At 36.8% G+C, this 127,669-nt stretch overlaps 10 protein-coding genes and 2 pseudogenes across 27 annotated transcripts in view; 5 read left to right on the top strand and 7 right to left on the bottom strand.

Annotated features, from left to right (window-relative positions):
• The first annotated feature begins 6,037 nt into the window (after nucleotides 1-6,037).
• LOC131806607 (endoplasmic reticulum metallopeptidase 1-like) lies at nucleotides 6,038-12,125 on the top strand (annotated as a pseudogene).
• A 3,119-nt stretch (nucleotides 12,126-15,244) lies between these two features.
• LOC101891178 (endoplasmic reticulum metallopeptidase 1) lies at nucleotides 15,245-21,734 on the bottom strand. Its single transcript, XM_005182704.4, has 10 exons — nucleotides 21,001-21,734; nucleotides 18,182-18,266; nucleotides 17,842-18,117; nucleotides 17,390-17,779; nucleotides 16,757-16,937; nucleotides 16,508-16,692; nucleotides 16,285-16,428; nucleotides 15,953-16,158; nucleotides 15,615-15,897; nucleotides 15,245-15,548 (listed from the first exon to the last, which is right to left on the bottom strand). Exons 1-10 carry the CDS (start codon nucleotides 21,678-21,680, stop codon nucleotides 15,384-15,386), a joined length of 2,595 nt encoding a protein of 864 aa, XP_005182761.1. The 5' UTR covers nucleotides 21,681-21,734; the 3' UTR covers nucleotides 15,245-15,383.
• A 218-nt stretch (nucleotides 21,735-21,952) lies between these two features.
• On the bottom strand, nucleotides 21,953-27,363 carry LOC131806589 (endoplasmic reticulum metallopeptidase 1-like; annotated as a pseudogene).
• A 2,683-nt stretch (nucleotides 27,364-30,046) lies between these two features.
• Nucleotides 30,047-73,940, top strand: LOC101890830 (mucin-2). 5 transcript variants are annotated; one of them, XM_059130896.1, is made up of 17 exons: nucleotides 30,049-30,191; nucleotides 31,672-31,990; nucleotides 49,628-49,703; nucleotides 49,896-50,506; nucleotides 50,600-50,732; nucleotides 50,903-51,063; nucleotides 51,193-52,722; nucleotides 56,435-56,688; nucleotides 56,753-56,854; nucleotides 56,961-57,110; nucleotides 57,172-57,285; nucleotides 57,348-57,442; nucleotides 71,601-71,692; nucleotides 71,788-71,980; nucleotides 72,045-72,180; nucleotides 72,238-72,399; nucleotides 73,445-73,940. In XM_059130896.1, exons 3-17 carry the CDS (start codon nucleotides 49,670-49,672, stop codon nucleotides 73,560-73,562), a joined length of 3,885 nt encoding a protein of 1,294 aa, XP_058986879.1. In that variant the 5' UTR covers nucleotides 30,049-30,191; nucleotides 31,672-31,990; nucleotides 49,628-49,669; the 3' UTR covers nucleotides 73,563-73,940. The 5 variants fall into 5 exon arrangements, with proteins under 5 accessions (XP_058986882.1, XP_058986879.1, XP_058986881.1 ...); XM_059130898.1 differs by lacking the exons at nucleotides 49,896-50,506; nucleotides 50,600-50,732; XM_059130897.1 differs by lacking the exons at nucleotides 30,049-30,191; nucleotides 31,672-31,990; nucleotides 49,628-49,703 and having other exon boundaries at nucleotides 50,372-50,506; nucleotides 50,557-50,732.
• Nucleotides 37,927-85,951, bottom strand: LOC101889694 (uncharacterized). Of its 4 annotated transcripts, XM_020036478.2 has the most exons (5): nucleotides 84,828-84,916; nucleotides 84,617-84,766; nucleotides 39,280-39,401; nucleotides 39,168-39,221; nucleotides 37,927-38,160 (listed from the first exon to the last, which is right to left on the bottom strand). In XM_020036478.2, exons 1-5 carry the CDS (start codon nucleotides 84,832-84,834, stop codon nucleotides 37,999-38,001), a joined length of 495 nt encoding a protein of 164 aa, XP_019892037.1. In that variant the 5' UTR covers nucleotides 84,835-84,916; the 3' UTR covers nucleotides 37,927-37,998. The 4 variants fall into 4 exon arrangements, with proteins under 4 accessions (XP_019892037.1, XP_019892038.1, XP_005182755.1 ...); XM_020036479.2 differs by lacking the exons at nucleotides 84,617-84,766; nucleotides 84,828-84,916 and adding an exon at nucleotides 85,750-85,951; XM_005182698.4 differs by lacking the exons at nucleotides 84,617-84,766; nucleotides 84,828-84,916 and adding an exon at nucleotides 47,905-48,065.
• Nucleotides 85,952-87,077: 1,126 nt separating this feature from the next.
• LOC101889239 (vacuolar protein sorting-associated protein 35) lies at nucleotides 87,078-92,336 on the top strand. 2 transcript variants are annotated; one of them, XM_005182695.4, is made up of 10 exons: nucleotides 87,084-87,230; nucleotides 87,534-87,644; nucleotides 89,276-89,465; nucleotides 89,523-90,256; nucleotides 90,320-90,406; nucleotides 90,477-90,625; nucleotides 90,858-91,190; nucleotides 91,244-91,810; nucleotides 91,869-92,052; nucleotides 92,119-92,336. In XM_005182695.4, the coding sequence occupies exons 2-10, from the start codon at nucleotides 87,591-87,593 to the stop codon at nucleotides 92,278-92,280; spliced, it is 2,460 nt and encodes an 819-aa protein (XP_005182752.1). In that variant the 5' UTR covers nucleotides 87,084-87,230; nucleotides 87,534-87,590; the 3' UTR covers nucleotides 92,281-92,336. The 2 variants fall into 2 exon arrangements, with proteins under 2 accessions (XP_005182753.1, XP_005182752.1); XM_005182696.4 differs by lacking the exon at nucleotides 87,534-87,644 and having other exon boundaries at nucleotides 87,078-87,230.
• Nucleotides 92,337-98,561: 6,225 nt separating this feature from the next.
• Nucleotides 98,562-105,211, bottom strand: LOC101889064 (alsin homolog). Its single transcript, XM_005182694.4, has 8 exons — nucleotides 104,490-105,211; nucleotides 102,256-104,420; nucleotides 102,063-102,199; nucleotides 99,712-100,251; nucleotides 99,168-99,659; nucleotides 98,966-99,117; nucleotides 98,723-98,898; nucleotides 98,562-98,671 (listed from the first exon to the last, which is right to left on the bottom strand). Exons 1-8 carry the CDS (start codon nucleotides 105,136-105,138, stop codon nucleotides 98,621-98,623), a joined length of 4,362 nt encoding a protein of 1,453 aa, XP_005182751.1. The 5' UTR covers nucleotides 105,139-105,211; the 3' UTR covers nucleotides 98,562-98,620.
• A 73-nt stretch (nucleotides 105,212-105,284) lies between these two features.
• Nucleotides 105,285-106,022, top strand: LOC131806592 (protein JTB-like). The gene has a single exon (XM_059130916.1). It carries the CDS (start codon nucleotides 105,361-105,363, stop codon nucleotides 105,814-105,816), a length of 456 nt encoding a protein of 151 aa, XP_058986899.1. The 5' UTR covers nucleotides 105,285-105,360; the 3' UTR covers nucleotides 105,817-106,022.
• Nucleotides 106,008-108,865, bottom strand: LOC101888588 (patj homolog). Its single transcript, XM_005182691.4, has 2 exons — nucleotides 107,201-108,865; nucleotides 106,008-107,141 (listed from the first exon to the last, which is right to left on the bottom strand). Exons 1-2 carry the CDS (start codon nucleotides 108,734-108,736, stop codon nucleotides 106,101-106,103), a joined length of 2,577 nt encoding a protein of 858 aa, XP_005182748.1. The 5' UTR covers nucleotides 108,737-108,865; the 3' UTR covers nucleotides 106,008-106,100.
• A 2,493-nt stretch (nucleotides 108,866-111,358) lies between these two features.
• On the bottom strand, nucleotides 111,359-115,802 carry LOC101888422 (vacuolar protein sorting-associated protein 51 homolog). 4 transcript variants are annotated; one of them, XM_011293879.3, is made up of 7 exons: nucleotides 115,636-115,802; nucleotides 115,386-115,573; nucleotides 113,896-113,992; nucleotides 112,445-113,836; nucleotides 111,861-112,382; nucleotides 111,693-111,805; nucleotides 111,359-111,613 (listed from the first exon to the last, which is right to left on the bottom strand). In XM_011293879.3, coding segments are annotated over exons 2-7 (2,235 nt in total). In that variant the 5' UTR covers nucleotides 115,388-115,573; nucleotides 115,636-115,802; the 3' UTR covers nucleotides 111,359-111,504. The 4 variants fall into 4 exon arrangements, with proteins under 4 accessions (XP_011292181.1, XP_005182747.1, XP_019892040.1 ...); XM_005182690.4 differs by lacking the exon at nucleotides 115,386-115,573; XM_020036481.2 differs by lacking the exons at nucleotides 115,386-115,573; nucleotides 115,636-115,802 and adding an exon at nucleotides 115,251-115,364.
• Nucleotides 115,803-117,967: 2,165 nt separating this feature from the next.
• On the top strand, nucleotides 117,968-122,895 carry LOC101888070 (RNA-binding protein spenito). 3 transcript variants are annotated; one of them, XM_011293878.3, is made up of 4 exons: nucleotides 117,968-118,135; nucleotides 118,343-118,412; nucleotides 118,489-118,933; nucleotides 119,123-122,895. In XM_011293878.3, exons 3-4 carry the CDS (start codon nucleotides 118,491-118,493, stop codon nucleotides 120,966-120,968), a joined length of 2,289 nt encoding a protein of 762 aa, XP_011292180.1. In that variant the 5' UTR covers nucleotides 117,968-118,135; nucleotides 118,343-118,412; nucleotides 118,489-118,490; the 3' UTR covers nucleotides 120,969-122,895. The 3 variants fall into 3 exon arrangements, with proteins under 3 accessions (XP_011292180.1, XP_005182745.1, XP_011292179.1); XM_005182688.4 differs by lacking the exon at nucleotides 118,343-118,412; XM_011293877.3 differs by having other exon boundaries at nucleotides 118,343-118,933.
• A 33-nt stretch (nucleotides 122,896-122,928) lies between these two features.
• Nucleotides 122,929-127,669, bottom strand: part of LOC101888251 (dynein light chain Tctex-type protein 2B) — a 5,235-nt gene continuing 494 nt past the window's right edge. The window contains exons 1-4 of one of the 5 annotated variants that reach the window (XM_059131039.1): nucleotides 127,420-127,669; nucleotides 127,297-127,353; nucleotides 127,015-127,211; nucleotides 122,929-123,161 (exon numbers count right to left, since the gene is read on the bottom strand). The exon at nucleotides 127,420-127,669 is cut by the window's right edge and continues 19 nt beyond it. In XM_059131039.1, the coding sequence (XP_058987022.1) occupies nucleotides 122,996-123,161; nucleotides 127,015-127,211; nucleotides 127,297-127,332 (399 nt within the window). In that variant the 5' untranslated portion in view covers nucleotides 127,333-127,353; nucleotides 127,420-127,669 and the 3' untranslated portion in view covers nucleotides 122,929-122,995. Of the gene's footprint in view, nucleotides 123,162-125,604; nucleotides 125,744-126,040; nucleotides 126,174-127,014; nucleotides 127,212-127,296 lie in introns of those variants that run through there. The other 4 variants (XM_059131040.1, XM_005182689.4, XM_059131042.1 and 1 more) reach the window with 4 other exon arrangements.

The raw sequence follows: 127,669 nt of genomic DNA, 5'->3' as shown, positions 1-127,669 counted from the left end.
CTCTCTGTCCACATCGTGTCTCTGCTCGGAAATATGTATGAGAACGCAGAGTTCTTTATAGCAGCCGTTTCATCTCTCAGTTCTTGCGTTGCATTGAAAGCATAAGCATTTATCCGAACAATTAACCGGCCAGATTATTGCGTCAAATGCCCGCATACTCATCCATCCATTCATTCATACATACATATAAATATACATATTCAGAAGTGTCAACGGTTTCAGTGTAATTTCCAACTGCATGGTTTTACTAGTGAGTGTGTGTGTGTTTGCATCAGAAGTGTACAACAATTGTTCACACGTCCTATTCGCCCGACACATGCTGTGACCAGAGTCGTCCGGGCAACCGTAACCGAGTAGATTTTTGTGACGACTAAGACCGTGGCCATAAATTTACATATTTTGGTGTCTCGTGTCCCAAATAACATCCGTAATATGCCTGTGATGTGATGACTATTTGCCTATAACATTTGAAGATTTAGTCATGTGTTTGAGTGGAAATAGAACGAAAATGAAATGAAAACATAAAGCTACAAATACCGGAAAAATATTATAAACAGAACGGAATTTGCATACACTCGTTCGTACGAAGTGCTAATGCAGGCATAGATATTCTTGGACGCTTTCAAGGGCTTAAGATTTTGTAACGAATCAGTGACTCAAAGGCCCTTTCGAGCTTTCTTCGTGCGAAAACGTGTGTAAGTAATTTTTATTAACTTTTCCCACTCCATGTAATGGGCTGGGAACTGGTCCAAGTAAATATACATATGTGCCTACCTAGATATGAAAGAAAATTCGTCATTAATTTGGCGTTGGGTAAGTGCTCCTAATCCGCATGACCCAGTAGCGGGTCATCGGGGTGATGATTTGGTGGAATGCATGCCTCGGTTTATATTATATTACCTTTATTACAAGAATAATATTTTCAAATCGAAACCGATAGTTATGCTATAATTGCTACCAATATCATTATTCATCCCGGCGAAGTCATTTAAAATATAGCAATTGCCCTGTTCCGGAACTATGTAAAAGTTTTTACTACGATAACCGATGTTTCCCTTCTGATGTCCAAAAAAAAGGCAAAACTAATACATTCTTGCAGGCTCTGGACAGAACAAATATATATTGAATGTCATAGCACATTGTTTCGAAGCAGTGAATTTTGAAGAGAGTAAATCCAAGTCCAATCCATTCAAGTGCACTACTACTGCCGACTACTGGTACCCTTACCCTAATATCAAAGGGATTACCAATCTAAATAACGCCTCTCATGAAAACATGATCGGTATAAATAAGGCTTTAGGCTACCCTTTCATATGCACTTTATTTTCTAACAATTGCAACAAACCTACAGATGCATTGTGGAATATGGTGCACATGAACTTTGTAGGATAAATGTGCCTAAGTGTCCCAGATAAATAAGGATTTTTTTGACTAGGGGTAAAAAGAAATGTATAATAGCTTCGAATATAAAGATACCTATCTCTGTGTAAAAAAGGTCCTTCAGCTCGAAAAAATCCCTCTTAAGAAAAAGTTAGTGGAGACGTCAAATTTGAAATACTCGTAGCTATGCTAAAACTAACAAATGTAAAACAGTGCCATCTTTAACATTTAAGGATTTGCTAAAGTCGACATGTGGCAGGAAAACATGCATTTCGGACCTACAACTAACCAAACATTTAAATTTGTTAAATAAATACTTTAAAATAATGTCAATTGATAAAAATTTCTTCAACTGTAAAAATTAGTATAGAAGATCTGCAGAATATAACAGCTTTCCTAAGTTCGGCAGAGGTTTGAGATATTAAGAAATGCGATGAAATGATTTGTTAATTAATTCAATTGTCTGTGTTATATGGATTAAAATGTACAATAACAATGTCGAATCAGTTTTATTAAGTAAAAATTCCCCTTGTGTTGTATTTTTATTTACAAACCAGAAAGAAAGTCTTAAAGTCGGGCGGGCCGACTTATGATACCCTACACCACTTTGCATATTAGTAGAGCTTTACATAACAAATAAAAGTTTTAATGGGGAATTAAATCATACCAACTATGATTATAGCAATAATTTAAATCCAAAGAACTAATATATGAGAGGAATATTTGAATAACATTTGCGCCTTTTCAATTCGGGCTTGTATTATCCATTTGGTGCACAATTGACTTGAAATCGGATAGATATATATGAGAGCTATATCTTAATTTGAACCGATCTCGATAAAAATTGGCAAAGGTATTTCTGAGCTGTATTGATATATTTCCTCGAATATCGATACTACTGAGTCCATATAACGGCTATGCAGGGCAAATTCAATAAATCGGATGAACAATATGTATGGGAGCTGTAGCTATATCTGAACCAATTTCCACCAAATTTGACATACTGGTTTCTAGACTCAATTTAGTCGTAAGTACCAAATTCCATTCCATTTGGGCTAATATTACACGTTTGGTGCACAAATAAAGGCAAATCGGACGAAGATGTGTATGGGAGCTATATCCACATATTAACCGATCTCGATAAAATTCAGCAAGGGTGTTTCTGAGTTATATTTGATATATTTCCCCAAATATCGTTGTTACAGAGTGCATATTACGGCTGCGGAGGACAAAAATAACAAATCGGATGAGCAATATATGGGAGCTATATCTATATCTAACCCGATTTCGATCAAATTTGGCATAATTTTCAGGTCCATGCCGATGCCGATTATGGATCATGCTATGCATACTGGCAAAAAACACTATTTTAATAAAATTGCAACATTTATAAAATTAATAAAAAGTGATTCAAACTTTGTTTATTATTTCAAAAACTAAACAAAGTTTCGAATCTGAAAAATTAAATTTATCGTAACTGAAATTTTGAAAATGTAAAACTTTTTTGAATAACTTGTACATTCTTGCAAGCTCTGGAACAAATTTTAAAAATTGCAAATTTTCAGTTTAGCGAAAGTAGAATTCTCTAAAATTTATTCAAAGATCTTCTTAAGTAGATAAAGAAAAACAGCAATAAAAATATAGTTTTTTCCATTATATTTTCTAAGATTTGAATGTTTTCAAAAGTATCTATATGGACGCGTTTTATTGTTTCAACGTGATTGAGTGTCGTCGAATGTACGGCTCTGTTTTTAAAGCTAGAACAATGGTCTAAGTCATTTGTTGGCCTTTAGTGACCAAAAAAATAACTACTACTTATTTCAGGTGTAATGGTTTGGCAGACTTACTTGAGACGGGAATTAGAATAAAAATAATGTATAATAATGGAAAACCTCCGAATCTATTGTTATTCTTTCAAGTTTTTACAGCAAAAAGTTTTCAAAGAGAATGACATCTTTGCTTTAAAACGTGGAAAAAGTTTAAGAAACACAGCTAAATAAATTGACTCTTCATAAAAAGATACATTCTTAATAACTAGCGTATTCTGTCCTTAAAGAAGTTCTATTTTCACACTTCGTAATATTGTTTTTAGACCTCGGTCAGTCCCAATATGTGATTCCTTTTCTACACAGGTTTATAAAATGTAAAAAAGATTTTCCATTTCATTTTTTAATTCCATATTAGGTTTGATGTAAATGTGTCTCACATAGATCAATGAGAGTATCCGATGGAGTTTATAGTTGAAACATTCAAATATTTCCGGTGCGATAATGGACGGTGGTGGTAAACTTTATTAGCACTGGTCCCACAAATGGTCATTATTTTAAATAAAAACACTCTTAGTCTCTCAACTTTATCACATCCTATTATCCTGTGGTAATAATGTGGAATATAGCTTCACTACTGTCCTTCCCACTCAAACGCCCAAGATGGGTAAATTGCCGAAAGACTTAATTTTGTTTTTGAGAACCTGTCCCTCCCCCAGTCCAATTTGTTCTACGATTACGCTTATTTGGGTTGTTTCAAGCCTTAAATCTACACAAAAAGTCATCGTATGGTTTTTATGTTTTTTTTTTTCGACGACGATACTCTTTACTTAGTATTGAGAGTTCTGTTGATTATAAAACCGGAAGGTAGTTTTGTTTCATTACTTTGGGCTTTTCGAAAGCTTCTGCAATTTGGCGAATCTGCAATAATCTTAACTGTTCAATGGGAACGCAATCAAAGACAATAGCGTTTAAATGCAAGAGAAACTGTTTAAAACAACTTCTGTTCGACTGAGAACAGGACATTCTTATTTATAAAAAAAACCATTTTAGGACCAAGACAATGTTCTTCGGTTCTTAATTTACTGGACATTGTCGACTAATATTTTTATTCGCTGTGTGCTGTATTTGTAACTTGTTCTCCATTTCGCTACTCTCTCAACAGATCTTATGGAAAACAAATGTGCGCATTCTGTGCGACCCTCCCATTCAAATAATTTGTAGAACAAAAACATTGTAACTTTGTCTTCAATCGCATGGACGGATTCGATTCGGTTTTGCTTTGTTTCGAATTGTGAGCGACGACCGATAAATATTTTCGCTCCCAATAATTGAGTAAATGGCTGTAAGACCACATCATGGAAGAGTTGACGGAGGCATTAATGTTTTCATTGTTTTACTGATATGTTTATACGTGTGCATGCAGGCGTGCTCATATGAAGATTCAACATAGCAATTTGTTCTGCTGCTTTCCAGAGTACAAGCAGACGAACACATAGGTGTGTGTATGTGTTGCTGACAACCCACCGAACCATGCGGTTCCAAGTTCGGTCCCGTTTTCGACAATAGTCGGATAAAATTTCCGAGTTAGATCAGCAAAAACAATTGCTCAATAATGAACACACCGCGATTTTAAAAGAATCCTAACAAATATTTGAAATAATTGCTTACTCTTTAAAAGATTGTTAGCAAAATAACCATATTTCCTAATTTCCGAGAATGTGTAACGTCGCCACATCAGGGGTTGCCAAGGACATTTTAAATTACTAAAACTAAGTTAAACTTGAAAAAATCCTAAAAACCACAGGGTTGCCGTAGAAAACATTAAAATTTACTACGAAGGTGATAGCGGGGACTCCGCGAGCATTTAAGGACGCATATAGTACTGCCAGACGCTGCGATCATCGTTTTTTTAAAACAATCTTTACAGCAGGATTAAGCTGCGTTCTTCACTCATATCACTCTTAGAACTATATAATTTAGGGAGCGAAGAGTGAGGATTCAAATTGCAATGAGAGAACATTGTTCGATAATGATTGAATGTCGTTCGATAACTTCTGCAATTTTTGTGTGTGAGAGAGAAATATCTCCCAGTGCCGCTTACTGATTATATTTTTTTTTTTTTTGTTGGAAAAGTTATCCTACAGACCTATTTTATTCCATTTAGCCAGACCATAAAATTGACGGTAGCTGGAAACGGTGGTAGATTTGTTTTTTTCACACTCCAAATTACAACTAATTGATTGGGGGTAAACTCTTCAAAATACCAAAGCCGAAATTGAACATTTTTGTCCAAAATCCGATGTAAAATGTGGCTGAAACCAACCATATGCCACATATGTGGATATACCGCTATAGGGGCTTCGAACTTGATCTGCCAGAAATCTATTGCAATTCGTTCGGGTGTTGTTCAACAAACAAAAATGAGATTTTTTTCAAGCAAAATGTCTAACAAAGAAGATGTGCATTTGTAGTTGACCCTTAGACCAACCATCCACCTATCATTTCACAGAAACAATACACGTATGCCTGTATATCCGTGTACACATCATGTCTAACATTTTAGATTTGATTCGATTAATACGAATTCTGTGGCTCGGACACACACTTGATGCAGATACTGTGACAGCAGTTGCAGTTTGAAGTGGCTTTTAATTGGTGTTATCGGAATTGCTTTATGATTGGAGGAGCAATTAATTGATAGCCGATACAAGTCGTGTTGATATAGGTGCCGGCACTTTGAAGAATTTCATGTGAGGAATCTTAGCCAAGTGGTGTACATATATGTGTATGTGTGCACATTGATAATCCCTACTAGCGCAGCAAACTTTATTTACTTTAACTGCGATGAAAAAAGATTAACAATTTGTGTTTCTTATTTTCGATTTCAGGGAAAGTTACACGCCCTAATCGGCGGCTAACACGATGAATTCCAAATACGAAAACATGAAGATAATTTACAACCGGAGCAAATTCGGTTGGTATTGGGCGCCAGTGTTTGTGGCGTTCTGGTTTCTACTGTTCTATTTGGTGGTCATACCCAGTTTCATTATTTCCCCGACACACTTACCATCGACGAAGAAGCCAATAATCCAGGACGTTTTATTGGCGAGAGAGCTGAGAATACGTTGTTGAGACTTTCGAAGATTGGACCCAAAGTCGTGGGCAGTCCGGCCAACGAACAGGTGGCGGTTCACTTTTTGCTCAGCGAAATAGCGAACATAAAAGAAGACGCTCGCCTCGACCTGTTCGAAATTGAGGAGGATGTCCAGGTCGCGTCGGGAAATTACGTGCTATGGAAGATGGTTAACTACTATCAGGCGATTCAGAATGTGGTAGTTCGTGTGTCGCGTAAAAATTCGAACAGTACTGCCGCATTGCTCATAAACAGTCACTACGACTCGGTTCCTGGCAGTTCAGGTGCCGGCGATGCAGGCATGATGATTGTGATTATGCTGGAAAACTATGAGGATCATTACGAAATATGATACTCCGCTGGAACACCCCATTGTATTCCTCTTCAACGGTGCAGAGGAGAATCCCTTGCAGGGCTCTCATGCCTTCATAACGCAGCATCCATGGGCGGAAAATGTTAGGTACGACTTAATCGCGTTAGCCCGATGTGGCCACAATTTAACCAGCATCTGAGTTTCGTTACAGGGCTGTGATAAATTTGGACTCAGCGGGATCTGGAGGCAGGGAAATTCTATTTCAATCCGGCCCTGATCATCCGTGGCTCATGAAGGTGCGTATTGGAACAATACCGCATGGATGCAACCAATCCTGAGGTTTATCAAATACAAGCATCGGAATATTGAATTAATTCATGTTTCTATTACAGTATTACGGAGCACATATTGTCCACCCCTACGCATCTACTATTGGCGAGGAACTGTTTCAAAACGGTTTTGTTCCTTCCGAAACCGATTATCGAATTTTCCGAGACTTTGGAAATATACCCGGCCTGGATATGGCGCACTCATACAATGGATATGTCTACCACACGAAATATGATCGCTTCAATGCAATTCCGCGAAGGACGTACCAGTTGACGGGAAACAATATACTGAGTCTGGCAAAGGCGTTGGCAAATGCTCCGGAATTGGAAGACCCTGAGGTATGAGTTAATCGATAGCAACTAAACAGGCGTGAGGTAGAACCTTCTTCTCTTCCAGAAATATGCCGAGGGCCACACGGTTTTCTACGACATCCTTGGCTGGTTTATCGTCTACTACTCAGAGGAGACGGGCCTGGCTGTAAACATTACCATCTGTGTGCTATTCATTTAACCCTGCTGGGCTATGTTTGGAATATGGCTCATCAAACAGGAATGTTCCGTCGTCGAATTTTTACCAAATTCGGAATATTATTCGGCATTCAATGGCCACCGTTATGCTGGCAATGGGCGTGACCCTCTTGATCGCTGTCTTCATGGATGCCATTGGACTGTCCATGGCCTGGTTCTCTCAGCCGTGGATGATTTTCGGCCTGTACTTCTGTCCCATGTTCTTTGTTATGGGCATCTTGCCGGCCATTTACTTCAGTCGGACCAAAGAACACGGCCTGCCACTGGCCTATGCGATACAGCTACTAATGCATGCCCACTGCTTGATACTGACCATAATAACCATACTGATGATTGCCTTCGGCATACGCTCTGCATTTGTCATCATGCTGTGCATTGGCTTCTACACATTGTCGGTGATCCTTAATATGGTCACGTGTTTCCATAAGAAGAGTAAGTGCAAATAAGGGATGCGTGGTTCTCGTCGAGCTTTGTCTGACTCAGCGTTTATTACAGATTTCCACTGGCTGATTCCCCATGCCGCTTGTCAAGTCCTACCATACTTGTTCTATACCTACATCTGCTATGCTTTCTACGTTACGTTCGTTCCAATGCAGGGTCGCGATGGAGCGAATTCCAATCCGGAAATTCTAATTGGTGGCTTCACCGCATTGATGTGTCTCCTGTTTGCAGCCTTCTTGGTGAGTGATGCTGAATGGGGGCTCTCAATTACATAAATACAACTGCACGTACATATATCAACATATCATTGCAGGTTCCATTGCTCTGTTTGTTCCGTAAAGCCAAAACAATCATATCTTTATTCGGAGTGCTTTGCGTCGTGTTCGTAGTATTGGCGGCTACCCCTGCTGCATTCCCCTATGTTGAAAAGGATGCGCCTCAAGATTCTATGCTGTGGTAGGTTAAAAATAAAACACAAGTCAGCCAATCCGTGTTTGGCCAGCGGCCACATGCTGCGCAGGAATCACTGTGCGCCAAAAGGCCTCAGATCGGAGTAACTATCGTAACATGGTGATAACTTATAAGTAAATCAACCGTTCCAAAGTGACTGTCTTCTCTTCCAAAGTGATTACCTTCTCTTCGATAATGTTGACTGTTATAGCAACTCCTCAGAAGACTAGCAAATAAAATAGGTTCGAAGGAGCTGCCGCTAAACAAATTCTAAATCATGTTAGAAAGTCGACCGATTCTTCCACACTTCACCTTGGAAATCCGAAATTTCCAATTGACAAACTATAACTTTGTGTTCACCTGAAGTGAAAAAAAAAAAACAAAGCATTGGGACACACATTGCTCTCTCCCACGGCCTTTTAACTTGTATGGGAAGGTGCAAAACTATTTCGTTACACTCGATTGATCTTACAATTTATGTATATGTATTAAGCATGGTACAAATAAGGCAAACGAGAGGTCCAGTGGGCAAATTTCTTCAATGCATAAGTTGTACTAGCCATTTTTTATACCCTCAGGCATATGGCTACAGAGGGTATATATCATTTAATACGGCCAAAACGTGCCTCACCGAAATAAACGGATTTAGACCCTAGGTTTCTTTGGGCCAAATCAATTTCAAGACATTTGCAGTCGATCTAGCGATGTCCGTCCGTCTGTCTGTCTGCCGGCTGGTGCGTACGAAAAATGTCAAAGGTAGTATCCGATTTGATCCAAACTTAACAAACTTACATCGAGTTCGGAGATGGGCAATATCGGTCTATCGGTCAAATTAAAAAAATATATATCCCCTAATATTTGCATCGGTCCTGCCTCAGGTGCAAAAGTGGACAATATCGGTCCATTCCATCAAGTATACAAAGGGTCAACATTTCGATTTTCTTGTAATTTTGCTCATTCCAATATTTTTATCTGTATCAGATGAAGTATGAAAGTGGAATACTTCCGTCCACTATAACTGGAACCTCACACACATTTTATTTTTTTTTTAAATTATTACATATCTCATATAAAGTCATATCCACATCTGCCACTCGCAATATTTCTATCATATTTATTTAGGTCCGATACGAAATGGACAATATTGTCCCATTCCTTCGGAGCCAACTCCATAGAGGGTCAGCAATTTGAATAATCATAACACAAGTCAAAATATATTTAAATAATCGAAAATTGGCATTCCCCACCATGGTAAAATGTTTCGTACGACCGTATTACTCAAACACGAAAAGTGCGTATCTTCAAGCCAACCAAATAAAAGGATGGGAGATTTAAAAAGGTTTAAATTCATTCAAATGGTGTCCAGTAATGGATTTTTAATTTTCAACCTACCCCGAAATAAAAAGCAAAATAAGTTCAGGGAAAGTTGAATTAGTAAACTTTGAAAACTTTACAGTGCGACGTGTTTCCGGAACTTTCCTTAATATATAAATGCATGTACTCATTTAAGTTTTGTGGTGAAAAAAGTCGAAGGTGTACGCCAGCTATTAGGAAGAACTGTTATGTAAAACAATTCACATGCATATTCGGATGGACATGCCATTTCCAAAAAAAAAATGTAATGAGTCCATAACTGTTGCCCACCTTGAATTTATTTTATTTTTATATAAGCGCATTTCAAGTATGTAAAACAAAACGGATGTAAGAGACTTCTTTCAAAACCCAGACACTAGTTTTAATACCCTCAGCCATATGGCTACCGAGAGTATGTATCATTTGATACGGTCAAAACGTGCCTCATCGAAATAATGGTCTAAGACCTTAGGTGTCTTTGAATCGAATCCGTTTGAGGACATTTGGAGTCGATCTAGGGGTGTCCGTCTGGTTGGTGCGAAGGGAGTATCCGATTTGGTCCAAACTAGATCGAGTTCGGAAATGAGCAATATCGGTCCACTCCTTCTGGTACCTCCCCCACAAAAGGCCAATATTTTGAATAAACACATCTCTCATAACATACGAAACAAGCCAGCGATTTTCATCAAACTTCGTGGATCTCAACATTCCTGTTAACTTAGATCTATGGTAAATGTTTCGATCTCTCCTTTTTGTTTAGCTTTGGTTAACAATTATTTTCTATTAAATTGTAAATACGTTTCCGATTTTCTTTTATTATTTTGCTAATACTCAATCTTTAATGTCTCTTGAGAACGAATTATGAATACCTCACTTTGTATAGCACTATTTAATACATCATTTTGAATCCTAAGTGGATTGAACAGCCTCCCGCTTGTTTATGGAGAAAGTCAAGATAAGTATGAAGACACATTACATCTAACTTGGCACTAATGCTACATTCGAGCCAAGTTAGTTGGCCTCAAATCCAGACGCACCAAATAAAGTCACACTGGAGATGAGTTTAGACCTTAGACTTCTCCTGCTGCCAATGTCTTTTTTCTTTAAGGAATCCACCAACGAAGTAAATATGTCTATTTAAACGTCGTCCAGGTAGTTTGTTTTTTTTTTTTTTTTTCAAAACAGTAAATGTTGAAGGAGCTGTGCTTTGCAGAGACTAAAGTATGGATACATATATTTGATGATTCAACTTTAGCAGAATAATTTGTTTGTTGATCGGACAGTGAGGCAAGTGTACTACATGTACACCACGATGTTCGTCATTCCCATAGCAACGAATGCAGAACCATGATCATGCCTAACTAGACACCTTCCCTTATTTCAGCACACTACCCGTACCTTCCACAATGGCGATGCTGCGATGAGTATCAGGCGCGAAGACTCTGGTTTTTATGTCGTACCGGTGGACCGTCACCCCCATTCAATCGACTTTATGTTCGAAAATTCCAATCTGACCAAAGCAAATCATGCGGAGGACTGCGAAAAAGAGGTGCAATGCGGTTTTCCAATCTATAGCACACGGTGGTTGGGATGGCGGTGAGTTAGCGTCAATTTGGAAATATTTATTTGTTCTTTAAGTTTTTTCATTGCTGTCGATTATCTTCGCCTTTAGAAATCAAAGTTTCTGGGTCCCAGCTTCTCAGCCTAGTCGCAGTGGATGGCCTTCCATGCGCATAACTTCGAAACAGAGTGCAGCTCCAGACACGGTTGTCTTCAATTTGGAGGTTGCAGGTCCTAATCACATCAGTATGTTCATTCAGCCCAAAGAGAATGTGACATTGGTAGACTGGTCATTCACAAAAATTCCGTTGGAAAATAAATTCGTCCCACCCTTCTTTGTATATTTTTCCTATGCTCGGGATCCATCACCACTCAAGTTCAGTTTAAAATTTAAGGTGAGAAAGCAAGCTTCGCTACTTCTCTAAGTAGATCATTGGGAGCCTAACCATTTACCCTTTCAGCACCAAGATCCACACTGGTCTGGTCCAACATTTGACCTTGCTGTAATTGGCCACAAAGTTACGGACAATATCAACATTGCAGAGGAGTTTAGAGAATTCCTAGCCAGTTTCCCTCATTGGGCCCATGTAAGTTCATGGACCAGTTCGTACGAGTCCTGGAGTCTGTGATTGGCAACAAAGGCAAACGGTAGCTTAGATCAATTAGCGTAGAGTAGTAAAAATGTGTCCCCTCAACCCACGAGGTCAAAGTGTTCGGGATACAACCTAGTTTTAAACATTATTGATTGCATATGTGTATGTCCTTTTAATTGAGATTTATTTAGGCACACGTGCTTTTTTGTAGTCTTAAGTGATATTATTCGAAGTCATACGAACAAAATAAATTAACAAAGAATTGTACTTAACGAAGACTCCGCGATTATTTTGTATTTGCGATTAAAGCTGTTCCGTAAATTTGGCACTGCAGAATTTTCGAAGATAAACGGAGAGAGCATTTCGTTGTCTATATTTTCATTTGTTTACGACCATAGCCATAAATTGCTAAGTAAAGTCTATGGAGAAAATATTTTCTCTGGCGTGCAAATTTTGCAGAAAGATATCGAACAACGTTCAGCAAGATTTTGTAAGAAAACTTCTGTTTTGAACAACGAATGCATTACCCATTTAAATTTGTCGAGAAAATTGAATCTAAATTGCAGTTTCATAATGAAAAATTAGTTATTTAATGGTAAAATACGATATTGAATGCTTATTATGTGAAAATTAAAATAAGTAAATATTGCCTGTAATTTGCAAACATTTTTGCATCGATCACAGTACAGCTTACGAGGTTACTCAATAATTCGTGCTGAGTATATTTTTCAAGTAAGTGTACAACTTTCTTTTGTTCAGAGTCTCACAATGACATTTGATCTACAATAATTCTTACTTGGATACTATACTACATAATTCCCAACATACAAAGAATACAATACAACTTGAGAACAATATTATTAAAACATACAATGCATGAGAAACACTTATGTTCCACAAACTTTTCTCAAATCTGTCCTTTGTTGACAAATTAGTTTTGATTTTTTGTGAAAATTGTCAGCAAGAAATTATTTTCTTTGGTAAAAAACAAAATCACGCGAATTTAGGACCCATTTCGGGACCGAACTCTTAAGGTATGGATGAATAAAAAATCCGGGAATCTTTTACATAAATTATTTCAATCCCATTTCAGATTGGAAGCATCAAAAAAGTTGCAGGAATTCAATAGATGTGTAGTCTTAGTGGAAAAGATGCAGAAGCTCAAATAAGGGAGAAGAAAGCGTAAGAATATCAAGGCTACATGAGGCAGTGGACTACTGGGATGTCCATCAAGAAAAAAAATGTGAAAAATGGTTAAAAATTAAAAAAAAAATAATATTTTATACTATTACAAAAATAAGCTTAATATAATATTATTTTCGTAAGCTTATTCTACAATTTCAAGTATAAGCTTATAAATAAACGTTCCGTTTCGATTATTCTATACTTGTTACACAAACATTTTTCAACGTTTTCTCAAGATTTTCTCAAGCTTAAGGCTTATGTTCATAAGCTTATTGTTATATTATTCTCAAGCCATTTTGGTATGTTGGGTTCTCACTTTTAGTACATACATTTTGAATGTGTTTTTCATAAAAACTATTGTACATGTATACATTGTTTATTATGAAATTTTGTTTCTTCTTTGTACACCTTCACCGAAAGCGTCAAATCAGGGAAAATTTGATCAAAAAAAATTAAGAAATACTTTCGATTTCTTCGGAATATTATTGCAAAAATATTTTGACATACAATTTTTCTTTTCTTTGGTGAATTTTATGAAGAATTTTTTTCTTTGATGTCATCCTTCTAAAATGATGATTTGTTTCAGATTTTTGCACAAACTCACACAAAGTTCGGCGTTAACCCTAAAATGGGTTTTTAATATATATGAATTCCTGGTGATTAGATAAGATTTAGACCCTTGACGTCTTCTAGGACCTATAGGAGAATTTTATGACAAATAATTCTGTGGAATATTTTGACGTGCTCGTTTAAAGGGAGTTTAAACAATATTTTAAAAGGACCAAAAAGATCTCTTTATTGACTAGCTCAACGGTTAAATTTGTTTACCAAAATATTTTTCATATTTTATCTGCACTATTGCCTATGATTTCCCCTGTAATTATAGAAAATGGAATTTTGTTGCACAGTGTTATATTCGCCAAATTCCTGGTTATACGTGTTCCATGTTCCTTCAATTCGATTTTCGGGTACCACAGACCAACTTTCTCACGATATTCGGAATTAGCCGCATTGAGATGCAGATTTGAATATAGCCCCATGTGTAATTCATTTCTTTTCATTTATTTACCTTACATCCCTCTGATTTTACGTTGGTAAATGATGCACAATCAGAGCTACCTTAATGTGAATCATGCAGCCACATTCGGATTGGAGGAGAGACATACCCATGGCTCCCATACATATCTTTCATACATTTTCATGTTCAGGCAACTCAAAACTCATGATATTCACCCAAAAATGTATTTTTTGTATCTAAGACTCAAAAATACATTTGTCAAATTTGAAATCCATTTATGCCATGGAGAAAAACGCTCGTCAAGTTAAGCCTTGTTTGATCAGACTCATATAAATATAGGGATTTGCAAAGTTTAAACAAAATTAGATTATTTTTTAGTTCTGGGAGCTAAATTAGTATCTATGAAATTAAATTATGTTAACCTTTTGCGAGGGAGGTACCAAAGGAATATATCGATATTGCCCATCTTCGAACTCGATCTAAGTTTGATAATAATATTACGATGTTCCAAGTATGGACCAAATGGGATGCTCGCTTCAAGAGTTATCCTCCATTCAGAGGGAGGGACACCGGTAGATCGACTGAAAGTTTTCCTGAGACGGATTTGGTCCAAAGAGAACCCATGTCACTAAAACTGTTAGATTGAGTGAGTGAGTGTCAGATCTCTGCCATCAATATCGTACTAATGTTTTAAAAGAATATCATATTACTTCATTTTATGTTTCAAAATGTGTTCACTGCTTAACAATTACAGCACACACACACATACAAACTCTACATAACTGTCGTAATAACACACATACACACACTCATTTAAAGCACACGACGACATGGTTCGCTGGCATTGTCGATATACTGCTGGTAGAAGACCATGCAAATGCTCAAGTCGACAATCAAATTAAACTGGGGATTGTTGTCAGATGCCAATGTCGATCAAAAATTCAGCATATGATTGAAAAGCACAATTCATATAATTTGCCTTGTGCTATAGTTTAGTTTAGACCAACGTCCATATGCCTATGTCTCAATTCTTTTGAATCTAGATTAAACTCCCATGTTTCGTTCGATTTAACAATGCTCCATTTTAAACATACACTTCTGTCAAACATCCACACCAGTCTGGAGCATCACATTGTCGGCTCCATTCGACTTTTGCCCTTTCCTCACAGTTTCGATTTAGATAACACTAACAACTACATGCGTATATGACGCTTTATTGTTCAATATGCAAAATGCTAAGCTATAGTATATTAAAACAATTGATGCATGTACATTTCGAAGTCGCGCCATTTTTGGGAGTATGTTGATTCCATCGGTTTCTAATTTAGTGTCTAGAAGTGCCAGCTTTCGTATGAAGCAACCCAGTGCGTTGGATAGACCCAATCTGGGAATGAAGCCAAGAAACCGTTGAACTCTTCCGTGTACGTGTGGCTGTGATAGAGGAAGTGAGCTCCTATACCCAGACGAAATGAAGGACCTGTTTGTACGGCTACTCTCTAGAAAAACAAAGTTGTGTTTGTAATATTGTGTTCTTTCGAATAGTCTCGTTTCTTCACACATACCTCCACTTCTATCCAAAATTCAAAGGGTGCTTCGGCCATGGAATGGACGTGATATGCAAAATAGGGTGTGTCGTAATCCTCATCCAAAAGAACTCGGTTAAACGACCAATTCGATATTGTATTTCCTGCGTGCGGATCAATGTAAATGACTACCCTGTCTGCTGCTTTCAGTGAGAATTCGTAGCGTATTTTTGTGGGCTCCTGGTACACTTTAGAAAGCAGTTTAAGTTCGGTGGGTATAACTAGGTTGGGAGGTTTGGCCGGGACCCATTTTGAGGAGTTCCTTCAAAGAGAACGCGTCAAGTTAAAGCTTGGCTTAGCAAGATCATTCTACTTACTTCCAGCTCATCCACCTTGAACTATACAATGGCAATCCACAAAACATTTCCGTGGCACATTCTTCCTTTATCCAAAACTGAGGCAAAGCATTTTTCAGTGTAGTGTCATCCAAGCTGCCTGGCCTTGTGTCCACCGGTTGAACATAGAAGCCGGTGTCGTTCTTGACAACAACGCCCGTGTTGTCGTGGATGATTCGTTCTGTATGCTAAAAATTAAAGCAAATAAAAACTTAGGAGATGCACCTCATTTGTATTTCCGTAACGGTCGGCAGTAATCGAATTGTTTCATAATTTAAAGGATGTTTAATAATTAAAGCAGCAAGTATCCTTACCAGAACGTAAAAGCGTTGTGGATGCACATCCTTGGTGTATGGAAAGCCGGCAGGGGTCGCAGCAAGCACCACAAACAGCACACACAACGCAGCAAAAACCGAGGAAATGGTTTTTGATTTCTTGAACTTATTCAAAATAGGCATCTAAAGCAGACCGTGTGTGGATGAGGAGGAAGTTGTACATAGTTTGCATTCAGCCTTAGTAATGAATTGTCTTACTTACAATAAAACCGCCAAAATGTAATGTACAGAGGACACAAAATGCTGACAGCAACAGCTCCGGTTTGCTAGTGGGCCCATCGCGCCCTTGCATTGGAATAAAAAACGTCAAAAACAAGAACGCCATGTAGGTGTAAAACCAAAATGGCATTATTTGGCACGCGCAATGGACGACGAAGTAGTAATCCTCTGCAAGCAAAATATTGTTCACTTGGTAAAGCAGACTGTTGAGGCGCTAACAATTGTAACTTACTTGTGGTGACTTTGGACAGAACCATGTTCAGGATCACCGATATGGTGTAAAAGAACACTGCTATCATTGCAAAGAAGGACGACCGTATGTCGAGTCCGGTCATAACGATGCAGACAACCGCCAATATTAGGCAATGGGCATGCATAAAGGAAACTATTATGTTGTCCAGGTTCAGTAAATTCTAAGAATAAAAATTATCATATATCTGTATCGTTCGTAATACACGTAGAATTCGAAAGAGTAATATTCGTGAGAACTGGCTTAGTTGATAATTAGAAACGACGTCTATACATTCAAAAGTGTTTTGCATTCTTAAGTACCACTTTCCGGTGTAATTCACAACATTACAATTGTAATTCGAGAACTCAATTGGTTATTCGATACTTTCATTTCAAATTTGAGTTATTCCATTCGACACTCGACCTTTAAATAAAACTTAACTAACAACAAATGGAATTCGGGAAATACAATTGAAATGCTGCGAATTGCGATTGAAATTCACGAATTACAGATAAAATTTTCTGATGTCGCATGTGTGATGAAATTGATTCTAACGTATATACTTCTATATATATTGACAACGTTTAATTGCTTCGTTGTGAGTGAACTCAGAGCAGTATCGGAATTCCTTACCTTATTTTTAGTCCAGTGGATGTACAAGCCCGGACCAATAGCCAATATAAAGAACATGGGACAAAAATATAAACCAAAAATTAACCATGTCTCGCTATACCATGACTGTGTTATACTCAGTGCGTCTACAATAACAGCAATCAAAATGGTAAGGCCGGCTGCCACAAGGACCGTACCGAGCTGGCAAATTATGATGACAAAAAACTGCATATAAAACGGTTTGGTCTCCTCTTTTCCTCGTCGTTGGGGCATTTGAAAAACACTCAGAAAAATGAAAATAATAGCGCAGCAGCTGGTTATAACGTTAATAATCGTGCCCGTTGTCTTTGTATAGGCCACCATAAACCAGCCCAGGAAGTCATAGAAAACAACATGTCCCTCCGCGTGTTCCTTAAAAATTACGAGTGATTATTCAGTACAAAACATTCAATGGAGTTCATGTGCATTCTTACTTCTGGATTGGTCAGCTCCTCTGCATTTGCGAGAGCCCATGCTAAGGCCAGCACATTGTCTCCGGTTGTCTGATACGTTCCGCGTTCCAGATTATGAAAATTGTCGTATTTCGTATGATAAATATAACCATTGAGGGCATGTGCCATGTCGAGACCAGGCACGCCGCGATGATCACGAAATATGCGAAAGTCAGTATCGGATGGTACAAAGTTATTCTGGAACAGTTCCTCGGCCAATGTGGTCGCAAATGGATGGCGTGCAGATTTCTTATAGTACTGTAAAGACGAAGTGAAATGGAGTTAATGACAAACTATGACTTGAAAATGAATATTCACTCACCTTGATTAGCCATGGATGGTTGGGGCCGGTTTGGAAGAGAACTTCTTTGCCTCCAGATCCAGTGGAATCCAAATTAATCAGAGCTCTGAAAAAATATTTTGGGACATAAAATGCTTTTCGCCATTGTTTGTTCAGTGCTTTCGAATTTAACAATGATCCGCTTATGAAACCGCTGCTTGGCTGCGGAGATTTCAAAATGGCATGTCTTTGACTCTCAAAAACAACATAGCACAGATATAGCGACCATTATCAAAAACAAAACTGTTGCTATGAAGAACCGCGTTCTAGGTCTTAAAACATTGTCCCAGCATTACTAATTCTGCTAAAACGTGCGACATAACAGCATGCATTTTTGCTATTTCAATTAAGTTTAGTGGAATTCGCTTCGGATTAGCTGTAGCTTCCACATAAAGTGTCCATTCCATTTTTATATATTATATTATCTTTCTGGTTGTGCTATTGGTGCTATGATAACATTTTCTGGAAAAAGTTACTCAGTCACCTCAGCAGAGAGAATATGTTTTTTTTTCGAGCAGACACATATATGAGGCATGCCTGTTTGCTTTATCAGAAAGATTTACTCAGATCAGAGACAAATGAAGATATAGACAACGAAAAGTTAGTTTTGTCTTTTTAACCAGGTGGCTCTCATCAGGTGGCATAGTCAACATGTGTTAACCCAATCGACTTCGAAACACATTTTATCGTTTTTCAAGAATTTCACGGGAATATTCCCATATTTTTCGATGTCACTACAAAGTTTTCACTTATCTTGTATTATGAAACTACAGGTTTAGTTATTTTTAACGTTTTAGAATCGAGTGACTTCAATATTCCAACTCAAACCCCTGAAACGATATGGACGATATCTGCTGATCCGATTTTTCGAAGATAAACGGTGAGGGCATTTCGTTGTTTATATCTTCATTTGTCTATGCTCAGATACATCATGCAACAGAGTTTGTGTTCACTCAAGTGAGAATATGACAAAAGTTTTGAGGCAACTCTCAATTTTCAAGTGAAATTACTTATTTGCCGAATGCAAATTATCTGAAAAAAATTAAATATTGAAACTGATTTTTATTCGGCTGATGATGCTGCAAAATGATTACTGGGAACAGTAAGAATTTACAAACTCTCAGTAATGTATTTGTTAAAATTGCTCTCCTCTTGACTTGCTCTCACTTACTGGACCTGGCGGAGAGTCTTTAATATCATTAAGGAGTTATTGTTCATGATCTATATCCTAAGTCTCCCTATGATTGGATTCCTTAGAACTCCAATAAATTACAAATGTTCAAAATATTAAGATTTTGTTCTTTTTCATAGCTATTGTATAGTCAATTCATTCTGAAGTAGAATTGTAAAACGGTTTGTAAAGACTTCTAACCAGTAAAGAAAGTCTTAAAGTCGGGCGGGCCGACTTTATGATACCCTACACCACTTTGCTAATTTAGTAGAGCTCCGCATAACAATTGAAAGTTTTTATGGGAGAATTCAATCATATACGCTATGATTATAGTTATAATTTAAAGTTTAAAGAACTAAATATGCTGGGCATTTGTATCTTTTAAATTCGGATTTGTATTGCTCATTTGGTGCACAATTAATTTGAAATCAGATAAAGATATATATGGGAGCTATATCTAAATCTAAACCGATCTCGATAAAATTTGGCAAAGATATTTCTGAGCTGTATTATATTTCCCCGAATATCTTTGTTACGGAGTGCATATTACGGTTGTGGGTAACAAATGCAACAAATCGGATGAACAATATATATGGGAGCTATAGCTATATCTGAACCGATCACCAAATTTGGCATACTAGCTTCTAGACTCAATTCTGTTGTATGTGCCAAATTCCATCCCATTTGGACAAATATTAGACGTTTGGTACACAATAAAAGGTAATTCGGACGAAGTTATATATGAGAGCTGTATCCAAATCTGAACCGATCTCGATAAAATTTAGCAAATGTAATTCTGAGCTGTATTTGATATATTTCCCCAAATATTGTTGTTACAGAGTGCATATTACGACTGCGGAGGGCAAAAATAACAAATCGGATGAACAATATACATGGGAGCTGTAGCTATATCTGAACCGATTTCGATCAAATTTGGCATACTTATTTTCAGGCCCAATTTAGTTTTATATGCAAAATTCCATAATATTCGGGCTGATATTACACGTTTGGTGCACAATAAAAGGCAAATCAGACCAAGATATATATGGGAGCTATATCTAAATTTTGACCGATTATCCAATTTTAATAGGGTTCATCCTTGGGCCAAACAAATGATTTGTGCAAAATTTCATATGGATAGGGCAAAAAATGCGAACTGTACTTTGTTTACAAAATACATGGACAGACGGACGGACATACATAAATCGACTCAGAATGTGATTCTATGCAGATCATCAAAAGGAACTATGGGTCTATCTCGATTCCGTTTGCCTGTTACAAACAAATTCACAAAGACACCCTGACCACCTTGTGGTGTAGGGTATAAAAATGTGAACCCAAAATATTGAGTAAGTTGACCAACATAAGAATAGTATTGTGCGCAAAATGGGAGGCATGTTTTGATTGCCGGCGGAAAAGCAGCTTTATTCGCAGTTATATCCAATGAATTTTTTTGTAGAACATTTCGTCTTTGGGCTTTCGTCGCCTTTTTCTTAAATCGTTTTTCCTTCCTATAGAATAAAGAACTTCAGAAATTCTGCTAGTTTAATACACCTTGTGACTGCCTTTGTTTCAGAAAGATATATGGATATAGAAATCATTCTCACCAAGAATGAAATAGACGACTTACTTGCAGTACGGTGCCCATTTATGTTCCGTTATGAAACCATGTGCAGCCAAGAGATTACTTTCTTCTGCACCGTTAAATAAGAAAACGATCGGATTCTTTAACTCCTTTTCTGACGAGGAAATAACACGTAGAACTTCTAGCATAACCACAATCATTACGCCAGCATCGGCAGCAGCGGGTGAGGCTACTTCTGAATCGAAGTGAGAATTTATCAACAAATACGATTCACTTGTTGTGTTCTTGGGCGAAAGCTTGACAATAACATTGGAGACATTATGATAGGAAGTGGCCATTTCCCAAAGCTCGAAGTCTCCCGATGAATACTGAACATCTACTTCCATGTCGTATAACTCCTTTCGCGAGGCAGACGCTATTTTCTCGATTTCCTCCAATAAAAACTGTATTGCGTAGACTTCATTTTCCACTGTGCCCGTGAGTTTTACACCAATCGATGACAATCCGAGTAGTTGAATTTGAGCTCTTTCACCAATGAATTCATTTGGATGATGACGTTCATCGCGTATTAAATTAGTTTCGGGATAAGAAAAAAAGCTCGGGATAACAACGACGTAAAAAAGAACAAACCAAAAAACGCAGAACAATGGGGCCCAGTACCAATTTATTTTCTTTGACTGAACAAATCCCTTTGTATCCAGATTGACATCGAAACTCTCCTTCATGTCTGCCACCAATCGAAAGAACGCCTAAATTTGTACTAAATTTAAATTTGTAAACTGAAGGTAACAAGAGGCAAGTGATCTTATCAAATGCTACAATAAATAGTATTTATATGCTATAAATTAATAAAAACAACTTCGATTAAGAAACAGTATATATTGGTCATTAGCGAATATATATTCTTGTTTTTTCATATCTGCTCAGATTAATATCAGCTAATAATCCGATAATATTAGACCACTGGTTACTAGCATTGCGAGGAAAGGGAAAAACATTTCATAGGGTCTTAATAGAACATTTTTTATTAGACACCATAAACTTAAAGGTCTATGATAATTAATTCATCTAATGGAGTCTAGAATATCCAAGTGTCGTATGAAGCCGGCCAGGCAATTGGATCGACATAATTGGGGAAGCTAGCAAGGAACTTTTTGAATTCGGGCGTTTGTTTATCTTCATGGTGATTCCAATGTCCGCCAATGCCTATTTCTAGATTTGGTTTACTCCAATCACCACCTTTTTTCTGTAATCATACAAGGAAATGTAATTTATCAAATTCTAGAATAGTAGCATTGATGTTTGTTAATATATTTTATATCAACTCACCTCGATTTCCAACCAAAACTTTAGAGGATCCCCGTTTATTCCATATGAGAAATAAATAAAATAAGGCGGTTCCCACTCCATACGCAATGGTGTCCAATGGAAAGACCATTCAATTACCCTACCTTCATTAAGAGGTCTTATAAAAATGCCCATATGGTCGGGACCAGTCAATTCAAAATCATACCGTAATTTTGTCTTACTTATTTGATTTTTGGAAGTAACATTTATGACAGGCATATTGTCGAACGTGGGCTCCGGTCCAGGTATCCAAATACTAGACGCTCTGCGTAATTTATTGAAAACAAATCGTTAAGATGAAGCGTGTCAACCTTAATTAAAAATCCAGCCTTACCTTGATTTATGCCACCTGTGATTATACAGGGGCAGCCCACATAACATTTCTGTTTCACAATCGTCCATTATTGGTCTTGCCAACGTCATATTTATCACATTATCTGTGGGAGAACGGAATTATGTTATCTGTGTTAGATGTCCTAAACATATAGCGATCTCTTATCGTATTTACTTTTAACTGAATATGTCCTCCTGTCCTGAGGTAAAATATAATAACCCGTTTCGACTCGGCGCACTTCATTGTGCATATCACGGAAAGTACGTCGTGTGTGCAAAATGGAGAACCGTTGAACATTTGTTTCTGGTCTGTATGGGAAACCGAGTGGAGTAGCGGCTATAATCAAACAAACCAAAGTTAATCCGAGCAGCGAGCAAATGATAGTCCTCGATTTCCTGAATAAATTTAGACAAGGAATCTGAAAGCCAGTCAGCGTGTTAGTAACAATACTCCCAAATATGTTTAACAAACTCAACATACCATGAAGCCACCAGTAAGTATGCCCACGCCAACCGTAAAGGCGCAAATAATTAAATCGGGATTTACGGAAGCGCCAAACCGTCCAGTCATCGGTATAAATGTAACAAAGAATCCGTGCGACAAATATGCATAAAATATAAACGGCGGGATGCCACAGATAATATGAGGTATCATCCAAGCCATAGCTATAAATAAATTGTGTATGGATTATGGTACTTTCCTCCAGAGGTTGTTTGAAGCTTACGTTTATTATGAAGTTTTGTCGCCAGATTAATTATCAATGAATTTGTGTAGAACAAAATAGCTATGGTAAACATAAAGGCTGAACGAATTTTACAAATAGTCATAAGCAACGTTAGTGCTGATAGAAACAGACAATGACAATGTAACAGCAGCTGCACGCGATATCCCATTGGAAAACGATCCTAAAGAAAAGAAATGTTAAAAGAGCATTGATTGGGCCACATATTTCGGTACTCACATCCTTCGTATAGTGAAAGTACAGAGCTGGAATAATCGCAAAACCGAAGAAGAGCGGGCAAAAATATAAACCCAATATCAACCACGAGTGTGTAAACCATGACATTGGTAGGTGAATCAGGTCCATAAATATGCCCATTAGGAAGACTAATAAGCAGCGATTAAAACAGCAACCACTTGCACTAAGAACGTATTCAAAGATCGCCTCAGGACATGGCGCAGTTTCAGGCCGGTACAATTTGACATTTGGAAGAATGAATAACCACATGCAGCAATGGCGGCCAAACAAACAACAACGTTCAAAATAATGCCTTCGGTTTCAGTGTAAAATACTAAAAATGAGCCCATTACATCAAAGAAAACTGTATGCCCCTCGGAGTATTTCTAAATTTGAATTTTAAGCATTAGTTTAGTGACTTCGTTACTTTTTTGCCAAGAGCAGTACTTACCGATGTATCTTCTAATTCGTGAGCATTAGCTATTTCTCTTACCAAGGCCAAAACATTATCACCAGTGTTCTGCAAGCTACCTCTTGGTAAGATTTCTGGCCGATCATAACGTGTATGATACACATAGCCGTTATATTGATGTGCCATATCGAGACCTGTAACGATGGTAAGCTAAGTTTTTAGTTCTATTATATATTCCACAAGAGTTTAAGTTAAGATATGGATATTTTTCCATTAATTAATTTTAACGAAGAGTTCGGATGTTTATGTTTATGCATTAGGTGTGTACGATAACTTTTGCACTAAAAATTACATAGTAAATTGAACCAACATTTCAAACGAGTGCCTTATCAAAAACATAATTGTTTTGAATGGATTTAAAATTAATAAATGTTAAAAAACCAGCTTGTCGCTTGATTTATACGTACACAAGTATACAACCCCACTACGGAGTCGTTTTTTTATTAACATCAAATTTAATGCACCTAATATTCTTGTACCAAGAGTTTAAGTATACCAAAACGATAGGTATCTCATATTTATGTGTCATAATTGTTTAACTAAAGTGCTGAATCGATTGTTAGGGTTAGGGAAGAGAAAATTTTGTTGACCATAGCTTTGCTCTTTTACAACGGTTTGCTTGAAGCGTTTAATATGACATAAGGCTGTCGAGATAAGTACACTAACAATTTTTATCAGGCCACATATTCGGCAAATGTATAATAATAATTTTGTCTTTTCTGAGATCTACATTGCTCCCGTGATTCATTAGATTATGTTACAATTTATTTTACAGCTTATAGAGAGCGAGAAGTTCGACTTATTAACTTTATTGTATTTTTTGTCACAGAACATTTTTTGTGCATTCGTTGTTGACGAATAATTTTTACTTACCAGGCACCTTTCCATGGTCTCTGAAAATACGGAAATCTGTATCGGATGGAATGAAGTGCCTTTGGAACATCTCTTCAGCTACCGTGGAAGCATAAGGATGGACAATTGCATTTCTGTAATGCTGTAATAAATGGAGAGAAGTTGTGAGAGGGAAAAGGCATGCCGGGATATCTGTCTTTTTTAACGAACCTTCATTAACCAAGGATGATTTGGCCCAGATTGGAAGAGAATTTCGCGACCACCATTGCCAGCGGAGTCCAAGTTTATTAAAGCCCTTGAAAAAAATGGCATGTAATCTGATATCATCGCAGCAACGACCCAACTTACTTGCAATATTTTGCCCATTTGTGCTGCGTAATAAAAGCGTGTGAGGCTTGCAAAGGATTTTCTTCGGCACCGTTAAACAGGAATACAACTGGATTTCTTAAAGGCTTCTCCGCTTTTGACAATACACGTATAGTTTCTAACATAATAGCCACCATTGCGCCATCATCCCCTGCTCCTGGTCCACTGGGTACGGAGTCGTAATGGCAATTTACCAACAAGTACGATGTTCCATTGTAGTTTTTGGGTCCCACTTTGATCACAAAGTTCTGTATATTTTGATACATGTTAACCATTTCCCAGTGTACGTAACTTCCGGAAGCGATTTGCACATCTGCTTCGATTTCGTAGATATATTTAGCTTCGCTCTTAAGCTTTTGTACATACGCATGGAAATAGGTTATGGCTCCTTTTTCATTGGCTTCGCTACCAACTACTCGCGGTCCTAGCTCAACTAATTTCTGCAGATTTATTTCCGCTCTTTCAGCAATGAAACGGTCGGGATATTTGGCCTCATCTTTAATGTTCAATGGATGGGGTAAACGATGGAATGCAGGTATAGCAACCGTGAAATACAGTATCAGCCACAAGCCAATGAATACTGGAGCCCAGTACCACCTGATTCTGTTGCGGGTAACAAAGAGACTTTTCAATCCCACATTCTGTAATTAATAAAATAATTGTTGATTAAAAAATCTAGGTTTTACTTTTCACTAATATAACGAATAGTAGTCCCATATCTTATCATTCACGTTGTCATTTTCAGATACTATAACCATTCGAACGAAGAACTGCATACAGTTGTGTTGAGAACAAAAAAAAATAACTGTCCATTCAAACTATCCAAATAGTCTCCACATTGGAATATGTTTTATTTAAACATGTTATCGTCCCAAAAATTGAATTCCTTAACGGGAGCTACAAATCGTTTTGCTTGGCGGCTTATATTGGTCGTCATTTTAGTCCTTTAACTCTACTCAAAAATATCATATATGTATACCGTGACATTCGTGTATATAACAGATATTATACCAGTTTTAAAATCAATTGTCTGAACATATTCATGCTTCAACTTTTCAGTGTCCGTGGATGTGCCTAATGAGTCTACGTATTTAATTCTTTGTAACAATTTAGAAAAGGTTGGCTGGACGTATTCTTTTTACCCAAAAGTTCCGTTAATAAGTATCACTAAAATGGTGATTTTAAAACTTTAGTTTTCTGCGATGTACAGTTAAAGGAGGTTACAAGCAAACCCCATCTGATTTGTCTGCTAACACCATAAATGTGGGGGTATATATAAATTCAAGGTACAAATTGTTTAACTATTGTTAACTTATGGAAGAATTCAGAACGAAGATACCAATCGATTTTGGGCTCTTACCAAAAGTCAACTGCAAAACAATATTTTTATTCATTGAAACTACACATACTTTGGCACTCCTTTCTTGCTGACGGTATATCAGACAAAGTATTTAAAAAAAAAAATGAGATATATGCCACCCATATGGGCTATTTGATTATATCAATGGTGTATGGGTACAAATATTTTTTTGAGCACGGATGTACGCAAACAATACAAACATGATTTACACGACAACTCACCTCATCTTGTGTTTGTGTTTGCCGTAGTAATGGATCGGTTGTACTTTGGTCGGCATTAGGCATGTTAACCCGTCGTCTTATGTTTTTGCCGCGATCATCCATTTTTATGGAGATGGTTTGCTTACTATTTACTGATTTCCTACCAAGCGAGGAGCCAATCCGCTAGATCACTGTTGAACACCTCAGCACTGACTGACCGACCGGTCACCACCTGTTTCTAAGTAAGAAGCAAAGATGTACATTTTGGGCGAGTTCTTCATTCGAAAACCAAACATTATTTTTTGTTGGAAGGGCGATAAACAAGAAATCAATCGGGGAATTGCGTATCTTATCTATTGGATTTACACTCACACACCGTCGCCGGTTCCACCGTTTGCATACTGTTTTGATTGCTGGATTTGTGTTGTTCAAGTGCTGATTACTCGGTTAACAAATAGACGAGTACCGACGCAAAAGCAATTCAAAGAAATATTAGGCTTGCCTTTTACACCGTCCACATCTACGGTAGTAAAGAGATTAGATTAATGTCCAGTTTTTCTCAGGCAATGGCTAGATTCATATTCTTTGAAATGAGAAATGAAAACTTTTGTAAAGAAGATACATGTCAAATGAAAGCAATTATTAAGAAAATATTTTGCATTTCATGCAACAAGAATTCAGTCCCTGTTCTCTGAAATACTCGAGCGAGCTTTAAGGTGAGAATACATAAAACGCTTTTTTGACTGGCTCAAGTCATCGGCTGGCTTAAATCACTGGCACGAAGAAGTCAGCCGATGACTTAAGCCGGTCAAAAAAGGGTTTTATGTTTTCTAACCTTTAGTCCTTAATCGAGTTCGAGCGGAAGCTCAAAGATGAGAGCGTTTCTTCGTCTATATTTTCAATAGTGTATGTCCAACAGCCCTGCGCGAGAACACGAGACCGCTCATTAGACAATTTCTCCTTGATTTTAGAAAGTATCAATAAATCAGTGTTAAAACGTTATTTATTCCTTTATTGCTTCATTAATACGATTGGATCAAGTTCATATTTAAAACGAATATAAAGAAAAACAGTCCAAGTCCAAACGCGTTGAAGAGCATTGTCGCCAATCTGCACCTCCACTGCTGTCGTTTCAGGAGTGTTAGTGAAAATATTAAATCAATAAATGTAACAAGTAAAAAAGCAGTAAGTTCGACCGGGCCGAACTTTGAATACCCTCCATCATTAGCTAAAGAAAACATTTTTTTATAAAAGTTATATGAGAACCATACCAAAACGGGAACCTCTATAGACAATATTAAACTTCAAGGATTGTCACCTACTAAATCTTCCTAAATACCAAATTTGAAAAAATTTCGTGGGTAAATGTGGCTTGGTTTATCAAAATACCGAATATCGGTGGGTATCGTTATATGTGCGCTATAGGAAAACGTGGACCTAAATATTCAATGTTTTGTCGTCGATTAATACGAGCGGAGAGCGACCATCGGCTGTTATGGCGGTCCACACCATCACCATGACCGGCGCTTGAGTTCTGGTGGCCACCGAAGTTGCACATTTTCAGCTGACCTCTTTGGCAAGTAAACACGATCATTTTGTTTGTTTACAAACTGCTGGACAACGAATGTTTTCTCATCGGAGAAAATCAAATTCGGCAATTTACTACTTTCGGCCAAGCGAAGCAACTCTTTAGCTCTTTTGAGTCTATTTTCTTTCTGTTGCGGTGTTAGTTCTTGCACTTTTTGGAACTTCAATGGCTTTACCCCGAGCTCATTTTTAAATATTTGCCAAATGGAATATTGCGATATGTTCAGTTCACGAGCCATTTTTCAGCCACTGCGACGCGGGTTTCGATCAAGTCGTTTCTTTAATTTTTGGAACCATTTCTGCTCATATTGCTGTTTTCTACCATCCACTTCCTTGTCGTCGGCTACGATACTGGTATCACGGTAACGAGCGATGTTACGAGACACAAAAGATTTAATCACATTTGAATGCTGGAGTGCTCTAACGATAGCCACTTGTAGTTTTCCAGCCAAGTATAAAGAAATCACTCTATCACGCTTGAATTCGATCACGAATACCTTTTTCTGGAAAATTGTGACCAAATTGCTTTTGTCTGCTTGTAAACAATATAATGAGCTGTCTGTCTGAAGTTGGTTGCAGTTTTTTCATCACACCCTGTATGTACTTTGTTCCGACGCCTATTGCGAACTACAAATACCAATTTTTAGACAAATCGGTGAAAAAAAATGTAGCGAAAATCATCGAAATACCGAATATCGAGAGATGAGATGTTGTCAAATGTATAATTTTGAAAAAATTGTAAACATATGATTGCTTGACTTTACCTTCTTTATTCTACCATGACAATAACAAAGAAAGTGTAAATTATGTTTGACATTCCATGTGCCTTTTAAATTTTGCAGGAACATCTTATTGCACCATGCATGGGACGTTTTTCAATGCAGTTATACGGAATTCAATTTATTTCAATCTTAAGCGCGAAATACCAAAGGATATTGGGATTAACACAGGATTATTGGGATTAACAAAATCATAAAAAGTAGTCGTAAAAACATTTCAACTATTCTAACATTGCGGTTTTCGCGGTTAATAAGACATGAATATTATTCATGAACCAAACGTCGGCACGGTGCAATGTTCCACACTATTGTCAAACTGATCCATTGGTACGCATTGTTGCATGCGCGTACGAAAATAAACTTTACCGAACGTTTGCAACGTCCATAATACAATGGAAACAGTGTAAAAAACAATATTTACATTGACGTCTCTAAATATAGCAGTCCTCATTTCGCTCAGCAAACGTTTTCCTGCGATTCGTTCGCCAAAGATACAACTCGGCAAATCACAGCCGAAGTAAGTTAAAGCAATCGTATTGTTTGTGTACTTCTGGCATTGAAATGTGTGTGGTATTGTTTTGTGTGAAGTACAAAACGATTGAAAATAATTTTGAAGTTTCTGACTTCGTGGGAGCAGTACGTTATTCGTTTCGTTTGTTTTCATTCGCTGATTGCATGTATAATTCCGTTCTCAACTTCTGTCATGGCCACCATGATAAACAGGAACAGGGCACACAAGCAAATGCCACACGTCGGCATTCAAGTTATGCCCTTGTGTCAAAATGGCATATCCCTTTTAGAAATAACGGTTACTTCTCCTCTGCGAGATGCTAAAGAGAACACATACTCATTGAGGGCTTTAGTTTGTTGCAGGGGTTTGTCGTGCACGGTCGTGGGGGATTTCGGACGAATTTTACGGCATAAGTTGTAGTTGGTGGTGTAATAAAAAAAAGAATAAATAAAAATAGAGTTTTGAAAAGGGTAAATGCATACAACATACTTAAGAATGAATCCGCGTTATATGGTAGCTTCAATCGACATAATCTTGGAAATAAACGAAGAGTTACAATTTAAAACCGAAAAAAAAAACAAAAAAGAACGTACATAAAAACGAAATGTTATGTATACACATACATACATACCGACACACTTCTGTGGCATTGTCCTAGATGTTGTATACCTTCATCCACGACTGTTTACTACTCCTACATGGAGTTTGGAAATCATCCGCTTGTGCACATTCGTACATGCATACATACATTCGTAAATAGTATCCTTCTGCTACAGTTTGCCTGCGGCCTATTAAAATGACATTAAGATAATCCTCATCTTCCTCTTAAAGTTATACTGTGGCTATGCTTTTTATGTAATGTCTCATCGGCCAACTCGAGCTATAGCAATTGTAGTTCAAGTTGTTGTTATTGCCATACTTTCACCTAACCACCCACACACATCCGACCGACTGGTGGGGACATGCACTGCGGGCATTTCCCGTCGTAGTTAGTAATTTCATTCTGGTAGAAGTGCATTAACTGGGTCAAAGACCAAAACCTCCTTCCAAATGGGTCTATAACTACCCGAAGCAAGCTGAGTTAAATTTCATATAAAATGAAAAGTGCCGTGATTTCAATACGAAATATGGAGTCACCATCGGAGGTTAGCGTGTAGTAAGTAGCACGCTTCAAATAATTTACACGTTACACACATGCGTTCAGCTGCTGCTACTACTACTACTACTATTTGCAGTGCCTTAGCCATCGCCGCTGACTGCATGACCATGGATACAACACCCTGGCCCTCTTCCCCTGCCGCACTATCGTAGTTACTTCTTCGAAATTGATTTTTCGCCCATCCGTATGCCGAGGCGAGTTTGTTTATGCGATTGCTTTGGGTACAGACTGAATGGTAGTGATTTTTTACACAATTGTATTTCTATCTCCAAACAGTTCAAGACGTCGTTATTAGCATGCGAACCCTTGTGCCGGTGTGTATATGTGTGTACGCCTAGCACAGACCTTGGTGCTACGATTCAAAATAATTCGGTTTATTTTGCACTCGCTTACACTCGTATTTCTGGCTTGCTGCCTTTTTCACTGTCACTCAAAAAGCAAAAGTAGGTCAGTAAGATTTTACGAGTACATCTGTGGCAGTGGGTGAATGAAATTACCTACCCTCGGGCCAAGTGTTTAGATGACAGCGCAAGCTGCCAACAAAAAAAAAAAACTTTTTTGTCGATCAATCTGGATGGCCGATTTATTGTAACAGACACCGCAAGCTCCTTTTTCGTTTGAACCACACGCTCGTATAAAAAGAATTTGAATTGTTTTTGTTTCGCTTGGGCATATGCATGTATATATATCCATATAGCATATATATATGTATATGCATATTGTAGAAGCTATACTATAAGCACGAATGTATGTATGGAAGTTATGTTATTCCGTGTGGCGTTTTAATTTAGCTATATCAGCGAGTTTAAGCTTTATAACCGAGTGTAGAAAAAAACAACAAATCCCGCCAAAACAACTCCCAAAACATTCAAACTGTTTTGTGGATGTATTCTGTTCGGAAGGGGGCCCGATAACACAAATACGGAAGGCCTAAGGAGTGCTTTAGCCCGTCTACGCAATAGAACGGGCCCCTCAATTCCACAACCATCTCCACCTACCTCACCTCACCCCTCCTCAGCCGGCGTCAGTTGCGGACGCGAATTGGCCACCAGTGTCACAACAGCAAAAACCACAGCAACCTTCGTCAGCAGTAATGAATCGAATCGAAATGTAAGTAAAATTATATTTTTATATATTTATTTAGATACACTCTCCGAATCTGCAGTGCGGCAAATTCTAATGTAGAAGTTGTTTCACCGCTTATAAAGGGAATGCCAGAACCGCACTCGAATCCTGCCATCGATTTTCTGCGGCTTATGTATTATTGTGCCAAATAGAGTTTTAAAGCATGCATCTCGTACTGTCACAATGTATATTTATGTTTTAAAACATTTACCCAATAGCGGCATGCATTTTCACAATACGGGTGAAATCAGCTAGTCTTATTGGATGTATGCACTTGATTCTTTCTCTATTCGTTGTTCGATCATTTACCATGAAATAACTACTTAATTCACCACACAAAAATGCCAGAAACATGGCCCAAATATGGTCGGCCAGTAAGCCCATCTACCAACTAATTTTACTGTCACAAGCCATATTATGATTTTAAATTGAAAGAAGGTAAAATCACAACTGTGTGTGAAAATCTACCAAGTTTATTGTCAAATTAATGTCTAAGGTGGTCCTCTTGGCCGACAGTAGCTCCAAGCGAAACTCTAGCTGTGCGAGTTATTTATTTTCCCTATAACTTCCAAGAATCAAAATTTACAAAAATAAATATTTTTTATTAGTACACTATCATGGTAGAATAATACAGATAACAGCAAGTGTTGTTGTACAACAATCGTAACAACAACCACATACAAATTTGTTTTGTACGTAATACAAGTAGTACAAGTTTTCTCAAGTACAACAGAGATTTTTTTCTATTATTAGGCAACCAAAATATGTTCACATTGTCCTGCAGTGAATTTTTGTATAAAAAAGTGTATACCTATTGTATATCAAGAAATGGAATTAAATTACAAAACGTCATATCGAGTTTGACACTAGTATTACTATAGAGTGAAATCAGCTGGGTCTTGCTGCTACCTGTAATAGTTACACCATAAGTACACTATGAAAGTAATTTAAAAAGCATCAAAAAACTTAACATTTTAATTCATTTAAAGTAAAAAAATAAATAAAAATGAAAAGAGATAATATTTCAACCACTTACAGCCTATTTGGAATGCTTTAAACTGGGTTTTCTCAAAGGCTAGGTTCAATTTTTTGCCATTCTTCCAACAAAGCTTTCTTCATTGCAAGATATGGTATGCTGACGGATTTTTCCATCGAAATAGCTCCATAAGTTCTATATGGAGTTTATGTCTGGACTCTGAGCTGGTGTATCCACGACATGGGGACAATTAGATAGCAGCCATGACCACACTTTATAAGCCTTGTGTTTGGGATCATTGTTTTGATAAAAATAATAATTTTCGCCAAGGCCTAGCGTTTCCTTACAGAGTTGCAAACTTTCTTTTAAAGGTGTTTAGGTACATAGTCTGATCCATAATACCCTCAATAGCATTCAAAACATCAGGTCCAAAGGTTGAAAATGAACCCCACACCTTTACTGACCCACCACCGTGCTTCGCTGTAGGCTTCACATTTTTGGCAAGGAGCGCTTCATTTGCCTTTCTCCATACCAAAATCTTTTCCCAAATCCTTTTCACCAAATTTTGCGAGCTTCGGTGCACTCAAAAATGGATCCTTTTTGATCTGCCGTAAAAAAAAAACTTCTCATCACTCAAGAAAAATATTTTATAAATTACCGTTATTTACTATATTCTACACATTCATCTGTTTTGAACCGTTTTATGATGTACTGAACAGAGGGCTGCAACGAGTATGCAAAAATTCAAGCACACTCGGTTTCTTACATGATTTTTGTTGATGCTGTCTTTTAGTTTGATCTGTATGAAATGACCGTTTTCGCTTCGGATCGAATCGAACGCTCAGTTTGAATCACTTCACTCACAATCAAACATGAGTGTTCGAGACGGTTTTATGTGTTCAGCAACATGAGTTGATCGAACACATGAATATAAATGAGCAATCACAACCGTGATTGTCTTCTTTGAATCGAGTTCGTTCAGCGTCATTGTTTATTCAACCATTCAATCAAGTTGGGGCAGTTTATTTTGACTTTTTTAATATTTGAAATGGAAGAATATTGTGGTAGTGTGACCGAAATTGTTGCAAGTAGAAACTACACACGTGTAGGTAAACGAAAAGGTCGAAGTTTGTGAAAAATCTTGACCAATATTGTAACAAAAAAAATATTTAAACATTTTTAGTTTACTAAATACCAATGATGTGTTTCTTTATTAAAAATATTAATTTTGTTTTTTTTTTTTAATAAGTTGCTGAAGTGTAACGTACAAAAAACCCCAAAAAAAAAGAAAAAAATTGTATGTTTATTAAATATAATTTGCACCAATTTCTTTAATAGGAACAGCTTTTAGTTATGAAATCCTTAGTAAAATTACAATCATGATTTCGCTCAGATTCGAACATTTGTGTTTTAATCAAATCAAATCACTCACTTAACTAGGATAAATAAAACCGATCAGACTCATCATACATAATCGACCCGTTATGAACAATTCAACATAAGTTCGTAAACAAATAACTCATGTGAGCTGTTTGATTGTGAACACAAAACTTCGATCAATACATGTTTGATCACAACTTTATCGTATGACTTGAGCAACTCGAATGAACATGTTACATCTGACCGACTGATTGAGTTTGATTGTATTTCCACTGTGTGTGATCAAGCCTACTCAATCATACTAATTGCAGCCCTCTGGTACTGAACTGTAGATCGGCGCTAAATTTCTCACTTCAACGGTGGTTTGTCCTCGTCGTGCTCCCACTTTTTTAACATTTACGTCAGTTAAATACATAACACGTGGAAATTTGTGATAAATTAGCTTTTTGGGACTTCCCCAAATACATTTTCCAACAATCGCGTCAAGTTGGACGCAGTTCGAAAAAGGGTCGCTGTATAAATGTAAGCTGTGCGAGTTTTGCTTTTGCATAGAAATTTGGTGAGTTTTAGAATAAATGTCATTATTTTGTTAAATAAATAAAAACAGAAAACTTTTGTTCTATGCAAGTTGTAGTACCCTGTACACTAATAAAAATTAGGTTAGGTAGTGAATTTGATGATAACAATCATAAATTGCTCGAAAGAAAATTGTTTGCCAAGCTTGGCCTTGGCCAGAGCGTATTTCTCTATTATTTTTGCATATCACTCTCTGAACACGACGATAAAACTTGCCCCAACCGAAATGAAACTTTTTGCAAATCAAATGAAACTTCTAAATTTATAAAAAATAACATAGCATAGTAGGTTTAAAATGAAATCAACTAATTATTGCCAAGTTATAGTTAAAGGGGAATTTTTGTTGATTATTAGTATCTATGTTTATTAATGTTATTTCTTAGTTTTTAACTTATTGTAAAAACAAATTGTTTTATATTTCCATATTAAATATTCTTAAAACATAACGCTAATAAAATGAAATTGAAACAAATTTTGGCCCTTATTACTATAAATTGAATGAAATGCCTGGATTTCCTCTAAAGTGTTCCATATTTAAATTCCATGGCAAAACTGGTTAATAGCTTTATGAAATTGAAAATTACAAAAAATAGTAGATCTTTGCAGGTCTTGGAACAGAGCAAATATGTTATTGTTTGAGTTAGGAATTAAGAATTCTAATTTCAAAACCCTGAATAATTTTATCTTGAACTTTTTTATTCAATACCCTGAAATATAGAAATAACAATTTCAGTTATCTCAAAAATTACACAAAATGTTTTTGTTCTTTATTTCGGTGGGCTTTGAGCTACTTTTTTGGTGTACTGTTTTTATTTCTTAGATCTCCTCACGACCGGATTTATCTTAAAATCGATGTGGAATCTACATATTTATACTAATGGGAAGTATCACTGGTTACTTACATTGGTAATGCGGTACACTCCAAAGTCGCAAATGTTTTAGTAAAGGCCTGGTTTATATTTGGTATTCGAACAATAAAAAAAAACATAAAATGTTATTTATTTATTATACTATTGGACATGAACGATCTATTTCTATAATTCGAAAAAGGGTCACGCTCGAAAAACAAGCGCAACAGGTCGTAGCTGAGACAAAAATAGAACAACATGAACAGCTTTCTTCTATCAGGCATGCTCTCTCTCCCTTTATGGAACCCGTTGCTCAAATGTGTATTACCTTCGTTCAAAACAGTGATTCGCCCACACAGACACACCCTTGGATGTGGTATTTTTAACAATCGGCGTAGCACATCCTCTGTCCCCTCCCCCGTTACCAATCCAAGTTTATATAAACGAGAAGAATATGCATAAAACATCCTTCAATCTCTCGCCACAAGGAGACATCAAACGAAATTTATACTTAATTGGGTATAAAATTAAATTAAACTCCCACCCTCGGGCAAATACTTGATTATGGCCAAGTAAATACAGGCGCACACAAGCTACCCATACAGGCAGCACATGTATATGCATATGTATCATTGTGCCACAAAGAGAAGGATACATCAGGACGTTTAGCAAACTGTTTCACATGTGTTTTGTTCGCCTAGAGCCACGTGCAAAAAGGCATCAATAAGTTCTCTGATGTAGCCGATGGAAAGAGACGCTTGGACTACTCACTTTTATCGGGGTAAAGACTATTATCTCGATTTAGGTGCAAAATCAATTGAATATACATTTTCTAAATATTTATATCTATATTCACACGGGACTACACTTCCAAGTCCTGCCTGACAATTGCAGACACTTTTTTCAAAAGCTAAATTTTCATTTGGTCTCTATGAACAAACAATCAGCATTTTTAGCTAATTGTTTCGAGGGGCCCTCACACTGGGTTAAGCTGTTATTTTTCCCATTCTTTATAACATTTTAGTACTAGCCTAAAAACGCGTTTAGATAATAAATTTTATCCGGATTGTGCAACATCATTTTGTTTTCTTGAAAAACCGCTTTTTCGTCAAACGAAAATTAAATTTTATCTAAATTCCATTTACATTACGTTACGCCTTAATTACAGAAACAATCGAAACTCTAGACATTTTGTAAAAACTAACAAGATTTCTTCTTTTCGCACCAAAACTCTCTTTTAAACAGATTTTTTTTCACAAATTCCACTTCTACAGTGTTTTCTAATGATATGGGTTGTTTTGATTGTTTATTCATTCCTCTAATGTTACAATATTTACACTAAATAATGAGATTTTCGTAGTTCACCAAATCGATCGGAAACGGAAGAAGCCAAAGCAAAAACGATCGATTTTGAATTACGGAATTGGAACCATTTCATGCCTGTGTGTTAACATCGACGTTGGCTTTTGTTTTTTTTTTTTAACAAATTTTCGACTTGTGTCTAATGCAAGCCACACACGTTACAACTGGTTGTACAACTGGGAGAGGTTGTATTCAAGATTGTATCGTTTGTGGCCCGGTTGTACGAAGTTGTGTCTCGGTTGTATGAAAAATCCAAAATTTTTGATATCTGGCATGTTGTACCAACCGATTGTAACGTTTGTGGGCATGTCGCATACAAATTCATTTTGTTTTTATTTTTGAAGAGGCAACACCATTGTTTCGCACATCAAAACAATACGAAATCCAATCAAATGTGTGATTTTAATGTATATATAAAAAGGATTTTCAATTTATAAAATGCAATTTCAAAAATTAATTATAAATAAAAGCTATTGAGTCAACTATAGAGCATGACTTTTTTCCGGATCATCTTAACTCAAATAAGCTCTACGAAAAGTGAAGTTGTACACTAAGTTGTATCGTTTGTGACAAAAACACACAATTTGAGAACTCTCCAAGTTGTACAACCAGTTGTATAGTGTGTGGCTTGCATAATGTAGACGTTGTGTTCAAAAAGGGAAACGTCGTTACAACAACAAAATGTGGCAATGAGCTTCACAACAGTATTGCAGTAGTATGTATGCTACCTTCAGTAAATTCCACAATCGATTACTTTATGATTTTTAGAAGTTGGATAATTTCAGATTTTTAATATAATTTTATTTTTATTTATTTATTTACTTTTTTGTCTCAGAACACATGTTCGCATTTTATTTTCGGGGCTTGCCTTTGATGATCATATTTTCTATGGCACCGACATTGGGATCAGCACTTGAAATTGGACGTTTACCATCTGAGTCATTGCACAGATCGGATATGCAGGAACGGTAATAGGTTTTGTATGTGGAGTCCGTTACCACGGAATTATATTCCTAAAAGAAATAAAATGGATAAAATCACAAAATGGATAAAGAAATACGAGAAGAACCGAAGAGATCAGCTTCGAATTGTTAATGTATGCAAATTCCAACTCGAATGTAGTTAGTTACCAACACCTTTTACATGGGCGTTTTTAATATATATACGTAAGGGGCGTGTATTGTTTTGAATGAAATATTAAACCTATTCAGATTCAGTTATGTCAAAATTTTCTATTGACATTTATGAGCTATTCTGTTTAAATTGTAACATGTCCATGGTATAATTACTACAAGGTAAGTGCTGCTGCTGATGTTTTGCTGAAGTATCAGAAATGCCAATTTCTTTAGCAACATTATATTTGTTGCAAATGGAAATAAAATAAAAAACAAAGTGTTCCGAATAAAATTGGTTTTTGAAGTCGAGCAATTCCTTATTTGCGGTCTTAGTTATTGGCTTCGTGGACGAGAGGTTAGAAACCTATTTAATGTTATGTCTTGTTCGCCATTACTTTTTAACATCAATTACTTTCTACCAATAAGTTTCTATGTTGCTTGTTATTTCTACTGGTTGTCCAGCAACACTTACTGTTAGATTATGTTCTTGTACCATGCACCATGTCTGAGCATAACACCAGAATTGAGTTTGGTGGAAACTTTTGGACTGGACTACGATCATGTGCTCAACTAGTTTTTTTTTTCATTTTTTATAGTAATTTTGTTTTTTTTTTTTAAATTTGAAAGTAAAGCCGCTGACTGCGCCTGCTTCATGACAGAGTGCATGGTATAAGAGTAATAAGTTTACACAAGAAATTACGTATGCTTAAAATAGTGACACAGAAAGTGTCTAAAACATGGAATGTGCGTGTGTATCGGTGATCAGAATGTTCCCTCAAGAGGTACTGTGAAAATTGTTGAAATAATGAAGAGTGCTTTTCCTAGATCAGGTTTTGTTATGGCCTTTACGGTCTTTGAAGCCGCCAGATTGACGGCCGACTAAATGAATTCAGTTTTTTATTTACCTCCAATTTATCTTCACAGCCACGCAGAAACGTTGCCACCTTTCCATGTTCGCGCTGCAAATAAACAGCCATTAATTTACAGCTTTACAGAGCAATGATGAATGACAGTTACCACCAATTCCTGGCGTACAATCGTACAGTACTTCTTGGTGCAATTCGTTTGATGCGTCGGCTTCGTTATGCATGAATCATCCACACTGCCCCAGCTGTAGCTACAGGTGTAGCACAACAAGGCTAAAAAAAACAAGCAATAACCACGATTAAATTCCAGGAACAGTAGAATAAAGTACGGATGGCATTAGCCATAAAAATACCCTGCGCTAGTAGTCGTCGAAGACAAATGCGTTAAGACTGGATAAAATGCATTACGAAAAAAGTGTATAGGAAAAGTGGCTGTTAAATTCATTTAAGGTTGCTAACTATGTTGTAAAAATACTTTCATTCTGTAAAATGATATCCTCATCCTGTCGCACAAAAATTAAAGCTGCTTTGATTGGAGATTTGGTGCATAACCCCCAAATCAGCAGGTAGCGTCGTGGTTCGTGTTTTGATGTTTACGCTGCCACACAAATTCCTACTTTTGGAAGTTCAAATTGTTTAACCGAACCATTTTTTTAATTGAAATACGGATTTTGGATCGGTCAAAAGATTTGTTAATAAAATAATTTAGTTGACGGTTTGTTTCGGAACTGGTTTGCAATCCTGGATTTTACAACGTTACTAGCTGGCAGATTTTAAAATATGGACCTGGCGTATTTGGCTAATACGGACGTACAAAACAATTTATATACGGACGTACAAAACATGGTTGGGAACATGGTACAATGAAGAGAAGGTAGGCCAACTTTGAAAAAATTGCAAGTATAGAGGTCTACCTGTTTGCCTTGTAATGTCAGAATTAGTATCATAACAATAAAAAAATCAAACAACTTGTTGCATTTATTTTGAATAAATAATTGAAAACCGCGAAAACTGAATGAAAGGTCAACAATTCTTTTCAAAACCAGGTTCTATATATCTCTAAAGGATTATTTCGCTACAAAAACTCTAGATTTTCTCGATGCATACGATGAAATAAACATTTTGAAAACATCCGAATTTGAATGTTTTCTGAACAATTTTTTTGTTATTGAAAAGAAAACACATACATAAACCAATAAAGATGACATATTAAGCCAAGAAAATAAAAAAAATTAAAATCATATGGTATCATAGCCCTACCTTGATATTATTGTACCATGGTTGGGAAGTTCAATATTTGTGTACGCTACGTCGAATTTTATATTTTTGTGGAATATATTTTACTATGAACAGGACGATTTAACGCCAGAAATGACGGGAACACAACAATATTCCCACTCAATAAAATGTCAGCTTAAACATTGACAATTGAACAATTTATTTTTGGCACGTTGAAAATGGAAGCATTTGATACAAAAAATTTAAATGTTTGTAATTTAAAAATATAACTATTGGGAGAATATGAAAATTATCATTTTTAAAACATTTTCATTTGGTAGATTTTAAGATATGGACCTGGACAACTTCCGTTTGAAATACACGTAACTTATGTGTTCCAGAACCTGCAAGAATGTACCAGTTTTGAATTTTTTTCGATATCACTTTGAAATTTGAAATTGAATTTTGAATTGAAATTTTTTTGATATCACTTGATCGACATTTTTTTCACCGCAAAACTAAAACAAATGTAATTATTACAGGTAGAAGCAAACCCCATCTGATTTAACTCTGTAGTAATACTAGTGCCAATTTCGATATGACGCTTTGTGATTTAATTCCAATTTTTTGATGTACAATAGGTATGCACATGGTACAATAAAATCAAGGTAGGGCTATGATACCATATGATTTTAATTTTTTTATTTTCGTGGCTTAATATGTTAACTTTATTTGTTTATGAATGAGTTTTTTTTTTTTTTTTTTCAATAACAAAACAAATTATCAGAAATATTAAAATTTTGGTGTTTTCAAAATATTTATTTCAACGTATACATCGACAAAATCTACATTTAGAGATATATAGAACATGATTTTGAAAAGAAATTCTGACGTTGCAATCAGTTTTCGCGGTTTTCAATTATTTATTCAAAATAAATGCAACAAGCTGTTTGATTTTTTATTGTTTTGATACATATTCTGACATTACAAGCCAAACAGGTAGACCTCTATACTTGCAATTTTTTCAAAGTTAGTCCACCTTCTCTTCATTGTGCCATTGGTATACACTTTTTTGACATAAAATTTCACTGCAGGGCAATGCGAATATATTTTTTGCCTATTAATAGGAAAATTCGCTGTTATGCTTAACAAAACGCCAACGGCGATGATGCGGAAACGTTCTTGGCGCTTAAGGAACAGGGACGCCACATTAGGTAAGGTAGTCGTATATTTCATAATTGCAAAATTTAGAATAGTTTATGTATATATCCAGTTTGGTTTCAAAGTGAAAGGGGTCCTGCTTTTTTCACAATTTTTTAGTGATTGCTTGAAGTGTTAAGAGATTTGGACCTACAACTAACAACTACACATTCTGGGCAATGACGTGAAGGCATAAAATTAAATATTTTAAAAACCATTCTTAGGCATTTTAAATTTAATAATTTAATTTTCAAAAATGAACGTCTTTCAAATATAAATAATTTATTGAAAATTAATTGTTTTGTTTAAATGTTTGGACATATGTATTACGTACAAAAACAAATTTGTATGTGGTTGTTGTTACGTTTGTTGTACAACAACACTTGCTTGTAATTGGAAAATATAACAAATGGGAGAATATTGAAGATTATCAATTTTAACGTCGTTATTAGTTGGTAGATTTTAAGATATGGACCTGGCCGGGCCTGCTTGTAATTGCAAAATATAACAATTGGGAGAACATTGGAGATTATCAATTTAACGCCATTATTAGTTGGTAGATTCTAAGATATTAGTTGGTAGATTCTAAGAAGTTGACCTACCTTCTATTGGATTATACTTTGAATACATTCACTTGTTAAATGTCATCCTTAGTAGGTTTTGAATTTTGTTTAATGTAATGAAAATTGTATTTCTGTTTTTCATATTTTATTCTGTTAATAAACTTTAAATCGAACAGAACGGTTTGTCGGCCTTTATAAATTCAATAGGTTATGGGCCTTCTTTTTGTGTAAAGGATAAAGGATCAAGGACATAAAGGATAATTTCAATAAATCTAAAGGATAATCAAAGGATTTCAAGTTGAATTTAAAGAAATCAGGAAATATTTGCACGGATTTCAGGAAGTTTTAAAACGGATAACTAAAAGGATACGATGTCGGATTCAAAACCAAATTTCGCAATACTCAATAACGAAAACTATGCAAACTGGAAATTCAAGATGGAATTGTTGTTGCGAAAGAATAATTTATGGAAGCAGGTAATAGAAGGATCTCGTCCCGAACCCAAAAGAAACCAAGGTAATGAAGTTGTGAATCAATCAGAACTTGACGCATGGGATATGAAAGATGACGAGGCACGGGGAACAATTGGATTGCTCGTTATGGATGACCAGCTTGGGCACATCCGAAGTGCGAAAACGGCTAAAGCTACCTGGAGCGCTCTTAAAGACTACCATGAAAAGAACACACTCACCAATAAGGTATATTTGATGAGGTCAATATGTAGTCTAAAACTTCAAGAAGGAGGTAACGCAATTAGTCACATAAATGCAATGAACGATTTATTTACTAAACTACGGGATGTCGGCGAAGAAGGTTTGTCAGATAAATGGAGTGCTGCCATGCTCTTAAGCAGTCTTCCGGAAGGATATGATGCCTTAATTACATCGCTTGAATCTCGCAAGGAAGAAGAGATTACCTTCGCATTAGTGCAGCAACGTGTAATTGCAGAATTTGAAAGGAAACAACACTCAGTCAATGAGGGAAACGACTCAATTTTAAAAGTGGTGGCTGGGACAAATGGTGTATGTTATTTTTGTAAGAAGTCCGGACATCAAAAGAAGAATTGCACCAAGTACAAATATTGGAAAACAAAGCAAAATTCTGGAAAGAATCCCAATAAAATCAATTCAATCGAAGAAAAGGTAAATGAAGAAAACAAAAGTGAAGATTTTTATTCAAGATTGGCAATACTAAGAAGTTTTGTTGGCTTGTGGATTCTGGAGCAACACGACATACAGTAAATGAAAGAAAGTTTTTCAAGAATCTCAATCACAATTACAAGAGTTCGATCGAATTAGCAAATGGTCAAACCATTGCTATTGAAGGTATTGGTGAGGGTGAGATTATTACGAATGATGAATTTGGTAACCAACATAAAATAACATTAAGAGAGGTACTATATGCTCCTTGTTTAGTTGGTAACATTCTCTCGGTAAGGCAACTAACGAAATCTGGCTACAACGTTGCATTTAAAGATAATAATTGCTGCATAAATTCTGGAAATAATAATATTGGAATTGCGGATATTGACGGTGAAATGTATATTTTGCGACAACCAGATTTTGTTCATGCAGTATTGCAGCACAACGAGAATTGCATACATCAATGGCATCGGAGGCTTGGACACCGTGATCCAGAAGCAATTAGAAAAATGTGTAATGAGAAATTGGTTGAAGGTTTAAACATTGTGGGTTGTGGTATAAAGGAAATTTGCGAAAGTTGTGTTAAAGGCAAAATGACTCGCTTGTCATTTCCAAGGCAATCAATGACGAAATCTACAGCTCCCTTGGAATTAATCCATAGTGACGTATGCGGTCCAATGCAAACCACTACACCATCTGGAAAAAGGTTCATAGTGACATTTATAGATGATTTCTCTAGGTTCACTGTAATAAGATTAATATCACAAAAGTCGGAAGTTTTGCAGACATTCAAAGATTTTGTAATGTTGTATCGTACTAAATTCGGTAAGATTCCTAAGAAAATTCGATCTGATAGAGGTGGAGAATACACAGGACAAGCATTCGAAGATTATCTCAAGTGTGAGGGTATTGAAAACCAACTCACTGCTCCCTATTCCCCACAACAGAATGGAAAGGCGGAACGAAAGAATAGGACTTTAATAGAAATGGCAAGGTGTATGTTATCAGAGGCAGATTTACCATACACATTTTGGGGAGAAGCAGTTGCAACAGCAAATTTTATACAAAATAGAGTTTTAACCAGAACAACCAATGCTACTCCATATGAACTATGGTACGGAATAAAACCAAGTGTAGATAAGTTTCACGTTTTTGGATATAAATGTTTTGTACATATTCCGACTGAAAAAAGGCGTAAACTTGACAGCAAAGCAACCGAAATGATTTTCCTTGGTTATGATGAGAAGTCAAAGGCTTTTCGTTGTTATGATCAATATGCTAAGAAGGTTGTTATTAGTCGCGATGTGATATTCACAGATTTTATCAAGATAGATGCTGAAAATGTTTCCATTTCTTTAAATCCAAGGATTAAGGAATTATTGATTGAGGAGGAGATACCCGAAAATAATTCAGTAAAAGAAAATACAATCAATATTCCAATTGAGGGCCGAAATAATTTACCGGATGAAAATAATATAGAGGAAAATTCAATAAATATTCCAAATGAAGAAAGCACTAACTCAACACAAGACAGCAATATTTGTGAGCAACATATTAGAACATCCAAAAGATGCAACAAAGGTTCTGCACCGAAAAGACTAATTGAAGAAATATGGTCAGCGAATGAAATTAGAGAACCGAAATCATACCACGATGCAATTAACAGTACCGAGCGTGCGCAGTGGTTGGAAGCTATGCAAGATGAACTAGAATCTCTACAGGCAAATCAAACATGGGAACTTGTCAGTTTACCCGAAGGTAGAACAGCAATCGGAAGTAAATGGGTATATAAAGTGAAACGTGATGTTGATGGACAAGTAAATAGATTTAAAGCCCGACTCGTTGCTTAATATTTCTGGGAAATTGAGCTACATTCTTGTTTATGTTGATGACATAATTGTAGCATGCAATACATCGACGCAGATGAATTATATTGGTAATACTTTGTCAAAGAATTTCACTATAGTTAATTTAGGAAAAATTAAACATTATCTGGGAATCGAAATAACACAAGATTACAAAGGAAATTTTCAACTCTTTCAATCTTCGTATATTGGAAAAGTTGTAAACGAATATGGTATGCAGGACTCTAAAAATGTAAAAACGCCAATGGATGTTAGTTACGGAAAATCAGAAGATTCAACACTTCTTGAAACAAATATGAAGTATAGAAAATTAATTGGACAACTTTTTGAGCAATGATGAAAATGAACAAAGTCTTGTTGGATATGCTGATGCAAATTGGGCAGAAGAAAGAACCGAAAGGAAATCTAATAGTGGTAGAATTTATTTTTATAATGGAGGTACGATAGGATGGTCTTGCCAGAAACAATCAATTGTGGCAACATCGACATGCGAGGCTGAATTTATTTCATTATCTGAAGCTTCTAAAGACGCAAAGTGGTTAAGGCAACTATTAGAAGAAATTCATTATCCTATTAATGAACCAACTCTTATTTATAATGACAACCAAAGCTGTTTGCGTCTAGTAAATGATGACAAATTTTCTTTTCGAACTAAACACATCGATACAAAATATAAATTAACAAAAGACCTAGTCAAGAAAGGAATAATTAGATGCACATATTGTCCAACGGAGGAGATGATTGCCGATATATTAACGAAACCACTAACAGCACCTAAACATGTAACCTTACGCGAGAAATGCAATTTAAAGTGAATGAGGAGGAGTATTGGATTATACTTTGAATACATTCACTTGTTAAATTTCATCCTTAGTAGGTTTTGAATTTTGTTTAATGTAATGAAAATTGTATTTCTGTTTTTCATATTTTATTCTGTTAATAAACTTTAAATCGAACAGAACGGTTTGTCGGCCTTTATAAATTCAATACCTTCTCTTCCTTGTACCATGGCCCTACCTTGATTTTATTGTACCATGAAGTATACTATATTTTTCAAATCAAGAAAACGTGAAAAATACGACTATATTACCAAATACGCTTTAACTTTGTCCTTGCCGCGAAAAGGGTCTCCACAAAAGGTTTTTGTTAAAGCATTATAAAAGTTTTTTTTTTAATTATTACAGTAAAGTCGGATTAGCACCTATGTCAGGATATGGTGACATAATCTTTGTATACCCTTCACCTTGTTAAGAAGGATATATCGAATTTGTCATTCCGTTTGTAACATCTCTAAATATTCGTCGTAGACTCCACAAAGTAAATATGTTCATGATCAGCATAAAATTCTAAGTCACCAAGTCAAGGAATTGTTACAAATTTGATACCGAAAAGTAAATACCGGGTTCTACCTTTGGTGGCAAAACATTGACAGTATAGGTCCATGTTTTATTATAGCGTTCCATATAACGGTACCTCCAGATATTCGGCATTTTGATAGTTTCAACCATAGTACAATGAAGAGAAGGTAGATCAACTTTGAAAAAATTTCAAGTATAGAGGTCTACCTGTTTGGCTTGTAATGTCAGAATTAGTATCAAAACAATAAAAAATCAAACAACTTGTTGCATTTATTTTGAATAAATAATTGAAAACAGCGAAAACTGAATGAAAGGTCAACACTACTTTTCAAAACCAGGTTCTATATATCTCTAAAGGATTATTTCACTACAAAAACTCTAGATTTTGTCGATGCATACGATGAAATAAACATTTTGAAAACATCCGAATTTGAATGTTTTCTGAACAATTTTTTGTTATTGAAAAGAAAACACATACATAAACAAATAAAGATGACATATTAAGCCAAGAAAATAAAAAAATTAAAATCATATGGTATCATAGCCCTACCTTGACATCATTGTACCATGGTTTCAACCACATTTTTCCATTATATTCTATATGTAGGTCCACGTTTTCCTATAGCGCACATATAATGGTATATTCGAATATTCGGTATTTTGACAATTTCAGACATATTTTCCAACTGATTTATGTAGAATTTAGTAATTGTAGTTCATAATGAACTTTACAACCTGTGTCAAAAAAGTTCGAATCCAGATATTTTTATATAAAACTGTTTCTTTAGCTGATGGTGGAGGGTATTTAATGTTCAAAGTACTACAATAACCGATTTTCCCTTTATGATTTCGAAAAAAAAAAACATTGCAAAACTAGTAGAATCTTAAAGGTTGTGGAACAGAGCAAAAGTTATTTTTACCTGTTCTATACTAAGAACGTCAAAATCAGTGAAATGCCCGATCTTTTTATTGCATTATCGCATTACATGCATACAATAAAAATAAAAGAAAAAATGGGGACAATCTTGAACTTAATACGAATGTAATCAGCGTTTTTTTCTTTTCCGACAAAGCCACTTACTAATATTTCTAAATTTTGAAAATTTGTGTGTTTCGAATTTTTTTTTCCTGCGAACTGAGTGCGCATATACGTGTTGGTGTTTGTTTTTCCAAAAATTGTATCGCCTTCATGCGAAATCTCAAAAACAGACACTTGTTTAAATGACTTCTCTCCGGGGGACTTTTTGTCACCATTTACGTAGCAATCCAAGAACCAAAAAACTACTCGCCCACTCACCCTCACGCATACGTCACCCCAACAAATAGACAATTGAAAATGTTTGCCATCGACACGGACATTTTAAGATACACGATTCGTAGAGCGTTTAAGAATTATGACGTACACACGTCAGACATATGCATGTACATACCATTAGCGGTACAGGCCATGGAGACCATTGCAATAACCACAAAAAAGCGATACATTATTGCTGTTATAACACTATGCAGTTAGCCGTTGCCTCCCGTTGTTTTTCTGTTAAAAGTCCACGAAGTACTGACATCAGGAGTCCGCCGTCTCCTAAAAAGATAGCAGATTTTCTTCACCGCAATCGGTTAATTAAATCTTATCGTCATCAGCTGAAGGTTTCTTTGTCTTCTCGACAACATCGACGCCATGAATCATACCCTCAACCATGGCACAATTACAGAAGGCAAAGGTGTTCACATTCTGTCAAAAACTACACAGATTTTATATGTGTGTGTATTGTTTTGAATAAAAATGAAATTGTTTCAAATTTAGAGACAAAAGAAATGCATATTTTCCATGTCAACGCGCAACAAAATGTACAGTTTTGGGACGAAACAATCGTGTCCTTCTATCTTGGATTCAATTCTGTGGAGAAAACCAAATATACCATTCAAGTTTTGTGGATTTTTCCCAGTTTCCTTGAAGTTGAGCAACCTTTCTTATTAAGCCATGCCTTCAACTATAGCAAATTGAGTGTTCCACGTTAAAGGAGACGGGACTGATGGCGAAATGAAACTCTTAACATGCTTGTCTGCTTCTCCTATTTTTCTTCGATATTTGGCCCTGATTATTTCATGAAGATAGAATGATGTGGTGTCGATGCACCTTTCCGTAGGTTTGTGATAAGACAAAACATTGTTTTTCTTTTTTCCGACATAAGATCTGTCTGGTTACTTTTCCTGCAAGTGTCCTCTGGTAGTTTTCCAGACAGCATCCTTCTAAAATCACCTGATTTGTCAGAACATAACAATTTGTGTGTCATAAAAAGAAAATGAACGAAAAAAAAAGAAGAGTTACCCATTTTGCAACTTTGCTCCCGTAAAAGAAGCGCTCTCTTTTTGCTAACAGACGATTTCCGGAAACAATTTGCAACAATTGTTACAAGTTTTTGGATATCCATAACTGTTTATTGCTCGAAATCGAAAGGTGACGTTTCTCGAGAATACGAACAGCCAAAGTTTGCAAGTTGAAGGCAACGTCATCGTCTCGAACAGCAGCTTTATAGTTAGCTAGTTAGCCGGAGGTACAAATATTGTTAAATACAGTTGAAAGAAATTAGCAAATTCCGTTGAAAAATGTAGCTGCAATTTTAAAAATTCCGAATATCAGGTGTTGCAGTTGAATGTGGCTATACAAAAACGTGAACCTCTACAGCCAGTTGTCTGCCATCTATATTAAGACACATATGCAATTTAGCGTAGGAAATTTTCTGCCGTAGGAAGTAGTAGCCCTGCGAACTGAAAATTCCAAAATTGAAGTAATTCCGGTGAAGAGTGTAGCTGAAATCATCAAAATATTGAATATGGGGGCTATACCTAAACTTGGATCTTTATGGAAGACAAACTGTCAATTTACAGTAAATTCTGTTCAAAAATATGACAAAAACAGCCACAGCGCCTTAATTCTGCCATACAGTTATATGTCGGCTATATCAAAATGTGGACCGACTCGGCTTATTGTGGCATGGCTTTTTTAAAATATTATGATGGTACTACGACTTGTAGAGAGCCTATGAAGCGCAGCGGCTTTGGCGCTCTTTTGACACCGACTGTAGTTGACTACATGCAATGATGTTCGTTCCTAAAAAACAGGGCTCGTTATCAACCTATCTCTTATCTTTTTAGAGCGACAAAGGTTCCCCCCGTTCCTCGAGCGAAGCGAATCCAATGTTGCCGATAACAGCGACCCACAGTGGAATAGGTAAGTAATGATGGGCTTGATTCCCGCACATACACACTGAGTTACCTAGATGTGGCTACATGTGTACATATGGCCCATGCACCGAGTAGTATGTAGTCCAGAGTAGAATATATAGCCAAGTGTCATTCACATGGATCGTGTAGATATAAACGAATATTGATGCATGTCGTACCAACTTGAAAATCATTCCAGATGATGGCCTTCCCGATAACACCTCCCCTACCCACTTCCAGTCTCTTAGAAATGTCACCCCAACGAAAACAGTAGTTAGCAAAAACAAAAGCATACCGAAAACTAGCATCCCAACTTCGTATAGCAGCACACGGTCGGCTGCAGTTATGGCCCTGGCCTTGAGGAGCCAGACTCCTAGCGGCCAAGGCTCGGTGCCCAGGAGCTCCACAAACTGTCGACCGCATTCGGCGGCCATTAGCTCAGCAGAATCGACCTTTTCCAACCAGCAGCGGCTGCAGCAACCAATGACTGGTCTACATTCGGAGCCAGCGCAAGTTTGTCTGGCAGCAGGAAGATCAAATGGTACCGCTGAGTTGAATTCGGGTGGGTCCAGCAGCTCGGACAACGATGGTATTAACAACTCCACCTCCTCGTCTGCTACGGCTTTGCGCCGTTTCTACTTCAAAAGCGGCCGCAGCTCCAAAGCGAAAGCCAATGCGAAATCTTCCGCGACCAAGAGCATCGAGGTGACCAACAATTCCGTGGCCTGCAACGCGGGCATCCTATATCACGCCTCGATGGACATGCCTCCTAACAACAAGTCCACGTCCAACAGTAAAGCTGTGCCCAAGGTAAGTACCACTTCCAATTCGTTATATCCATTCACCCTCTTTGTATTAAGTCTGACTATTCCATTCCATTGCGAACGACACGGAACGCACCAGGTTGTAGTTATGGGCTCTTCCACTGCCTCGACGACCGACACCATTATCAACACATCAACGGATTCAGCTTCTACAATGGTCACCAACGTTACCCAGACCGATACCTCTGAAACCTGCGACTCTTTAGATTTAGGTAATGCTCGGTTGTGTCCATATTGTAAATGTAGATGTGAGTGAGCCTTGTCAAAGCCTGCCTCAATCCAAAGATCACTTGTCGTGTTCTGCATGCGACCACGACCCCTTTTCCCAAACTTCCTTTTCCAGGCAATTCGTGTCGACTGACTCAAATCATTAATTTTCTAGGTGACAATTCTGGACAAAGTGAACCAATATTCAGTTCCCTGGAAGAGCCTCTACTTACCGCCATCCAAGTTGACTCCGAGCAAGAAATTACGGAATTTGAATTGACTAGCTGCTCGTCATACTCGAGGCCTGATGTAAATCTCCAAGACAGTACAGAGGAGGTAGGTATAAAGGAGCTAAACACTTCCTCCGTCTCTGACGGTCCATTAACAAATGTTTAATTTTCAATCCTAATTTACGGACATTCTTTGTTGTTGTTATTGCTATTGTTTTCGCCTCTTTGCAATCAGAGCCAAGAATCGTGCCTTTCAATACTGACCGGCGAAGCCACATCAACCACACCTCTACTGTCGTCATGCCGAAAATACCCTCCATCGACATCAAGTACCACAAAGACGGATAAGCCTCGGTTGCCCAGCACGGCGCCACCACCATCAAGTGGAGGCAAACACTTCACATTCGACCAGCCCGAATCGCCTAAATCCGCTCGATGCAGTGACAAGTCACGCACTTGTTTCACATTTAAGGACGAGAAGAGCTACCCGCAGCAACGGAAGTATCAGCAAAGGCATAACAAGCTGGGAGCCGGGACATGCCCCGATGCCGACTCATTCGAAATGCATAAGTACGCCGGCCGCTTCCACGTAGAGCATCCACACTTCGGCGAAACGTCCAAGAAGTTGGGGAACGAGGCCAATGCCACGGAACGGAATCGATATTCGACCGGAACACCAATAGGCTCGCACAGAACAAGTCCGAAGCGGGAGCGACGACGTTCGCCATCGTCTGCTACGTCGAAGGGGAATTCTGGCCCACCCCCAACAAAAGACAGCAACCTTTTTGAAAACTCAACCACGCCGATACGCAAGCAACTCTCTCCGACCACGCAGTCGCAACGCAAGTACTCCTCCAGTTCGTCCTCCGGGGGCAGTGAGCGATACAAGGACAACATTCTCTTCCCCTTCGACAGAGAAGCCCTTGACTATGAGCGTATACAGCGCGAATGCTTCGCCGTCAATGAAAACTCCAGTTCATCGACCACAACCAGCGACACCGACGAAGCAGAGAGTTGCTCTGTCTATGAGAGAGCCAAGCGCTGTGATGCCCCCACCAACCCTGCAGATTTCTATCAACAGTACACGCTCTTGTCTCAAACGGAGCAGAAGCAGTTATCCCGCAAGAACTCCAAACGTCTGCGTTCTGACTCCCTCGCACAAAAATATATACCCAAATCGGACGCATTCTGTCCCAAAACCAACAACAGCTCCCCCACCCCTGCCAGTCACTCGCCCAACTCACACATGGAATTGAAAAAATTCGAGGATATCGCCTCGAAATTCGAACAAATGGCCCCTAAGCATGGCTCGATTTCGAACCTCGCCACTAAACCGCCCAGCCCAGGCGCCCCACACAGCACCTCGAACTCCAAGGGCGCACCAAACCACCTCCACAACAACACTGAATGCCTATCGCCAGCTGCCAGCAGTCCAAGTCAGTCGCGCAGCAACACCCCACCCTTACCAAATGTTCGCGTGGACTTCTTCGCGGAGAAATTATCCGCAATGCACTCGCGTAAGATATCGTTTAAAAATAAACCGAGTGTCGTCATCCCAGCCATTGAGGAAATCGAAAGTGTTGCCGGCGGCAATGCACCAACACACGACTTTTTGGACGAGTGCCAATACAATGCAGTGGCATTGACAGGTCCCCATATGGCACCCGCAAACACTGCCGGCGGGCCCATAAACGTAACAGCCAACCCATTGGAAACAACCGCGGTATGCCCGCAGCCACCGCGGGCCACCATTGTGGTCCAGCAAGTAAGTACCAGGGAGAACCCCGGTTTCCAAAATTCGAAATTGCCTACACGCCTACAATCGAATTGGTTCCAAGTAAAATTGTACACTTTTCATTAAATTCGGCCCCATGCTGACATAACCTATACATATCCACACACACTCCGGTGTGTTAATAGGAAGCGGCGACTCGCCGCGCCCACGTTAAAGACAACAAAAGGGAAACAAACAATAAACAAAACGCTGACATTAATGGGAAATGAAACAACAAAACAGTGAACGTTTCAGCCGAACTGAACTGTGCGTTGTTTGTAGGCATGTAGACACGTCCACTCTGTAGGTTCATCGTCTGTTTGAGGAAATCTGGTCAGTTCCTTCTCGAGAATGTATAGTAAATGCTAATGACACGCTTACCTCGTACCTTAAATATTATCGTGATGAACACCATTGCGGGACGTGCAAAGAATGTACCTGACGTACAGGCATCAGAAATCTACAATATATTTCGAGGTAGACAATTTCAGCCGATGTTCCGCCAGATCATTATCCTTAAGCATTTGACCAGTGGTATATGTCTCTAGTTTGATATATTCACAATATCTTCAGTACTGACAAAAAAAAATTGGGATATGAAAAATCACTCATTGATTTTCCACTGTAAGGCAGTTGTTATTATTCCGATTACAATCAACTTACGATCATGACCAATGTCAATTCGCTCAATATGGCAAAAATATTAGGATGTGCCAAGTTTGATGAAAATCGGACATTTTACGACGTTATTATTCAAAACGTTAACTCTTTGTTAGGTCGCACCTTATATAAATATTGCGATTTGTCAAGTTTGAACTATATCGTGTACTCTCATCGCCCTACGTGGCACTGTGTGATCGAGCTTTCTAGATTCTGCTTACGCACATTCTTATTCATCGTTCATTTCAAAGGGAAATCTTTCCATGCTAGTTCTATAAACATATTTAAAGGATTGAAATGGAGTTGAGTAGTTTTTGTGTTGATTATCACCCGACATAAATTAGAACTCGAAACATCAACTGACAATAGCACACTTTTCGCTACCATAGGATTTGATAATAGGAGAGCAACGTCCTGCATTTTTACCGATTTTCAGTTTTAGTATCTTATTGTCTAGGGCTTTTAATCCCTAACGATTGTCTTGAGATAATTACTCATTCTATATGACGGATGGTATAAAATCTTCAATTTTGGATATTCCAGAAAAAGAATTGTAGGATTCTAAGCCTTCGCACTCAGATGCGCAACAATTTTGCACTTGTAAATGGTGTAGTGGACAACATTTACGGATTATGTTTATAAAATTATTTCAACTCATTTCGTTTTCCACGAAAAATCGCATTCTATGTCCCTCCAACCGCCGACCTTCTCTCTCTCTGTCTCTGTTCACGCTAAGAGAAAACGTATACAAATCGTTTCGCACACACACCTAATCTAGTCTATATAAAATTGGGAGCCGTCGTACGATCTCTTATTATTTGTTTACGATACGCGGTCCAAGAAACACACACTTAAATTCGGCGAAGATTGTTCACACATTTTTGACAGAAACATCGCCAAGAACCCCAAGTGAAAATATTGTAAAGGAAAAACAGAATAACTTAAAAAAGAAAATAAATCTATGGCCAATTTGTGTTTGATCTCATCCGTTATTTTCAAGTGCTGATAGCAAAAAAAAAAAAAAAAAAAACAAATTAAAATAAAAACATTCGCGTATACATAGGTACACAGTACACAAAATTCAAATCGCTAGATAAATTGAAAGTTATAAATCCAATTAAGAAAGATTTCCACTCTAAATGAATGGTATATATCTATCCCTAAATCAAATCAGAGGCCAAGAACCCACAATGACGACGTTTTATAAACGTATTTGTAAGAAACTTTCATTCAGGAAAAAGGTGAGTAGGTGCAACGATCGTAAGGGGCTACCCTCCTTTTTCTTCTTCTTTTATATGTCTGTGGTTTTTGAAAAAAAAAAACAAACAAAAATTGAGATATTTGCTTTGTCAACAAAATAAAGAGTGTGGAGTTAATAGTTTTCAACAAGATTCCTTCAGACTATTCCGCTTTTATGCTATCGAAGGCTCTCAAGTAGGCAAAACTGGGTGGTAGGAATAACTCAGAATGGACATATGTGCTGTCACTTTTATTATCCCTATTTATTTCCTCATAGTCTGAGACGTTTCCTATTGATCCTCATCATCATATTGGATGCAGCCACAAATGCAGAGATGGGCATGCTTACATGAAATGACTTTACCTTTTTAATTCTACCATTGTTTTGTTTACAATCGAAAAGGCGTTTATGTTTCACACGATATGTTTAACTACAACATATGGAAAATGTGACATTGCGTATGTAAAACATGTGCCGCCCGATAGCGCCACTGGCATGAATGTATGTGTATGCACGCAAATGAACGATTGTTGTTTTTTAAATCGGAATACAAGGGCGAGGTCATTCAGATTTAAAATAAATGTGACAAAACCAGAAGTAGAAATGTATCACAAATTTAAAAGAAATGTTAACATTGTGTCATGACGTAAAGTACAACACAAACATATACACACTATGACACATATTACTTTGCAAACTCTAAAAATTCTTATTTTTTAAATTGTGTCTGAAGACGGAACCCGTGCAAAAACTGGTTTAGCAATCAACTGGTTTATCAAACCAAAGCGATTTGTCGGCAAATGAAAGAAAATAAAAAATAGAAATGAATCGAAAAACAAAACAATTGTGCTTGCGTTTTCAAAAAAACAAATTTATATATATATTTTGAAATTTCTTTCCCAAATATACTTCACCGGAAGGAGGAGAAGAAGAGTTGCAAGTGATTGCAAGAAGAAATTTTTCTAGCAACAATTTGCAAACTCTCAGTGAAAGAACTGTCTAAATTGTTCTCTTAAATCGCTCTTTTTTGCAGATCTTTTGTGTTCAAAGACGACTTCCTGTAAAATTTTGCAACAATTTTTACAAATTTTAGGGCAACCATACACACCTTATATTAGAGCTAATGTTGATAGAAATACTGAGATACGCAAAATTTAAATAAAATTGCTGATTTGTTTCGCATGTTATGACACTCATCATTAAATGTAAATGTTTGTCTTGGGGGTGGTATCAGTAAGTGTGGGACAATTGCATTGGGTAGTAATCGATGTTCTCTTAGTATGTCGTTGTTATTAGGAATAAAATCTCCTCATTGCATTGCTCTTTTCATAAATTATATCCTAAAATGTATACTTTGTGTATAACAAAAAAAATGGAATGAAATCACAAAACGTCATTCAAATTTGACACCAGTATCACCGAAGAGTCAAATCAGCTGAGGTTCGCTGCTCCCTTGAAATTATTGCACCATGACCTCGCCTCGGATACGCATTAGAATTCGACAATTTCCGTTATCCCTTACAATTTGGCCCAATATACCATGCAACGGCTGCTTGTGTGTCCACAACTTTAGGGCAAAAAAGAAAAATAAATTGAAAATTCAGTTCAAAATCAATTTTTTGCTTTGAAAAATCAAGATTTGAAAGATTGGTAAGAGTTCTTGTCGCGTATTATCCAATTCCACACACATGTGAAAAAGCATAAGTATGAACAGAACTTCAACTAGCAAAACAAGAAAAAACCATACCGAACTCGAGATGTTGTTGATATTTAAAATATCGTCTCTCTGCCTTTCCTTTACAGCCATCGCTTAGCTTAGACAGTACAATTGAAACCCTGTTGATAAAAAGTGAAAATGATTTTATCAGTGTCGAACAAGACAAGGAATCGCAAAATGCCAACCCCGTGAACGGTCGTAAGCGGAGTTCGCAACAGTTAAGTCAGGCGCCGGCTTTGGGGCAATACAGCCCACAACAAAAGCGTGATGACAACATCAGGCAGCTATTGGATGTAACCAATACACTAACACTGGAGGAGTTGAGAGATTTCGAAATGAGGTAAGTGAGGACATCGTTCAAGGCTGCGTTGAGAAGAGCTTAACGTTTCCACTGCTTTACCCAGGTATGGTTCGCCACATCACAGCCGATCGCAGTCAGTTAAAACTCCTGGCAGTCGGGCATCTGGCAGACCAAATCAGTTGTGTTTGCCGCAACAACGTTCAAGGTTGGTACTCAAAAGTGCACACATACATATGCATGGACTCGTCGATATATATGTATATGCATACCTAGCATATTTAATCTGCTGCCTCTTATTCATCCCCAAATAGGGTGGCGTCAATGCCGAACACAGGCGTCGAAGAAGAATACTACAGACTAAGGCATTTCTCGATAACAGGCAAGGGTGTAATAAATCGCGGCGATTCCTTAAAAAGCCGTCGCAGTCGATCAAACAACAGTGTAGCCAGTTCAAATTCGAGGTGAGTTTCAACAAACAAATAGGATTCGATGTAGCTTCTTCATAAGTTTTTGCCATTGCAGCAATGAACATCTAACCGCTCCGCCAGTAACTCAATCGACGCGAAACTCCGCAACCCATAGTTTGGCATCAAGTCGAGAAAGTAGCACTTCCAACCCGGGCAATGGCCCGTACAGGTGAGCTCTTCACATTGAGACACTCCAAAGACATGTTGCACTTATGATTGTTCTTCTTGCAGAGTACTCATGATGGGGGGCCCAGCTGTTGGCAAGAGTTCTCTGGTTTCGCAGTTTATGACATCAGAATATCTGCATGCCTACGACACCAGTATTGGTAAGTCGACAGACAGCTTCTACACGAATTCATTCCAAATGCTGTTTTGATTTGGCTCGGTGTTGTTTCATTCCCCTCCATTTGTGCTTTTGAATTCCTTCCAAATACCTTATCCCCCTTTGTACCCTCCCATAGTATTATTTGTGTGTCAGTGTGAGTGACTAATAAGTTTGTGTTTCATTAAATGGCGTAAGTGTGTCTATGTTCGAACACGAATTACGTTGCAACTACCTGCGTAGGTGAGCCAGTGACTGATGCACATATGTACACACAGCAAGGAGTGCAATAGAAGTGCCACAGCCCATACCAACGTTAACCTTCGATTTTCTAGGATAGGCATTGTCTCACGAAATGATGCAATTTTTTCGCATTTTAAATTACTGCACTCGCCCTCCCCATTGTGAAACTGAACCAAGTGAACCATTTTCTTCCCCCAACTTCACACGACCCACTATTTCTGCGGGAACTAAATGGAATGCAAATGTTCAAGTTTTAACTTTTTTAAATCACAAAGTCCTCTTTACGCGATCAAATGGAAAATCGTACGTGTTTGAAGTATGGAGTTCCACGGGGAAGCGTCCTGGAACTATAGCAGTTCATCCTTCACTACACTGTTAAAATATGTACGACATCCAAATATTGATCGTAGTTTAATTCTTTGCGTATACGGAGGGAAATCGAGAGATCGGATTTGCTAAACATTCGGTTTTGTTGTGCGCAGACATAAAAGAAGTCTGCAGGGTTTTTGAACGAAGGTATGTTGTGTCCTAAAACAGCCATTTTTATGTTTTCACATTGATCTTCAAAATCAATCGTTGTTTTTGGACCTTGCGATAGAAGCTCCAAAATCAGTTGCTAGGCCGCGTTGTCGATTGCTCTGTTCCCGAACTACAAGAATTAACTATTTTTAATATATTTTTCGATACCATAGATGTAGGAGTTAAAACTTTTATATTCTTGCATTGTTTTACGGCGCTACCTAAAATTCGACGCGCTTAGTTAATGTGTTACACCACATAAGTAAAACACATTTATTTACATGAAAGTTACCCAAATACGTCGGACGTACGAAATTTGAAAGTTCTAGACTGATAATTGAACAATTTTTTATGTTGAAAACAGAATCAGGTAATAAACAATGAAAATGTTTGTAATTGGAAAATATAATGCAAGTCACATATTTTTTTTATTAAGTTGAGATGACACCGGAAATAATTTCGTGCTCTATAACTGACTGAATAGCTTTTGTTCATTATTAATTTTTAAAATTCCATTTTATTCCATTCGAATGGATACCGTGTTGTTTAGATGTGCGAAACAATGGTGTTGCCTCTCCGAAAATAAACACAGAATGATACTGTATGTATGCGACATGCACACAAACGTTACAATCGGTGGGTACAACAACTTGCTAAATATCAAGATATGGACCTGGCGTATTTGGGTAATACGGAAGCACAAGAAAATTAACCATAGTGGGGAAGTTGAATAGTTGCAGAAATTATAAGCATTTTAATTTGACTATTTTTGTCGTTAACTCTAAACATGAGTTAGAGAATCCCACTAGTGGTAAGGGTTTTCTTTGGTGTATTTATGTCAATAGACACATGCATGTATAAAAGAACAAAGAACTGTTTCCTTCAATCCATTTGGAAAATCAGGCGACTTCACAAAAAATATTTCACTCCTATTGCGTAGATAGTTTAAAATTACTTGAAAGCGATGGATGAGTTCTATAATAAAATTCGTTTATTATCCAACTGGGAGCATCGATATATTTTGTTGAAAGTTTTAAAATTTTTTACGACCGACGTACATATTTTCGAAGTCACATGGCCGTTCATAAGGTATTGTTTTCGTAGTCCCAAGTTTTTATTATCAATTGTTGACAAACGGAAAATCTGTCCCCTTTAATAGGCAATTTTTACCATTCGGGTCGAGGGTTCTCGCAAACCTTTACCCGACAAAGTGCATTTAAGGCAGTTACTATAATTCCAATCCAAGTATCCTGTTGTGTAGCAATCGACAGGAGGACCACCACACTCAGTCATTTGTAAGTTGCAAGTCATCCGGCTATTGACCACCTTCTTTTCTTCACCCACTGAGCCATCTAACGCGCCTCGCCTAGCCTCGCCTCAACGCAATGTAATTGCAATCTATTTTAGTCACTTTGCTGTTTGTTTGATTTTGTTTCTTTGTTGACCTATTCAGTCTCTCCTTACACCCTTGATTCCGTTCCAAATCTGTATGTGGTAACTAAACAAATGTCGTTTTCTAAATATCCCCAAATCTATTTTACATCACGACTAACCACCACAATCACTTTGAACACAACGCGGGCGACTAGCGGGCAATTGTAACATTCAGATACACATTGAAAAGCCAGTAGACGGTGACGGTAAAACTCAAGCTAAGCACACAAAGAATCAACCATAATTAAAAACAAAAATCCACCACTCTTACAGTTCTACACACACACACACACACATTCATATGTATATAATCCATACGAACACTTTTCACATTGTTGGCCAACTTCACAAACACTGGATGCATGCACTCGTGATTCCAATGCCAACTAACTTATTGCTTTATTTTCTTTTCTGCATTGACACCTTGATCAAAATTAATGACGTTTGAAGCGACTTTCTGTTGACAGAGGGTGTGTGTTCTACATAGGTGTTGGCACTTGTTTTTTCATGCGCAATTTCTGCGGTACGTCGAAATTACTCCAATCGAAGGAGTACACATTAGTATACTCCTCGACTGCAATGCGACCTATGTATGATACGACACGTCCAATTGCTACACAATATTGGACGTATTCGTATATTTCAGAATTTGTCATTACCATGTAGCACCAAAAATCAGCTGATTTTGCTCTTTTCTTTTTTTAAATACAATAGGTATTTTTTCTGATACAAAATTTTCCACCACATGTGTCCTTATTTCCTTGACGAATATAGGACGTCACGAATCTTCAACGTTACACACTCCACAATCCCCCGAATCAATAGCATTCGTTTTAGCCAAGGTGCTATTGCTGGAAGTGTGATTGCTTAGAATGCGATTAATCGCCCAAATCTAGCACATCGAACGTGTACATACAGCGTACAAATATCTCGGTAAATTATATTTCAGATCAATTCAGATAAATATCGAATTTGAAACGCTCCCAAGGCGTAATACGCACTTCATAACAGTCGGCTGTTGTCATTTACCTACTGGTTTCTTATCTAGGCTCATATCTGGAACATGGTGATAGCAAACCTAGTTCCGAAAATAAACCCATTTTCCGCTTTAAATGCCTTATTTTTGTTGCAGTAATATGCAATTTATAAGCGCAATCTTCCTCATTTGAAAAACGTACTTTTTTAGGGGTTGCACATTGGGAAACATAGGCCAAAAGGTGCTCAAAAATCAAAATATGAAAATAGTTTCTTTTTCAGCGAGATATAAAATAATTTGATTCTTTTCCGCGTTCAATAATTCCATTTTGGAACTACGAAATAAACGACGATTATCGAGAATTAATGTTATGTTAATGTTTTTTTTTATTCCACCGTATCTTCTATATATCGAATTTCAAATAACCGAATCAGATTCAATAAAAATGATTTGCGCCATTACTTGTTGTTCAATTAAAGCCTTTTTAATTCAATGTTTGGGGAGATATAATTATGAAGTACCAGCAGTTTCCAGATATGAACCTAGAAACAAATGGAAACCTCCGAAAAAACACCTTCTTCTCAATAAAAAAATATATAATAGGAACGTTTACCAAAAAAAAAAAAAAAAAACTCCTTTCCTAGTTGTTGTGATAGTAGGATCTAGTGCGATTCAATCCAAACACATAAATTTGAACTGACACTTAGTATCCAAATTAATTTCCTTCCAAGCACATGAACTTGAAGGAAGCCGCCTAGATAGTAATTAAAACTCTTAGTTTAGTCACTACAAAAGACGACTGAATTTTCTTTATTTCTGGCTGTCTTTATATACATAATTTCTTAACATAATTAATTAAAAAATGCTATTGATAAATGCTGATATAAATTAATTGTAATGTAGGTCGGTTACTAGTAGACATTAAATGCTATGTAAGCAAAATAAATAAATGTGTTAAAGAAACTTAAAAACATTGCAAAAGTGAATGAACCAATGGTCAATGAACTAAAATAAAGAAAATTAACTGTAACAATAAATAGTCCAAATATGTGATATAATAATGCTGTATAAGCAGTTTTTAAAACTTATAAATATGTAGGTGTGTTTGATTTTTGTATTTATTGTTTGTTTTGGTAATTAAATCTAAAGTATGTTTATAGAACAATAAAAAAAAATATTTATGTATGTTTTAACATTCTCCGCCGCGTTGACATTGTTCAATGATTGCGCCTGGGTTGGATGCATGTGGGAATGACTCCATTGTAACATCGATTGTTGATTGATGAGATCTTATAGCTGGTGTAGGTATGAATTGAGATGGCTTCTTAAATTTTGTGTGGATCCTCCAACTCAGCAGGCCAAGTAAAATAAGAATGCAGCAAGCTAAAGATGCGTAGCTAACTGCTTGATGATGTTGATTTGATGAGTGAATTAATTGTGGTAGGTGTTTTAGAGTTGATTCATGCAACTGTTTTTGTATATTATCCAATTCTTCTTGATGAATCTTGTAAGAGGTGGTATTGGTATTTGTTGAAACCTTTTCAATTTCCTCTTGTCGACTTATATATTGAATGCCTTTCAATCTTACATAGGATGTATGTAAACTACTGGAAGCTGCAAAATGTCCATGTATCGTAACAAATTTGTTTTTTATTACGCAGGTAGGACCAATTTCCATTATTCCGGAATTTTTAATGATGATGAGGTTGGTTTCAGATCCGCATACCATTGAAGATTCAATATCGGCTGTAGTAGCAAAGATCCATTTATTTTGATGATGTAATTGACTCCAAACTGCTGTTCCAGTAATTTTGTGAAGACGGCAATTGCTAGTTGATTGGTTATTGAAGATATTGATCTCGCAAGGGTTAACAAGTGCATTTTTCTTGAGCTTTGACTGCTGATTTCTGCAAATATATTCATCATCGTTTGGTTTGAGGCAGCTTGAAATATCCTCTGATTTGACAAGAATATATTCTTCTCTATGTGCATCGGTAGATATGTATTCCGTTTCTGGTTGAATGGCGATTAAGGTGTCATTTTGTATTGTTGGAACTGCAACTATTTTGAACAACTCAAAAAACTGTTGGTTAACTAAGGGTATCTTCACTTCAAAAATAATTTCATATTTTGTAACTGCCCCTTTGACACTCATAAGCTTATAAAGTTGAATCAAATTGTCACCTGATGTTGGCAACGCATGTGAAATTGGAAGATTAGCCTTAATGACACTAATTTCTTCTTTCAATTGTTGAGGAGCCAATAACAGGGGACTTATTTTTCCATGATGAGTATCCGTAAGTACATTAATGATTTCGGCCTGTGTTCTCTGTAGCTTTATTGCGGATAACATCAAATGCGTTGATAGAAGTCCAAACAGTTGAGAATTGTTGAATTGGGCGGATTCTTCAGCTATATCGTTATTGTGTTTGTCAATCATTTTCAAAATCTCCCGTATTTTTTGATGAGTGTTAATCTCATCTCTTTTTATAACATTGATAGTTGAATCAATTATTGAAGTCTGATTTTTCAATAGACTGATTATGTGGTCCTGTTCGCCTTTTGCCTGGTTGATAGTTTTTGACATTTCTTCCGCATAGTCCGTATCGAGAACGCCAAAAAGTGAGTGCGCAATATTCCCAATTATGTTGAATGGAGATCTTTTTACACGTTTGTTGATGAATAATTCTTTGTCTTGTAGTAATTCATTTTTCGTCTGCTTCAGGTTGTTTACAAAAATGTTGCACATCTCATGCTGATGCATTACATGGCACATTTGCTGCAACGTTTGTAAGCCGGATGCCAATGACTCTATTTCCGAAACGAAGGGCTTTAAGTCATAATATACTAACATCTTCCATTCTGCTGTATTCAATTTCATTGTTCCTAATCCTTCAAAATACAATCCTGGATCATTGTGAAATTGTGTAACTTTCAAATTGTTGCACAGGACCATAGGTATTAGGAACAATGTTAATAATACTGATAGTATTATAGGACTGTTTGCAATTCTTACTCTTTTTGCCGGAATGACATCTCTTCCATGTTCATCTGTTACCGATTTTTTCTTGTGGGAAATTGTGCTTTCTTGAGTTGTATCTTTGTCAATTATAGCATTATCATGATCTTCTGGAAACAGTGGTGCTAGTCGATGGATGGCCCGCTTGAATACCCCGGTTGGGGTTTTTATTTCAGCAACTCTTACAGCTCCGTCATCACCGAAAAATACGTTAAGAACTCTCCCTAATGGCCACTTCATTGGAGGTAGATTGTCTTCCTTTATAATGACCATATCTCCTTTTCTAAGATTGGGCATCTTTTGCCTCCATTTGTTACGTTGCTGGAGTTCTTGTAGGTACTCTTCCGACCACCTTTTCCAGAATTGGTGCTTAATATGCGAAATTAACTTCCAGTGTGTTATCCTGGATGTTTTCGAAGTTTCTGCTCTACTATCTACCTGCGAAGTTAGAGCTTCGCCGATTAGAAAATGTCCCGGCGTCAATGCATCAAGGCGGTGAGCGGACGCGAATTTAAAATAGCTTCGATTTCTACTATTATTGTCTCTAATTCTTCATGAGTAAGTGTTTCCGTTGAAACACTACGGACCAAGAGACGTTTTGCGGACTTTACTGCAGCTTCCCATAAGCCTCCGAAATGCGGAGCTCTTGGTGGAATGAAATGGAACTGTATGCCCTTGGAACTTGCAGCTGATAAAAGTAGCTCTTGCGCCTTGTCCGAATATAAGGTTTCAGATAATTCCTCTAAACTATTTTTAGCTCCAACAAAGTTTGTAGCGTTATCGCAATATATATTTTGGCAGTGACCTCTGCGAGCTATAAATCGTTTAAGAGCGCCAATGAATGATTCGGTTGATAGGTCCGATACGAGCTCCAAATGAACAGCCTTTGTTGCAAAGCAGCAGAATACAGCGACATAAGCCTTTGTTGGTCGCTTGCCCCTGACTTTGTAATGGATCCAAAATGGCCCACAGTAGTCGACCCCAGAGTTGATAAATGGTCGAGCAGGAACTACCCTTGTTGCTGGTAAATTTCCCATTATTTGTTGATACAGTTGTGGTCGCGCTCTATTACATTTTATGCATCTTTGAACGGTAGACCTTGCTGTTATCTTGCCTTTTATTGGCCAGAATCGCTGTCTTATTGCGTTTAACAAGGCTTGAGCTCCACAATGTTTATTTTCTTCATGAACTGTCTTAAATAGCAATTTCACCAAAGGATCATTATAAGGCAATATCATTTGGTGTTTCGCATCCATTTGTAGCATAGCATGCTCCAACCTTCCACCAACCCGAAGAATGCCTTCATCATCCAAAAACGGTGATAAACTGCATAGCGAGCTATGCTTATTAATCTGCTTTTCAGCCTTCAACGCGTTGATATCAGCTGCAAATTCAGATGATTGTACGGCTTGAATTATTCGACGAAGGGAATCGTCTAATTCCTTGGAAGACACTGCTATATGTTGAGGCCGGTGTGCCTTTTGCATACGTGCATTGCTGGTGAATCTAAGCACGTATGCCAAAATTCTTTGTAACTTCCTGAATGAATTTTTGTGCTCGATCATATGTATTAGATGCATGTCAGAAGTTACTATTGACGTCGTAGCTGCAGTCTTTAACTCCATGCTATTTGTTATATCCTCCTGCGGAGAGAATTTGGTCGGCCATAGTTCTTCCTTTCCATGAAGAAAAACTGGACCATGAAACCATAATCGGCATTTAGAAAGATCAGCTGGCGAGAGTCCTCGGGATAAAATGTCGGCAGGATTTTCTTTTGACTTAACGTGGTTCCATTGTTCTGGCAATGTTAAGTTTTGTATGGTGGATACCCTATTAGCCACAAAAGTCTTATATACGTTGGACCTTGATTTTATCCAGGCGAGTACTATTTCAGAATCAGTCCATAAAAACATCGGATTATTCTGAAGCCTTAGGTCATTTTTCACCCTGGTAGCCAGTTCAGCTGCTACCACTGCGGCACATAGCTCTAATCGTGGTAGAGTTTGTTTTTTCAAAGGAGCTACCCTGGATTTAGCACAGATCAGACGTACGACGACTCGTCCATCTTTTCCAATAAAACGAATATAAATAGCCGCGCCAAAAGCTCTTTCCGATGCATCGGCAAACACATGCAACTGGGTTTTCGTCGGGATCTCTCCACAGAATACATGTCGCGGTATCTTAAAGTTGTTGAGACCTTCCAATTCCCTTCGAAATGTTTTCCAAGTGGCACAAAGTTTTTCGGGTAATGCTTCGTCCCAATCTAATGTATGTTGCCACAGCTGCTGAATAAATATTTTTGCCTTCACCACAATCGGTGCAAGTAGGCCAAGCGGATCAAATAATTTTGCTAGTTCAGACGTAACTACTCGTTTTGATATGATTTCATTATGATCAATGTTCGTTTTTACACAAAATTGATCTGCTTGCGGCATCCAATATAATCCCAACGTCTTTATTGTTTGTGATTCGTTGAGATCCAGGTTCACTTCTCGATCGCTATGTGGTATGTCCTTCAGCAATCTTGGTGTATTGGATGACCATTTCCTTAGAATGAAGCCGTGTTGTTTCAAGATTGTTATTAACTCCTTTTGTATTTCAATAGCTGTACTTAGGCTATCTGCACCGCCGAGACCGTCATCCATATAAAAATTATCTTTCAGCATTTGTGAGCCTAATGGATAACGCTCCATGTTCTCGTTTGCAATCTTTTGTAAGCATTTTGTAGCCAGATACGGTGCTGAACGTGTCCCATATGTGACCGTATTAAGTTTGTAATAACTGACTGGATGGGATGGATCCTCTCTCCAGATAATTAGCTGATACCTTTGATCATCGGGATGCATTAAAATTTGCCTGTACATCTTTTCAATATCGGTTGTGAAGACGAATTTTGGCAATCGAAACCTCAGCAAAATAGAAAACAATTCACTTTGTACGATTGGTCCTGTATACATTAGATCATTTAACGATTGACCTGATGAAGTTTTCGCTGATGCGTCAAATACAACCCTAAGTTTTGTTGTTGTACTATCGGGCTTGAGAACACAATGATGCGGAATAAAATATTTAGGATTTGATACGGTACACACGTCAATCTTTTGCATGTGTCCTAATTGTTCATATTCTCGCATAAATTTAATGTACTGACTTCGGATATCTTCCTTCCGTAGAAGTCGGCGTTCAAGGCTCATAAATCGGTTATAAGCCATTGCATGTGATTTCCCCAATGCTGTTGGAGATTCTTGAAACGGAAAGCTGACGATGAAACGACCATTCTGATCCGTCTTAACATGTTGATTGAAGTGAGATTCGCAAAGGGTTTCTAATGGAGACATGACCTTTTCAGTTGATTCCACTTCCTCAAGTTTCCATAATTTTTCGATAGCTTGTTCCAGTGATGTTTCACTAAAAATTGCGCATGTTAGCGCTGCTGATGTGTCGTCCGTTGACGATTGTTGAACTAAACCACCTACAATCCAGCCAAGCGCAGTATTTTGGAGTATGGGTTGATGACCATTTAGTTTTATTGTGCCTGGTTGCATTAAACTGAAGTAAAACTCAGCTCCGAGTAAAATGTCAATTTTTCCTTGAACGTTAAAATTAGGGTCTGCTAATCTAATATTCTTGGGAATTTGCCAGTTTTGTATATCCAAATCATGATTTGGTTGCGGAGGTATAATTGTGGGCAAAACAAATGCTTCCAAATTTGTGGAAAATTCAGAATTGCTTGATAACATTTGTATGTTTACCCGATGATAAGCCTTCTTCTGAATCCTTCCGACTCCGGAAATAGATAAAGAGGCATCTGTTGTTCTAAGTGACAATTTTTGTATGAGTCTTTCCGTCACAATGTTCACTTGCGAACCCGAGTCTAACACCGCTCTAAATTCGCCTGACATACCGTTAGTCGCTTTGATGATGACTCTAGCCGTTGCTAGAATTACATTTTTCTGATCTTCTGCTGATGCCGAAGAAACTGCAGTAACGTTAACTGGTGCGATATCGATTTTTGTTGGTGGTGATTGATTTGAGGCCTTCGGCGACGGTTGAGACTTTTTTGGCAAATGTAGCAGTGTATTGTGCTTATTACTACATATTTTGCAGTTGCCAGAAAAACAAGTTTTTGCTGCATGGTCCGATTTGAAACAATTTACACACAATTTATGTTGCTGTATCCATTTCAATCGCTCACCTTCTGTCATTGCCAAGAACTTCTTACAATGATAAACTGGATGGGAGTCGTTCTTGCATAGTTTACAACTCCTGTGATCCTCCACTGATGTTACGGACGAAACAGTTTTGGTTGAACCCTTGTGCGTAGATGCCGCTTTTCCAATCGATTCCATTGATTCGAATTGAAGTTCCAAAAATGAAAACAGCTCTTTCATAGTAGGAACTTCCTTCGGATTCGCCAGTGATTGCATGAATCGTATGTACAGAGCGTGATCCAATTTCTTTGTGATCAATTGAATTAATAGAGCATCCCAAGACGTTGTGTCGATTTGAAGATTGTTGAGGGCTAGCATGCATTCCTTTGTAGTGTCATGCAGAGCCTTGATGGAGGCCGTTGATGAAGTTCCATTTGGTTGACTCAAAATCCGTTCTACTAGAGTGGAAACAAGAACCCGCTTATTGTTATAACGTTCTTGCAGCAACATCCATGCCGTTTTGTAATTATCCTCTGTCAAGGATAGATGACTGATTAGTTTGCCAGCCTCGCCAGACAAATTGGTTTTGAGATACCACATTTTTTGAACATTTGGAAGAGACTGTTTGTCTACCATCTCCAAGAAAAGTTCATAGAACTGACGCCACTTCAAACAATCCCCATTGAATTGAGGAATTGTTACCTTTGGTAGTGGGAGTGAACTGTGTGCTATAATGTCACTCCCTAATTGAGGTGCAATGGTCACGGTTTCGCTGCATTTGTCTTTCAAGACTGCAAGTTTTATTAAGTTGTCTTGTACCGAATCTTCCAGCATATCGTAGTTTTCTTGACTTAATCCAATTTTCGATGGATCTTCAATCTGCTGCAATATTTCATCGTAGAACTCCGTTATTTGATTCCATAGCTTTTTTATAGTATCTTCTTTGATGCTATAAAATTGCTTCGGCTGTTCCGCTTCGATTGTGCCCAAGCCTTGCAAGTGACGACTAAGGGCACTCATTCGAGCATTTATCATTCTGACAAGCCCATCAACACGGGAAGGTATTTTGTCTCCTGCGACAACTTCAGTCGATTTCTCTCTCAAGGTGGGAACTGGCTTACTTTTGGCTGACCTCAGTTTCTTTATTTCCGCGTCTATATATTCCATTGTTGAGCTGAACTTCTCTCCAATCGTTCTATATAGATTCCGAGCAATATACGGATCATCCTCTGACAATGATGGATCATCGCGAATTCTGTTTTCTGCCTTCTCAAAATTCTGCCATAACAGCCTTAGTTCATCAAGTTTGCTCTTGTAGAACTCTTCCGTTCTCCTTTCAAGAGGTGCCTTCTTTATAGTAGAGACGAATTTTTCGAAATTGCTGCCTCTTTCTTCTTGCTGAGAAATAAACTCTTGAACGTTTGCCATTATTGTTTGTTGATTTATCAGCGAGTAGCAGCAGTTGTTGTATGATGATTAGTTACAGGCAATTTCCTCCTGGTTTTCCTCCAGAGCTCCAAAAGGGGGTTTTTTGAAATTGGTACGCGTGCGTTACGTCCTCACACCTTGTGGATAACGTCACCAAAAAATGTTTCGGTCTAGTTATCGTCAGGATCACGTCTTACGATTCAAATCCTTTACCACTTGTGGGGCAAAAGGATGTGTGTAAACGATCACGTCTTACGATTCAAATCCTTTACCGCTTGTGGGGCAAAAGGATGTGTGTAAACGATCTCGCCGGGGCCTCCAAAAAAAAAATGTTTTGATCGGGGTCACCAAAAAATGTTGTGATAGTAGGATCTAGTGCGATTCAATCCAAACACATAAATTTGAACTGACACTTAGTATCCAAATTAATTTCCTTCCAAGCACATGAACTTGAAGGAAGCCGCCTAGATAGTAATTAAAACTCTTAGTTTAGTCACTACAAAAGACGACTGAATTTTCTTTATTTCTGGCTGTCTTTATATACATAATTTCTTAACATAATTAATTAAAAAATGCTATTGATAAATGCTGATATAAATTAATTGTAATGTAGGTCGGTTACTAGTAGACATTAAATGCTATGTAAGCAAAATAAATAAATGTGTTAAAGAAACTTAAAAACATTGCAAAAGTGAATGAACCAATGGTCAATGAACTAAAATAAAGAAAATTAACTGTAACAATAAATAGTCCAAATATGTGATATAATAATGCTGTATAAGCAGTTTTTAAAACTTATAAATATGTAGGTGTGTTTGATTTTTGTATTTATTGTTTGTTTTGGTAATTAAATCTAAAGTATGTTTATAGAACAATAAAAAAAAATATTTATGTATGTTTTAACACTAGTTCTTTATTCGAACTCGCACCATCTATAAAGTTATATGTTCATTCTCACATAATGCACGCACTCATCAACATGGCCTCAATCGTTGTACAATAACCATAAGGTAGGAATGTTGAAGAAATTGAAATCCCATTTTATAAATTGAAAATCCTTTTTATATATACATTAAAATCACACATTTGATTGGAGTTCGTATTGTTTTGATGTGCGAAACAATGGTGTTGCCTCTTCAAAAATAAAAACAAAATGAAATTGTATGCGACATGCCCACAAACATTACAATCGGTTGGTACAACCAGTTGTATTGTGCGTGGCTTGCATATGAAAAATCAAAAATTGTTGATATTTGGCTTGTTGTACCAACCGAACCATTGTTTCGCACATCAAAACAATACGAACTCCAATCAAATGTGTGATTTTAATATATATATATAAAAAGGATTTTCAATTTATAAAATGGGATTTCAAAAATTAATTATAAATAAAAGCAATTGAGTTAATTATAGAGCATGAATGAAATGGCTTGCAATACAACCTCTCCCAGTTGTACAACCAATTGTATCGTGGTGTGTGGCTTGCATTATGCTTTTGTTCTCAAGCTGTATTGCCATTAATTCATACAAATAAACAAATTACAATTGATCGATACCAAGGGTCTCAATTCAATACCGAATGAAAATATACATCTTGACTATATACGAGCATAAATGTGAGCAGATCTGGACCAAAGATTTATGTGTAGATTTTGTAGCCTTTTTTAAGGTTGACATCTTTTAATTATCTTTCGTGCCAATTAAAAAAATGAATCTAATGTTGAAAAGCTATGACATTTGAACTGGTATAGATTGAGGTCTGTACGTCAGCAGTGTTATAAACCTTTCCTGCAATTGTCTGGACGCCTACGTGCCTTCTCACAATTGTCCTGCCTTTATTTGTCCTGTCTTTTGTAGCCCAGGTCACGGCAAACCCCGATTTCTGTCGGAACCTCTTTAAGCAACATGGTACAAGGTGTTTTGTTAATTTAATCAATTGGACATCAATCTGTGTATAAAACAAACATACGAACACATGCATTGACAACACACAAATAACCCTAATATATATATATATATATATATATATATATATATATATATATATATATATATATATATATATATATATATATATATATATATATATATATATATATATATATATAGCATGCCTCAACTTCTGTACATATTGTATTCTTGTATGTGTATGTGTATTGTGACCATAAATCAGGTCGGCCGCAGGTCAACATTTGCTATTGAAACGAAATAAAACTACTTTGTTTCGACCATTGTACTTGTTTACTTCTTCGATTTCAATACTTCTTCATTTCAATCGTTTACATTGTTTGACTTGCTGGATGACCTTATGCATGGGCCACCACTGTGTAAACGCCGATTTAATTGAACCATATTCTATCAATTACTCTTTGCGTTTTATATTAACATATAGATGATGATTCCGGGGAAAAATCCGTATCCGTACTATTGAGCGGCGAAGAATCTGAATTGATATTCATTGATCATCCGTATGCTGAGATGACGGTAATGAAAGATGCATGCATACACATATATTTACACACACACACACACACGTTCACTTACACTTTTCGACTAATGGTTTGTTCTTCTTACTACAGCCCGACGATTGCTTGGCCTGCTACGATCCACACGGGTATTGTGTAATATATTCGGCATCGGATCGAGAAAGTTTCAATGTTGCCGAACACATTTTGCAAGTTTTGTGGACAAACCAAAACATTGCCCAGAAGGCAGTAATCCTGGTCGCAAACAAAGCCGATTTGGCACGCAGTCGCCTTATCAGTGCTGATGGTTGGTATCGCTGGCATGTTGCAGCATCGAGTCTTGACTTAAATTGATTTTTTGTAATTTGTAGAAGGGAAAGCCATGGCAACAGCATACGACTGCAAGTTCATAGAGACCTCTGTGGGTATAAATCACAACGTTGACGAGTTGCTGGTGGGGTTATTGTCACAAATACGCTTAAAATTGGAGAATCCTGAAAAATCCAGGTAAGTTGATATATGAGCTACCCTGATCCCAAATTTAATGTCACGGCTTCCCAACAGAGACATGTTCCGCAAACGTTCCATTCGTAAGTCCAAACGGCGAGCCTGTTCACCATTGAGTGGGGCCTGTTTGAGTGGCAACGCCAATGTAAATACGCCCCTGGGACCGATGGCCAATGTTATATCGGATGTTAGTACACCGCCAGGAAGTGCTCATAGCAGGTAAGTCCACGCATAACCGTTGTTGTTTCTTCCCAGATCTCCGTTGCAAACCAAAATATAGAATGCAGAGATGGGCATGCCTATTTAAAACGACTTTACCTTTTAAATTTTACCATGGTTCAACCTATTGCACAATTATAGAAGGTAGAACAAAGCCACCTCCCAAATACAATTTTTTCTTTCGATGTCCCAATTCTGTCAAAACATATACAGAGTTTGTACATTGGCCTGTTCCAGTACTGCAAGAATGTACAATTTTCTACGACGATAGCCGATTTCCTTTATGGTATCGAGAGAAGAGATTCTTGCAGGATCTGAAACAGAGATTATGTGTGTGTATTGTTTTGAAAAAAGGAAATAATTTGAAATTATTCCAAATTTACATATTTGCAGAAATGACTATTTTCCAAGTTTACTTTGGGATAAAACAATATTGTCCTCTATCTTGGATTCAATTTTGTGGAGAAACCATATTCCATTCATGTTCAGTGGGTTTTCCTTAATATAGTAATTTTAGTTTTACAATTTTCTCAATATCACAAGGAATAAATCAGTTATCGTAGTAAAAAGGTTTTACAATTTTGCACTTCTGGAACCGAACAAATTTTTAATAATTAAAAAACATGTAGAAAACATAGACAAGAATCTACTAGCCTTATAATTTTTTTTTAGATATCATAAAGGAAAAATCTGTTATCGTAGTTAAAACTTGCACATTCTTGCAGTTCTGGAAGAGGCCATCTTTGTTGTGTTAAAAATAAAATTGAATGAGAGAAAATTTTTGTAATTGGGACATATTACAATTCATGAAATGTGAAGAGTGATTAATTTGTACAACGTTATAAAATATACATAATGGGAAAGTTGAAGGCGCAAGATCAAAAATTTGTGAAAGCGAACGGGTTCAGGAGGAGGTTTTGGTTCTTAGCCAATGTATCGACAACTATTGATGGCTCGCAAAACTTCTCCACATAGTACATTGGAAAGGAAGGCGAAGTTTGTTAAAGTCAAAATATTCATTTTTTTTCTATTCTTTTCGTTTCAGCCCAAGGAAGTATCGTGGGTCTCGCACGTCAACCAGTCTGAAGGTCAAAGGTCTTCTGGGACGCGTTTGGGCTAGGGACTCCAAATCGAAGAGCTGTGAGAATTTGCACGTTTTGTAAACTCAAACGACCACAAATACAATACACCAAATGAAGGGTATGTCAAACATTCCTTTTTCGAAAGTAAGCCAGCCTGCACTCAGTTTCCCACGTTTGTAGTAAGGGACAGATGGGCAAGAATTGTGGAAATGCAGCAACAACATAGTTTCGCCGCCCATACGCAGCTGCTTGATTGTGGTCCAATTAGTGCAGTTGCTTTTCAACTCCTCGCGGCCACGTGTCCCGTGCATCCGGCCTTAACACTTAACTTACCAGTGTATAAAAAGGTTACTAACATTACGAATTAAGTCGGGAAATCGTCCTTGAAATGGGTCCACATCTAAATAATAAGCATTAGACGTAAACACACTACACGTTATTATATAAATAATATATTTATATATATACACATATATATATAAATATATATATAAATATATATACATATATATATATATATATATATATATATATATATATATATATATATATATATATATATATATATATATATATATATATCACAAATTCCTTTTTACATACCATAAATATTTATAAAGTTTCTTCCTATCTAGATGTTTAAATTATTGTCAAAAGCAAACCATGAAACATGTACCCAAAATGTTATTTCTCGAATCTGGAGCCAAATTGTACCATCCGATTCCGAAAAAATATCGATCAAAATGATTTTTAATTTTATTCAATTGAAATTTTCGGTATAAACAACCAAACATCGAATGTTAGACTTCAAAACCATCAATATTAAATGGGGTCACATAACATTCATTTCGTTCGAAATTTCATCGATATCGAATGCAAGATTTTGGCCCCTGATTGATGTCAAGTCTCCAAGTATTATAGACATGTTCTCAATCCCCCTTGCAAAGACAAGCAAAACCATGTAAAAGACATTTAATTGTATGAATGAAACCAATGTACTCGAACTTTACTTAAAATAAGCAATATGAATAAAAGTCCTTTTGAATTTGATTTTTTTTTCTTTTTGTTTTGACTTTTTTACTTAGGTACTAAAAATGCAATCATTTCAATGGAATGAGGGTCGCTGCTGATGGGGTGTATGTTTTGTGGAAGTTCGGTACAATAAAATAGTAAAAAAGTAAGGTAGAGCTACCAGCTGATTACAATTTGTTTCTGAGTGCGCCAGACTTCTACCACTTTTATGTATATATTGTTTTGAAGAATAAAAACAAAATATTTTCAAAATCAATTATTGTAAGACATGTACATTGAATAGAATTTAAAGATTGCTATGCTCTATCTTGGAAATTATTGTACCATATATAAACTGACCTATTCAAATGTTTAGGGTATTTTTGCCAATAGACACATGCGTGTGTAAAAAATGAAGAGCTCAAAACCAAACGCGGCTGTAAATAAATAATTTTAAAGTTATTTGAGAATGATAAATGACTGCTCTTTACGCATTAATCGAATAATTTTAAAATAATCCCATAGCTCTTTACGCAAAACGAGTGGCATATTTTTTATAACGTTTTCGGCGACGTTTTCGCTTTGATTGAATGAACTATTTACATAAACGCACTTATAAAATCTGATCAGGTCACTTTATCAGTAAAAGTAAACTGTTAATTTTCTCTGTTATGTTAAAATGTTCTTTTATAGTACATACATGTCGAGAACTTCAAATCACAAAAGCCCAATCTATGTGTACATTTTGAAGGAAGACATTTTTATTATTCCTACACCATTATATGTAATTTCGATTGTAACTTCTCGAAATACTCATATTAGACCCTAAAATGTATATATACAGGCATGTCACAGGAACGATTTCGGTGCGAAAGTGACTTTAATTTCGTATTTAGCTTCTTCGTAAAACGCAATTTTTTTGGTTTGAAACCACTTTTTTTGCAAATTAAATTGTATTTTTTTTTTTTTTTGGAAACGGGTGACTTTAAAACTCTATCAAAACTCTAACTTTTAAGTAATAAAAATGTTGTCTTAATGACAAATAAACAATTAAATTTCCATTTTTTATCTTTTTATTCAAAATAATTAGCAAATTTTAATGCTCAATTCAATTGACGAAGCAAAATGTTAACAAAGTGTTGCCATATAATTTTTTTGAAAATCACTTTTTTCTTCAAACAAAAATTATTCATCTGTGAAAACCAAACTATGTGGCATTACGAATAATAAACTGAAGTAAAGACCAAATTTGTTTTTGTACGTAATACAAGTGTCAGAGTTATATGTCCAAAAATGTAAACCAAACAATTAATTTTCAATAAATTATTTTAATTTCAAAAATGTTCATTTTTGGAATAATGAATTTAAAATGCAGAAGAATTGTTCTTCAAATATTTAATTTCAATGTTTTCATATGATTCCCCTGAATTTGTAGTTGTTAGATGTGGGTCTAAATATCTCAACAATTGAAACACTCGCTAGAAAATCGTGGAAAAAGCCACATCCCTTTCAACTTGAAACCAAACTGCATACATACATAAACTATTCTACATTTTGCAATTTTAGGAAACATGAAATATACGACTGTATTTCTAAGGTGCGAAAAAAGTTTCCTCACCATCGTCCTTAGCGTTTTGTTAAGTTCAACGGCGATTTTTTCTATTATTAGGCAAAAATATGTTCATATTGCCCTGCAGTGAAATTTTATATTTCATTATTTTTTATAAAGTGTATACCTACTGCATACCAAGACTCGCAATTATCGTATCTGTGATCTACTTGGTGTCCAAGTTGCTTTAAATAATAGAGTGTACCTTAATGATCATTTTTCGCCTGCTGTATCGCATTTAAACTTTGTTTGCAAAAAACTGCGTCGCCTTAAAGTAGTCAAAAAATTTAAGATTTTGAATCTGATCTTCTAAAGGCATGACGGGTTTTTTTCAGATGGTAGAGAGGATACTTACAACGTTAGTCAATGTGAGTCATTGCTTGCGGATGCGGAAGGCGGTGGGAATTGAATTTGTATATCAAACATTATTTTTTTTCGAATTAAAATTTCTATTGATTTTTTTTTTTCTTAATTGATTTAATTTTTGATTAATTTAATTGCTTTCAATTCCATTCATTTTCTTATCCTGTTTTTGTGCTTGATCATTTGATTTATTTTTTTAATACATTTTGTAGTATTCAGCTGCGTTAAAATTGTATTTATTCATTATGAATTTTTTTAAATTAAATTTTATTAGTGTAATTTTGTTGAATTCTTATAATTGGTTCCCCGCCACAACTACGTCTTATGTATTTGATGCCTTTTAGTACTAATTTGGGGCCGGTGATCAGCAACAATGATTATATTAAATCCGTTTTAGTTTCTTGCAGTAATAAGTTCAATATGGCCCATATAAACTCACGCTGTATTAGGCCATCTATGAATACAACGAAGATTTGTGAGCTCAAAGATATTTTATCGGGATCAAGCTTGAATTTTCTTGGCATATCTGAAACTTGGCTGAAATCTGATATTCCAACTAGTGCAATAAATGTACCTGGGTATACATTTGTGAGGAATGACCGTCGATCCTCTAGAGGTGGTAGTGTTGATATATATATATATTTCCAGTGATATTTCTCATAAAGTTGTTTTCAGAACACCTGTGATAGGTAAATGCGAATCGCTTTTTATTGAGGTTATGTCTGGCGATGAAAATGTTCAGTTTGGTGTTGTGTATCTTCCTCCTCCAGGTGATATTAATGTTTTTGAAGATATTCATAGTGATTTATATTTAGAGTATTCAAAAATTGTTATAGTGGGTAATTTTAAAACTAATATGTTTGATCCGCATAAATGTATGTGTGTCCGTTCAGTCTGCTTCCGGTTAAACTTGTCAGTTTTTCATAATTCCAAACCTACTCACTATGATGTTACACATCGTGCGTCTTCACTGTTTGATTTTATGCTGATAAATGATTGTGCTATGGTACATCTGTTTGTTCAGGCAATATGTCCATCGATATCTGACCATTCACTCATTTTTGCATCGTCAAATATTGGTGTTAATACATTTTGTGATTCTGTTGAGTATCGAGATTACTCTTGTGTTGACTGGCCGGATTTTTTTTCTTATCTATCGGCCTTTAATATTGATATGCTGATTGTTGTGGATGTTGACACTAAATGTTCTCGAATATCAAATCTTTCTTTTTGGGGTTGTTTGATTTTGTTCCTTTGGTGCATAGAAAAATGCGATCTGATGATTTTTTCAATATAGGAACTCACATATTCTTAATTTTGATTTGCAATTGTCTAACGCACGCAATGATGGATTTTCTTTTAGTTGTGTTCGTATGGAAGAAATTATTAATGCACTAAACAGAATAAAGTCTAAATATTTCGGAGTTGATGGAATACCTGTGGATTTTATGAAATTAATCTTTCCATATGTGAGTGATATTATTTTGGATTTGGTCAATTCTGTTTTGATGTCGTCTGTGTTTCCTTGTTTGTGGAAGCAAGCTCGTGTCGTTCCAATTCCAAAGGGGAATATTGTTCATGTCCCTGATGATCTCAGGCCTATATCAATTCTCCCTGTGATGGCTAAGTTGTGTGAGCATGGTATGAAGGACAAAATACTTGCTCATATTGCAGGCAAGATATATAATGGTCAATTTGCTTTCCGTAATACTGAATCATAATACCACCAGTTTGCTTCTTTACTTAACTGAGTTAGTGAGATCTAACACGAATCTTAAAAAAGATACTGTAATTGTTTCGTTGGATTTAACAAGGGCATTTGATTCTCTTTCTCATCTTATGTTATCATATTTGTCTGGTAGATCCCAATTCGTCTATTACAATGGCAGATCTTCAAGTGTGGCATTGCTTTCGTGTGGTGTTCCGCAGGGCTCTGTATTAGGTCCTTTGTTTTTCATTTTGTATGTCAATAACCCCTCTGAATGTTGTGATGGTGTAAATTGCACTCCTCTCTTATATGCGGATGACGTGTTTCTCGTTATTACTAATTCGAAAGTGATATTTATAATTGTCTTGTTCATGTTGGACAGTAAGCTGTCACAGAATGCTGGGTATTTTGGTAGATGAGAAGCTTTCGTTTTGAGACTCATGTCGATTCCGTTCAGAGACGAGTTTTTGTTATTATTCGTAGATTATATGGTACTAATTTATTTTTACCATTGTGTGTTAAAGAGGTTGGCGAATGCTCTTTTATCAATTATGGGCTCGAGCTGGTATCTGGTACGATCAATTGTATTTGTTTAAGAGTTAAGCGTATAGTTAATGCTATCGTAAGATTTGTGTATGGTTTGAAGAAATGTGATCACATCTCAAATTTTGTTATAGATTTCCTGGGAGTTTCTTTTGAGCACTTTTTATCTGTTAAGTTATTTTATTATTTTTACAAAACAATCAGAGGTGGTGTTCCTAGGTTTCTGGCTAACATGTTCAGTTTTTCCAGGTCGACTAGGAGTACTCAGATATTTATACCCAAAATAAATAACTTAACATTTGAAAAGTCTTTTATTGTACGTATTGCACGTTTATGGAATTATCTACCTAATGAGCTTAGAATTTTTTCCCAGTCTAATAATGGCTTTCGTTTGAAAGTGTTGAATCATGTCCTGTATCCTGGTATTTATCTTTATTTTATTTTCGTTGTTTTGAGCTTTTATTTTTTCCATTTTACTCTTTTTTAATGGTTAACATTTTTTATTGCTGGAAGCCTTTTATAACTTCATTTTTAATAATGTGAAAGTTATTTATTTATTTCAAAATAACTTGAATTTTTCTACTTGGTATTGAGTACCTTATTAATTGGCCTTGGAGTATGAATTAAATAAAGAAAGAAAGAATAAAGAAAGAAATGGAATTAAATCAGAAAACGTCATATCGAGTTCGACACTAGTATTACCATAGAGTCAAATCAGCTGGGCTTTGTGGTATAATTTTGCCATGGCCGTGTCATAACCCTATAAACAGCTGTTCAAACCAGTTTTATGGGGAATAATGTGATTGATTATTTGTGAAATACCATAACACCACAGCCATAACCGTTACCGTAGACACTAATTGAATTTTGGTTTTCTGCCATAGCCATAACGAAACAACCGATTGTTTATTTATTTTCATTCTTCTATTGTGGCCGCGCTTCTGTTTATGAACATTCATTTGAATATTATCGCAGAAATATGTAAAGTTGCCGTGAGGAATGTTTGTTTTGGAAAAAAATCACTTTCAATTTTAAAGGCTATTGTATGACGCACATAAAGCCAGTCGAAAGAAAGCTATGAAGTGAGAGAAGCCTAATTTCTGTCGACTTCCAGTGACTGTCCTCGTTACGTTTTAACATTCGCTTGCCTCAGAAAAACTGAGCATAAGAAACAAATTTGGAAATCAACTACACCCCAATGATCTAATCGAACACACTACAATGGGTTACGGAACATAGTTTAAATTAAAATGTAAAAAATGCAAAAAATAGTAATCCACAATGTAGCTCGGACCGACGCAACTTGAAATTGCAACGACACAAATCGAATTTTCTGGTTTTTGAAAAGAGACGCAACTCGAAACGACGCAATGTATTATTTTTTAAAAATATTCTTTGGTTCAAGTAGCGCCACACAACAGAGCTTTGTATTTGTTCGGTACGGAAATGGGTCTAAATTCGCATGATTTTGCTTTTTACCAAAGAAAACTATTTTAGCTGACAATTTAAAAAAAAAATCAAAACTAATTTGTCAACAAAGAACAGATTTGAGAAAAGTTTGTGCAACATAAGTGTTTCTCAAGCATTGTTGAAAAAAGTCAAAATACAATAAATTTTTGGTATGTTGGGATTATTCTCAAGCCATTTTGGTATGCGTATTTCAACATATGTATTGACAAAAATTACATTTTTTGTTGCTAAATAAACCTTTAAAAAATATAGAACATAATTTTGAAAAGAAATGTAGACCTTTCACTAAATTTTCGCTTTTTTGTTTACATATTCAAAATCAATGCAACAAATTGTTTTGTTTATTTAATAATAAACAACTTGTTGCATTTGTTTGACTTGCAAATTTTCCAACTTAGCCTACCATGGTTTACTGTTTTTTTACATATGAAAGGTGCAGCATGTTCCAACAGAATTAACCATCATATTTTCAACGTGGTCCACGTTCTGGTCGCATAATGTATAAAACTGCAGAACCTACGCCGCTTTTTTCGATTTACTTTCAAATTTTCAAACCATATAACAGTTTCTCTTTGTTTTAATCAATTGTGCGACATGTGTGTATTTAAACAAAACAAATTTTTTAATTGATTCCGAATTGTTTATGATATTTTAAAAACGTTACTATTTAAAACGTAAACACATCGAATGCCTACGTCAAAAGCAAATTCATAATTTCTTTTTTAATGTTGCGTTTCTTATCCCCGTCCATTCGTTTAAGCATTGCTGACACGAGTTCTCCAAATATAACATCTTCACAGCGTTCGAATGATGAGTTTTCACTTTTGTTATTATCGTCTTTAGGGTTGTTTCTCCAGTCTTTATCTTCGCGACTTTCTTGCCATTCGCCGATTTCTGCATATTCTTTGCCATTAGGATTTTTAAGACAAGCCACGCTTTCATCACAACCCTGAATTAATTTGTCATTCTTTTCAGCGCCTCTTTGGATTAACTTCATTTTATGGGCATCTTCTAACGAACTCTCCAAATCTTCCACTTCTAGGAAATTATTTTCCTCTTTGTTACAGCGCCACTCTCCAACGTCATCTTCCGTGATCTCAAACTCAGGCCATTTGAAAGTTTGTTGCAATTCGTTTCGATCAACAAAGCGCATGAATTGCCCATATTTGCAAAACTCATCCGCCTGATAGCGCTTCAACAATAAATTCCATCGAATTTTTAACAACGTTTCTGCAATTAATTGGATATGTATGCTTGTTATATGAATTACACAATCCCAACCTATCAAAATTGTGAGCAAGGAATTGAAATATGGTATTTTTTGTTATTGTTAGAGGACTTTAAGACATATGTAACTACAAAAAATCTGGTGGCCAAAACTAAAGCAACTAAAATCGCAAATAAAATAAATGCCCTGTAACTTTTACAAAAATAAACAAATCGTAATTATTTTTCCAGTTTTAAATGATGTACTTAATTCACCTTTAAAAAAAATAAATTTAAGAATGCAAAAATAATTTTGAATGAAAAATAATATATGGAAAACTAAAATGACCCAATTTTTGCTTGGTCAAAACTAAAGCAACTTTTTGATTTTTTATTTTGAAATAATTAAATTTTGGCTACTAGTCTATAGCATTCATTATTTTTGATAGGAGTTGCACACCTACGAAGCATTGAATCTATAACACTCTCAATTTGATCCTTGGGTATGCTTTCCCTGGTACCCTGAATTCTTTGGAAAAGTTTGTGTTTATTTGTTTCTGAATCTCGCTTGACCTTCCTGTCTACGATACCTTGGGAGTTTTCTATGAGGTATGGGTTAGGTGATTGTGCCAGCAATGACAAAACATCGATTTTTGACTCCCGCAACCAATCTTTGACAAGTTTTGATGCATGTTTGGGATCATTGCCATGCTAAAACACCCATATAAGCCGAATATTTTCCTCAGCGAAAGGGAACAATGTGATGTCCAACACATCTTTGTAAACAAACCGATCCATAACTTCCTTTATTTCATGGATAGGTCCAAGTCCATAGAAAGAAAAACATCGCCACACCATTTTTGACCCTCCCTCATGCTTTACTGTACCCTTGCAACACAACGACTTGAGTCTTTCATTTTTTGGTCTTTTCACCGTAAAATTTTTCATGTCTGAGCCTTTAATATTAAACAAAGACTCATCCCAGAATAAAATGTCTTTCCATTGAGCTGGATTCCAATTAATATTATCGTTTCCGAAAGCCATCCTGGCTTTCCGTTTTTTTTTTTTCAGATATAAACGGCTTTTTTGAGGGTTTATGGGCATGCAGACCAGCTGCTACTACTAGTCTACGCACTGATCTCGAGCTTATATCCAATAGCTCTCTCACCAATTCAGTTAAACTCTTCAATGTTATTCAGTACGGGCTGAAGTTTTTCACGGCCTTCATCCTTTATAAACTGTTACTACTGATCCAGGCTCATAAAACCGACTTAGTATACGAGAAATCACAGAAATACTTATGAAATATTCATCATTTTCATTTTCTGCGATAACTTGCTTTCATAGTCACTGATAGTTTGCTGTTTTATTCATGTACTGTATTTGCTTCTAGCCATTTTTAAACTTTTTTGGGCAGTACTTAAAAGACGAAAACAAACACGAGTTGTAAAAAAAACTTCTCAAAAATGATTTATGGCATTCAAAATTCTAGAAGAAAAATCAATTTTGGTTTTTTGTTTTAAGTTTTTAAAAAGTGAATAAAGTGCTTAATTTAAAACAAGAAAAACTTTCTCATTTTCTTAATCTTTACAAAAGTTAGAGGCCATTCATTCTCCTTATAATTTCAGTTGCTTTAATATAAAACATATATATATATATAAGTCATATAGCCTATGACTTAAAATCGCCCTCATAAAACGGTGCCTCCCAATATTCGGTATTTCGATGATTTAAGGGACATTTTTACAAAAAAAATGTTTCAATTTTTGTATTTAAAGTTCGTAATGGGTACGCCTTGTTAAAAATTCGTCTTCGTATAGCCCCCTGTATAAGAGGTTACATTTGAGAGGTATTTTTCGACGTTTTTTTTAATTTTCTTCAAAAAGGTGGAGGTAACAATTCGGCCCGGCCAAACTTAGCCGAATTTTTACAAGTTTATTTTTAAATTTACAGCTTGTAGGAAGGATCAGTGATTGCTTTTTCGAATGAACACAAAACGTTTTCATATAAAATATAAAATTGTTAAAAATTCGCGTCGTTCCAGAGTCCGATACCATTCAGACTTGGCACATTTCAATATTTCCATCAACACAAGATCTGTTATAAAGATGGTAGAGAACGCACCATTTTTTCAGGTACATCCAGGTACCTTCGATTTCGTTCAAATTTTGCACATACCAATATTTTTATCTGTATTAGATGCAGTCGATATAGTCCAAATCTGGCACGTTGTAATATTCATATCAGTCTTAGGTCTGATATTGGTCAATTGCTTCGGAACCTTCCCCATAAAGTGTCAACAGGTTGAATAACCATTACTAAAGGCTAGGAGAGATGAATATTTGTCGGCAAAACCGACTGATACTATTTTACCTGTTTAAAAACAATTTAATCGAGAACATTACAATTTTCCTACTATATAATATCAAGTATTGAAACCTTGAAAAATGAAAGGTATCTTGAACCAACAATGGACATTTTCAACTACAGTGGTTGTTATCTATAACAAAAATAATCAAAATTCCGAATATAGGGAGGTATCGTTACATGGAAGTTTTGTGAAAAAGCGAACCAATGTACACATTATTCCCTCACCTGGGTTAATCGTTATTATAAAAAGTGGCACATAGCGTAAAAATATGAAATATCACATGTATGGGGATAATAGGATCATATTGATCCATAAAAGAACATTTCTGCCATAATTTTATGAGATCCGGGGATATATGAAAAGTGCACCTACATAGGCAACGTTCCGCTGTAGGTGATAGACCTCATTAAGAATGTTAAACACCGAACTTGAAATATTTCTGTTAGTGTGGTTGAATAACTATACCTGGCAAACATTAATTATGACCTGATCAAAGCCTTTGAACGCTATTTCCTTCTTACTGATTTCCACCCATTATTACGCTAGTCTAAACTATGGCCAATAGAAAGCGCCTGCCGTGTTTATGCCTTGCACAGTTGTAATTAGCAATCGCCCTGGTTGGTCTTACAAATACTGGAAACATACAAGGCACTAACGGAATGAGGGGGCCCATAACTCGGAAAATATGGAATTGCCAAAGAAAAAAATATGTCGTTGCACTCAATGTATTTAAATTCTACAATTCTATGTGGTCCTAAGTCCTAGTGGTTTCGAAAATAAAATTAAAATAGAATAGAGGACACTTAAATTTAAATACCAATAGGATGTTGCAAAATTGCCTAATTGAGTCTCACCATCTATCTTCAATTCTTCCGCCAACTGCTTCCAAGCTAAGTTTCTTTCACTGATATTTCTCGAATTGTTGAGACAAGGCCTTTTCCGGACGGCGAAAATGATTTGTTTATTCAAATCCATATCTATTCGGTTTATGTTTGATTCTGCAACTAATAGGGATATATACGTCGAATTTGAACCAACTAAAGCCGACGACAGATATCATCTTACCATTCATCGTTCACCATTCACAGTTAGTCACAGTTGCGTTACGATTCGCTGCATCTTTGAAGAAGTACGTTGTTCGTTTGTATGACGATTGATGGTTAAATTATAGACCAAACTGAAGATGTTTAACAGTGAAACAAAACAAGCAATGTACATGACCTTTTGTTAATATAATTTAAGTTTGTTAATTAGTATTAAATATTGTGTGTTGATATCGCAGCGTCAATATGTAAGCAAAACGATTGGTGTTCTATTCCTACAAGTGTTTATAATTAATTACTAATAAACAAACGTTGTTTTTATAAAAACAACAATGACGATTTTGCACACAACAAAATACTATGGTATCCCGAACAAAAAAGCTAACACTGTTCTGTTAATAATTAATACTAATCTTTAACTTAACTTTATGGGGGGCTTTTAAATGCAAACATTGTCGACATAGAAACCCTAAGAAAAAAATATAAAGGAGCTAAATCGCAAAAAAACTGGTTATCATTTCAAGATATCTTACACCATTGGCAGTTTGTACCTAAACTGCCTCCTTCTCGTAAAAAAGGTAAAATGATTCCTCCAGTCCGAAAAGCACACCATACAGTGACTCGTCGAGAATGCGTTTGCTTCTCGTGGGTAACTCGAGTATTTTCCTCACCCAGATGCAATAGTTTTGCCTGGAAGTCACTAAAGGTGACTTTATTGGCAAAATCATCAATATCATGTCGTCTCTTCAATGTAGAAAGTTAGTTGTATAAATCATGAGATTTTCAGGACGTGTGATATGATGGCTTTTAATAATCAACTAATCAAAGAATATCACGTACATTTCATTGGTACATATGTCCTCCATATATCTTACGGACATATATTTCCATCCATTCCATACATTCAAATCAAACAAACAGTAAATTACAACAAACTTACATACATTTAAAATATTGTGACTTCCATGCATCTTTCAAACGATGGACACTAAATTCCTTGATTTGCTTCAAAAACACAGTTAAATACGTTGTCCCGATGGATACCGACCACACACACACACGGCGGGATCCCATCTTAAATCTAAGAGCAATCTATGTGCCACATCAAATCCACACAAACACATTTTTTGCTACTTCACTATGTTCACACACAATATATAGCCAAATTAGCACAAATACCTCGTCTTTAAAACGCGATTTACCGAAAAAAGCTCCCACGCGCCCGTTCGACGCTTCCAGATTTAAATATTCAAGGGATCAACAATTCGAAACAAACAGCTTCACGGCTCAGCAGGTCGAAAGGAAAACGATGCCGGAGTTCACCAGGTCGATAACCTACATCTACAGGGATTTAAAGATCAATAAAATGCACACAAAAAACAATTTCTATGACTAATATGGATTATGGTATAATAAAAAGGAAGTAGAGTGATTACAATTTTTTCTATGTGTGTCCGACTTCTGCCAATTTTGTGTATATATTTATTTATTATACGAACATTCCTGGGGCGTTTCTTTCCAAAATAAAACATATAACTCCGATACTTATATTTTCTACAAAAACAAATTTGTATGTGGTTGTTCTTACGTTTTGTTGTACAAGAACACTTGCTGTTACTTGTATTATTCTACCAAGTGTGTTTACCAAAACGCCTGCGTGCGTATAAAAAGGTGGATTATTGGCTATTATATTTTTGGCAACACTCACGTCCCTTTCGTTTCATTGTCAAATATTTTTAGTTTGGTCTAGAATTTAACCATGAATCGTCTTACAAAAGAACAATGCTTGCAAATAATTAAACTTTGTTATCAAAATGCATGCTCTGGCGTGGTTTCAACAAGACGATGCCATACAGCACATTCGCAACTGGTCATTTTCACATTTTCCTATAGCTCTAAAAATTTACCCATTACAATGGATTCAAGGCAAAATAATAACGTAAGCCACATCAACATAGTTAGTAGAGCAATAAACTGTCGATTTTTTTTGAAAAAAAAAGAAAAACATTTGATCGGCAAAAACTCTGAACGGCAATGAATACAAAAATAGTTACAGCGTTAAATAACAAACACATGTATTTTTAAATGTCACTGAAATACGTCGAGCATACAAAACATCGACTGGGTACCTCGAATTTTTGGGTAACGCTGTTAAAATAATTGATTTAAAAAAAATGTGTGTGCTTAACAAAAAGAAAGAAGGGAATCAGCTGATAGCTTTAAAATACATTTAGCTTGTTCGGTAGTGTGTACCCGGGCTCCTAAACAGCTGCCTGTCATAAACTAATAATAGTTCCAACAGTATCTTTCCGTGAATTGCTCATTGAACTCGTTCTGAACGGCGACGAACGATAAGAAAAAACGCCTATTCTGGGATTGTACAAAGATAATATTTAATATATTTGATTTGTATTATATTACAATGGTAAGTTTGAAATGGGTGCTCCCTTCAGTTAACCAAGCTAGTAACAGTAATTGAAACTATTAATGTTACAATTAAATGCACGATTTACAAGTCAGCTAGCACGTATAAAGTATGTAAGGGTATACTGCAAAAATAATTGATGCAAAAAAATATATATGTGCATTGACGACACAAGTCAGATATCAAAATAAGTGCAACCCAATACCCTTTCCAAGCATTTTTAATTTCTGTTTCTGGGTACCTCGAAATCTACAAAACCTTCATGCCTACGTGTACCTAAACCTGTGATTATATTTTAATTAGATTTTCCTTGTAACTGCATGAATTCCCATTCTATTCTGTTCGACTACGTACAAATTGATGTATCCTTGGAGTTCGGCATCGTATTCTCCGACTGGCGTCATTACTAGCACGGTAATTGAGTATTTATTTTCTTTAATAAATGTGTGTATTTGTTTTAAAAAAAATTAGAATAAGTGCTTCAATGCAAATGCTTAGCTGACATAAAATGCTTTCAATGCAACAAAATCGCAGCGACAATTTAACTAGTCAACGACAATTATCGCAGCTGCAATTCCTAATTGTTTTTTCGGCAATAAAACAATTGTCGGATAGTTTGCGGTGAAATAAAAGTAATGGAAAGTTTACGTTTGAAAGTTGTATTTTCTTACGAGACAAAGTGATTCAGATGTTAGCTGATAAATGACAATACATTGGAAAATGCATTATTCCCCTAGTAGGAGGCCACCAATGTGAATAAACCCATATTTTCAACATCGCTTGTCTCTATATGATCTTGTTGGATACATTATTGTTGGCTTTTTTCTTTTTGCACAAGGCCTATTTGAGGTCGGCCAAGAAGACTACTTTTAACAATTAGACAATAAACTGTGCAGTTTTTAAAAATATTTGTTTAATTAACCACTGAATCTAATATAACCAGTGGGCTAATTTTCTTCAATGTTGCGCTATAAAAGCATTTCACAAACAATATTTAAATACTAGCCCAATAACATGCCCGCTTTCCTTGTTAACTGTTTGGAATGACATGCAACAAGTGTTTCTCAACATCTTAACATTTTTCTTCATCAGTTTGACAAAATTTTTTAATCAAAGCTTGATACATCCTGATTCAGACTTTTAAGGGCTTAAATGTTATTCGAGATTTTTACTTTTTCGGAAAGAATAATAGTAAATAATTTACCTTTAACACCAAAAAGTTTTAAAATCTTTTATTTTAAATTTTTGAAATGTTCAAAACTATTTCAACGTCTTCATATGTAAACCCTGGAAACCAACAGTGACTTCAATATCAAATTTCGAACCCCAGCTCTATCCCTCCGACCAATATCAAGTTTGGTAACATTTCCAAAACAATCTCCAAACAAATCTCTCCTTCCTAAGCACCAACAGTGATCCAAAATTAGTACAAATAAGTATTTTTTGAAAACTTATATTATACATTTTCAAAGCCACCACCAGAACTCAACAACAGAAAGCAACAGAGTCCTCAGTATCAAACTTAAAAATTTCACTTTTATTCCTTCAGCTAATACCACATTCATATCATTCAGTACTTTTCGTACAATTATAGTACAAATTTTCGAAACCACCTCTTTACATCCAGGCTCACATGAACATCATCCAAATATATATGCGGGTCTATATCTTGATTTAATATATCCTATCCTAATATATATAAACTAAGCATGTTTGTATATCAAATAAATATCGGCCAGTAAGACTGCCCTTTAACTTCAACTGAGAATTCGGGCGGAGATCTGGGAGTACTTAATCAGATAGATTGTTCAGACTTTGTGCAGGTGTTCTTGACAGCCGTCATTTGGTTTGCTGGGATGATTTTATTCTATTTAATATACATATTTCAAGCTTTTGAAAAATTTTGATATTTTTGGCGAACGCTTGGAATTGTTCCATTTTATCACATTGGTGTTTGTGTCTACAATACATGTCCTGTCTTTTGTTTTTATTGAAACATTTACTATGTACCTTATATAAAAAATCGACATTCTTTTTTCCTGCAGACAATGCCAAATACAATGGATGACCAAGAAAAGTTGTTAGCAGAAGCTATTGGTGCTGCACGCAAGCAGGCTTTCCAAATGAACCACTTCTTGGACAAAGATCGCATGCTTGACGCATTGAAATGTGCAAGTGCAATGCTAAGTGAACTTCGTACATCGATGTTGTCACCTAAGAGTTATTACGAGTTGTGTATGTATGTGGGAGGAAATATGGATCATTTTAACTAAATTGTGCTCTTCTCATTAGATATGGTTATTACGGACGAACTATGTCGCCTGGAATTGTACCTGAGCGAGAAGGCAACAAAGGAGACCGACCATTATGAACTCGTCCAGTATTCGCACACAATTGTACCTCGTCTTTATTTGCTTATAACCGTTGGCATTGTTTACATAAAAAACGACCCTTCATTGAAGAGAAGCATCCTCAAGGATTTGGTGGAGATGTGTCGCGGAGTGCAGCACCCACTTAGAGGGCTTTTTTTGCGAAACTATCTTTTACAATGTACCAGAAACATACTGCCCGATGTTTTAGTAGCTGAAAATGAGCATGAAGGCAATGTGTACGATGCCATTGACTTTGTATTGACTAACTTCGCTGAAATGAACAAGTTATGGGTGCGCATGCAACACCAAGGACACTCTAGCGAGAAAACTCGTCGGGAAAAAGAAAGGGAAGAACTAAAGATTTTAGTTGGGACAAATTTGGTACGTTTATCTCAATTAGAGTCGGCGTCCCTGGAGATCTATCAACGTTTAATATTGCCTGGAATTTTGGAGCAAGTGGTTAGTTGTCGTGACGCCATTGCTCAGGAATACCTAATGGAGTGCATTATTCAAGTATTTCCCGATGAATTTCACTTACAAACACTAGATCCATTTTTGAAATCTTGTGCTCAGCTCCAGCCTGGGGTTAATGTGAAAAACATAATTATATGTTTAATAGACCGTTTAGCGACATATAATCAGCGCAGTGGTAAAGTATGTTTAGTTAAAAATTGTGAATATTAGAAGCAATGCATAGCAATCGCATTTTATGTTTAGAATAGCGGCACAGATATCGAATCGATTATTCCAGCCGAGGTGAAGTTGTTTGAAGTCTTTAGCGTACAGGTGGCCAACATAGTGCAGGTAATTATGAAACTGTCTATTCAAGACTATTATTAGCATTAACAATGTACACCATTGACCATTAATATAGAATCGTTCTGATATGCCGCTTGAAGACACGATATCCTTACAAATCGCTTTATTAAATTTGGCACAAAAAGTCTACCCGGATCGTATTGATTATGTGGACAAGGTGTTGGGGACAACGGCACAGATACTTGAGAGTCTTAATATGAATAAGTGTGTATAGTATAATCGGTGTCAAAGTTTAAATAAGATGCTGACTTCCTATAAGATACGAAACGGTTTTGGGGTATATGTTCATGTTTACAACGGCGTTAAGCAATGCAAAACTAAAATTTTACGCCCGACAAAATAATGCGTAGGAAGTCAGACATATATATTTTATATAACCATCAAAGCACTGTTATAATATATTTATTTATGACTGATTTACAATTTATTTCAACAGCATATCACACCTCTTGTCAGTAAATCAAGAATTGTCACGACTACTTCGCATTTGCATTGATTTCTATAATAACGCCTTAACAGTTATTCAACTGACAAATTTTTGTCCATTGTTGGGTAAATTTGATTATACCTCCCGAAAAACGTTGGCCTTGTATTTAGTTATGAATATCTTGGAATTTGAGACATTAATTCCAACAGCCGAACAAGCTGAAGCTGTTCTCAACATTATAGCGCCGTTGATTAAGGACGACGAAACTGTAATTATTAGTAAGGGTCAGGAAGCAGTGGTAGATCTCGATGAATTTGCCGAAGAACAAGGAATCGTGGCACGGTAAGACACATCATTTTTCTATGTTGTAAGAATACCTAATTTGTTATTTGCAGTTTTGTGCACATGCTGAAATCGGATGACCCTGATATGCAATATAAGATCCTACAAACAGCCCGCAAACATTTGGGGGCTGGGGGGCCACATCGCATCAAACTTGTTTTGCCACCTTTGGTTTTCTCGGCATATCAGCTGGCCTACAAATACAAAGCTCAAGAATTCGAACATGACGATAACTGGGATAAGAAGTGTCAGAAAATTATTCAGTACTGCCATAGCACTATTTCTGCCCTTGCTAAGGCAGATTTGGCAGAGCTAGCACTACGTCTGTATCTACAAGGGGCTCTGGTTATTGGAGAAATCGGATACACAAATCATGAAACTGTGGCCTACGAATTCATGACTCAAGCCTTCTCTCTCTACGAGGACGAAATATCAGATTCGAAGGCGCAGCTAGCTGCCATTACACTCATAATGTCAACATTAGAACAAATGAAATGCTTTGGTGAAGAGAACGCAGATCCTCTGCGCACAAATTGCGCTTTAGCAGCATCGAAGCTCCTCAAAAAACCAGATCAATGTAGGGGCGTTGTGGGATGTGCTTCTCTCTTTTGGAGTGGAAAGTGGGTCTGCCTTAAAGTGTGTTACACAACTGTTTGAACAATGTAATTGGTTTTTTAGGAAAAATGGCGAAGAAATGCGAGATGAGAAAAAGACATTGGATTGTTTAAAGAAGGGGGCGCGTATAGCTTCCCAGTGTTTGGATAATGGCGTACAAGTCCAGCTGTATGTGGAACTCTTGAATCATTACCTTTTCTACTTTGAACGTGGTAATTCCTTAATTACTGTCGCTATGCTCAATCAAGTAAGTGCACAACATATGCTCGAAAAACTTGACCGATTCTACGTCAATAATGTCTCATTTTCTTAGTTGATTGCAAAAATAAATGAGGAACTTCCGAACTTGGAGCCGAGCGAAGAAACCAAACAAATTGAGATGCACTACAAGAATACTTTGGCGCATATTAAAAGTCGTATGGAATCCAACGATGCTGGTTTAGAAGTGTCTTTTGCTGGTATATCAATAAATTGAATAGCAATTATTGTGCAAAGCATCATTATTATAGTAATAGAGACAATGCTGTTTTATATCTATGTACGTTATTCCAATACTAAGAAACTAACATTCGCATAATTAAATATATATATATATATATATATATATATATATATATATATATATATATATATATATATATATATATATATATATATATATATATATATATATATATATATATATATATATATATTAATGATCCTATCATAGTATTCCCCAAAAGTAATAAAGTGTGTTTAACTCAATATTAAGTTCAGCGTTATTACGCTGAGTGTCGTTATTTTTTCGGAACCAGAAGAAATAAAGTGTGCTGATTATTGTTTCTAATTAGGAGTGGAAAATAGGAGCTGGATTAAGATCATTTTTTTTAATTAACACCACAAGTAGGTTTCGGCCTGATCCTTACAAACTAAAATGAAACCTTCCAAACATGGTAAAATTATTTCCAAGGTAGGGCTAGCTAGAAATTACCTGAATACAATTTGTCGTATGTGTAAGTATTGTTGTGAATAGTAAATGAAATAATTTCCCAAGATACCAAAATGGCTTGAGAATAATCTGCCCAATTGCGGTTGTCGTTCCTATAGTCGTCGTCGACTTTATGTGCACGTTGCCCTCGCTTTGATTCAAAAATGGTATTACGGTAAGGCATGGAAGCGACATCGACAGTTTAAAATAAAAGTTGGCAACAATTATAAAGAACGTTGGCAACCCTGCCTTGTTACTGACAAAAAAGTTAAAAATTTGTCTGTATTTTGAAAAAATATTTTTTTTCCGGAAAAATAAAAAAAAAAAAATTGGATATTATAAATGCGTTACATATCTTAAGTTCAAGTGAGGATGAAGTGAGAATGTATTAGTAGTGCAGCAGCGAGTGCTAAGGCAGCAAACAAATATATTTGCATTGCCTGACTCTTGATTGTGTTGTTCCAAAAGTTTATACTGCCCTTTCAAGAGTTCAATAGTTTCTTCTTTCCTTGATGACTTTTTATCATTGTTTTTCTCTGGGCGATCGAGAAGCTTGGATATTACTTACATCAGTCTTGTCATCAGCATTGTCCATTTGCTCATTTTCATGATCTATAACGTCTGTTGCAATTATGTTTTCCATATTTTTTATTCCAAGTGCACGACCTGGTGGATTTAGTAACTTTTGATACTGCATTACATTCGCGAAGAACTCCTCCCAAAGCGACAAAGTCATTTGCTTAAAAATACCACCTCCAGTGCTGCTGGTTTCATGCTTTTGTGCACAATTGTTTTTTAGTTTTAAATTTTAAATCTTTCCAAACCTAGAAGAACTCATGGTAAAATTAAGAAGGTCAAGTCCTTTCTAATAAGCATACCCATCTCTGCATTTTCTGTAATTTACCTTGTCACATTTCATTACATTAAAACAGGTGTCCATCTCTGATTTGTGTAAGTACAATGGATTAATAATTTTTGAAAAAAATTTTAAACATATGATTGCATGACTTTACCTCCTTGATTCTACCATGGAAGAACTTTAGAAAACGAACTAATAAAAATACACAAAAATAATTCTCTAATCGGTGATCCGTTTACATTTAATTTAGTAGCAATGGATTCCAATCTGATTTAAAATTAGTTGGAAAACGGCCTTTGGAAAACCCTTTTGCCAAACATGGTTTTTTTCCAATTCGGAAACCAACATTTCAAATTGTTTTGCTGTTGTTATTTTCATGGTCAAATATCAAATACAAAAAAGTTAAAATATCAACGTCGAATAGAGAAACAATGTCGTCACAATTTTTTACGGCTACAGATTTTCTTAAAAATCGACTTCACGTCGACTGTTGTATCGACAATTATAATAGCAATTATTTGTCGCTATCGACAAAAAACGACAACCCTAATATCATTATTGTCGCCTCGACTTCACTTTGCGACGACGACGACAACCGTAATAATAATCATTCCCACGGCAGTGGGTTCTACGATACCGGATTGACCCGAAACAACAAGGTTCCAATTTCGGCCAGCGGCTGCCAACCCGGTATGTACATGTTTGTGTTTGTTTATTTTTCTGCATTGGGAGCAGCATATCCCGGAATGCTTGCTCCGGATTTTACTGGTCCGTGCCGGGATTGAGAAAAACCCCGGACCTTGGTTCTGCTCGGTTTGTCAGAACGTCATCCACCACAGATCTGTCTCGGTGCGATGTAATGGATGCAGAGAGTGGGTGCACTTCAAGAACTGTTCCGGATTAAGGCGTTTGCGAGACTACAGCGAAAGGGATTATGTTGCGACTTGCTGCAGTAACGTAGTCCCCAGCGAGTCCTCTTCTTCGTCGTCCTCGTCAGAGACGTCGTCGGAGTATGGCACTCCACCGCAGTCTCCAGAACAGCAACCAACACCGCAGCACCTAACGCCACATGTTGCTGTTCCAACTCCGGATTGTGCATCATTCTTGCAATTCAATTGCAACGGACTTCGAGGCAAAATAGATGAGATAGTGGAATTTATGAGTTGGAGGAATATTAAGATCGCAGCGGTGCAGGAAACCAAGCTGAATGAAAATTGCAGCCTACAACGTTGTTATGGTTACAACGTACTAAGGAAGGATCGCACCAGAAGTGGAGGTGGGGGATTAGCGTTCCTGTTACACCATTCTGTTCAGTACAGACCTATCTCGCTTGAGCTAGTCTCTAGTGACCCATACATGGAATGTATGGGGGTAGTAGTCAAGTGTGGAACTGCCGAGGTAGAGGTGCTTAATGTGTATATTCCGCCGATTAATAGCTGTGAACCGCGTTATTTGCCTGATATTAGCCCATTATTGGTAGGCAATAACCGCCTGGTACTAGGGGATTTTAATGCCCACCATGAGTTGTGGCATTCCGTCCTAGGTAATGACCAGAGGGGATCAGTGCTGGCAGAGCAGATTGACTGCTCCACATTCTGCTCGGTTAACGAGGATGCCCCCACCCGAATAAGAGGAGAGTGTCACAGTTCGCCAGACTTAACCATAGTGTCACCCGGTCTGATAAATGACGTGACTTGGCAACCCGTCATTTCTCTTGGCTCAGACCATCTCCCGATAATCGTCTCCATAAGCAGGTCGCCCGATTTCATAACCTCTGAACGCCGCACTTTCCTTAACCATGGGAAAGCTCACTGGCCAGAGTTCAGAGAATTCACCAACCGCCGCTTCAGAGAACTGCCCAACCCTTCTGATGTTCGGGTAGCAGAAAGGATTTTCCGAAACATCATCAGAGCTGCAGCCGCTCGCTATATACCTGCTGGTCGAATACCCGAGATAAGACCAAACTTCCCAGCAGAGGCAGCGGGATTAGCAAACGAGCGTGATGATCTCCGTCGTACCAACCCTACTGATCCTAGAATCAGTGATTTGATAGTGGAAGTCAACCGGTTGGTACAGGAGCATAAGAGGAAAAAGTGACTAGACCATCTGAAGTGCTGCAACATTGGAACCGATATGAGTAAGCTGTGGGTAACGGTTAAGTCGCTCTCGAACCCTGGAAAAAAGGATGATAGGACCTCAGTCACTTTTAACGACGTAACGGTGACTGATCCGAAGAGGTGCGCGGAATATTTTAAACGACAATTTGTCGAGCACCTCGAGAGCGATAGGGCGAAGCGAAGAGTACTACGTCGTATCAGATCTCTTCCCGCCGAGGAGGAACCACCACAGTTTACGATGGGTGATGTTGCAAATATCATCCGTAACGCTAAGTCATCCAAAGCGTTGGGCCCGGACGGAATCTCAATGGTAATGTTGAAGCAGCTGGATACGCCGGGAGTCGAGTACTTAACGAAAGTTCTCAATTTGTCGCTAGCCACCCACATAGTGCCCGAAACCTGGAAAATGGGCCGGGTGGTCCCGCTACTGAAGCCAGGCAAGGATGCCAGTAAAGGCGAATCGTACAGGCCGATTTCGCTTATGTCGCCAGTAGCAAAGACTCTTGAGGCTTTACTCCTCCCCACCATTAGAGGAAGCTATACAGTTGCCAACCACCAGCATGGATTCCGTCCACAACATAGTACCACAACAGCATTACACGCCATTTCCACACATATTAGTAGAGGACTGAACCAGAACAGGCCGTGTGACAGAACAGTGTTGGTAGCCCTTGACCTATCAAAGGCATTTGATACGGTCAATCATGCCACACTGTTTGAGGACGTACAGAGAACTACCCTCCGGCCAAGTTTGAAACGTTGGATAATCAACTATATGTGTGGACGCCAGTCGTACGTGGAATTCCGGAACAAGAAGTCCAAAGCCCGTAGAGTGAAACAGGGAGTTCCCCAAGGCGGGGTGATATCTCCGGAACTGTTTAACCTCTACCTTTCCGGAATTCCTCGCCCTCCAGACGGCATTGAGATCGTAACGTATGCGGATGATTGTACGATCATGGCGTCGGGTCCAGTGGTCGATGACATATGCGAAAGGTTGAACCCCTATCTCGCGGAGCTTGCCGCATACTTCCACGCGAGGAATATGAAAATATCCGCCACGAAATCAACGGCCACACTCTTTACCACATGGTCTGCGGAGATGAGAACACAGCTGAATGTTCAGGTCGAGGGGAATCTAATACCGACCACGAACTACCCCAAGATTCTTGGGGTAACGTTCGACAGCATGTTCAAGTCGTCCGCGCAAGCCACAGCTATCTGCGAAATAGGCGCTAGCCGGCAGCTCTTGGGGTGCGGACAAAGAATCCTGGTTGACCTCTTATAACGCGATAGGTCGGTCTGTGGTCAACTATGCGGCTCCAGTGTAGTCTGCGAATACTAGTGCTACGCAGTGGAAGAATATCCAGAGCTGCCAGAACGCTGCCCTGAGAACTGCGACAGGGTGCCTCCTCATGACACCAGTGGACCATCTACATGAGGAGGCGGAAGTCCTTCCCTTACGTCAGCATAATCATATGCTTTCGTTGCAGTACCTGCTTGGGTGTTACCGTGAGAGTCATCCCAACCATCATATGGTGGATAACTCTCCCCCACCCAGGCGTGTCAGGAAGGACATACATGATCTAGAGAGGGAGGTCCAGCGCTACAAGAGAGAGCCTCTAGATCAAGAAGCCTATCAGGCAGGTCTGAGTGGCATTCACACCGATGCAGTCGCGGATGCTATTAGCAGTTATAAAGTGAATGCCGTCCTCGGAGTCCACCCCCCATCCATTGCAGCCGAAGAACGTCAGCTGCCTAGACAAACCAGGGTAGTTTTGGCGCAATTACGTTCAGGATGGTGTAGTCGCCTCAATTCGTATTGGGCACGACGACGTGACGCCTGCCCGGCGTGCGATACGCACAATACGCTACACCTTTTAAATTGCTCAGCCAAACCTACCCAACTCACTCCAGAGGATCTCTGGCTACAGCCCGTTAAAGTAGCCGAATTTCTAAACCTGGAGCTGGAACCAGATTAGCAGAACACAAACACACACATGTACTACTGCTACAACAACAACAACAACAACAACCGTAATAATAATATATATCACAGATTCCCAGATTTATTATTCATCATTACCTTAAGAGTTTCGTCCGAAAATGGGTAATAAATTCGCGCGATTTTGCGTTTTACCAAAAGAAAACTATTTTTTGTTGACAATTTCTACTAAAAAAAAATAAAATGAAATTTGTCAACAAAGGACAGATTTGAGAAAAGTTTGTGCAACATAAGTGTTTCCCAATCATTGTTAAAAAATTGCTATGGCAAACTATTTTTATGATATTCTTCTCAAGCTGCAGTGTATTTCTGGTATGTTGGGTTGGAACATTTTTAAATTCTATTGCAATTTTTAAATCAGTTTTAACCGTTTTAGCAGAGAGTAAAGTTTTGCATTTTTGGGGTTCCATACTTTTTTTCGCAATTTTCTTTTAAATGAAAATATTGTTTAAAAATGTATCACATTGACGCAACAATTTTTGCATTTATAAGTAGTAAATTTGAAATTATGTGTGTGTTTGTGTTTTTTGTTATTATTTTATCAACCTACCCTGCATTGCAAAGATTGTATCATAATTCCCAAGGTTACATAAGGTCGGTCGGCCAAGAAGACTATTGTTGACAATAAACTTAGTAGTTTTTGCACAATTATGATTTGACTCTCCTTGAATTTCAAATCACAATATGTCTTTTGACAGTGATCGGATAGGTCTTACTGGGCGACCTTATGTAGACCATGATAATTCCAAATAAGTTTTTCAAGTTTTTAATTGTTCTAAATTAATCAAATAATTAAAAATCAAATCTCTCTCATTCACTTTCGTATTGTATTTACTCTAATAAAGCGTGCAAATGACAATTAACAGGTTATTTATTTTCGTACAACGATGTTTTGTTTGCCAGATGTTCATATGAGGCCTAAAAAACAATAATGAATTAGTTCTAGTCCTTATAATGATTTATACTAACCTTCAGTGTTGTTAGGCAGTATCCGCGTATGCCATTCATTTCAAATTGAAAATGTTTTCCGTCTGTTAAGTCATCCAATAGCGCCAGTTCCGCCCCCAGATGATGAATGCCAGCTCGCAGCAATAGCACCAATGTTAGGGGCATAATAACGTCTGCATTGAAACTGTGGTGACTATCTGAAATTGTGTCGGCAAAATTTATGTTGTTGCTAAACGTGCTTTAAAAGAACTTATTTGGTATTACCTCGCGAAATCGTCCTGTAAGCTTGAGTCAACTTCTCCATACAATTTTCTATCACAGTTAACATGGCTATGGGGCTATATTTTTCTTTAAGCTTATTCAGCATTTCGATTGCCTCCACAAATTGTTCGGTTTTAATCACCGCAAGCAGACCTCTAAACGCATGATTAGTAGAAAGCCATAAAGAACTATTCTCTATATTTACCTGTCGAAGTCCAAACGGTGGATTAGCTCCTCATCGCTTAGCTTTTCGGCCTGAATGATGTTTTGGCGATACATTTCGTCTTTTTGACTATATTGGTTGGCATACAAAACAAATAGCATTGAGTAGATGTTCTCCGATAATAGTATGGGATACAGCAACGTGACATGGGAGACAAACTCCTTTTGTTCACCAATTACACAGTAATCCTCTGGTAATGCTGGAAACAGACGGCGTACAAACTTGTACACTCTGTGTGATATCGATTCCCACTCGAGCATTGCTTGTTTCGCTAAAAGCGATGTTGGTTTCACTTTCCAGCATCCGTAAGATCGATAGAATGCTTGCGTTATCCGGTCGTTGAGATGTTTCAGGGGATGATAGCGATATCGGAAGGCATCGTATAAGTATGACTTTATGGCACCCAAGTCCTGATCACCTAATTCTGATATTCCAAACGATGGTATCATGTCCATTTCGGTGTGCAGTGAAATACTGGAATATTTACAATTTCACGTATTTTTCGAATCAATCAATCTATTATTACCTGTCATCTATCATTTCGCTATTACCCAGAGCACTGTCATTAAAGGAATCCCATGTTGTTGTTCCATGGCTTTCCATAATTGCTACTAGGGCTGGGAATCTTGACATGTTTCCTGCTTCTTCACTACCTTGACTTTTTATCTTTCCACTACCAAAAGTGTTTAACAGGTCCGAATTGTAAAAATCCCATCCATTAAAAAGGTTGTCCTGCGACTGCGAGTGATTCAGTTTGTTTAACTCCACCTGCTGATCGTAGCAGAAGTTCGATGAGTTCAAGCTAAGTTTATCAATTGAATCCAATTCTAATACGCTCCAGTCCCTGCTTCCGTTCTTTCCACTAATCATGTCTAGATCGCCCATTTTCTCATTTTCGATCTCTTGTTGTTTGTTTACAAATGCCAACACGCGATTCCAGAAGGCAAAAGTTATAGCTTTAGAGGTATTTGTCGCACTCGCCAAATCATCAAAAATTTCGTATTCAAAATCAGCGAATAAGCTAGACCATTTCTCGTAATTGTTAACGACATTGTTCCCAAGAGTACTGTAAGTGAATAAATTTAAAGTAATTCCGCATATGCGGTGCTTATTGTATCTGCTATGCTCTTATCAATCTCGTGGATGGTATATTGCAATTTAAATTTATAAACAAACAATTACTACACTATGGTTTCAAAAGTGATTTCTTTGGCCAAAGATCATTTGGTTGATATTATATTGTGGTACGCCCATGTACCTCTTTAAGCATTACAGTAATGACAACTACATACCCTCTACCTTACCAGTTGGACAGAAAAAGGAGTTTTATTTTTGGAACACCAGGCTTTTGTTTTTTTTTCTTTTTCTAGACCGGAAGAACTAGTTAAAATGTAGTTAACTAAATGTAGAACATAGAAAGAAAGTACATTGGAATTTAATCAACTCCAACCGACTTGCATTTGACTCTGCTCTAGACTTCAAGAACACACCGAAAGGAAAAGGACGACCCAGAGCCTGTAAACTGAGGGAAATCGATTTCATTTACTGGCACGGAACTAATCTGAGCAAAAAAATTATTAATGTCATTGACTTCAATGTCTATTTCAGCATTATCACATTCCAAAGTTTGGAATCCAAACACACATAGCAAAGAGTTTAGAGAAGTTTTCCTTTTCGCCCTGGGCGTCCTGGCCGTATTCCGATATCTGCTGTAAGTGGACCAATTTTCTTGACAACTGTTATATTGGAAGCTAAGTCCCTAGCCGATCTAACAAAAGCTTTAAATCAGCGGTCTGATTAACATAAATGTTCTTTCGAACAACCGGAACGCGTGAAAAAAATATGCATGCAGTTTTTTATAAATGCACACATCAAGTTTGCAGCTATTGAACAATAAAAATCATAGCTATCAAACTCACTCAAACAAAATGAGGTAAACAAATGAACAATTATATTATAATTTCGAAAAACTCTGAATTTGGACAGAGAATAAACACTAAAAAAACAGAAATGCAAAGATGAGGACTGGATCCGAAACAAACGTTGTCTGTCATTTTCAGAATTTTATTAATTGCATTTCTATGAACTCAACCCTTCCACCTGCGTGGAAAGTTGCTGATACGAGCAACATAAAAGAAATATTCTCTAGATGAACGTAAGTGTTTAAGTATTTTTCGGTTTCGGCGTGGTTGTTGGTCTGCCAAGCTTCACTGATCTCATTCGTGATGTATTCAATGGTTCTGATGTTAGTTCGCTTGTCGGTTAATTTTTCTACTGCTTTGAATTTGTTTATAACATCATTCTGTTCTGTATGTTGAGAATTAAATTTGGTTGCCCTCTTTCTTCATGCACATAGATTGATATCGTCGTTTTTGAGAGAGTTGGAAAATCGGGCAATTGTTCTCTCTGTGACTCCTTCTAATGATTTGGCTGTAATTTGAAATAAGACTGGAGCTGTACGTTCAATGGACCTCATCGTACGTCATGTATCTGTGTGGGCTAATTTGTGGTTATTTTGTGAATGAGATGAGGTGTTTAGGTATATTCCAATTATTGGTTTGCCGCGCTCCATAATTCGCAAAATTATAATTTTAAAACTTCTAAAACTTTTCGTGCCCGTTGAAGTAGAAATTTCTGAAACTCCCGCCTTATTTCGACCCGTATTCAAAGTTATAGTTAATTTGATGACTGATCATTCTAAAATAATGCAGTAGAATTTCTAATCATGCAATACTTTAAATTCCAAAAATCCCGTGTCACCGATGTAGCCAGAAATGCCTTTTGAAACCATTTTCAAATAAGATTTTTCATGCAAATGGTTCAGGTTCAGATTTTTTTTACATTTTGTTTACGACAATCAATATTATGCATACATACCAAGGGTATTGGGGAATTTTTACATTTATTTCTATGGAGCCATTGTTAATCTTTACACTATCCCACTTTCCACTCAATTGGCCACATAGAACATTTCCAATAACCACGTTTTCACAGTTGGGCGTAGCAATATATTCCTGAATCAAAAGAAACATTCAAAAAAGAAGTCATGGATTTAGCTTAAGTCACTTACTGCACTTTGCCGATCTTGATTTAGCGAATCTCTATTTATCATATAATACTTTCCTGCGCCACTTGGTCCAGCCAGTGAAGACTCGCCCTCGTAATAATACTGATTAGGGAATATTGCAACGCAATTGCCGGATAGATCACCGTTGGCAAAAAAACCCTCGAAATAGCCATCGGCTGTAATACAAATTCCTGAACCAACTCGTTTGTTGTCAGCAAACATTCCGAGATATTTTTCTCCAGAGATGAGTTGATGAATTACGCCATACCCACACTTGTGGTTTTCCTCAAATTCACCAATATATACATACTCGGGATGATGCAGCTGTCCGTGACCATGGAATAGACCATTGCGAAAATTCCCTTCATATATTTCCTTCTCATTAATGATGAGCGTCCCATGGCCACTAAACTTGCCATTTTTAAAGTTACCCTTATACAGTCCAACTTTCGGCATAAACATCCGCCCATATCCTTCGATAACGCCATGAATTATCTCTCCGGCATAGAGTTTGCCATTGGGGAATTGAAGTCGACACTTACCATGCATTAGGGCATTCGAAAAACTGCCCTTAGCGTACACCCCCGAATAAATGGGATGACTACTAAAACGATAATATATCAAACGTACTTCCGGAATCTTCAGTTTTTCGGGCAAGTTCAATATATTTTTTATAGAAGATTCCAGCTGATCATACCAAAGATCTCTGTCAAGTGGGGTGCGGGCAACTAATGTGAACTTTTTTTCTGGCGTCTTAATTGTTATTCCGGACTCATCCTTTTTCAGCCATACTGCTTCTAATGGAAATGTGGTTACATGGTTTCCAACTTGACACAAGAAGTCAGTGAAAAGAATAAATATGGGTGTGATCAGTCCCATCATTGAATGCGACAATTTAATGGGCACCGAAGTAGAAGTCAGTATGACACGTCGGTTCTTTCGTTTCAAATGTATTATTTTTGAATTTTTTTGATTGGATCGCCAGAAGTCGCGTGTGTTTTCTGCCAACTCCATATCAATGCGATTTTTTCGTACAAATTCCAACCACAATTCCAATTTCTCCTTGTATTTGCAATCGAATTTTTGTATTTGTTCCAACAACTGGCTGATATGGGGAAATAATTGAAAAGAACTTTTAAATATTTTTAAAACATTTCGTTCGTCTCCTTCATTTGCCGAAGACGACGAGGAATCGAAGTTTTCTTTTGCAACATTTCTTGAGCTTTGGGGAATGTTTTGAACAGCTTGAAAACCATCTATGGAATACATATCACAGAAAAGCTTAGAGTAAGTGTCAAGTATTTGGAGACATTCGCGAAAGTGAGATATTATTAACAGCGCACCAACATCTTCGTTGGCCGACCAATATAGTTGTGCTAAAGAGTCTAGCAAGGCGGCCACCATAAAAAACACATTCTGCCACTGGTCGCATATCTCCTGAAGCTCTTTTAAGAAAATTTTCTCAACAATTTTTTTTAGCTTGAGAAAGTGTGTCTGATGTCGAATCATGGTCTTAGTTTGAGTTTGGAAATGACCATATATGGTTGTAAATCTTCTGTTCAAATGCTTGTGATTATAAATTGTTAAATTTAAACAAGTAATTAGTAAGGGAAACGATACTCCGTCACTGTATGAATTTGACCTTTTCGAGGAGGACTCACTCTCCTGGCAAACAAGGCAGTTTTCCCATTCGTACAAGTCACCTTGTGTTGTTAAGAATATTGTTTTGCTGTCACCACAACAAGCTTCCAAAACATTGCAGTTAGTGACATTGTGAAAAGCCATTTCGGTTGGACTACTTTGTTCACTGCCATAAGATGTCTTGGTTATTTGCTGCCGAGCACTTCCCCATTGGTAAAATGTTCCATCAATTGTTTTTACAATGGTATACTCGTTACCAACTGATACACCACACACTCCTATGTCTTTCAGCTTTTGTACAGCAAAAATTGAATCACGATTAATATGGTCTCCTGTACCAAGCACTCCATTATTGGGAGTTCCAAGGGTATAGATTTCAGTTTGAAGCAATATTCTACCAAAACTTGTCAAACGCTGTATATTAGCACCCAAAGTTCTATTTGAGCAGGTTGAATCTAGTGTTGTGGGAGTTTCCGATTCTTCTCTTTTAAATTGTGATTCCGAACAGACAAGATCCGGAAGATCATCTGAAATATATACGTAATGGTCCTACATTAGATACTTATTGAGTGACTATTATGCTAGATTTATATTACCACATGTGCTATTTGTTATATGCCTTTTTGTTTCATTTTCCAATCTCCTCCTGACTAGAAAAACGAAAAAGTTCTTTCCGCCCTTTACGTCTAAAATATCTATCGGATTTGAGAAGAGTCGTACTAATTTTGGCTGGTAGTAATCCGCTGATAGAGTGCTATTTACATAGTTGCCAATACAATATATATCTGAAGATTCCGAAACGAAAATGACACCATCCGAAGAGCAACATACTTGTTTAATATGCACACCCTCTTCCGATAATTCAAGAGGGTCGAACGTAAGCAACCGCCAGTTTTCGGCCAAAATTTCGTTATTCTGTAATGACTGCGCTAGAACCGTGCCATTATCCTCCACTATATACAACACACCGAAATCTCTACAGAACTGGACATCATGCACGGATCCTCGAATAAACGTCAGACGGAGAATTAATTTACTTGGATTTAATACGGCCTCATATAGGGAATTGTTCACAGTCAATAAAAAATAAGTTGATGTTATGGAACATATACGCTGTATCACTCTGCAAGAAGATTGCATTGAGGGAGGTACATTTCTTTTGTCCCATTCAATGGAAACTCTCACGCCGTTATAAAATATGTAAGAATTCATATCAACATCTTCCCGACTGTCGTTGCATTCCATCGTTTCTTTGGTTGGTAAACAAATTTGATTATCTTTGGATTTATCACATTATGGAAATTATGAGTACTGGAGATAGAGGAGCAAACAATCGATGGCAAAATCGATTCGATAGTATCGATGTAAGAGGGGTATCGATTGACATTTTTTATCGACATTATCGTACAAAAATCTAATATTTTCATTTCACACAGCAATCATTAAAGATTGAAAATATATCTGATCATGTTGGAAATTTGTCAGAAGAAACACATGCTATTGGGATTAACACTGCTTGTGGCCCTGACTGTATGTGTTCTTATAATAGAATCGCGCTTAGATATAAGTGGTCCCGCTCGAAAACCTCAATTTGTTATTGAAAATAATTCGACATGTTGGTTACGAGAAAAATACTCAGTAATACAGGAATGTCACAAATGTTCCGAGTTCGACTTGGTGAGTCGAAGTTTGGGAGTATGTGTTCATACGAAATATAAAGAAGTCCTACGCTGTAATGACAGTGGAGAAATCGTCATTAAGAGCTGCGATAGGATTGTAGCCATTGACCAGAAGAACTTTGTGCATTTTGAAGTTTGTTGCTTCGTCTTTGGCCTTTTCACGTACTTTCTGTCATTTGCTCGTCATCGAATTTTATCAAGACGTACCCATCAAAAACTGGAGCGACAACTCAATCGAACTTAAGATGATGGATGTTAGGTATTTTATACAGCATTGGAGGATACACAAATTCAGTCCTAGATCTTAAAATAAGGTTCATGTTGACTTCTATAATTAATGCAACCATAAATTAGTCTTATTTATTGTATTCCATAAAAAAATAATGTTTAGACATTTATGTCAGCATAATCTGTCGAAAATAAACAAATAAAATGTACATATACCAACAACATTTATGTAATTTATTCTGCTTTTATGTATATATACGCACTTTATTGTTAAAGGAGATATTTAAAAAATGATTTTGATTACTTTCGCCAATTTGAAATCAAATCTGGTTCGGGGGAATTAATTTCTTCAGGGGGACTGGTTAGGCTCTGAAAATCACACTTTTGAACATTCATCTCAACATCTGCGTTATTTGATACGATGGAATTGTTTCCGTTTGACTTTAAAGATGTATCTGTCATGGGGAGTGGTTTAGCCACCCCAATGCGAACAATGCCCTTAGGGGCCCCTTTCAAAGCTTGGACAGCCTGGTCAAGAGTAGCATTTTCCAAATTTATATTGTTTACAAATAACAGACGATCACCTGGTATAAGACGGCCATCCATCTGGGCTACTCCTCCTGGAACGAGTGAACGAATGACAATCAAGCAATCGTTAGAATCCATTGGGTCTTGGTAATCAAGTATGGAGAAACCTAAACCCCGGTCTCCTTTTATGAGTTCTATTATTTGGGGCTCTTCTGACCACATTGCCAAACCAGTCAAAGGCTCCAAAGAGCGCGATTTGAACTTGAACGATTCTTCTGTGGTTGGTGATGAAGTGGCTAGATTGCCATCTGATTTTGCTTTTACTAGTCTATCAGAGGCCGGAACAAGTTTTTCTAAATTACTTTCCAACTTCTTTAAGGTGTCATCAGAAAAAGACATTAATTCTGTCTTGCTACGACCGCAAACCATACGAACATCAATGGGAAGCTCCTTTAGAATAGCCACTACCTCCAAATGGTTCATACCGAATAATCGCTCACCATTTACCTCTAATAATTCATCACCAGCACGAAGTTTACCATTGAGTCCAACAGGGCCATCAGCTAGTATAGACCGGATGTAGTGATGTGGTCGAACCTCCCGACCACCTTCGACGTCTACAGTGCCCTCTAGCGATATTCCAAGACCACCAACCGGAAATTTCTTAATTTGAGCCACCACTACGTCAACATCATTTCCAACAATTTTCTTCCATTTGCGAATAATTTCTTGTTCCACCTCAGCACTGAGTTCAGGTTCAGTATAATATTTTTGTCGCGTAAGTAGCACACTATTTTTAGCATGGAGTGGTTCCTAATGGGAAACACATTTATTAAATCAAGCAAGAAAATATTAGCAATATGTATACTCACTTCAAACCCAATTTGATCACGTTCATTGCTTTCAACCACATCAGAAGATATAATTGTTTTTGACGTCTCTTCGTGCATTTTGGGAATAAGCATGGGTTTTCTATCAACTCCAAAGGTAGACATGTTTGTAAATTGACCGTTTGTGACATTACATAGATTATGCATATTGGAAGCTGGTACATTAAAAGCTTCAGGTTCCGTGGAAAAAACATTTACGCCACTGGTGGCAAACGTATCTCTTGCTGTCGAGGGACGTGAAGGAGTAGATGGCATACTGGACGGAAGCTTATCATTGGCGGCAATTGCTTGTTGAAGTTGTTCGTATTTAGGTCCTCTTAAATAGCGCTCCAATCTTAGATTGACCACTGTCCCTGACTGCTTAAGAAGCTCGACAGCCTGGTGATTGGTAAACCCCTGTAACGATTGTCCATCTACCTCTATAATGCGATCGTTGACTCTTATACGACCATTTAAGTCGGCTGCTGAACCTGGTGATACGCTCTTTACAAATATTCCAGATAACTCTTCCTTCTCACACACATATCCCGCAATGGTTATACCTAAACCATTAGCATCCTTAGTAAGTTCAACTTGCAATTTTTCAGTTTCGGGCAATTCTAAGAGGTCTATAATGGGCTTGGATCCCCTATACACAAATCGGTCATCTTCCGTCGTTGTCTGAGGGGTGGAAGCATTTGAACTTTCCCCAAAAATTTCAGGAAAGCCAGTTGATATCAAGTACCGCTCAAGTTCAGCACGATCAACTAAAACTCTAGCCGGAACAATTGCACTACCCGCTTCCAAATTAAACCCAACTGGAGATGGCTGTTCAATTGCACGACCAACAACTAAACGTACATGTGTTCCTGATTGCCGCAACACAGCTGCGACTTGCTCCGATACCATCTCCTGCAAATTAACATCACCAATTTGCAAAATATGGTCACCCGATCTTAATCGGCCGTCTCTATCCGCAACTCCACCTGGTAAAATTGTCTTAACTATGACGCCAGAGTTACGTGCTCCTATAATTCCGAAACCTAGTCCAGTACCATCATTGACTAGCTCAATGGCTTGTATTTGTACATAATCCGTAGGGAATAGTTCCACCCCCGACAAGGAGGGCATTTTGGAATGTTGTTGCTCCAGCATAGTGTTGTCAGCGACTTCCGTTGCCTTGCTACTACCAGGGCTATTTGGGACGGAGGCGCTGTTTAATGAAGTAGAAACTCGCTCATCAAATTCGTACAAAACATCACCTCCATTATTGACACTAAGAACCAAGTTTCCTGCCATATCAATATCAAAGTCATTTGGAAGCATCGACGGATGTTGCGACAGTTGAGCATTCAATTCAGACAGAGAATCCTGGACATGCACAATAGAAACAAATACTGGATCTTGTAAAATATCAAGAATAGTTTTGAGACTTTCAGCAGTTTGGTTCTGTAATTTTGGGTCATCACTTTCATCAATCACCCGTTTTACAGCCTCAATTTGCTGTAGAGCGCTGGATATATCAGCATTCAAATGCATTGTATCTGCTGCTAGATGTATTGCTCTTTAATTTTCGTTTAATTGCCCTATCTTAGGTGTTTATAGGAGAAAAAATAATTGGATTAGTTGTTTTTAGAATAGCTTCTTCTTCTTCTTTGGAATCGGTAGGTACGATACCATTGTTGTGTAGTCGATTATTAGTTATCGATAATTATTTCGAGTTCCTTGTTACTTTCCATTTTTCTTTATTCTTGTAGTGTTGTGATTCCAGGTTATAGCAAATGGTATAATTATTGAAGGTAGCAGCAAGTCCCAGCTGATTTGACTCTGTAGTAATACTGGTGTCAAACTTGATATGACGTTTTGTGATTTAATTCCATTTCTTGTGTACCCTTTTTTTATATAAAATTTCACTGCAGAGCAAAGTGAACATATTTTTAGCCTAATAATAGAAAAAATCGCCGTTATACTTAACAAAGCGCCAAATTTCGAGTTCCTTGTTACTTTCCATTTTTCTTTATCCTTGTAGTGTTGTGATTCCAGGTTATAGTTCATGGTATAATTATTAAAGGTAGCAGCAAGTCCCAGCTGATTTGACACTGTAGTAATACTAGAGTCAAACTTGATATGACGTTTTGTGATTTAATTCCATTTCTTGTGTACCCTTTTTTATATAAAATTTCACTGCAGAGCAATGTGAACATATTTTTAGCCTAATAATAGAAAAAAATCGCCGTTATACTTAACAAAACGCCAAAGGCGATGGTTCGGAAGCTTTTTTTGCTGTTTAGGAACAGCGACACCAAATTGGATAATATATTCGAGTAGAGTACTTTATGTATGTATGCTGTTTGGTTTCAACTTAAAAGGAATGTTGCCTTTTCCACGATTTTCTAGCGATTGCTTGAAGTGTTGAGAGATTAGGACAAACAACTATACATTCAGGGGAATGATGTGAAAGCATTGAAATTAAATATTTTAAGAACTATTCTTCTGCGCTGTAAATTTAATAATCCAAATTCGAAAAATGTATATTTTTGAATTAAAAATAATTTATTGCAATTTAATTGTTTTGTTTGCATTTTGGACATATAACTCTGAAATTATAGTGCACATTTCAAAAACAACGATCATATCTCAATTCCTGATTCCAACACATACCTCAATATCAAATTTCGAGATTCCAGTCCAGTTCCATTTAGTACTATTTAGTATTTTCCAAGCCACCTCCAAATCTCAAACACAAACATCATCAGTAACCTAAACATCAAACTTCAGAGTTTTATCTCTATCCATTCACCAAATCCCAAATGTACTATTTAGTATTTTCCAAGCCACCTCCAAATCTCAAACACAAACACCATCAGTAACCTGAACATCAAACTTCAGAGTTTTATCTCTATCCATTCACCAAATCCCAAATGTATTTTTCGTACAATTAAAGTACACATTTCCAGAATTACTTCCATTGTCCAGGCTACACATGAACATATTTCAGGTTTCAAGCACTATATGTTCACCCAAAGCCAAATTTTATCAAACACATAAATTTCTAAAACCACCTCTTTATTACGAACCTACTACCAAAAGGGACCCCAATACAAAATTTCAGCTTAAACCGTTCACAGTAAACCAAACTGTTCCAAATCTAGTACCACTTAGTATAGTTCCCTCAAACTTATTTTCGAACCTTAATTCTCATAAAAATGTTCAATTTTTTAGCGTAATTCAAATGGTGCCATTTTAGAAGTTCAGTAACATTTAGTACACATAAGTACGTTATATGGGGGCTATACAAAGACGTGGTCCTGCATAAGTAATACCGAATAATACCGAATATTGGGAGGTACCGTTATATGGGGGCTGTACGATATCGTGGACCTATATAGAAAATTCTCTTCCAGGGGATAAAGTACTCACAAGAAACTCCTTGGCAGAATTTCAGACAATTCCATTGAAAAATATGGCTAAAATCATCAAAATACGAATAATGGGGGTACCGTTTTATGGGGATCGCATATCCCGCATATCAACATATCGCATATCGCGGACCGATATAACCCTATATATAACTTTACCTGTCTTCAGACGAAAGACATATATGTGCATAATTTTAACAAATTCCTTTAATATTAATAAGAAATATTTTTTTTTTTTATTCAGAAGAAATCGTTTTTTTTTTTTGTTTAGTTTTTCAAGTTAGATTTTTTTTGTTTTGAATGTTATTGACTACTTTCAACAAAACGTCAGCACTTGTAATGATTACACCATGGTACAATGATGCCAAATTAATTTGATTATATATTGTATTATTATATGAAAAATCGTTCAGAAAACATTCAAAATGCGTATTACAATGTATGTATGGACGAAATTTATACTTTTTGTTGGGAAATAAATCTTTAGTAAAATATAAAACATGATTTTAAAATAAATTGTGATCTCTCATTCAATTTTTGCTTTTTTTTTTTTGGTTATTTATTCAAAATCAATGCAACAAGTTCTTTTGTTTATTTGAAAATAAAAAGAAATGTTGCATTTGCTTTGATAGTAATTCTGACATTACTATCCATACAGTAGGCCTCTTTATTTGTAAATTTTTCCAACTTAGCCTATCTTGTCTTCATTGTACCGTAAATTAAAATTAACTAAGGCTATGCGTCATAATAGTGTCAATACGGTTTTTTTTTTCTTTATTTGTCATAAGTAAATCCAAATATTTTAGAATACACTTGTCCTTAGGCTGGTGCATAGATTATATAAAAATATAAAATGAGGATGTAAAACTTGAAAACTTACAAGCACTACTAACCCCTTTCGCAAATTATTTCCACCGCGTTTGGTTCCATCAATGTCGATTCTAAGCATCTATGAACTGCTGAACCCAAAATTTCATCCAATAAATAGTTAATAAGGCTGTAAATAGTTAAAAGAACGTAGCAAATATTCACTATAGAGAAGGCTGCAAGTGTTGACAGTGCAGAAACTAACTCACTTTTCGTCCTTCACAAAACGCCATAGATTCATTTGTAGATAATGAGTGTCCACCTGAATCTGCTGCAAACCAAATTTACTAAAAGTGCGAACACGAACACATTCCAGTAATGTCTAGAACACAACATATTATGTAGCACGCTGTTGTATCACTTTTTTAATAACATACCTTCAAACCAATTTTAATTATGCCTGTTACTATTGACACCTTAGAGAAGTCCACTGACGTGAAAATATCTACCCTTTCTGAAAACAATCTATGTATATTGGAGACATAGGAAGATTCCAGTTGTGATGGAGTATAATTGGACCAATTAGAACGAAACTGTTGTTTGGAGCCAGTCAAATTGCTGAAATGGGTCTTACGGCTGGAGTCACTGCTAGCAGTTGTCCGTTCATTCTGATGTGGCTGTTGTTCATACAAACTGGCAACAACGGTCTCTATAGATGACATCTCCTCCACAACTCTTTTCATTACAGCACGCACAGTTCTCGGCTCAAGGCAATTGAGCCAATCGCGAGTCTCCACGCTTTTGCGGAGCATCTGCGAAATATTAGACCCTTGTAAGCGGACATATGTGTCAAGAAGATTTTGTGCTGTTTCTCGCATTTCAGCGCATATTTCGGTTTCGTGGGTAAGAGTTGTGCTATTCTCAGAATCGATTTCGTATAAGTCATCAACTAAGCTAATCTTGAAGTTAAATATAGTATATCAAAATGCCAGTCTATGCAATCAAACAATTTTCCACTTACTAGTACATGAATGCCATTCTGTTCCATTTCTAGACATGTCTTAGATAACACCAACAACAAATTTGGGAGACTCGATGTGGACAAGTCACCAAAACTATTCATAACTTTTGAAATGTGGTGCAAAAAGCCAATTAAGAGAGTTTCTCGTATACCTTCAACACAAAGAGCACCTTTGTAGTCGCATTTAATATTGAAGGACCAATCAGTTTGAAGGAAAATTAACAAATCCTGTAACACGCCGCGCACTTTTTCCATTAGCGTTACGTAAAGGTTAGTAATGAGATCATTGAGATGCACACCAGACACTACAGCATCGCTCTTCGTGGAAACTAAAGATAGCCGAACCGAACTCAAACTATCGGCGAAATGATCCTTCAAGGCTTTGGAATGGGTCTGCATAAGTTGGTGGGCCGCCGAAATAATAATATCAACAGTGTTTCGCTGAATTTCCAAGCCACAGCAGATGTTGCGCATAGCTAATAAGCGCCTATGTAAGCGATCCAATGCTCGCAGCATAATGTGTGTGTCGCCTAGACCAATGTCTGACTCAACACGGTCCTGGACAAGCGTCATATATTTATCTATGTTTTCGTTTAAAAAGGAGTTCAGTTCTTTCAAAGCTACCTCCTGAAAGTCGTCTCTTTCGCCGTCGTAATGTTTCGCCACAAACATGTCGTAGTACGCAGTAACTACTAATGTTAGATCTCTGAGGAAGCCATCGATGCCCAAGTCGACGAATTCGATCATATCACGTTCGGTTTGGTCCTGGAGCATAACAATCTGTTCATGTAGTCGCTTTGAAGCACAAACTAACATTTCTGCCGCCATATCTGACGGCTTCTCATCAAGTTGTAGCAGCAAGTCCCCCATTTTTGTTAATGTTTCCGCCGTCTTTCCCGACATATGAAATTCAGCTCTTAGTTTTTGCTTCAAATCTGCCATAATAATGTCGCAGTCTTTTCGAATACCATCAAATGAGGGTTGTTGTCCATATTGCTCAAATACTTTTTTAGCATGCACATAATCTTGAACACATTGAACATAATTTTGCTCCTCTATGTGCTCCTTTAACTTTGCGGGCAGAGATGATAGAAACTGCAAACGTTTTAGCAATGAATGTTTCTCTGAAAGTTTGCATAGCTGCGACCTGGTACCTTGAAGTGTTCCCGTTATCTGCTCACTGAAGTTGGTGATCGTTCCCATTTTTTCCTTCAATAAGTTCATGTCAGATTCCATTTGTTTGAAGTCATTCTTCATTTTGCGGATGGTGTCAGTTGCCGAAATGAATTTATTGTAATTTTCATACACCAACGTTTGCATATCGGAGTGTAGAGTTTGGGTATCCTTTACAACTGCTGCTTCGGTGTCCATTATCTGTTTCAGTGAATAATCCTATAAATGAAAAATAATTTACTACACTGTCTGATATGATATAAGAAAAGCTAACATACCTTCAGAAGCTTTTCCAAATAAACCTCAGAATCAAAGGCTGTTGTGTCCATGTCATATGGACTGTGTTTGGTTTCTATATGATCCATTATTCTCTGCCTATTGAGGATTGAATGGTATTACGCATTGTTATACTAGTTATACGTACGCTATTATTTGTTACTAAATAAATTTTAATGATGTAAAAAAAAAAAATTTTAAATGCGCAAAGTTCGGTCTGGACGACTTTGTTTCATTCATTGTTGATTTTATTCCATTTTACATTTTTTGATTCTTTTTATTTGCTTGCAGTTGTTACTTTCGTTATGTTGAAAACGAGCCCTTTGGCTTGCTTAACTGTTGCTCAGCTTGTTAGAGCGGCTGAGTCCGAGGGTGATAGTACTATTATTTAAACAGATTCAAAAGATTTCGGCCATATTGGATTATTTTATATTGAACTGTATGAAATAGATAAAATGTTGGAATCTGGTTTACGTCTTAAAAAATCAGAAAAGTGGGTAGTGCCGTTACATGAAGCTACAGCGCAAACTGAAACCGCACTCACCTACAATATTTAAAATTTAAAGTTGTGAGACATTTCATTGTGGCATTCCTTCGACGTTTTTCACCACAACAGTTGAAAACATGTACTTTTCTTGTTTTTATGTATGTTGAAAAATGCGAATGTTTGGAATTTTTGAAAGGGCTACATTTCGAAGAATTTAATATTTTAAAGAACCATAACCATAGTCGGGAGAGTATTTTGGGATTGAAACTACTTCTATTCTAAAAAATCTTTACATTTCAAAGCTTCCAACATAGCTCTAGTTTAGTCTCTCTCTCTCTCTCGGTCTTTTCTCTGATTCCGAAATTGTTTAAAAAAAAATCCCAAAAGTCTAAGAGGCCCCATTTGGGAGTCCACAACATTTATGCCAAATTGTAGTTGACACTATAAACTTCCCAAATTCTACAACATGTGTTATTACCTTTCTTGGATCCAGAGTTATGGGTCTTTGAACCCAGACAAGCCGATTTTGTGAACTCCCAAAATGGGCCCTTCTTTGACTTTTGGGGGTTTAAAAAAATGCGGGTCCAAAAAATCAACAATTTTTACACAATTCCGGAACCGTTTTAAATAGCCCCATCCTTTTGGATAGTTATTTTCATTAGCTTTCTAATTATACCTATATTGTCCATATCTGCTTAGTACGCCCGGGTCTTGGACTAGGAATTTTGGGTCAAATATCCGTGTCCGTCTCCCAAGAAAAAATGTTTTCCCGGAATAAGGGTGTAAACACCTACTTCTGGAAGACATTTTAAAAAACAAAATCCGAGAGTTTTTACTAAACCAGAGTTGTTTCAAATATTCCCCATATACCTGAACTGCATTGAAAATTAAATATATCGGAATCTCCAGTGTTAACCAGACAACCCATAATTCTATTGACATATCGATTGATCCAATCTTCTCTAAGCCAGACAAAAATAGTAGTTGTCGCCAAAGGCTATTTACATATGTTTCGACTTGTCATGCCATAACAGCTCCACACATTCAAGCTATGATTCTCCATAGTTCAGTCTAGCAAACAAAAATGCATTGGACAGTGTAGCGCAGGAATACTAGCTTCCATTTCCTTATCGAAGAGTAATCATATCTCTGATTGAAAGCAATGTTTACTGATGAAATTCTTGCAAATTGTCCTAAATTGATACACGATATATATGCGACAACATAGCAACAAAGTAGCATATTATTTTCTTACTGGTGGTTTGCTCTTCTATCATGCAGGGTATTTATAGAATAGAATTAATAACTCTTCCGTTGATATTTAGAATAACTTTTTTTCGTGCTCAATATCTGTTCAAATGCCGATTTCAACGATCTCAGTGGTAATGTATATATTTATTGTATATGAAAATAGGGATAGGTTACTCGACTTTCGATTACTCGAAAAAGACGACTTTGGTCAAACCCGATAAATCGACTTTTCATAATCAATTGTGCGGCTCACTGTATCATTTTAGTTGTGTTCCAGAACCTGCAAATTAGTACTAATTAGCACTAATTCTGCTACAACGCGTTCCCGTACTCCAAAAACTAGCAAAACTTGCAGCTCTCTCGAGAAAAAAATGGCGCTGAGTGGTGCACATTTCTGCTTGTTTTAGCTACATGAATTTGGCCGAGTAGAAATGTGCATATTGTAAATTTGACATTTAATTGGCAGGGCTAACAAGGTTGAAAAATGTATTGATACATTTCAATAAAGAAAATGATCAAATTGAAAACTAAGGCTGGAAATACATAAAGAGCATATTTGGCTGGCTTAAGTCATCGGCTGGCTTCTTCGTAGATGAACAAAGGAGGTTTAAGTTGACTTAGTTCGATTTTGGCCCTAGGCTCCTCTGTTCATTTCCGAAGAAGCCAGCCGATGACTTAAGCCAGCCAGATAAGCGCTTTATGTATTTCCAGCTTAAAGGAAAAAAGGATATATTATTAAGTTTAACTTATCGTCTTCAATACTCATTTTTTAAATGTTGGCGCTCTTTTCAATAAGGTTTCACCAGTCCGATTTAGACTGTTTACTTTTGGAATTTTGAATTTTGACATTTTATCGCATTTCTGCTAATTTTCCGTTCCCTTATTTTTTGAGCAAACCTAAATGAGAAGAACATTTCGAACTGTTCTCTCTTCTGCTAGTTTTACTACTAACAAAGTACTGGAACACAACTTTTATGTGTAAATATTTGGTCCGTTCCAGAACATGCACGGTACAATTATACAGGTAACAGCAAGTGGTATTTGTACATACGTAACAACAACCACACACAAATCTGTTTTGTATGTAATACAAGTGTCAGAGTTATATGTCCAAAAATGTAAACAAAGAATTTACTAGTTTTGCATTTTTGATATCATAAAGGCATACATCGATATCGTAGTATAAACTTTTAAATTCTTGCAGCTTAAGCCAACCAAAAGAGCGTTTTATGTACTCTCACCTTAAATATGAATGTAAATTTTAATATTAATAATACAATAAATCTTTGGAGAAAAATCAATAATCTCGTCTATTCATATTAATGCGTATTTCATATGATTTCGCACAAATTTATATTAAAAACCACAAACAAATTTTTTGAAAAAAGAAATTATGTTGCTATGAACTACGTAATTCTACCATGGTTTTACCCATGGTACAATAAGGAGGTTGAACAGCTTCGTAAAACTACAGAAATACAGCCCTGAGGCTATGCCTGTCAGAATTATTCAAAATTATAGGCGACAAGTTGTTTTCATTTATTTGGTATTTTTTGTTCATTTCTAAAATGAGTCGAATAACACGAATGATGAATGAAATGCCTGGATGTTCTCTAAAAAAAATTTGATCCTAAGTGTTCAATCTTTCAATTCCATGGTAAATCTCGTTAATATTAGTAATGCGCGCCCGCAATTTAAGTTTCTTCCAATCATTGATTTTGAAAATATTTTGTTTTTATTTTTCAAAACAACAAATACATACACAAAATTTGCAGAAATCGGGCACACTTAGAAAAAAATTGTAATCAGCTGGGAGCTCTACCTTACCTTTTTATTTACCATGGTTTTACCATGGAACTACGAATCGTGCCGTAATTCTATGAATTCGTGTACCTAATTCAGAAAGCGAACAACGTGATTGAAATTGCGATAAGAAGTTCTTTATTTTCCTACCGATACCAACATCGGATAAAAAATGAGTTATTTGAATCATAAATAAATATTTTTGAAAATTCGTTAGAAAATGGAAAAGCGTATAGGTTTACGTAAACGCAGATCAGCTGACAGACATTTTATATAATTTTAAACTGCTTGTCTTCATTGTACCAAATAAAGGTGTAAGCACATAAGAAGTCATGGGTAGGCATATTTTGTTACATTTCATAAAGGGATTACAGAGCCGCATTAAAATCTTGCCGTCGTTTTCCACGTACGAACCACGTACTTTAAATTCCAATGAGAACTAGGTATAATAACTAGGCATAACGTTCGATATATCGTTGAAAAAGGCAATAAATCGATGGATAACTTTTATATGGCATCGATAATATCGATTGTTTGGCATCTCTATTTCGGTCATCATTCGGGGTGATTTCAATTTTCTGTATAATAAGAGTCGCGCATATATTTTCAGTTGCAAATATAATAGATACAGACTAGAACGTGTTTAATTGTAATTTATTTCATTCCACGGCAGTATTGAGGATTGTGATATTATCGGGAAGGTATGGTTTTTTTTTTACTTTTACTAAGCAAATATTGTTGCTCATTTGAGTGGCGGCGTTTTTTTGTATGTATGTAGGATTGACTGATCGCCATTTTGGTTAATGAATTTACATCTTTACATAAAAATGAAAACGTTGAGGTTTCTTAAATAGATTTATTCTGCTATGTAATTCCCTGTTTGCCTCTATTTGTGGGTGTTGTTTTAGGTAATATTAAAGGGGTTTGTATAGTTGCTCATGAACATCATTCGTGAAGCTGCTCAACTCAACTGCTAAGGTACATATTATGAAACGTAGCGCTTCACGAGATTCACCATCCAGAACAAGTCATTCTTCACGCTCTCGTTCTACAGCTATGGGACGCGGTGCATATGATAACGGAGGCATGGCCGGGGACTCGCCGGAGCGCATGTCTCCAGACCGTTTAAGACGCCGTGTTGGACGCTCCCCCAGCCCTCGTGCCCGTTATACTGGCGGGTCTCCTCACCGGGAAGAGTATATTCGTGGCGCCCCCATGCCAACTTCTGACAGGCCATCTTATAAAGTTCTTTGTGTGTCGGCCTTGCACTCGAAAGCATCTGATGAATTCATTAAAGAAACTTTGTATCGTGAATACAAAAAGTTTGGCGATTTTAGCATTCGTATTTCCCATGACTTGGATGAAAGGGTAGCGTACGTTTGCTTCCGTACAGCTGAAGATGCTAGGGAAGCGAAACATCATAAGCCAAGAATTGTTCTCTATGATAAAGTGGCCTTGGTAGAGCCAGTATATGAGTCTTCAGGTCGCGGTGAACACAGGTAAGAAAAATGTTAACTTTATACCCATTATATATGATATAGTTACTATTATCAAAATCATAATTATTGTTTCCAAGCACGATGCAAAAATAAATACCTTTGATTTTATTAAATTATGACCTTTATGTTTATGTTAGTCGAGATTATTGTGCATCAAGAGTTTATTATACACAAGTAATTTATTTGCAGGTCGCGAGGACGTTCACTGACGCCACCGGAATATGACCGCTACCATTACTCACGAGTGCCAGTGCCTCCCCCTGGACCACCGGAACACCGCCGACCACCATTGGACCCTTATGATCGGTATGGACCACCGCATATTTCTTCACATCCTCATTCCAGAGAATACCGCCCGATCCATCATGAATACCCAATGCCACCTCGTGGGCCTCCAATACATCGCGGTCCCCCGCATATTCATGGGCCTCCACCACATTATGGTGGTCCACCTCGCCACCTTGGCCCAAGACCTCATGTACCATATGAAAAGCCTGAAAACAAAAAAGATAAATTTCCCAATTATTTACATCATGTTCAACCCGAAGATGACCCTCTTGCTACTCGCACGCTTTTTGCTGGAAACCTAGAAGTATCTATTTCAGATGAAGAATTACGCCGTATTTTTGGAAAATATGGTATTGTGGACGATATTGATATCAAAAGACCGCCACCTGGTACAGGAAATGCCTTTGCTTTTGTGCGGTACCAAAATTTAGATATGGCGCACAGGGCCAAGTGCGAATTGTCTGGACAATACATTGGAAAGTTTCAATGCAAGATAGGCTATGGCAAAGTTACTCCAGCCACTCGTATATGGGTCGGTGGTTTGGGCGCCTGGACATCTGTAACACAACTGGAGAGGGAATTTGATCGTTTCGGAGCCATTAAAAAAATCGAGTACCAAAAAGGCGATACTTGTGCTTATATTCAATACGAAACCGTGGAAGCAGCAACAGCTGCAGTTAAGGAAATGCGCGGATTTCCCTTAGGTGGTCCCGAAAGAAGGCTTAGAACCGATTTCTCGGAGCTCCCAGGCGTGACGCCCACAGCTGCTCCTTTTAAGCCAAAATATGACGAAGCTGCCATATCAGCTGCAGAATACAGACGTCCAGAATACGATTATCATTATGAAGAGCCACATCATCATCATCATCACTATGCTCCTCGTGGGGGGTATTCGCCGTATCCTCCCCGTGGATCATATCGTGGGCGTGGAGGTTATCGCGGACGCGGCCGGGGATCTTATCATTATCCCAATGATGTTCATCGCCCAATACATCCCAGCACTTTAGCTCCAACATCAACGTCGGCCATTCCACCACCAGCTGGTATTGAAGATGAATGGCGTCGCCCACCTGGTGAGCCTGGATTCGAAAGAGGTCGGTCCGCTTCCCGCGAAATCCGAGCTGATCGTTCGCGTTCACGTTCTCCACATAAGCGAACACATTCTCCTGGTTCTGACTCAGATTCATCGCAGCGTCGTAATGGCTCGACATCTTTAGCATCGGCTCGCGCTCTTTCCGATGTGGCTCGAAAATGCACGGTTGTTTGGCAAGGTGCCCTTATCCTAAAGAGTTCCTTGTTTCCAGCCAAATTTCATCTTACCGATGGTGATGCCGATATTGTAGACTCGCTAATGCGTGATGAAGAAGGAAAGCATAATTTGCGAATCACCCAACGGCTACGTCTCGATCCGCCAAAATTGGAAGATGTGCAGAAACGCATTACCTCGTCGTCCTCCCATGCCATATTCTTAGGCTTGGCTGGCTCTACATCCACAACGATTGCTTCCGAAGATAGTTCAGTGCAAACCAGACCTTTGCGGAACTTGGTTTCATATCTCAAGCAGAAAGAAGCTGCTGGTGTTATATCATTGCTAAACAAAGAGACGGAAGCCACTGGCGTGTTGTATGCGTTTCCACCTTGTGACTTTTCAGCGGAATTATTGAAGAGAACTTGCTCGTCTGTCAGTGAAGAGTCATTTAAGGAGGACCACCTCGTGGTAGTAGTGGTGAGAGGTGGAACTGCTTAAAAGAAGGAAAAAATGTCCTACATCAATTCATTGATTTCACATGAATAATTATTTTGATTGACAAGTAAAACGTTGATCATCCCCCTTCACATTCTTGACAAATTAATTAAATAATACCAAAATTCCGAATAAGAATAACGTGTCCATACACATAAAACTACATCCATACATACATACTAAAACCCCTCCTCCTACCATCCCGATAATCAAGCTCCATTGTATAATATATAAATTCACAAATGCTAATCTTTGCTTTCCATGGCAAAGACATCCATATATGTTGCACCCGAATATGCACATTTTTAATTGGTATATCTATTTTGCTCCACAGTCGTGTTGCTACCTGTCGTTGAACTGTGCCAACTATGAATACAAAACTTATACATAGATTTAGCTTCCAAAGTTATATATGGAAATATCATCAAAAATGTGAAAGTGTGAATATATCCCGAAGGAAAGTTAAATTTGCGATCATGATGCTCTGCGAAATGAAATGTGAATTTAAAATTGTTTATTTTTTCAATTAGTTTGCAAATCAAAATCAGCAGTTTTAGTTTACGATAAATGTATACATATATTTTACGAGTAGTGTTGGCAATATTGTGGATCATCATAATGGCTGTAGTGATGTTTTCTTGTGTGACTTCGATTCTAGTGGGCTGTTTCAGCCGAGGCCCATCTAATAAACTCTATAACATCAGTGGCAGTGTTACACTAAACATCAAAGATATAGATTTGACTTTCCAAAGTGAGTTCGTTTTTCGGATATGCATTAGATATAGTTTAAAAGGGTGTTATGAATCGTATGTGCTTGTTATAGTATGGTGAAGTTCCAAAACCACATATAATCTATGGAGCTCTATGGAGCCATCCAATTTTGATGATATGGATAATTTCTTTATTGAATTTGAATACAAATGTGTGGTGTGTTGTTCCATTCTTCTTAGACACATGTCGTTAATAGATACCTGTGGTGAATACAATTTTTTGATGGAATCATATTTATGTCCACCTTGGATGAGTCTAAGTGAAGTGAAAGTAATGTTTGTTTCAACAGTTGATGAGTAGTGGTCTGCGAAGGAAGAAACAAAATACCAAGATACATTAAAAATCTTTTCGCTGTTACTGGTGTTGATCAGTTCCTTCTCAAGTGTTTTTTGTGTTCAAACGGGGTTCTCTCGTCAGAGTGTTTGTGACTTCTATTCCAATAATGTTTTCTGCATACGTTCCTCGAACTAAAGTCATTTCAAAAGAAGTGACGCAGTGTTAGATTGTGTTCACTGAAGTTAGCCCCTTCTTAAGAAAAATGCCAATGCTGCTGTCCCAATTATTCGCCAGCAAATCCTTAGAAAACTAATTGTAGTATTTGTTTAAAAATTATATGTGATTGAAAAGGGTTTTACAAATGCTACATTGTTTTCTACGAGGAATGTCCACCTAGAATGGAAAAAGTGTCGCTTGCGCAATAACTAATAATGAAAACAAATTGAATCTATGGTGGTTGCTCGCTAATTGAACTTGGAGGACGATCAGTTGAGTTCGATTGTCAATAAAAACCAGGCCAATATTTGAAATGAATTTATAACCTTGGCAGTGAAATGCATAACAAACATGTATTATGTACAATGTATCTTTTTATCGTAACTTCCTTTAAAGTAGTGTTGTGCATCTCCCAAGTGATCTTTTGCTCATCCCCCCAGTGAAAGGAACACAGAGGCGGCGTTCAATGTGTGATTTAAGTTATGGGTCCGTTTCCAAAATCGCATGTAAAAATAGATCGTGTATTTTGAATTAATTTCGGTGAATATAAAATCGTAGCGACAACTGTGTATTTTTAAGTTTCTGTTCCTGTATATCCAGATCCAATCTTTCAAATTTATGCAATAAAACTCAATAAATATATATATTTATATAAATACGTACCTAAGTTTCGTTACATTTTATTTACAAACACTGAACGACAAGATGGCATATGCATTTATTGCGATATTATTGTATATATAAATGACTGACTACTGACAATGATTTCAATCATAATAAAGGTAATAAAGTGTAGCTACAGCAAAGAATTTTGGTGTTTCTATTACGTGCGATATGTATCCATCCTTGTCGGCATCCCACAAAAAGTTTACATATGAATAGAAACCCTGCATAAGTTTTTCGCCAATGGTAACAACAACGATGAAGCGGTATCTGGAAGGTAAATGAAATTATTTACAAGTTATTATTAATAAATAGATAGATTATAGTTGTGTGTTGCCATACAATTCTATTACAAATTGACATGACAATACTTAAGGTATATTTTGGATTAAATCGATTCGATGTATGTAAGAAAGGGATTAACGACGCCGAATCCGTTTTATTTTATTCAATATTTATATATTATGCCATCCCGATATGTTGGGAGTGCTTCCGACTACTATCTGATTTGTATAACTTGAAAATTGTAGCAATTCAACAAAAACCAATTAGAAGTTCATTTCTTTTGTCTAGAAGTATATGTAATACAGTAGTAAATTTGCTTTGGAAATAGTGGCATTTTGAAATACATGTTATTTATCAAGGATTCAAAAGACTGCTTATCAGCCAGCACAAATTAAAATATATCTCATGTAATCCTTAATGTTCAGTTTCATTGCAAAACTAATCGACTCTTAATCGTTGATAACGAAAATGTTTGTGTGGGAGTCAAAAGTTTTGTTGGTTTTAATCAATTGGTTTTCAAGCTGGTTTATGGTTGATGCCAATTTCTCTTAGTTTCCATGAAACATCGACAAATCAATGTTCATGTATTCACTTACTTTAATAATTGTATTTCTTAACAATACATTTGTCTGGGTATTTCCCCAGCAATACTTAATTGAATTCATTTGTGTAATACATGTCTTTGGGAGCACTGAATCGTGTTACATAGCTAGCAAAACCTGAGTATTTAATACTCATACTTAAATGCAAAAACTATTTGAAACTTTAAATTATTTTTCTCATCGTTGGCTCCCATGACAGAAGAATACAGGTAGATGCATCAGCACTTGTGAACATTGTTATGGCAATAATATTAAAACGTTTCTGCAAAAATAAATTGAATTCAGAATGTTTTCTTATACAATGGTATTCAGTTGTGATTATGAATATGTGCTGGCTCCACAGCCATGAGGATATAATGCAGCTATAAAATATATGTTCTGTTCCACAACTGCAAGAATGTAAATATTTTTACTACGATAGCCGATTTTTGCTTTACGATATCGAAGAAAATTGAAAGCTAGCGAGGTCCTGCAGGTTGTGGAATTGGGCAATATTGCGTCCAAGTAAAAAAATAACTCAGAAAACTATTAAAATGTAATCATAATGAAGATCGTTCCACCAAACTAAAGTCTAGAACGTGGCTATTCAAAGAAGAATAATGTAATCACACTAAATGTATTAATGTATCCACGCTAAATGAAATGAATGAAAATTTTCATCCTAAAAACATTATTACAAGGTAATGGTTTATAATTCCGTGCAATTCGAACTAAGAACGATCTCGCATAAACAACTCTAAAAATTATTGATATGGTTATTTGAGAATTCCTTGTTGAATGGGAAAACATTAACATTTTGTATAGCAATGATGATTTGTACAAGAAGTGTTCTATGGGAAACAAATTCAGTAAAAGCATACCCAGAGGAATATAGTTTTTGCAACCTTCAGTAAAAGCTATCAATTTGGTAGAAAATTGCTTGGAAAAAGTCACCTGTTTCAGTTTACTGAACAAATTTTTCCTTTAATATCTACTGACAATATCCAGTACAATTTCGTACAAATAATTGCAGGACGAATTGTATGAACTATGATTTTTCGACACACAGAATTTGTCCACTCAATCATGAGCTAAGTATTCGATCCACATTTTGTACCCAACAACTTAGTCTGGTACAGAAAAATGAAACAAATTTAGAAATATAACACCATGTACGAACTTAACTTATTATTGTAAAATTTGCAATGCATTATTCTTTTCAAATTTTAGTACATGGAACGTGGCATTGTTTGTCACTGGGGTTATATGCAATTAATTTATGCTGCTCTTATACAGTTCCAAGTTTGCTATAAAATCCAAAACAAATATGCACATAAGTGTTGGTCATTAGATGCTTATGGCAAATATAACTTCCGTTCAAATCTATGCAAGTCTACATTTGATGCTACTCTGGAATATGAATACTGCGATGAATTCGATATGAAAAATGTAATTTTTGGCTTTTGGAAATTGAGATTGGGTTTAAGATTCAATGCAAATAATCTATATATATTGGAAAAAAGATTCAAGAATCAATGGGGAACTGAAAGCACCTTTGATCAAACATCTAAAGTTAAAAAAGCCTTGCTGAGAGTCTAAATGAAAACACTGTACAGATGTTAAAAGAAGGATCATTTAATGATGTGTTTGTTGTACTTAGAAATAAAAATATGTATATAATTAAAATATATTAAATATGTCATTCCGTTTGTAGCACCTCTGAATATTCGTCGTAGATCCCATAAAGTGTATATATTCATGATCAGCATAAAATTACTAAGTTCGTAATGTTTAATGTTTTAGCTCCGGTAACAGAACATTGAATATCTAGGTCCACGTTTTCCTATGGCACACATATAACGTTACCTTCGGATATTCGTTATTTTGATGATTTAATCCACATTTTGTAAAAGATTTGTGTGAAATTTGGTATTTCTCATATCCATTACTTATACTTTAAATAAATCCTCTTAAAGTAGATTAAACCTGCAAAAAGTTTTAACCTAACTAGCAATAGATTATTATAGATTTTAATCTAGATTATTATTGCCTATATAGGCTCCTATTTTTGTATGGCACCCGTTTTCGTATGGGCCCCATATAGCAGCTCCAATCACTATATGTTTTTTTTTTTTTCAAAAACTGCATTCTCCTACCGATCTTACATACTGGAGTTTGTACTTTAAGATGGAACACGTTTAAATCCAGATACTTTTGTATTAAAGTGTTTTCTTTACCTAATTGTGGAGGGTAGTAGTGGTCCGTAGAACTCAAATACCTTTTTCTTGTTTCTTATATAAAAGCGACAAAGTAACGTTGATGAATTTGACTGTTCAGAATAGTAGTTTCAAACTTCTGTATTTATCTTCAGACCTTTAATATTCAACACTTATTGAATTGTAAATTTGTTTTATTTCTGAAACAAATAATATGGCAAATATTCACAAATTATTCGATTACAAAAATTAACTGTCAAAAGAAATGCTATCCGTGGGAATAGAATTCCGAGCGGATATTCAAGAATGGACATGGACAAAGCGACTCAAACAAGAAACTGAGACCTCCATATGTAATCTTTTGTTTATTGAAACAGTACAAAACGTTTGTATTTATGGACATTCGAAAATAAGCCGTGCGGTCGGCTTATTCAATTCAAATAAGCTTTCTTTTGTCTCTGAAATGGGCTAAAAAATACATTTCAATAAAACTGATTTTATTCGTTTGCTTCTCTTTCGAGACGAGTTAAACTGCCTGAAATTTGTTGCGAAAATGAAAGGCAGAGAGACCATTATCACACCGCCTTTATTCGGAAAGTAGTATTTGAAAGTTACTGCCATAAAACATCTCGAACTCGTTCGAGAAAACATTTTATCGCTGTAATCACTATTTTATGCGCATTGCAGCGATAGTAGGCTTTTGCAGTAATTAGATGAAAACAGCGTTACTTATGAACATTGAAAGCCCACATTGGAAAATGACAAGAGACCGATTTTCTTCTAACTTCGAGCTGCTCCTTAAACTCCGTCCCCTTCATTAATTAGTTTTTTTTTTTAATAATCTAACTTTCTTTCCTAATATTCTACTTGGATAGAAATGAGTTCTTTAGACATTGCAGGCACAGAAAATGTTGTGTGGGTTGTGTTGCCAATACTAACACTTAACACCTGAAGCTGAAGCTAACTACTTCGGCTAAAGCTGCAGTCTGTGAGAAAAACCGGATATTCACCACCTTAGCTAGCCCTCTGCATTCCTCTTACCTATCGTAATCCTTGGCCTTAATACGACTCTTAATTTCTTCGCTGACTAGGGCACAAAATTGCAAAGAGGTCTTGGGCGTGTAGTTGAAATTCAATAACGCTTCTTCCATTACCGTCCTGATGATGTTTTCACATACTTCCTTATTCAGTGGTCGCATTGCTTCAAGACGATATGAGGGCATATAACGCACCGACGTCTGAAAAACCAATTGATTGGCAAGTTAAATCTCCATTCGTTTGAATATAGGGCTGAAAGAAAGTATCGATTTATTAATAACCCACCTTTGCTGTTGCCAACATAGTAGTAAAGGCCGCCATCTGAGTATTCCGACTCGTCTTCTGTAAATAGACACGTTACACTAATAAAGTTAATTTGATTTAGTTCATATTGCGTGATAAAGTTACATTTGTTTTGTTACAATTATGCTTTATTTAACTTCTTAAAATGCAAATTGATAAGAACCATAATTCTGTGGCGCGCGGTTTTTCTATGGAGACGCACGGGTTGAAGCACACCTTACCTTTCCCCTCCTGTATACTGATTTAAATGAAAAACCTAGATAAATGTGATACTGGATTTCTGGGGTCAGATTACGTTCAGCCAAACGAACGCAATGCCAATAATAAACTTATTGATTACCCAAACTAACTGCCA

This window comes from Musca domestica, unplaced genomic scaffold, assembly GCF_030504385.1.
Source record: "Musca domestica strain aabys unplaced genomic scaffold, Musca_domestica.polishedcontigs.V.1.1 8, whole genome shotgun sequence".
NCBI classification, from domain to species: Eukaryota; Metazoa; Arthropoda; class Insecta; order Diptera; family Muscidae; genus Musca; species Musca domestica.
The sequence above is the reverse complement of the archived record's forward strand: the minus strand, read 5'-3'. Positions and strand labels throughout refer to the sequence as shown.

Coding starts and splice junctions, on each gene's coding strand:
- LOC101891178 (XM_005182704.4), bottom strand. CDS start 21,680: ATGAAGGAGAGTTTCGATGTCAATCTGGATACAAAGGGATTTGTTCAG. Junction 18,118..18,181: donor ACCATCCATGGCTAATCAAG/GTGAGTGAATAT, acceptor TCGTCTTTACAG/TACTATAAGAAATCTGCACG. Junction 15,898..15,952: donor TCAAGGTGGATGAGCTGGAA/GTAAGTAGAATG, acceptor TTCTCTTTGAAG/GAACTCCTCAAAATGGGTCC.
- LOC101890830 (XM_059130896.1), top strand. CDS start 49,670: ATGTTGCCGATAACAGCGACCCACAGTGGAATAG. Junction 56,689..56,752: donor TTGAGAGATTTCGAAATGAG/GTAAGTGAGGAC, acceptor TGCTTTACCCAG/GTATGGTTCGCCACATCACA. Junction 57,443..71,600: donor TGCCTACGACACCAGTATTG/GTAAGTCGACAG, acceptor ATTAACATATAG/ATGATGATTCCGGGGAAAAA.
- LOC101889694 (XM_005182697.4), bottom strand. Junction 81,416..84,616: donor GGAAGAATTGAAGATAGATG/GTGAGACTCAAT, acceptor AATTAATTGCAG/AAACGTTGTTAAAAATTCGA.
- LOC101889239 (XM_005182695.4), top strand. CDS start 87,591: ATGTATCCTTGGAGTTCGGCATCGTATTCTCCGACTGGCGTCATTACT. Junction 90,407..90,476: donor AGGTGGCCAACATAGTGCAG/GTAATTATGAAA, acceptor CCATTAATATAG/AATCGTTCTGATATGCCGCT. Junction 90,626..90,857: donor GAGAGTCTTAATATGAATAA/GTGTGTATAGTA, acceptor TTATTTCAACAG/CATATCACACCTCTTGTCAG.
- LOC101889064 (XM_005182694.4), bottom strand. CDS start 105,138: ATGGAATGCAACGACAGTCGGGAAGATGTTGATATGAATTCTTACATA. Junction 104,421..104,489: donor TATAACAAATAGCACATGTG/GTAATATAAATC, acceptor TATATATTTCAG/ATGATCTTCCGGATCTTGTC. Junction 98,672..98,722: donor ACTGCCTAACAACACTGAAG/GTTAGTATAAAT, acceptor ATTGTTTTTTAG/GCCTCATATGAACATCTGGC.
- LOC131806592 (XM_059130916.1), top strand. CDS start 105,361: ATGTTGGAAATTTGTCAGAAGAAACACATGCTATTGGGATTAACACTG.
- LOC101888588 (XM_005182691.4), bottom strand. CDS start 108,736: ATGCATTTGAATGCTGATATATCCAGCGCTCTACAGCAAATTGAGGCT. Junction 107,142..107,200: donor GTGATCAAATTGGGTTTGAA/GTGAGTATACAT, acceptor GTTTCCCATTAG/GAACCACTCCATGCTAAAAA.
- LOC101888422 (XM_020036481.2), bottom strand. Junction 112,383..112,444: donor AGAATGGCATTCATGTACTA/GTAAGTGGAAAA, acceptor TTTAACTTCAAG/ATTAGCTTAGTTGATGACTT. Junction 111,614..111,692: donor CGTTTTGTGAAGGACGAAAA/GTGAGTTAGTTT, acceptor AACTATTTACAG/CCTTATTAACTATTTATTGG.
- LOC101888070 (XM_011293877.3), top strand. CDS start 118,422: ATGAAACGTAGCGCTTCACGAGATTCACCATCCAGAACAAGTCATTCT. Junction 118,934..119,122: donor TCAGGTCGCGGTGAACACAG/GTAAGAAAAATG, acceptor ATTTATTTGCAG/GTCGCGAGGACGTTCACTGA.